A 144179-nucleotide genomic window follows, 5' to 3' on the forward strand; every position below is an offset into this window, starting at 1 on the left:
TCACCAACCAAACTTTCACTCACCCATCCATCCATTCACTTAATTACTCAACCACAACTTCACATTATTTATGAGTCTTTGAAGAGTTTCAGAAAGAAGAGGCTCGGCAAGCACTCTACTCTGCTGTACCTGGTAAAGTGGGGTGTTGACGACTCAACTGCCTGCACCGAGGTTAGAACTGCATAGTTGTGTGGCTCGCCAACTCTGGTTTATACCCAAAGGGGAACTGAGAATATCCAAATGTGCCATTACCCAGGCCTGTTTTAAGGATTGCAGTCTGCTTGTCCCAGTATGGTCACAAAGACACTTGCCCTCTTAATAGATGTATGCTATCGCATTTGTCAGGATTAAGACAGAGCTAAAGGGGAGATGCAAGCACCTAGTGTAGTAAATTGCTGCAGTGAGGCCTACTGAAAGGTTTGGTGCTGTGTGTTACACTCACTGCAAAAACAACAATTGATGGACAGAATGCAGAACAATGTCATACATTCACCTCAGTACAGAGATCTGGGCCTAAATCCATCGTTTTTTTGCACTCCACACCACCCCAGTTCAGACATGGCCATATGCAAATCAGCCTTGGCCCTGTGCCTCATGGGAACAGTCAAGCCCGAACTGCCAAGCCATGTCTTTCCTGGACCGGAATCAAGCATCCTGGGACCGGTTTCTGGCTATCACCCCTTCTTCAGCCAGGATAGCTTGACTCCAGTGGTGTGGAGAGCATGGGACTCACGTCTGAGCATACCCATCCCACTTCGGGTGACAAATGCAAAAACAACAATTGATGGACAGAATGCAGAACAATGTCATACATTCACCACAGTACAGAGATCTAGGCCTAAATCCATTGCTTTTTTGCACTCCACACCACCCCAGTTCAGACATGGCCATATGCAAATCAGCCTTGACCCTGTGCCTCATGGGAATAGTCCAGTCCGAACTGCCAAGCCATGTCTTTCCTGGACCGGAATCAAGCATCCTAGGACCGGTTTCTGGCTATCACCCCGTCTTCAGCCAGGATAGCTTGACTCCAGTGGTGTGGAGAGCATGGGACTCACGTCTGAGCATACCCATCCCACTCGGGGTGACAAATGCAAAAACAACAATTGATGGACAGAATGCAGAACAATGTCATACATTCACCCCAGTACAGAGATCTGGGCCTAAATCCATTGCTTTTTTGCACTCCACACCACCCCAGTTCAGACATGGCCATATGCAAATCAGCCTTGACCCTGTGCCTCATGGGAATAGTCCAGCCCGAACTGCCAAGCCATGTCTTTCCTGGACCGGAATCAAGCATCCTAGGACCGGTTTCTGGCTATCACCCCGTCTTCAGCCAGGATAGCTTGACTCCAGTGGTGTGGAGAGCATGGGACTCACGTCTGAGCATACCCATCCCACTCGGGGTGACAAATGCAAAAACAACAAATGATGGACAGAATGCAGAACAATGTCATACATTCACCACAGTACAGAGATCTGGGCCTAAATCCATTGCTTTTTTGCACTCCACACCACCCCAGTTCAGACATGGCCATACACAAATCAGCCTTGACCCTGTGCCTCATGGGAATAGTCCAGCCCGAACTGCCAAGCCATGTCTTTCCTGGACCGGAATCAAGCATCCTAGGACAGGTTTCTGGCTATCAATCGTCTTCAGCCAGGATAGCTTGACTCCAGTGGTGTGGAGAGCATGGACTCACTTCTGAGCATACCCATCCCACTCGGGGTGACAAATGCAAAAACAACAATTGATGGACAGAATGCAGAACAATGCCATACATTCACCCCAGTACAGAGATCTGGGCCTAAATCCATCGTTTTTTTGCACTCCACACCACCCCAGTTCAGACATGGCCATATGCAAATCAGCCTTGACCCTGTGCCTCACGGGAACAGTCCAGCCCGAACTGCCAAGCCACGTCTTTCCTGGACCGGAAACAAGCATCCTAGGGCCGGTTTCTGGTTTGGTGAGTGAGGGATTTCATCCTGTAAAGGGATATGCCCAAGGTTAGTTACGTTTGGCGTATTTACTTGTTCTTTTTCACATCAATACTGTCTATTTTGCTAAACCAGCCAGTAGTGGTTTTCCACAGTTTTTCAATACCGTATTTTACGGCGTATAAGACGACCCGGCGTATAAGATGACCCCCTACTTTTCTTGATAAAATGTAGGTTTCGTGCTATACTCGCCGTATAAGACTACACCCACTTCCAACACTTCCAAACATTATGTACCGGTACTGTATTGCCGGCGGGAACCTTCTGCAGTCCCCTTTCAATGCCCATGAACTGAGGAGATGACGTACGGTACTGACGCCCCTCTCCTTCCGATGAACGTGAGGTTTATGGCCTCATCGGAAGGAGAGAGAGACGCCAGATCAGCGCATGTGCCGCTGTGTCTCTAGGCTGATCACGCAGTGAGAAAATACCGAAATGCCCCGTGAGACCCTCTCCCATCGGCATTACGGCACTACGGGACTGTAAGAGACTGTGCACTATTTTCGAATCATGTGCAATTTTTGATTCATGTACCGGTAACGTTTGTATTTGTTATTTGTTCTGTTGTACCGGTAATTTTCTCTTCATGTATCATTACCGGTCCTATTGTGAAGCGCGCAGACACCTTCGGGTAAAGTCCGCGCTATATAAAATCACATACGGTAAATACCGTAGTACAGCTAGAGGGGATTGTAATATAAGGAGTATCAGTATCTGGGAGAGAAGACTCCAGACTGCATGAGGTGGGCCCCGAACAGAGTGCCACAATCTGCTACGGCACAGGGAGTGTGAACGCGCGAGTGAAGCAAGAGCCCAGAGGCCATATTGGAGGACTCGTGGGTGCTGACTTGGTTCTACTTGATCTTTGCTTCAAATTCAAAGTCGGTGGAGCGTTGCTTCCACTCGTAAAAATGTGGTTATCGGCGTATAAGACGACCTCCGACTTTCGAAAACATTTTAAGGGGTTAAAAAGTCGTCTTATACGCCGGAAAATACGGTACTTCTACAGACCTCAGGATTTCGTACAGTTGTTTATTATTAGTACAACCATGCTAAAATTTGTACAGTAGTATCTCTTCAGAGTGAGCACTGAGGTGATCATATTAGGATGATCATGTTGTGATTAGGAGCAGATTCTCACTGTGTGGGAAACAGCATTTACAACACTGTCTGACGCGTCATTATGATGCATTCCGACACAGTGCTTTCCATTATAACGCAAGTCATTACAACTACTTGCTCTAGGTAACTCATTGTTGGATTTTAAATTCAACACCATCCCTACTGTTGCACAGATTGTAATTAGAATAGTTAAATATACTATTCCAAACTCCAGCGCTACCCTATAGCAAGTCCTCGTTGTAAAGGCATGCGTTGTAAATGCATGCATGAATATGTCAAACATCATCACTGTGTGTCTTTCAAGCAGCCATGGATGTTCTTTGCAGAGTTTTGCTACGCAGAACTCTGTGAAGTGACAAAAACACTTGTGGAGTGGCGGTGTGCAGTGCAAACTGTCTGCAACTGGAATGGAATTCCTACCCAAGTGGCAGCTCGTGCTCGCCAATTTACCATTGGTGAGCATGAGCGGGGAACAATTCCGCAGAACTATGGGGGCAGAGTTTTCTACACTCCACAAGCTCAGGGGCACAGAGTGCAGAAAACTCTGCAAATTCTGTGAACGGAGCAGAGTTCACCACCCAGGAACACTTTCAAGGGTCTGCAGCTTGTTGTTACAAACTTTCATTACATTGGGAAATAACACGTTGCTCATCATACCAATGCAGTGGTTTAACTTTGTGTAGGTGCATATCCAATGACAGTATTTGAAAATGGAATTCGCCTACTCTTCTTGTGATGTAAACAAGTGGGTTCACCCTCCCACCATGGTAAATGCAGTTCTTTCAGCTAAAAAACGTACAATACCCTTTGTGGTTCAGTACAAATTGGTGAAGGATGGTTATTTTTATTGAATATTGTTGGTCCCTCACAATCTTTTATGGGAGTCCTATTTTACAATATTGGCCAACAGTTAAAGAAAGAGTAGATGACCAGTCAGAGTCCATTTGGAAGGCATGTCATGTGGCATGTTGCAGTGAGGAGAATTTCAATGAGGAGGTCATTTCGGAAGATATGGTTGCTTCAAAGTCCACAAGTGGATAAGATCAACATGGACACAAACAAAAAGTCCAGTAAGGAGTGACAAAGGAGATTGCATGATGATAAATACAGGACCACTATGAAACTGGCCAGGTGGCACTGACAAATGCAATCAGCATATCCCCGCCAGAAACCGGTGAAGTCCACATCTTACTACTCCAATGGGTGTTGTGCCTCCCCTGTAGTTAATGGAGTTTGTATGGGAGGTATCTGAGGCACAGAGACATAACAAGCAGAAGATGTATCTCCCCTGTCCCCACCAACATTCGTCACTGCCAGTAATGCAACTTGGAAATGCCTGGCAAGGGTCTGGTGGCTACCAACAAATAAACAGGGGTGCTGTTGAGGGCACCCATTGTTGCCATAAAGAAGTCCCAACTTGAGATCCAGGGATCCATGATGTTACGGATTGCCCCTAGCTGGCTGGCAGCTTCACTGGTGTAAGATGTGGAGGGCTGTTGCTGTTCGCTCTGCGTCATGGCACCAGCAATGTCAGCTAGGGACTCATCAATCCCATGAAGCCACTTGTAGGTTTCTCTAATTGCCTTAGTCATATCTTTATTAGGACTCAGCCACCCACAGACTCCTTCTAGGGTGCCTGTTAGGGTCCCATTCCCAACTGCACCTCATCAATCATTCACTTCTAGATTCCTACAACTCGCCATTGGAATACAACTTGGGGGTAGTGGGAGACCTCAGCTGGGATTAGACTGCTAGTTGGGGCCTGTCCTGTGGGTGATGGTTCTTCTGGAGACCTTGCAATGCCGTCTTCCTTTGCCAAGGCCGGAGGAAGAGATTCAAGGGAGTCCAGGAGTTGTTGGAAGATGTTGTTATCGAGGAGGGGCTGGATAGCATCACACATGGGTTGGTCATCAAGAGCAGGCTGCTGCACAGGAAGTGTTGTTTGTCCCTCTTAGAATTAGAAAGACATATGTCAGTAATGATCCATGATAGGTGTAGACATAAGTGATTTAGGTGACTATCAAACTGTTAATATAATAGATAAGTGGAGCATATGCTATAACATGTAAATGTGGCCATGTTATTCTAATGCTGCCTTTCACATGGCAATACATTTACATTGGTCACACAAACACGGTTTGAGAAGGGGGTCCATTTGTGTAACGATACACCGTGCAATGCAGCAGGCTGACACACCCTGCCTGAAAGGTTGAGTGCAGGTAAGGACACCATTTCACATATTGATTTGCTAATCCTATTTTTGGCTTCAGTGAAGTCACATTAACTTATTGACACCAGTGCTGAGGACATTGCTGCATGTCACTAGGGTGCCTGTATTCCCTCTAGGCATCTGCTAGAAGTAATGGTATTTTGTAATTGATCACATATAATCTCGCACTTTGCCTTTTGCTCAGCACAACACAATAATCTGACATGCTGTACTCCATGCAATTGGTGATATATTGTTGCCAAGGGGTCATATTTGGCCTACATCCACACTACTCTACACAGAAGGCAACTGTGTGACACAGCAGGAATGGATGAGAGCATGTATTTACCATATTTTACTTATTTGTGTGGAGTACAAACTGTTTTTTCCTATCACACACTGTCATCTCCAGAGTTCTGGACAACAGGCCTCCAATTTGGGCTGGTGTGTCGCCTCCTAGAATTGTGCAATATTCTGTTTCCCAATCATTAAACCCAATGTGACCCAAAGTGTGAGTTTGGTGTTAATGTCTGTGGGCTCCCACTCATTCAGGAGGCACCTCTTTGCTTCCGGGCCGATAGTAATTGTGAGAACCTCACTGAGGACGTCTTGTATTTTGCACCAGTTGTGCAGAATCTGCTCACATTCCCACAGGATATGCATAAAAGTCCCCTTCTGGCAACACTGTCTCCTGCAACACCCATTCTCCGCCCTGCCCATATGCACCAGACACAGCCCCGATATGTACACTCTGTGTAGAATTTTAATTGGAATGAGTCGCAATCTGGCTGAGATGGCTACCTCTAGGGGAGAGGCCACTGCTTCCTGCGAGTCCTCATAATCCAGCACTATCCCGTCCCTGCTGGCAGACAGCCATTTACTATTCAGTCCTCGAGGGGAGAGGACTCTGGGGGGACTACACCCTTTGTCAGTTTCAATAGCAGGGCATGTCAAATCTGTTGGTATCGGAAATGCTCCGAGACTGCCAAGTTGTATTCTTTCACCCAGAGGTCCCCTAATTTGGAGAAGCCCATGAGGTCCCATTTATCAAACCCCTTTGACTTCCACAGGTTTCCCAGGGCTTCGGAGTCCCATGAAGTGGACACCAGGGTGATTTTTTGCTCCCAGCCCAAGCTCCTGTACACAGCTTGCCATATTTAAACCACATGTTTAGTCGGTCTTCTAAGGGAGAGTCACCCGGGTTTAGAGTATAGTACTCTGTTGTAATTTCCTCACAGCAGCAGCCATCTGTCCATGGCATAGCCCGGGTCATCAGCACGCCGATATGTCCCATGGTTTATGGCCACATGGTGTGCTGCCCAAAAATACTTGTTAAGGTCTGGGAGGCCAATAGCTCCATCATACCAGCTAAGATTGAGTTTGGCCAGTGCTATACAGGGTTTGCCATTCCATAGCAGGGCTCTCTGCAGATTTTCGATCTCTTGGGCCAGTTTTGGTGCCTCTGGAAGTTGTACCTGTGTTTGGGAAGCTGGAAAAGAAGATACTAAAGACTTTCTGCAAAGTTTCACGCATCGCTCTCTTGCGGAGCGCATCCCCGTCAGTGCGAGGAAATTCCCGCCGCTAGGAAGATCGAGATCGTTGCAGCGCCTGTCTCCGCTGCAAGAACCGATGCATACTTCGCTTGCGGAACACATCGCTCCAGTTTGGGAAAAGTACCATCGCTGCGAGTATCGTCGCAGAGCCTGTCGTCACTGAGTGAGAACATCGCACCGCCTGCTTGCGGACCGAATCATGTCGCTGCGAGAGTCACCGCAGAGAAATCGCAGCGAGGTGCCGCGAGAGGAGAAGATCGATACTGCGCCGCGCATCGCCGTAGCAGCTAAGATCATCGCTGTCCCAAAGATTGTTGCTTCGTACCTTTTGCGGGATGCTTCCTACGAAACCTGCGCACCAGAATCCATACAAGGTCTTGCCTCCCTCCCCATTCAGACCGGATTCGTCACAACACGCCTGCTGCGTCCAGTGGGGTTGTCGCATCGCCTCCCCAGGGTCTCAGGAGTGACGCATCGCTTGTTTTCCAACGTTGCAGCTTTCACTTGGAACTTTTGTCACATCTAAAGGTACTGTTGGCTAAAACGTGACGCAACTGTGGATTATTTTAATGCAACCTTAAGAACTCTTTTGAAACCATATCCTTCACCTGTGTATGTTGGATTTTTATTGTTTTAGTCTTGTATTAGTTTAGATTAAATACTTCTATTTTTCTAAACTGTTGAGGAGTCCGTTTGTGGTGTTTTCACTGTGTTACTGTGAGTGTTGGTACAAATACTTTACACATTGCCTTTGATAAGCATGACTGCTTGTGCCAAGCTACCAAGGGGGTGAGCAGGGGTTATCTAAAGAGTGTATTCTCCTTATCCTGACTAGAAGCAAGGGTACCTATTTGGACAGTGGTACCTACCTCTGCCAACTAGAGACCCCCAGATCTAACAGGTTCTACTACTGCTAGTAATATCTCCAATTGTGTATTATGCCCCAAAGTATATGATTATCAAGTTATATCGATTGAATATGTGTGTTAACTATAAACATTTTTACATACATACTGTGTGAAGTCTCTTTTGTGATGCTCAGTGCATTTATCGCAAGTGGCTGCGAGGCATTTACTTTACACATTGCCTCTGTAGTGAGCCTGACTGCTCAGTCCAAGCTATTCAAGGGTGAGTATGGGTTGTACAGCGAATGTATTCACCTGCCATTGATGGGAGCAGTAGTTCTGCCTGGCTGGGAGCATTCCTTCAGCCAACCAGACACTGCTGGTTCCAAAAGCAACCATGCCACCGGGTACCTGAAGGCTATCCCTCTGAGGACAGTGAGTGCATCCGCTCTGGCCAGGGTACTGATGAGGCTCTTTACCTGTATGGGGTTTCCCAAGGAGATATTGTTAGACTGCAGTACCAACTTCATGCCGGTGTACGTGTAAGCCGTGTTGAAGGAGCGTGGGGTCACCTATAACTTCTCTCCTTCTTACCACACTCAGAGCCCTTGAAGCAGAATTGGGAAACTGTCGGATTATGCACTTATCACCAAAGAAAACCATGACACTTGTACGTTAAGGATTGGGCAGTCTTTTATTTCTCGTGATTAGAGAGTCTTTCACTTAACTAGTTGGGGTTTGCCAAGTTATGGTATTTTCAGCCTGTGCATCACAACATTTTTCTATATGCTATCCCTGCTTCTTATCTTCAAGGCAGTCTGTACTCCCCGGCCAGAGACCCCGTAAAAAAAGGCACGTGTAAGTGTGGTGTATTGTAGTGTAGTTCCTAGTTTCCCACTAGGCCCTGCGCATTGGAATAACATAAACAGTAGTATCGACGTGGAACTGCTTATATTCCAGGCCTCCACTGACTATGCTAAACTTAATTGGGTTGTGTTACCAACTAGCTCAGAGGTCACTGGAAACTTTCTTCTCTGCATAGGAAGTGATCAGCTTCCTTGGCACAGACAAGAAGGGATTCAGCTTTCCAACAACCGTGCAACATGACAACTTTGCTCCTCAGATCAAGAGTCGATCTCTAGGGTCGTGTGAAACAATAGACACAGATTTCACTCAGTCAGTCTAGTGCAGTTTACTTTCACAGTATGTAGAGAATAGAGAGACGGGCGTGTATCAATAAAGGGTTAACATTTATTGAACAGTCTTTCTTCTCATACAAGAGAAATGTATTGCCACAATTGCAATAACTGTTATTATAAAAAGTACGTACAGTAAGATAAGAATAGCAAAATAGAACTGTAAAAGCATTGATATGGTTTCTTAGCCATACAATGGTTTAAAAGTAATAAAACATATATACAGTCATATATACATTAGGCTAACATACTCAACTGGTGCTTCTAACTAAGCCTACCCCAGTGTGCCTGACCTAAGCCTAACACGTGAGAAGGGGGAGTAAGTAAGTAGCTTAAGTTAAGTTGGTTTTGCCAAGGTTTGTTTCAAGAATTCCCGTCTAAGGGTTTAGTCAACACCATACCTCTGAATAGAATGATGGAGGATTGGTATCTCCTTCAGGGGTCTCTCTCGATATCCCAGTCACCTGCGAGGGTAAACCGGAAGCGCCGGGACTGGATTTCTCTGCACGAGAAAGGCAGCGGCTTCTCTCAGCGCGTCTGGAGGAAGGAGGGGTGACAGCGTCCGCGGGCAGCTGGGCTGGATGTCTTCGCAGAGGACGGCTGCACGGCTCCTCAAGCGTACTGCACCATAGGTCGCGCTGTAGCGGCGATAATGGTAATCAGTAGCTTCACCACCACAGGATAGCAGGCTGCAGCGACAGGCAACGCTCAACAGCAGTTAGCTTCGCTCTCACAGCTCACAGCTTCGTATTGCTTAAGGCAACGTTGGTAATATTTATACCTGACAGGTGCCGGGTTTGACGCAAGTTTGCTGGACATAAGACGTCAATTAAAGATGTCACTAGGAAGTGGCAGCTATCAGTTGCTCATTAGAGTTCCATTACTAATCAAAACATAGCAAGCGGGGATTTCCAGGTTTGCTAAGTTTTTATCTTGTTGAAGAACTCGGAGTGTTATCTAGGAATATCAGATAGTGACTGCTGCTCTGTCATTGCACTAATTGGTCGCAAAGGAAGTAGCAGAGAGTCATGCTGGAATGTGGCTCTGTGGCTCTGCTCGTGTGAGGCCAGAGATGACTTTACAGAAAATCGCACTTGAACGGTTATGCCAATATAGGGAATAAATGGATTTATAGCCGAATAGGGGCATAAGGTCACAGTATCGATCAGGAACCTAGATAAGCACATGACACCCACTCCACGAATTCATGTCCATCAAAATTACTAAAACTAAGCAATTTTAGATGTATGTGTAACATTGTGTAACATAGCCCACCCCAAAATACATAAATGCATTCGAAATAGGCGTACTTGTAATACATGGAATTTAGGTACTGTACGTTTTTTAAAGCATAGTAATCATTCAAAAGGTATTGCATATGAAGTCAATGAACGATTATGCAAAAGAATTACACATGAAGTACCTCTGACAGAAGAAATGCGAGATAAATCATCACATAAAAATGCATTGTAATAATATGTGTGCTAGAGGCTGGTGTTATGTTATTATGTCTCTAGATGTGTTTTTTAGAAATAGAAGTGTGAAGCTTCTGTTCTCTAAGAATAGTTTTTACGTTAAGCAAAGAATTGTTCGTGCCAAAAAAAGAGAGGGTCAATATTTTTAAAAAAATTGTCCAATTCAAAGAAAAATCAGTTTACCAAAGCTCCTGGCAGTTTTATGTTGATCAAAACTGAAGGCCGAATACAGAGTTCATGGGAACGCTGTGTGTCGGAAAGCTTCTCAAAAGTTATTGTTTCTCTGTGGGTGAGAACATCGTATCAGACAGGCTCGCAAAGAATTGGTCTACAAAATCAGGTGATAGTTCAACCAAATTAGATAGCGCTGTAACTTGGCAGGTGTGAGAATGATTGCTGTCATCGAAGGCAGGATCAGCAATGCTCACAGAACGTTGTACCTGGATGATGTTGCTTTTGTCACTCGCTCCACTGTTACCACTTGGATGTAGTACAGGAGTCTCCACGAATGCCGTCATCAGGATTGGTAGCCGCTGGGGACAACACAATGCGTGAGCCGTTATTGGACTGAGCAAAGTATCGACGTCCATTGGTACTGCTGATGGAAGTGAAAGACAGATGTCCAACACGCATTCATCGCCGCAAAGCATACACCGTAGCACAGGTAAAATGCAATTTTGCCATATCGGTCTGAATGAAAGGAACCAGGTCATGTTTAGATCTCTCAGCCTGGCCAATCCGAGGACGTTAGTTATCCTGTCCCTGTAGCGCATTGCTAGGATTGTTTCTTCCATTCCCATGGGAGCTATGTCTGAGCCGAGGCTTGCCATAACGTAGCAGAAGGGTCAAAAATAGAATCCCTGCGATGAGTCCAAAAAATAGTGGAATACCACCAAAGATGGAGTGCACAAAATTAGGAAAGATTCCCAAAATTGCCTGGAAGGGTGTTAGCAGTCCCGTAAAGACTGTCTTAAATATGCCTGGGATGCTTGTAGCACTAGACATGTTAAGGAGTTGGTCGAGCATTTGTACGAAATGCACGGGGCAATTTGTTGATAAAAGGTCATGGACTTCAGTAGCCGTCCTTGCGACTAGAAGATCATACGTCTCTTTAGATGACGTTATAGGCACTGTTGTCTGTAAAAGCACAGATTTCATTTTGCTTAATGTATCAATTCGTATAGAATAGAGATTCAGACGAGGCCAGAGGGGAGTCACTGTGTCTGGAGGCCCGCTCGGGAACAATGCTTGCATACAACATTTGACCATGGATGTTACTTCTACTAGATAACTTAGTCCGGGCGCGAGGCCACAGCACCTGTGATCCGTTCTTAGAATGTAACTCCCGTTTGCGAGTTGCATAAAGAAGGGCTCTATCTGAGTTGCAGGTGTGACTAGCTGGTGGCATGAAAGGTTGTTTGAATTGCCATCACATGCTCCGTGTAAATTAATACCCTGACACAAAAGTATACCGCTTAGTGAGTGTTTACAGTTGTCACCACTAAGAAATACATTTTTGTCGCTGTCACTATAGCAAGAATGAGTGTATGGTAATTTCCATTCGGATTTAACATATCCCTTACCCAATTGTTCATACTGGCCAGCAGGTATGTATTCAAGGCATTTATGAAATCGGAAAGTTGTTATCGGAATTGTGATAATTCCGTGTATTATCCATTCAATGACAGGGCTCTCTGACATTGTCAATGATAATCTCTCGAGTTTCTCGATGCTCAAAATTGTATAGTCTGCTCCTTTCTGTGCCAAACTGATCTGTTTATCAGTAAGGTTAAAAATGGAAAATAATGACGTTGTGTTTATCAGACGCCAAGGCACATAGCCTGAACGAAGATTTTGCAGCGTCCAGCCTAGTTCTATAATAGAGCGTAATTGAGACTGGCCATGTTGTAACATTAGCAAATCTCTGTCTATCACATCAAAGGCAGAGGATACAATATTGTCCAAAGAATATATTCTGGAAGACAGAGTCATTAACCCATTGTCTACCACAGAAAGTGATTTTTCCAAATTAATACGATCAATTTCTCGTATCTTTTCAGCAGTTTCAATTTGCTTTACTTTCCAAGCCTCGTTGTAAGCAGCATAGATACTGGTCGCTATGAAACGCTTTTGACGCTGTTTGCGTGGTCCAAGAATGAAATCGCGCAAATCAGCACCATCTTTTAACAAAGACAAGTGTTGCTTAATTTCAGCCAGTGTGGATGAAGTTAGCCATTCTAGGCAGAGTTTACCTACACTGTATGTGGTTATAATTCCTGGATGTTGTCTCTGGGAATATCTAGGGTCTAATCTGGTCATTTTTAAACCCTGTGTTTTATTCAGGAATCTATCTTGACAGCTATTTGTGTCTGTAGGCCAGATTAACCACTTTTTCCAATCCGGATGTGTTCTGTTGAAATGTAAAATGTGTGACACGTCTAACTCATTATCTGCAGTTGTATTCTCAGCTATTGGCTTTGGTATAGACGGTGTTTTCATTTCTTTGTTCTTAGCTAGGCCAAGACAAGATGTTTGGTGTACAGTGTCATTTAAAAATAACATTTGTTCTGGTATCATGCAGGTTCTAAACAGTGCTTCTATGCCTTGCACCTGCCAATCTTTTGTACCCCAAATTGATTTTGTTTCAATATTATTTTTCCAATAATCAAAACCAAATGTCATCATTTTGTCATAAAATGCTTCTGAATATATCAATTTAGAATTTGTCAGCATTGTTTTCATGCCTGTTTTATCTAACAGTTTATAATAAAACGTTTCTGCATCACTGGTGTTAAACCCTGAAAAATATTTGAATTTCTCAAAAAATTGCTTTAGAACTGCTTTTAGGTGGTGTAGAACAATGTTCCCATTGATTATACATAAAAACATTTCTAGGCTGTGCAGATTTATGCAAGTAATGATCCCCATAGTGGGTATAACAGAATAACTGCTCATAACTAGATGAACCTTGTAAATAATCATGATCTGTGAATCTAGCTGACATTACTAAATCAGACATCATGTCATTAATACTGTTAAAGTCCCAATCATCAGAGAATGTACTTGGTGTCACAAAGTCACTTAAGGAAACCTTTAGTTGATGAGGATACTTCAGGATTTCAACCGGACCATAGATCTCATAGTCTGTTTTCTCCCATACTACCCCACCAGGTATTGGAATTGCTGTGACATTTACTGTTGACAGTTCTCTTTTCTTCACGTGGGATGATCTGTGTGGTTTCAGGACTAGGTTGATGTTCTGACTTGCTGTGTCCATTCAATTGTAATAAACTTTCCTAAAATTAAAACTAAAATTAGGCAGAGTAGGAGTATGAATACCCCTGAGATAATCCAATGCTCAATCAACGGTGAATCCAGATATAGTTCTTTGATTTGTTGAAGGAGTCCTGTTGTATTTTCTTTAGAATACTTTTTTGTTTCTGGCATCACTTCCGGGTCATTTAAATCTTCAGAGAAGTTGTCGAAGTTGATGAAATAACCAGAGGCAGTTCTGTCAATTGATGGGATTGTTCTTTCAATCTGTCTCTCGGTAGCACTTTCTGATGCCACATTATTGTAGACTGGTGTTGTTTCTTGACGAACTGTTTCAATCTGTGTTTCAAGAGGCACGAGTTCCATGGCATTATTGCATAGTCCTTCATTGTGCACTGCAGGCTGATCGAATGTGATTAGTCTTTCAGTTTGAACCTCTTGGATTGTTGCAAGTTTGGGTATTCTGTTGTTTCTTGGGAGTCCACTGGGCCTACTGTTGATTATAGGCCACATGCTTGTGGTTTTACCAGGTCGATGGACACGACTCTGTTCTCCTTTTTACCAGCAAGGGGCGGTAGCACAACTGATCTTGTTCCGGTGACTGCTAAGACAGGTACTGCTTTTCTGTAAGAAGGCCCAAATTCCTTCTTAACCGCGATCTTTTCTCTGACTAGATCCCCAATCTTTGGAATCCAGACAGGCCTTGCTGGGGCTGTTGCGGGTGGTGCCTCGTCAGTGGTATTTGGCTGTTGCTTTAACTTTATGTTGCTTAATGATTTTCTTGTTTCATTCAGTTCCTGTAAAACAGCCAAACGGTCTTTTACTTCAAACTGCTTTGTTTCTTCTTGTACCACTGACATCTGACTATCGAGGTCCTGAACGTTCATTCTTATTCCGAACAATAGTTCGTATGGGCTGAAACCTTTTAGAGAATTTCTTGGCATGTTGTTAAGACTAGTCTGGACACTTATTAAATGTTTGACCCACCCAGCGCCTGAACCTAATACCTTCGCTGTTATAGATTGCTTTATGTCACGGTTTTTTCTTTCTACCACACTATTCCCTTCGGGATGCGACGGACAAGAATACCGCAACCCAATTCCCATGCTGGCCATGGCCTCCTTATAGGCTCGAGAGCTGAAAGCAGGACCCTGGTCAGAATGGAACGTGGTAATTGCGTATGTGCCGATAAAGACTCGCAAATCTTTTATAACTGTTCTAGCGTCAGCCGAGCGCTGGAGGCCTCATTTTTTTAAGTGTATTTCGTCTTAACTATTAATAGGACGCAGGATGGGGTGTAGGCAGCGTTACGCTCTTTCTGACTGGTAGCCGGTAGCAAGGTTCGTTACTGCGATCCCTATTGCAGTTTTCACAGTTGTTTGCATATATTTGGTGTTCTACACTCATTCCCGGCCACCAGAATACTGATTGTAATTCAGTCAGTGATTCCTTGATCTCTCTGTGCCGTAGACCCAAACCCATGTGTGCGTCTGCTATTAAAAATATTCTCCTGTTCATGTTTGGCATTACTCTGTCCCCCACTCCAGGGATTCGAGCAAAAGGAACGGAGTTTGCATCGATTATGTATGCATAATTGAGTGGATAGTTTACGGGTAGTGCTGCACAGTCGCCTTTTACGGTCGTTTTTACTGCCAGCATGGTTTCCCCGTCTATGTACTTATCTGTACGCTTTTTTGTGGCTACGGAAGCCGGGTTAGTTGCTTCCGCGGTGGCTGTATTAGCCAATGAATTCCCTGCAACGTGAACGCCATCACGCTGAAGGCTCTGTGCGTGAATCACGTGAGTCTTTTGTAGTTCTTTGTATAAAAGAGCTACCTCGTTCCAGAGCAATTTATGCTTTATTGTGGCACCTGTGTCATCTTTGTAGTCGTTTTCGATCCAACTCTGCAGTTTATTGTTGTAAGACGCAAAAATGAGAATCGCACACTATAAGTGTCGGGAATTCACGTTCTGCATTTTCGAGCGCCATCTTTAAAGATCTGATTTCAGTTCTTTGAACCGAACAGTTTCTTACAGATTCAGTTTTTGTTACTTTCGGTCTGAATTTACCGCACAGCCAACGACCTTTAATGATCGCACATGCTGCATTGTAGGATTTACTCTCTACATTAAAATGCTGTACAAAGCTATCTGTATAGATTATACAGGCGTATTGTGGGAGAGGCAGAATTTCGATTGGCAGAGGATATTCTTCTTCATATTCTAAATCATTCAGTTCTGTGTATTGCGGGGCGAAATAGTATTTCACGTCTTCCGCTCCAAGAGAATCTATGCACTGTATCCATTTCGGGTCCAGTGACACTGTAGGCAGGTTTACTGGGCTGAATAGCGCCTCGAAGGCGGATTCCGCTGTAAGGATATTAATCCGTTTGCCGTGTGCTAGTTCTCGTTCATTTGCTAATGCGATTTGCACTGCGTTCACAGTTTTTTCTGTGCGACTGAATGTTTTTTCTGCTTGTGTGTACAAGTGAGATTTAATTGAAATTGGTACCTTTTCTCCCTCATTAGAGGTTAGGTACGTGAATCCGCATCTTCCTGGGATGACTCGGATTACAAGATCGATCGTGTTGTCACGTGTATCTAATTTAGTTTTTGCTAACATGTCTGTTTGCAGTGATCTCAAAATTTCTGTGTGTTTTTGAGTCCAATTGATTTGTTTTAAATCAGGTTTAATTAGTTCGTAGAGAGGTTTAACCCTTTCTGCGTAATTTAGAATGTAAGTTCTTCCGAAATTCAGAAAACCTAGTATTGATTGTAAATTCTTCAGCGTTTTTGGAGCTTGGAGTACAGCGCACTTCTCTAAGAAGTTGTCCGCTAGGCTTTTTCCTTCACTTGATAATTCGTACCCTAAAATAGTACTGTCAGATGGGCAATTCGGGACTTTTTAAAGTTGAATTTGTAACCCTCTGCTGCGAACCCAAGTATAATGGTGTTCACTCTTTTTAAGTGAGTATCCAAGTCGTCGTCTGTGAGATAAATATCATCTACGTAAGACAATGCTTCATCATCATAGATTTGTAGTAACTCTGTTACCCTAGCTGAGAATAGTCCTGGGCTGTTCTTGAACCCCTGTGGGAGTCGACAGAATTTTTTCTGTGACCCAAATGCGGAGAAAGCGGTCAAGTATCTGCTTTCTGGTGCAATGTTTTGACAAAAGAAACCATTAGAAATGTCTAATGTCGTTTTGTATTTTTTCCTAACTATGTTATTCATTAGGGCTGCACTATGCGAGTTTTGTACTGCAAAAGTTTTGCAACATGTATTAAGGTGTCTGTAGTCCAAAACTAGACGATATGAATTGTCTGGCTTGGAGACAGGAAACAAAGGATTGTTCATTTGAGAGGTGCATGTTTCAATCACCCCCTGGTACTCAAGTTGATCTAAGATCTCCCTGACCTGTTTTTTAGCTTCTTGCTTTATGGGATACTGCCGTTGGGCCGTTGGTTCACTTTTTAGTTGGATTTTGTGAGGTGTAGAATCCTCATCCCATCCTACATGATTTTTATACAATGCAGGTGCCTGGGCTACAGCCCATTTCCTTGCATATGTGTATTTTTCGTGAATCGGTATGTGATTCGAGAAGGCAGGCATAATCACTTCTTCGCCACGAGGGCACTCCCTGACAAACTCCGGGGGCCAATCTTTTTCAGCTAACAGAATATCATAGCCTTTTGAGAGCTTATCCCAAAATAGACCCTTAATTTTCCTAGTCTTATCACCCTCTATACGTAATGTTATTTCGTATATTTTATGGGGCTCGCTAAGTCTGGCGTCGGCAGTTTCAACCTGAATGTATTCATTCGTGTCCACTGTCTCCAGATGACTCATCAAGATCTTGCGCGCTATACTGATCTCTGCTGCACTGTCCAACATTGTCAATGCCCACTCCCCGTTTTTCAACTGTGTCCTCAGTATTCTCGGCATGGTTGATTACTCTAATACTGGCTACCTTCTTTTTCTGAAATTGAGATTTCTTATTTTGAGCAGGTTCCTTGTCTTTGGACTTGGTGTGCTCTCCTGGGTCTGACCGTCCTCTTCTTTCCGAATTCTGTGGAAGAGATCGAGAGGGACGTGTATCAATACTTTGATATCTATCAGGTTTTTTTATATTATCCCTATTTCTAAGGTTATATCTTTTCTCAGAGGGCTCCCGTTGGGGAGACTGGCGTTCTCGAGTCGGAGTTCTCTCCCTCCGTCGAGGAGACCTTCCTCTGGACTGGAAAACTTTTTCCTTGGGACTGGATTGTTTATTTCCATCCCAGCTCTTTTTAGGAGTATTTGAATTATTTTTAATAAATAATTTTTCAGGATTTTCGAGCAGTTGGGGCTTAACTGGTTTCCCACCCAAGCTGTCTCTACCTAATTCTTCATAGCATTTTTCTATGATTTTGGCAAGCTCAACAGGATCTTTTATATCTGTTTCCCTCAACTTCTGGCGAATCGCCACAGATGCTGCTTCTCCCTTTACATTGGCTAATAATATAGCCGTGACCTGCTTGAAGTCTTTCAGTAATTTCATACCTAGATTTAAAGCTGGTTCTGGACCGAATTCATTTTGAATCTGTTTTAGCACGTCTGGTATTACCGCCATAGACGGAACACCGTGTGTTTTTGTGTAAATGGAAGCAAAGACTGTACCCCAAGTGTCACAGTCCTCCACGTGTGGTGCGATTCCCATGGGAAGGCAGATGGTCAAGATTCTGTGTTTCTCAATAGGGGTAGTATCAGGAAATACTGCCTCTATTTGAGTGATTTTCTGGGCTAACCAGAAAGGAATTTGTTCCCGTTTTACGGGTGTTTTACCAAGACATGACTGTATGTTCTGTGGTGTAATTTTATTTGTGTTCCCCTGATGAGGGGTCAGCTGTGGTGTATTAACAGCTGGCTGGACTGTAGCAGTCCGTATTACATATTGGACTAATTGCCTATGTATTTTTATTAATGTGTTTAGCTGTGCTAACAGCTCTTCTCTAGACATTCTTATAATGTCAGGATGTGGTGTGTAGCTGGCTAGAACCGGCCACGTGGCTCCTGGTCTACCTAGTGGACCGAGCCTGGTTATGTGATCATTGTGTTTTAGGGCGCCATTAAACCAGAGCAGGTGCTCTTGAAATTTAAGTGGGATTTCAATCTCCTCAAAAGGAGCGTACTCTCCCGGAGGTTCCTCTATTTTGTAATAGTGAAACTCTTGTGTTATAGCGTTTACCGCTGGAAAGTTTATCCATGAATAGAATACCTCTGTCTGCCGATACTCGTGAGCCTCTATCACGAAAATTACTGTACCACCTTGAGGTGTCAGTCCGTGTTCTATAAGTTTTAAAGTTATAGATCTTCTTAACTGGACCGGGATGATAATAGCATCCGGGTCTGCCTGTAGGAGACTCGAGTCCTCCTCTATTAGTATGGAAGCCAGTCTAGCTGCTTCTTCATTGTCTGACATTTTGAAAATGCAGTTTTTGCAGAGTAGGTCTCCAAGGAGACAAAGATTAGATGCACAATATTTTGGAACACTGTATCCTTCAACGTTGAATAAACCAGAGCTTTACATAGGAATCTCTTCCTACTAAGGTCGGGCGGATTTTAACCTTTCACCCACTCCAGACGTCTATTGGAGTATTTACGGGAGAAAGGGTGTGAAATATGCACGACTGAGTTACTCTACAAGTCTTACGTTAGTTTATCGCCTTACCAAACGTTTGGGCGCCATGTAGTGTAGTTCCTAGTTTCCCACTAGGCCCTGCGCATTGGAATAACATAAACAGTAGTATCGACGTGGAACTGCTTATATTCCAGGCCTCCACTGACTATGCTAAACTTAATTGGGTTGTGTTACCAACTAGCTCAGAGGTCACTGGAAACTTTCTTCTCTGCATAGGAAGTGATCAGCTTCCTTGGCACAGACAAGAAGGGATTCAGCTTTCCAACAACCGTGCAACATGACAACTTTGCTCCTCAGATCAAGAGTCGATCTCTAGGGTCGTGTGAAACAATAGACACAGATTTCACTCAGTCAGTCTAGTGCAGTTTACTTTCACAGTATGTAGAGAATAGAGAGACGGGCGTGTATCAATAAAGGGTTAACATTTATTGAACAGTCTTTCTTCTCATACAAGAGAAATGTATTGCCACAATTGCAATAACTGTTATTATAAAAAGTACGTACAGTAAGATAAGAATAGCAAAATAGAACTGTAAAAGCATTGATATGGTTTCTTAGCCATACAATGGTTTAAAAGTAATAAAACATATATACAGTCATATATACATTAGGCTAACATACTCAACTGGTGCTTCTAACTAAGCCTACCCCAGTGTGCCTGACCTAAGCCTAACACGTGAGAAGGGGGAGTAAGTAAGTAGCTTAAGTTAAGTTGGTTTTGCCAAGGTTTGTTTCAAGAATTCCCGTCTAAGGGTTTAGTCAACACCATACCTCTGAATAGAATGATGGAGGATTGGTATCTCCTTCAGGGGTCTCTCTCGATATCCCAGTCACCTGCGAGGGTAAACCGGAAGCGCCGGGACTGGATTTCTCTGCACGAGAAAGGCAGCGGCTTCTCTCAGCGCGTCTGGAGGAAGGAGGGGTGACAGCGTCCGCGGGCAGCTGGGCTGGATGTCTTCGCAGAGGACGGCTGCACGGCTCCTCAAGCGTACTGCACCATAGGTCGCGCTGTAGCGGCGATAATGGTAATCAGTAGCTTCACCACCACAGGATAGCAGGCTGCAGCGACAGGCAACGCTCAACAGCAGTTAGCTTCGCTCTCACAGCTCACAGCTTCGTATTGCTTAAGGCAACGTTGGTAATATTTATACCTGACAGGTGCCGGGTTTGACGCAAGTTTGCTGGACATAAGACGTCAATTAAAGATGTCACTAGGAAGTGGCAGCTATCAGTTGCTCATTAGAGTTCCATTACTAATCAAAACATAGCAAGCGGGGATTTCCAGGTTTGCTAAGTTTTTATCTTGTTGAAGAACTCGGAGTGTTATCTAGGAATATCAGATAGTGACTGCTGCTCTGTCATTGCACTAATTGGTCGCAAAGGAAGTAGCAGAGAGTCATGCTGGAATGTGGCTCTGTGGCTCTGCTCGTGTGAGGCCAGAGATGACTTTACAGAAAATCGCACTTGAACGGTTATGCCAATATAGGGAATAAATGGATTTATAGCCGAATAGGGGCATAAGGTCACAGTATCGATCAGGAACCTAGATAAGCACATGACAGTATCCTGATCAGCTGATATTAACATATATATTTAGGGCCTAATGTAAATAGCGATTTTTAGAGAATCGCTATTTGAGAATCGCAAAACGCTATGTATGTAGGACTTGCAAATAATTTTTCTAATAATTTTGCGAATCCTACATATTCCTTAATTGCGAATTACAAATTGTGATTTGCAATTAAGGAATACCTCCCCATTCATTCCTATAAAGGTACTCTTGTTCAGTGGGCCTATCTGGATCCCTGTAGCCATCCCATGCTCCATCGCGGTCGGCCTGCTCTTGCGACTTTATCCTGGTCCGGCGCAATGCGACAAACACAGATGACGCTTTGTGCTTTTTGGTGCTAGTTTTACTTAAAACCTGTAAAATTACATATCTATGGTTCGAGTGATTGGATTTTTGTCACTTTGGTCTTGAATTATTTATTACATTTGACTCTATTGTTCTAAATTAGTGTGAGATTTTTCTTGTGTTGTTTTTCACTTTGTTACTGTTTTAAGTGCTGCATAAATACTTTACACATTGTTTCTAAGATAAGCCTGACTGCTTTTGTGTTAAGCTACCAGAGTGTTAAGCACAGGCTAATTTGAAGTTGCTTGTTACTTCAGTCTGAAAAAGATTGTGGTTGCTACTTGAGTAAAGTTTCACAACCCTCAATCAGTAACTCGATTTCTTACAGCTTTAATAATGAAATGTCTCCTGATGTCACTTAATATTAAACAGTGTTTATTGTGTGTTATCACTGTAAACACGAAACCGTTGGCCTATCATGTCAAGTGTGTTACTCTAAAAACCAGCACATCTCAGCGTTTCTTTTCAAGGTTGTGCTTGAACTCTTTCAAAGTGGTCCACACTCAAATGACCTCTTCTCGCCATACCTTTACTTTGTGCCACATGTAAACTAGTGACATTTCTTTCAACCTGGTATATGTCTGCAAAAGGGAACATGCCCAGGTTTAGATATCTCCCACAAGAGAAGGAAAATGTTGACCATCCAGTAGAAGATGGGCCTAGTGTGCCTACCCCACGCTCCTTGAAAGCAATAAAAAGGATACCATGAACATTCCCAGATTCCTCATAGGTGAAGCTGCTGTCAATAGTGTAACTCTCAAAGCAAGCCTCAGACCCACTGCCAAAGACGGGTACAAACTCAGACAGCGCGGTAGCCATCCCATGCACCTGTAGTTTAGGTATGGAGAAGGGTGGCTGCCATCAGAGACTCTACCTAGTTCCTTTGGGACACACAGCTCTCCCATCACCGCTCTGGCCACCCTCCCAAAGTATACAAATATTGATGGTTGGAATGCTTGAAGTAATCTCAGCCAATGGTAATTACTCGGGCCGCATCCCAATGCCACCTCAGTTTGGACCCAGCTGCATGCGAATCAGTTTTGACCCTGCGGTTTCATATATTTATCTCTGCCATTTCGGCATTATTTATCATTTATTTGAGACATAAATCGATTCAGAGAAGCAAGATATAACTCTGTTTTAGAGTTGATGTGTTCACTAGAATAAACTAAATACTGTCTTTTCCAGATCATTGAAAACATTGCTGGAAAACGTGACATTGTTTCTGCATTTCAGTTTAGCATAATTCAGCGGAGAGCAAATGCATCAAATGCATCGTTCTGAAGAACCGAATCAACCCACAGGTCTTGAAGTGGCATGGTGCACCTTTCAAAATAAGAGTACGAAGAAACGACAATAAATGTAAAGCCAGCCATAGCTTCAAACATGAATGGCAAAAGTGTTCCACAGTGTTGGCATGTTTTCTTCCTTTTTCAGTACTGTACTGCTGTAGTTTTGCTCCGGGTTACAAGAGATGCGCATTTTTAGCCTTATTATTGCCCAGATGCAGGGGACAAGACGTTGTCACTGCAGCATCTGTCTCTTGTGGGACATTCGGGGTTGCAGCGTTGTAAGTTGCCTTTGGGGATATTGTGCAGCAGCGCCACAGATGGGATTTTTAATCTGCTGGAGGTATTTCTTTAAACGCTTCTTTCATTAAGGAAACAGTACTCAATAGGTTTCTGCATATGATGAATATTCGAGGGTTATTTTTATTTTTAAAAATTATAGTTTCTTGCATGGCTGACCAGATTGTTTTCTGCACATATTGTCCAGCCGATTGCGCCAGTCTCAATCGAAGATACTCACCTCATAACTTATAAAATGAGAGGAATTTAGCATTAATGAATTAAACACCTGAAATAGCAAAGACCACAAAATCAACTTTTTAGTTTGTGTTTTTACAGCAAATGTGACTAGGTCGCGCCTATACATACAGATGATAGGGCATGTCTAAAAACAAGCATTGGCAACGCTTTCCTACATTCACAGAGACATACACGACATAAGTGCATACATACATAGCACACATACATGCTTGCATACAAGCACAAGCCAACAATCCATGTGCATCCATATGCACACACCAAAATACCTGCATGTATCCATGTACACAGATCAAGCAGACAGCAACAGGAAATGCCCCCGTGCACACACAGATAAAAGATATTAGCCTCTACACCTAATTCCTCTTCAAGATGATCTTCGATTTATGCTACTATTTTGCTGCTGTCTGTTTTCAAGGAGCTTAGATTTATGTACTATAATGAAAAATGTTTTTCTCTGCCTTGTGCTGGAAACAAATGTAAAAATCAAGCATTTTCATCCAGTCAGTTGTTCCCCAGATTCATTATGTTGTCTACTGCACGTTTTAAGATGATTTCGTTTGTGAGGAGGTATTTGAAAAAGAAATATCACTTATTGAAGCCACATATCTCCTTTTGGTGCCACTATAATGTCTCGACTGGTACCCAGACCCATCTCCTGGAATGTTTCTGGCATTTTACAATTGGCCCAGAAAGGACACCATATTCCAACCTTTGAAACAGAGCCCCTAAATGTTTTCTTTTGTTTTAAATATTAACATACAAAGTCTTCCAATATTTCTTTTCTAAATGATCTTGGATGTTAAACTGTAAACTGCATATTCGGACTGTTAGGAGTTTTAGCGACAGAGTCAGGAATTCAAGTGAAACCTTCCTTATTAATATGTGTACTTAAGCAAGGTAGATCAGCCTTTATATTAAGGGCTAACAAAAGAGTTAGTGATATGTTGAGCATTTGTGCACCACGAAACAGACACCTGTCTTAGTTACTGTGACACTTTTCAGATCATGTTGGCCCAAGAAGGGTAACACATTTTCAAAGCTAGCTTTAATCTTCTCTTGATCCTGACTATCATAGTCCTTCTAAAGTCCCTATTTTTTCAGGAACTAGAGGAAAATGCCCCAAGGACACTACCACACCACTTCACTTCCCATCTACATACAAGTGTGGGATGGGCATGGTAGTGGTGTGTCACTGATGTGCAGGTAACACCACATCCTGCCTCAACTCTTCATTTGTACTTTTAATGTACAGCGGATTGGTGCTGCTGTGGAGGTGCTCATGCAGCCTACAGAAGGATAAGGTATTTTAGAGAGACCAGGGGAATGGTGATCTGAAGTAGATTGTCTCACCTATTTAGTTTAGAGTAGTTTCCCTTTCCAGGTAGTCTTTTTTTAAACCAAACTAGACTGGGAGCCTGGATGCGATTGGATTCCTAGTACAGAGAAATGGACCACAAGAACACCCTTTTACATGTTTGAGGCTGTTAGACCTGGCACCATTGGCGTGGGTCTCCCTTCCATTTTTGCTGTGGCTTCGTGTTTTTGCTGGTGTTAGTTGCTTTGGGCACTGTGCCACTGCTATCCAGTGCCACAGTGCAAGTGCTCCCTGTTGCGCCAGGACACCGCTCGGTAACAGCGCGCTTTATAAATGGTATAAATAAAATAAATAAATAAAATAAAATAAATTGATGTATGGATTAGTGATTCCATGTTTGGCTATTTTGGTTTACTTGTCAGACCCTAGTCTAGTGCACTGAGTGTGCCAGGGCGTGTAATCCAAATGTTGCCGGTGGGCGTGCAGCACTGGATGTGCCACCCACAGAAGCAGCCTTGTAAAATGTGTCTAAGGTCTGCCATTGCAGAGCCTGTGTGCAGTCTGGTACTGTCATACTGACTGGGCAAGTGCACCCCCTTCCCAGTCCCTAAACCTTCCCTTTTCTTCATATCAGTCACCCCTATGGTAGGCCCACGGGCAGGGTGCGTTGTAAGTATAAGGTAGGACAAGCCCTGATGTGTGTGGCATATCCTAATAGTGAATTACAGCCATTTTCGTTTTTCACTATTGCAAGGCTACCTGTTCTCCGTAGGCCAGAATAGGCTGTTAGAGTTATTACTGTTTATAATCCTAACAGTCTCAGAGAACATGGTCGAAATTCGAGTTTAGTATGCCTGAACTCAGAATAATAAAATACATATTTTAGTAAAGTTTATTTTAATATTCTGTGTTTGCAAATACCACTTTTAGAAAGTAGGTATTTGCTTGTCTAACTATTCAAACCTGCCTCTGCTAGGTTGTGTACTCCTATGTCTGGTTTTGAGAGTGACAGCGCTGGGGAATTCCAGGAGACAGGCTGAGTCACCCAATGGTGAATAGAGAGATCTGAATCTAGATGGGAGGGCAGAGTCGCACCTGAACCTTGAATAGGGCTGTGCCTGCCGTCCACAATGCTGGCTCCACCCCCTGGGGAGCGGCGAATGTCTCTGCCCCGCACACTGAAAGAAGAGAAGAGTCCTGTAAACAAAGTGCTCTAGGACTGTAGTTGCCTTCCACAATGCTGGCTCCGCCTGCTGTGGGGTGTCCGATGCTTCTGCCCTGCACTGTGAAAGGAAAGGAGAAGTCTGGTAAACAGAGTGCTTCAGAACTGGTTTGGACTGGGCAAAGGCCCCTCTCCCCTCAGAGAACAAAGGATTTCTGGGTATAAATATTGGGACCCTGATCCCATGAAATTAGATCACTTTGGACTACAAGAAGAAACCTTTACTGAGGAGAGAAACCTGAAGAAACTGAGGAGAGACTATTCCCTAGCTGAAGTGCTGCTTGGGGTATTGGCCTGCAGTGGTTGCCTTACTGCCAAAGGAAGGAGAAAAGAACTTTGTGTACTTTGCTTTCAACTTGTGAAGGATCTCCAAGGGATTGGAAAAGAGCTTGCCTCCTGCTGAAGTCTCAGGGACAACAGACTACACCCCCCAGCTCCCCAGAGTTCTTGTGGAAGTGCCTGCTGCTGTTTTGGACCTTCTGAGGAACTGCGTGTTGCAAGGAGCTGGAAGCGCGACTCAACGAGAAGAAGCGTGTAGCTGTCGCTGTGCCTGCCGTCGCAGCTCCGAAGGAGGGTGTCGCCGCTGGAACTGTCGCACTGCACAGCATCGGAGAGAAGCGTGCCGCAATGAAGAGGAAGCGTGTCGCTGCTGCCGTCGCAACTGCGAAGAAGGAGGGTGTCGCCGCTGTAGTTATCACACTGCACCAGGATAAGAATCTCGCAACGAGGTCGGAGCATGTTGCCATTGCCGTGCCTGCCGTCGCACCTCCGAAGCAGGAGGGTGTCGCCGCTGGAACTGTCGCATTGCACCATATCGACCAAGAGCACCTCGCATCCCCGAGAAGCGCGCCGCCGTCGGAGCTGCTGCCGTCACATCTTGGATGTCGCCGTTGTAGATGTTGCTTTGAGCGGAAGCTTCACGCATCATGGAGAAGAGCGTCGCCTCCAGAGCTGTTGCCGTCGCATCGAAAGGGTGTCGCCCCTGCAGTCCACGCATCGAACTGAGGACTTCTTGCATCACCAAGAAGCGTGCCGCATCTTGAAGATCTTCACGTCTTTATTTATTTGTTTCTGAATTTTGCCACATTTCCCATCACTGCGACATTGCTTGTCGTGGAAGCACAACGCAACTTAAGGTACATTGACGCAGAGTGTTGCATCTAATAACTGAACTGAACTAAGCTTAAATCTACCATCTTTAAGTAATCATAGTGTGTATTTTTGTCGTTTATGGTCTTGTGGTAACTCTATATAAAGTCTACTTATTTGTTTATATAAAACCTATGTGGTGTCCATTTGTAGTGTTGTCACTGGGTTACTGTATGTGGTCACAAACTGCTTAACTTACAACGCCTCTGAAATAAGCCTTGACTGCTCGTACCACGCAGCCTAGAGGGTGAGCAGGGATTATTTTAGGAGTGTAATCCCCTTGTCCTGACTGGAGGAGAGGGTCCTTATTTGTCACAAGTACCTACCTGTGCCAACTAGAGACCCCCAAATCTAACAGAGGACATTGTAAATGACCATATAAATATCAGTGAAAAGTACATGATCACATCTTTTAAAATCCCATATGTTCGAGTCATAAAGGTAAAAACAGCTTTAATAGCTGGGCAATTCCGGGGCTACATTTCAAAAAGGTGGACCATTAGGTTGGGTATATTTCCAATTTTTCAGAACGACCCGTAAGGATTTTACATTGCAACACTTTTAGGAGGGAGCCAGTGCATCAGAACCTTAGCAGAAAATATTCTAGATGAGATTCTATTTCTTTACTGAGACAAACGCTTCATAAATGTTTGTCCAAATTAGGTGAGGTCGAAAATAATTTAAGGAAGTGTTCTAAACAATAAGTAAATGTAGGATAATGTGGAGTGAAGATAAGTTATGATGGGTCCAGCACACTTCCTCCCTTAAGTAGTAAATTTCATAAGCAACGTGTCAAGGTCCAAAGTAATGTTTCAGGCTTTCTATTGTGACAATTGGGTGCAGATCAAGCCTGACACCCTTGCATGATAAGTCCTTCATTCATGTACTACTGCCTAATCTGGTAACCCATCAAGGTACTTATTAGTCAGCCCTGGCTTTTGGCTAGAGAGGCTCGTGTTGGATGTGGCCGTTTTGTCAGGGTCATCCTTAAACCTTTTGCTAGTGGGCATGCAGCACTGATTGTGCCACCCATTTATGTAGCCCGTTCAAATGAGTCTCAGGCCTGCTATTACAGCCTGTGTGGGCTGTTTTCATTGAATTTTCGACCCTGCAAGATTACCCTTTTCCTAGGTCGAACCTTCCTTTTTAATAAATATGTCACCCTAGGATACGCCCTGGACAACCCAGAGGGCAGTGTTCAGTGTATTTAAAAAGTTGGACATGTAATTCTCAGTTTCATATGTACTGGTAGTGAAAAACTCTTATACATTTTTTTCACTACTGCAATGCCTACCTGCTCCATAGGATAACATTAGAGTTATCTTATTACATTTAATAAGCTGTAACTTCCAATTGGAGCCAGGTAGACATGTCTAGTTTGGTGTCTATTTTCCCTCCCTAATCATTTAGTGCCTTCAGCTTGATACTGGGTCACATGACTAGATGTAGCTAGCAGTTGGTCTTTCTGTATTGGTCCCAGACAGTGAGACAAAGGGAAAAATAGATGTTTGCAGGATGGGCCACTCTGAATTAATGAGGGGGAAGTGCTGTTACCTACCAAAGTTGCACATCACAAAGGCTCTGCATGAGCCCTCTCAGAAAGAGCTTGTCACTATGCTGTTGTGGGGAGAAAGGGATGACTGAAGCCTCAGGAGGGTGGAACCTCTAGAAGCTTCCTCCACTTCAAAGTAAGGCACCAGGAATATAAATATTGGACCTCTAACGCCCACTCTTCAGTACACTCCTGGACCTGTGACTAGTCTGCCAGGGAGAAGGACTGCTGTACAGCTGAAAGGACTGCCACTTTACTGAACTGCTGCTCTGAAGGACTTCTACCCTGTTGTGCTGATCTGCTGCAGTCTTGCCTGGGTGAGAAGGACTGGACCTGCATCTGTTGAACCCAGGACCCCCAGAATGACTCCAAGGGCTAGCTGGCTGGCCTCCTGAATTGATTTTCAGGGACAGAAGTCTCAAACAACCTGGGTCTCCTCCGTCCCCAAACCCCATTGTCTGGCAGCCCTGCTGCAGCAGCGGGACCGCCACTGCACAATGCATCATCTGTGCAGGCCGTTGGATCACTTGTTGTCCGCAGCCTCCATGAGTAAACCGGGCTCCCCATTGCAGTCTTGCAGCTCCTTGTCACTGATTTATTGCCCCAACTGCGTGATGCACCCTGGACGACCCTGGACTTTGTATCACAAGCCCACGTTGGTGGGATCCCAAATGACGATGCAGCACCTCGCAACTCAGCCTTGCCGCATCATGGAACTGACACATTGCTTCAGATGCACAACACATCTTCAACGTGGACCCCTGCAACACTCGCAAACCAGGATTTAAGAAACTTTGCTCAGTGGGCCTAACTAGGTCCCTGAAGCCGGACCATGCTCCATTACAGTCAGTCTGAACTTGTGACTTTGTCCAGGTTCGGCGTGACCAGATCTCCACAGTTGCCGCTTTGTCCTTTTTAGAACTATTTTCACTAAAACTGCATATCTCAAGTTCTACGGATTCGATTTTTGTTATTTTGGTCTTATTTATTAAAACTAGCTCTATTTTCTAAATGGTGTGCGATTCCTGTTGTGTGGTGTTTTTCAATTTATTACTGATTGAAATGTTCCACAAATATTTTATATTTTGCCTCCAAATTAAGCCTGATTGCTCTGTGCCAACCTAACTGACGGTTCAGCCAGGTTAATTTAGGATTAGCACCTCGCCCTGACAAGGATTGTGGTTGCTGCTTGACCAGGGCTCCCACCCCTGTCAACCAGCAATACTTTTTCTTCCAGCATGGAATACCAAATTAATGTTTTCACCATTTTGATATTAAGTATTTATTCCAACCCAACAAAACCCATTCCAGCAATTTAAAATAATTAAGGATTAATTTCAGGCCTACAAGGGTTCAACATAATGACTTACAGGTTCCATGCAGGTGTTTTCTGTGGGTGTTTAAATCACTGAGCATTGATACCTGTTTGTAAAACGTGGCCGGTATGTGAAATAAGGCTCTCTGATATAAAACCATTAAACCACTGACCTATTGTACCTACTGTAGCAATTTGAGACCGAAATATCACATATAAGTCTCTGTAACAGACACATCAATCCTCTCAGTTCTGCAATCATTCAAACAAATGACCATAGATTGCATACACATCTCTCCAGCAAATGCCTTAAACATGTTACCAGTACTGTATCACTGATTTTTTCTGAATCTCTATTTGGTAATGGGTGTTCTAAATATATTTAATGTTTATTTCTTTATTTGTGATTCCTAGTGGGTCGAAAATTGACCTACCTCATAAGTATTATTGAGGTAGGTCACAATTTGTGATTTATTAGGAATCACAGCCATCACAGTGATGGTGACCTGCTGAGGTCAGCAGACCGCCATGTCTGTGATTGCTTTTTAATAAAGGAATCTTAATATTTTTTGTTTTAAATGCAGCCTGTTTTCCTTAAAGGAATGTGGGCTGCGTTTGAAAAGTAAAAAAAGAAACATTGAAGTTTCATTCTTTAGGAGTAGGCAGTGGTCCACAGGACCACTGCCAGTTCCTAAAAAATATTTTTTCAACATTCCCAAAGAGACCCCTTCCCATTTCTGAATGGGTTACCAACACTTAAAAAATGGTGCGAAAGTATTGCTGTTTTGTAACTGGAATTCGGTTTCAAAACAGTTATAAATACCATTTCCATTCTTTATTTAGAAGGGATGCCGAAAACACACCCATTCCAAATACAGAATCATAAATGTAAATTGTGATTTGGTTACCAAATCGTATTTTGCATTTTGAACTTGTGAAAAAGTATTTTTCTAATTGCCAAAGGCCATTTGCAACCTGAAAAATGCTTTGTACATCTGGCCCAAAGTACCTTAAGTCCTGGTGAAGGAGCATTGTAAGATTCTGTGTTGTGGATGCATCGCGCAGCGGCAGTTCAGTACAGTATGCGGTGCGATGCAGCGGTTCTGATGGAGTCGTTGATGAGGTTTGAGATGCATGTGTCAATGTTCAGGATGTCATCGATGGATGCTTGCCATGCCAAGTCCTTTGTTGGGAAAGCATTGCGCAGCGGTGGTTCCAATAAGATGCAGGCTGCGATACAAGATCTTGTCCCGGGGATGCACCACTTAGCAAAGGTTCCAATGCAAAGCTGAGTGGAGATGAATTGTGCTGTGTCGGTTCTGCCCACGAGACCACATCTGGCCAGGCAGAGCACCTTCAGGCCCACTTCCAAAGGTCTACCGGGATGGACCCACTTGGGAGGCAAAACTCATAACAGGATAAGTCCAGGTGCTGAGTCCAAAGTGATCAGAATCTTCTCTGTCCCTGAGGCTCAGATCAGGAGGCCAGCCAACTAGCCCTTGGAGTCACTCTAGGGGCACAAGCTTCAAGATGCTGGTCCAGGCCTTTTCACTTAAGTTACAAGGCAGCAGGCAGCATGGGAGAAGAGTAGCAGGGCAGCAGAGGAGCAGTCCTTCTTTCAGCAGAGCAGCACAGCAGTCCTTCTGAGTCTCCCACAGGTCCAGAGTTGTAATGAAGAGTTGAGTCTGGGGTCCAATATTTTTACTTAGTGGCAGCTTTAAAGTAGGAGAAGCTTCTGTAGGTTTCCACTCCCTGAAGTTATTGTAATTTTCTGCTTCCTTGTCCTGGCCTCAGGTTGTTTGGAGGCACAATAGACTGATGTGAAACTCTTTGTTAGTGTGCTGAGGCAGAGTCTTTGTGATGTGCAAGAGTGGTAGGTGACAGCTCATCCCCACTATCAAGTAACTGTTTGCCCATTGTGCCAATACCTATTGCCCCTTTGCCTCACTGCTGGGTATTAATGCACAAAGACCAACTGCCAGCTATGCCTAGTCATGTGACCCAGCATACAGACTGCAGGCACCAAATGGTTAGGACAAGAAAATTACAACTTTCTAAAAGGGGAATTTTCTGAATTGTGACTTAAAATTCTACTTTACCATTAAAGAGGGTTTTAAATTACAGTTCTTCAGAAACCAAACTCGACTTTCTTACCTGCTGCCAATTGAAAGTTATCACTTAATAAATGTAATAAGATAGCCCGATGTTCTCCTAAGGGAGAGGTAGACCTTGCAGTAGTGATAAACGAATGTAAGAGTTTTTCACTACAGGACATGTAAAAATTTAAAGTACTAGCCCTTGCTCTTGTATTTGTATATTTGAATAAGTGTTTCATTAAAATGAGTTTCACAATATGCATTTATTTAAGTCTGGGAATACCAAACACATTTAAATGCAGCATTATATTATGCAATATTGTGCTTCACTGTCTCTTTGACCAATATAGAGCCTTCTACATTTCCTGTAGTGCTAAATAGACAAATATCTGCTATTTCGAAGTACATTGCATTCTCTAACGTTCACAATCTATATAAATGAGTTTACAAAACAACTCGGAATTAACACAGGAGGCGGATGAACCATCACCTCAGAGGGTATCCATGATTCAAGATACTTCTACTAACACGGCTCGTCAAAGGGCCTGGAATATTAAAATTAGGAATGCCAGATGGAATATCACACTGTCCACCTTTTTAAATACACTGCGCTCTGCCCTATTGGCTGGTTAGGGCCTACCCTAAGGGTAACTTATATGTATTAAAAATGAAAGTTTAGGCATGGCAAAGGCTTATTTTGCCTGGTCAAAATAGCAGTTTAGAAGTGCACACACAGGCTGCAATGGCAGGCCTGAGACGTGTTTGACAGGTTAAGTGCGTGACACAATCAGTGCTGCAAGCCCACTAGTAGCCTTTGATTTACAGGCCCTCGGTAAGTGTAGTACAACGTTAATAGGGACTTATAAGTAAATTAAATATGGCAGTTAGGTGCAACTTAATTTTACCATGTTTAAAGGAGTGAGCACAAGCGCTTTAGCTCTGGTTAGCAGTGGGAAAGTGTGCAGACTCCTACAAAACAAACAGTCAAGTCCAACGCCATTGAACAGCTTCTTAAGTCTCCTTCCATTGTGACTCCGTCCCTATGTCCCCAAACACCAGTACTCCAATTTGTGGGTTTCTGAAGTAAATATTTTCAATTTCCAGCAGTGATGAGAAGACCTGAGACATCCCTCTGTCCAGCCATTCTTCCTCCATGGCTCCCTTCCACTTTTATTTCCTTTCTTTCAGTTACAGATAAAACAAAATCTTTAAAAAACAATCTGTGGTTTATCTTTTCAGGAGAGAAGCAAAATCTTACTTCAGAGCAAACTGAGAGAAAGTAGAAGAACTCTGAAAATAATACTCTTTGACACATGTAATTCCCATGGTAATGTCACTGCTAATCAGCCACGGCAGTTAGCACTTGAAGTCTCATCTCAAATACATATTTAACAATTCTCATGATGGATACACTGCATATCCCATCACAAAACACCAGGAAGCAGCCAGTCAGAGCTGATGTGCATCAAATAAATGCCTCTTCTGAACTATCCGAGCTGTAATGTCGCGGCGGCATAAAACTGACCAATCAGCTGAAAAGCACTCGGAAATTTTACAAACAGGACCAATAGTTAGGTTGCAGGCGAATCCACGATAAACCTCCCGCCAGCTCTGAAATTATGTGTGGAGATGGTGCCCTGGTGCACTGTGTTATTGCCTGGAGACTAGAGGATGCAGACAATGTTACCACCGCTTGCTCTTGCACTTGTGGTTCATTAAAACGAGTTTCACAATATGAATTTATTCAAGCCTGGGAATAGCAAACACATTTAAATGCAACATTATAGTATGCAATATTGTACTTCGCAGCCGCACGGGTCGCTATCAAACCTTCTACATATTCCGTAGTGCTAAATAGACACATTTCAGCTGTTTCCAAGTATAGTACATTCTCAACGTTTACATTCTGTATAAATGAGTTTACAAAAACAACTCGAACTGGTCAGAGGAGGCTGATGAACCCTAGACTCAGAGACCATCAAGATACTTCAGCAGACAGGGCTCGAGCCTGGAACATTAAACTGAGGAATCCCAGACGGAGGACCACACCACTGAATGCCCTGGAGGGTCTAGAAGACCATGTATGCGGAAACATAAACACTTTAAGTACATAAATAGATGGATGACTCGCAGCCAGCTATATATTAATGCAAGATCCACGTCGCTTCACGAGCAGATCACATTTCCCACAACCCCTTTATTCACTCAGAGCCCCAGCGAGTCAGAATGAAATACCCGGCTTAGAAAAGACAAGACAGTGGAAGGACTTCATGTTGTCTGTAAATAGGAACTTTAATAAATACTGTTACTAATCCCTCTAAAGAAAGACTGTGTCGTCGCACTGGGATTCAACTCCGACACCTCTAAGCTGGCATCATACACTTAATGATGTTGGCCCTAAAAGTATTTACGCCAAGCATTCATGTTCGAAACATGTATGGGTGTTTGGGTTATAAATCACTGAAGCGGGTGGAGGGTGTCAAGGAAAAAACCTATGAGGGCTCCCACCCCTTAACTAACATTATATAATCATAAGGTATTCTGTAGAAGACAATAGAGAAAGACTATACATTAATTCTGCCTGCTTCATCTCTCTGCACATGTTACGTAAGATCTTCAAATAGCAACCACTGTGAACGAGACTCACGGTCACACAGACCCTCATCATCAGTAGACTGGACCAGGGCAGCACTCTCTACCTAAGAATCGCTGCACACCTCCTGTCATGGGTTTCCTGCATGGCCAAATGCAGTTTTCCCTATTTTAGCCTAATTGTGCACGTTGTAGGCCGCATTTTCTTTTTCTCAAGCTACTATATAAACAGCCTTTCTGTTGTGCCACACTGTACTTTCACACGGAGCTTGCATATGTTTTTGTGTTCTGCTTGTTTCCTGGGACTCTTTAGTCTGAAAACCATAGACAAGGTCAAACAACAACGCACCTTGTTATTCTTTCTCGTCAGGCACTAGTAACTAGACATAACACAGGAATGCAGCTGTTGTTTATGAGCACACATGCCTTATCATATAACTGAGCACAGGAGATTAAGTAGATACACTGAGTGAGGATTCTGTACCAAGATTGCCACGTCAGCTGAGATGTATAATGTCCATCTGTATATGCTAAGGTACAGGGTCTACCACTAATCCCAGAGATCATTAATATATAATCATCTAGCTTCTGTAGAACAGAAAGGGGTTTAGGATATTCTGTCTTATAACATGATGGGGCTATTTATGATAAATGGTTTATTGACCATTTTAACAGTATTTTTTAGTATGCATTTGTTTTTTTAATTGTGGCACAAATACTGCATTTTGGACACAATAGTTGGAATACATATTCTAAACTTCCTTCGTGTCTCTTGTTTCTTTTATTGTGGATGAGCACGAGTGAGAGAGTGAAAGGGTGTGTTCTGTTACTGCGATCCTTGAGAGAATCAAGAGTGTTGTGCTCTGAGGTGCCAATTCACTTGTTTCTCTGGTAAATTTAGGAGGGCAAGTGAGGCAATCTAGCTAGTCAGACTTGGGCTCATAGATACTGAGGTGGTATGATGACTTAGTCCGTACATACCAATGTTCTATGATCCCAAGCATAATTCTGTACATGAGCTGAATCCCTGAAACATGGCGCCACCAATGTTTTGGTCAGGGATCCCTGAGTAGAGCTTGTGCTTGTCCACAGTACACTCGCACCATTTATCGGAGACGTGCGTGGTGTTGGGGATTTGTCTTCCACAGTTTCTAGGGAACACTTAGTTCTGTTGGTTTTTCAGGTTTGAATATTAAAAGGTTTCCACCCTGTTTGTGCTACGCTTTGAATCAATTACAAATTTGTAATGGTGCAACCCATTGACACAACGTGGAGTCCCAGCAGCGGGAGCTCCTGTTATTTTTGTTGTAGAAATAGACGCACCATCCCGCTTTGAAGTTTTTTATTCATGGGTCACATTTCGAGCTGTGGATGATGAATACACAACGCCTCATGCACCCTCTGCATATCACCCATATGAACTTGTTGAAATTGCTCTTAACATCTGGGAGCATCAGATTTGGTTTAATGGTGCCCTTCCCCATGTGCCTGGGACTTTTTGATTGGGCCCCCATAGTAATGAAGATGCCACATGGCCGGCACTAGCAGGTTATACCCTGTATCCAAATGTAGGTAATTTGAAACAAACTCACACTTTGTATAATGTTCTTGTCATCCTATATAGATGTCTTACTCAGTATATTTCACATACTTTGCTAGCTGGTCTGGCTAGAATTGTCCTGCAAGCACAAGCTCAGTTGCTTGCAACTCCTGTCATTAGTCCTGTAATTGTTCATTCAGTTATGGGCAAACCGCCCACTAATCGTGAGGAGATCTGATTTTGGATTGCCCAAAAAAACAATCAACTTAAAGCTGTGTTTCCCTTTACGGGACCACAGGACAAACACATAATTATATTTATGTGGTTATCCACTGGACTGGATCCCACTCTAGCTGACTACAACACCTGGGGGACTATTTTTTCCACAGTTTACACACATCATCATGGCACTCCCTTGATGGCCATTGTGCTAAACATCCTCAAAGAATTACAGAATGAACATGGGGCAGGTCCTGCCCTCGAATTGGGGATAAAACTTCGGGGTAATTATCTTGTTGTCTAGGAAATTATTCTTTCGAATGTTAAAGGTGAAGACATGAAGGCTAAGGCCTCACTCCGCCACTTCCTTGAACATGTGCCCCAAAGTGTGGATGTCCACACATAAAATCACTGTAAAAGGAACACGCAAGTTCAAACCTCGTTTCGTAGTTCCTCACAAAATTGTGATTGTAGTTAATCCTGTGGTCATGAAATTGGATCTTCCCTCATCTCTAAAAATCCACCCATTTTATCACGTTTCTTTTTTGAAACCGGTTGCATCAGGAATGATACAACCTGTCTAAACTCCCCCAGTATTAGTTGATAATGAGCCGAAATAGAGACTAATATAGATTCCCTTAGAGTGAGACGTAGATTGCATTATTTGGTCCATTGCAATGGCTAAGGTCGAGAAGACTGTACATGGGAACCAGTTGGCTAAGTCCATGCCCCTAGACTGTTACGAATGTTATATCGTCAATATCCTGGGAAACTCAAACCAGTCTGGGCATCCTGGGAGGAGGTGTACTGTCAGGCTTGCTTCGCACCCGATCGTATGGAAAGACAGGACGGAGCAAGTCAGAAATAAGATAGCCGACAGGTAAGGAAGAGCGCTTCATGTTCTAGTGTGCGCGTGCGTGTCTTCCACCCTTGCCCTCTGACTCACCTCTTTGCTTCTGAGTCACCTCTGCGCCTGGAGTCGGCATTTGGTGTCGGGCTGCAGTACAGCGGCTTTCTACCTGGCTTTGACATTGTTGCGCTTACATGGTGGGTGAGGGAAGTTGGGGCTTTGCTTCAGAACTAGCATCTTGCTCCTGTGGAAACCACAGGTGAGAATTACAAGGGGCACTTGTCAGTTCTATACCTCTCTGAACTCAGCTGGATCCCTCTGTCTACCTTATCCTTTGCCACTGAACTGGCCCATGGGGAAATCTTCCCTCATGCTTGGATCCCATGTGTACAGCAACTAACCATAACTTGCTCACAGATGCATCCCAGTAGGGAGGCAGTACCACCATTGCAAACAAAGTGATGTTGCCCATTCCACCTTTTAGATCAGACTTCTGTCCCCAACCCAAGGAAAAGACTGCCAAAAAGGACAGCAGCCAATAGAGGCCACCAACAGCTATCATTGTCAAAAGCCAGGCCACAGACCATCCAGGGTTCTCTGATATCTGTAGTTTTTCAGAGTTGAGGGCAACAGTTGAGTGTGTTATGCACCCTACTTGGACTTTTCTTTCCATCAGTTCAGGGGTGGTATCCTGATACTGGCCACTCAACCCAAAGTCTGTATCTGTGGCTAAGCAGATGCAAGGGGGTGGGTCCTCCCTAACCTTGCCTCCATCCAGCCTACCAACCCTCCACTTCAGAGTGGTACCAAATTAAACTGTCAGGGTACCCTTGGCAGCACACCTTCTAGCTCTTCTGACACTGGAGGCAACTCATTACCCAGAATACAGACTATGGGCATCTGGGGACTAACTGTGACCCCCCACTGTGTCACCACCTCATCCAATTTCAGTGATACTTAGGCCATAGTGTGGACAAGGGCCCGCCCCTGGGCTTGAGTCATCCTGCACAACTGGCCTGTGTACAGCACATGGGAAACCAGCCTTTCCACAACCATGGTCTGGCTTGCCCCTGTGTCCCAAACAGCAGTATCTAGGACCCCATTCACCTTGGCCTGGTGGAAGTCACAACTCCCAACCTCTGGGATCACCAGTATACCCTCGGAGTGCACCTCCTAACTAAAGGAGAATAGGGCATGATCTTCCTCCTGCTCCTGGGGACTACTTACCCTTTAGGCCATATTGGCCCCCCTGTAGAGGTTCCACTAGTAGGTGGTTTGATAGGAAAGACTGCTTGTGTCCTAGATGAGAGCAATCAAAGCAGCAATGTTGTAAATGGGGAGCCCATGACTACCGTCCACCAGGATCTCATCCATGTTTCTCAGAAGGGACATGGGAGCCCTTCCTCCCCCCTTAATCTGGGGCTTTCCAGTGTGTTACTTGACCTCCCATTCACTCAACTGGGGGGAACTTGAACCAGCTTTCTTGGGGTCACTCCCAAGCACCTTGTTATGGGCCCTGGGACTGATCCAGTTTTCCACATCCTTAGCAAGCTCCTTAGGATTAGTGAGATTACTATCAATTAAGTGTTGGCGCAGATCTGCAAAACAAAGACTGAACATGTGCTCTCTAGCAATCTAGTTGTATAGCCCCTGGTGACCCTTTACTTCACTGTACCTCACCCAACCATCCAATACCTTGCAAAAGGAATCCTCACAATACATCCAGGACTGCTGGGGCAGCGTACGGTTGTCATTAAACTTCTGACTGTACTTCTCTGGGGTGAGACCATTCTTTCTGAAAAGGGTGTCCGTCATGGGAGGATTCCCATTCTATCTCCCTTATCTAGGGCCAATTGGGTACCCCTTCCCTGGCTAGGGATGTGCGTCCAGAGGCAAGCCCCCCAATCATCCTCCCGGATCCTATGCATCTGCAAAGCCACCTCATATGCTACAAACCACATGTCGAAGTCATCCCAAACAACAAAGTTAGACACCATGTCTTTGGGAATATGGACCCTCTTGTCTCTAAAGGACACTACAGGTACCTGCCTGCCTGGCTTTGATGTCCAGCTCTTTGAGGCTCCTTTAATGAACCAGTCATCTAATGCCGGTTTCTTCTCCATGGTGAGTTTCCTTTCCTCCACCTGGCCATCTCCAGGCTGAACTACCTTTCTGTCTTCCTGTCCGCCAGCTCCTCTGGGCACAGACCTTGGGAAGATACACTTTTCTCTGCTCTGGAAAGGAGATCCAATGCAGGAAGTACATCATCCCCATCAGTAGACTGCTGCCTCAGGGGAGCAGTATCCAGATCCTCTCCTTGCTGTTCACATCATCATTTCCTTCTGTTGGTGTAACGACTGACTCGCGGACTACTGCCCAGGCCCTTAGGGCCTTTTAAAGCTCCACCTTCCTGCCATAGCTTTTGGCTAAAAGTCCCCCCAATTTGCAGAACTCCTTCATCTGGCCCACAGTGTAGGCATCCATGTTAGATAGCTCAATCTCCGCACCTTATAAGTTCGGATTCAGTCACAACAGTCAGAGAGAGAATTTAGAAAAAGCAAAAGGCTAGTCAAAGGGAATTAAAACTCAAATTGGTCTCAGATATGGGATCGCAGTGTATACAAAATCATTCTATGGCACTGTACAAACACAAGTCCTAATCCTCACTGCTGATCACCAATGTAAGAAATTGGATTGTTGGTTGACTGGGGTGTGAGCCCTTGTCAAACAGCAACCACAATCCTTGTTATGTGAGGTAGAAGACATTCCTAAATTAGCATGCGCTGCACAGAGCAGTCAGACTTAATCTTGAGGCAATGTGTGAAGAATTTCTGCAACACTTCACACAGTAATACAGTGCAAAACACCACACAAAAGGGATCACACACCAAGATACAAAAGTAGAGGTATTTTCAATAAATAAAACAAGACAAAAACACCAAAGCTCCAATCAGTAGAACCAGAGATGAGTTGACCTCAATAGAGGCAAGATGGTGGTCGCGGCTGCGATCGAGTGAGCTGATTATGGATGCTCCTCCATGAGGCTCACCCTTGCTAACCTCCTTAGGAATACTATGCTGGATGGATTGGGTAATGCTGTGGCTGTGGCGATACCTGCTTTTCAAAGTACCTTTGCTTCTGGACCGGAGCATACAGCGGAGCTCCACTGTGCGGCATCAGTGGAACCCAGGAGCACGTTAACTGTGGCGTCGGCGCTGGCGGTTAGCTGAATCCTTTGCGCGCCACGCAGGGATCACAATGGCTTGGTAGAATACCAACAAAGGCGCCAAGACACAGGGGACTGAGGCGGCTACATCTGTGGTCCTGACTTCCCCCGCCTTCCCCCTTACCAAGAGCGGAAACAAAATTGCCGGGCGAGGCGGTGACGTTGGAATGTGCCACGAGATTGCAGGCTCCACTACCGGATCTGTACAGAAGGGAGGCGGCATCACTCGAAAACCTCAAATTGTTCCCGAGATTTTCAAGAAACAACTGGGTAAAGGTAAGAGTCCGGCTGACTCTGACATCAGTGTGTCTCCCGGGGTCTTGGAATGATAGTTGCTTGCAACAAAGTATTGGCAGGATTATCAGGGCGGAAACTGAAACAAATATCCTCAATGCCGCCTGGGGCAGCAATCTCGACAATAAATAAAGAAGGTGCCATATCGCTCAATGCTGGGGGTGTAAGGGACGATTTGCGGTGCAATGACGTCGGGGTTGTTAGGGCAGTTGTTAATCAAGCTACCCTCTCTCAGAGAGAAATGCCATCTGCTGGTAACATTGTTTTGAATAATACAAAAGAGCTGGGAGAAGTATGTGAGATCCTCGAGACATTCAATCACCCCCATCTTATACCAGCAGTAATGTTGTCAGTTCACTCCCAGGGGGATGCCCAGATTTTGGAGCATACAATTCATAGTACTAATTATCAGAATCATGCAAATTGTTGTCGAGAGGACTTACAAAATATGGAAAATTTGGAGAACCCTGATAAAGATTTAATTAAAGATCTGGATTCTGGGGATTCAGGGGGAAAGTTCTTTTCAATGTTGGACCCCTCCCCTCTAACTCCTCTGAGAATGTGAGCTTAGGGGGGCATTAGGCAGATGAGAAGAGCGGCATTAGTAATTATCAGCAGGATGACGTGAAAATGAGTCTGGACGCATCCCTTGATAAGGGGACAGTACGTAAATTAAGGGACACTGCCAATCCTCTATCGAAAGAGACTTCTGATAAAACTGGTTTACTAGTCTGGGATTACTCGTTTTCCCCGCAGCTTGGTGAAGACGGAGGCTCCAGTGATAATATTGGAGAAACTGCTGGCGCTGGCGCCATGGTAGAAGGTGAGATTACCCTCAGTACTACAGTACTATATATCAAGTTATATTGGCACACCGGGAAGAGACTAAGGTGGAAGGATTACGACCTTAGGGTGCTGTTCGCAAACTGCAAAATACTGTGTGTCGAGTTGCAGAGACTTGCACAGAGATCTCTACAAGTATTGGGGAAGCTGAGTCAAGGATCTCAGTGGTGGAGAACGAAATAGTACAGCAGAAAGCGATGATAGCATCTCTGCAAGCTTTGCAAGATGACACCAACTGGAACTCATTGATTTGGAGAACCGTTCCAAAAGGAACAATTTATGTATTTTGGGGATACTGGAAGGGATAGAAGTGAAAAAAGGTCCTTGGCAGTTTGTCATTGAACTGTTCTCAGAAGCCTTCCCCGAACTTAAGCACTGGAAGTGGGAAATAGAACTTCAGAGAGCACATAGGTTCCAATTTCATCCGTGTGGTGGAACAGGGGGGCCAAATGAAAAGCCTAGGGCCATATCGATTTGTCCTAACAATTTTTTGCTTCGGGAATCTATATTTGACTTGGCAAGGCCAGGCAGGAAGAGAGGTGGGAGAGGCTGCAAAGTTTTTGTTCGTCCTGATTTCTGTCAGGCCACGGTTCAAAAGAGATGGCATTTGCGTCAAATGATTCCACTCTTTCAAGCTAAAGGGGCACAGGCCTTTCTGCTTAATCCGTCTAAACTGAAAATTATTTCTAAGGACAAAACATAGTTTTTTGTCTCGGAAATAGCAGCAAAGGAATTTTTGAGCACAATATAAAATGAATTTAGCAATAAGAGAATAGTGTGCTCTTAAGCAGTCTGGGTGCCCCCACTCTTATGGTCCAGGTGGTATCGCCCTACTTTGTTTTTTTTTCCCTCAGTGTTTCTCTCAGGGGGGGCCAGTGGGAGTGTTCTTAATCCACTCTCCATCACAAGAGGACTAACTTAGTCCTTATGCCTCATTTGGGTGGGGGACGAGGGGGGGTGGACAGCCTTGGGTGGGCAATGGTGGGGGTGAGGGAAGGCACGTTTTTGATATGTTGTTTATTAAGCATCAAGGTTATGGTACTTATTTTCATGTAAGGGATAATATTTTCTTTATTCATGAAACGTAGCATAGGGTATGGGCAGAGAAGTCAAGGAGTGACTGACTTAATTGTATAACAAGGACTGGTAAATTTCATATCTGTTCATGGAATATTTGTGGCTTAAATGATAAAAGGAAAAAGGGGTGATGGCTCAAATTTTGCAGGTGGATCTGCTTTGTGTACAAGAAACTCATATTATGTGGAACAATAGAAAGTGGCTAAATGATTTGGGCATGGAAATACTTGGCTGTACTAGACAGAGTTCAACCACCAGAGGAGTTGCGATTTTGACGAGATATGGTTGGGGGGTCTGTAAACGGGTAAAGGAGGGTGTTTGGGGGTGCTGGGTTATTGTCTAAATATTGGTTAATGGCTCCCAATGACGATATGCTCTATATATCGTCCTAATCTGGATGATATGGAGTTGACGTATTATTTAAGTGTCGAATTAGCAGCTTGGCCATCTCCGTTAATCCTTTGTGGGGATTTTAATCTTTATTTGGATGGTGGATTTGATATTACCAGTGATCGTTTATATGAGGGGGAAAAACGAACGTTTTTAAAGCCACTCGAGGTCTAGGTAAAGAATTTGGGTTGGCGGATGTATGGTGCGCTCATAGTAAAGGTGTCCCTGGTGAAATTAATGATTCGGCTCCCCATAGAAAACATGTGCGCCTGGATTATTTTTTTTATAACAGTTGAAAGGTAGTAAGTGCTAAGATTGAGATTAAACCCAGGATCATTTCAGATCATAAACCGGTTGTATTAGAACTGGATATTAGTTCCAGGCCCCCGCCAAAGGCATGGACCTTTGAGCATAAACTCCTATTGGATCCCGTATATTGTGAGCACGTGCGTAATTGGATTGAGGACTTTTTTAAAAACAATCATGGAACCTCTTCGGACTCTATTGTCTGGGATACATTTAAGGCCGGGGTCGAGGGGAAACATTATGCTACTCTGTAGCCAAGCAGCGTAAAATTCGGGGAGAAATTCAGGACGGGATGAATCAGTTAAGGTTATTAGAAATAGAACTTATGGGGGTGGTAGAAAATCAACCTAATACGGAAAAAACCTTAAAGGCCATTGCAGTTCAAAAAATTAATATATATCAACACTTTGCTATGAAATAGCCACAAAATTGGCTACGCATAGGTCTCAAATTTATGAAGCGGGGGAAATTCTGGCAGGATCTTAGCAAAAAGATTACAGAAGAAAGAAATTGCTAATAGAATCAATAGGATTCAGGATCATCTCGGCCAGATACAGGATACCCCTTGCAAAGTGCTTAATGTGTTTCACAAATTTTACCACAAATTATACACAGAAGATGAAACATTAGATTCAGAAAAGAAAATTAAGGAATTTAGCTCTGACATTGAAATTAGACAACTCACACAAGACCAAAATGAATAATTAGCAGCATATATAACCTGGAAGGAGGTGGAAGGAGCAATAATATCTCTCACAATAGGAAAAGCTGTGGGCCCGGATCTCATCCCCCTTGAATTTTATGGGACATTTCGTCAAGTTTTAAGACCGGAACTTATGACGTTGTTTCTAGCTGCTCAAGGTGGTACCCCACCCCAAAATTATGTTGTTCACAATATTCAGCCCTTTGGGGTAAGCACCCGGACAGCAAGGAGTACTTAATTGATATTTGGAAAAAGGCACAGCATCATTCCCATGCCAGGCGGAATACCTTTAATCCTGGAGTGTGTTTTATTTCGGTTTAATATGACTGTTAAGTATTTCATGTGTATGGTAAAGGAGCATAAATGTGTCACAAAAAGCAGTCTTGTTCAATATCTGTGCAGGAAAAATTCATTTGCATGGTATTTAGTCAGATTCCAGTCATGTTAACATGTAGATCTAATTGTTGCATTATGGTAGTTAAGTAACTGAGAGTGAACGAGGAAGGTCAAGCATTCCACAGGTGCTAATGATGTTGCTTTAAGTGGGCGGATTATGGAGGGAGGAGCGCTAGTCACGTTTATAACGAAGTGGTTGATAGACATTAAATGAAATTACCTCGCTTGTGGTGGTAGGAAGTTTGTTTGTATAGAGAGCAGGTAAGCTAGCAGAAGCGCTTAAATGTTTAAGAAGCGGTAATAATGTGAAGTTTAAAACTTCGGTGGGAGGGCTGGTTATACAGGTTTCCATAAGACGGTTTTAAAAGCTTTTGGGAGGTAACTGATGGCGATATAACCTATTTAGTATTTGGATGCGAAAGAGAATTTCTGCGCAGAATGTGCTTATGGCCTTCTGAAAACTTAATAAACAAAGTTAACAGCAGAATCAATATTGATGTATATATTACTGTTGTTGATGAGTGACGGATAGAGGGTTAATTTATGTATCTTGTACTTGCAGTCACCCCTGAAGAAAGGCACTGAGAGGCCTGAAATGCATTGGGTTACAATAAAACTGCTTTTCACTGATTTTGGCTTTAACAGAGGTTCGGATGGCCCTGCATTTACATAAGAAACTTGGAAAAATGCCGTTTCCTGGCATGTGGAAGTAAAGAGTGATGAATGTGGAAAAACAATGAACAGAGATGAACGGGAAATTATGAAAAGTGTGAAGAAGTGAAAAATTGTTTGCACATGCATTTGAAATATGCTGTGCCACTGGATGGAGCTTGAAGGTGTTGCATTTAGATGTTGTTTAGTAAATTACGTGCAACACGGGCTGAGCACGTCACCAGTGTGCACGCGATTTGGACAAAGAGAACTGGTTAAACATTTTGAATAAACTACGGTGTGCTACCCCACCCCAAAATCAAGGTGGAACTGTGCCAGAGTCATGGCGAAAAACTGCTATTATTGTTTTAAAAAAAAAGGACAAGCCTGATTTGATTTCATCATCATATAGACCAATCTCATTGATCAACTCCGACAGTTAGATCTTTTCTAACATTATTGCTCAGTGCTTGGGATTGATCACTTCTGCTCTAGTCTCTAATTTTCAGCATGGGTTTATCCCAGGAAGGGATACTGCTGATCATGTGAGACGAGTAATATCCTTCCTGGACTGGGCTCAGGCAACAGAATCCGCATTGGAGGTGATCCTGTTGGATGCCGAGAAGGCGTTCTACAGGGTTTCCTGGCCATATATGTGGGATGTTTTGCGATTGAAACGATTCTGCCCTCAGTTCTGTCAAGCAGTTAAGACTCTTTATATATGCCCAGTAGCCACTATACGAATATCCGGACAGGTGTCCGGGTCATTTAATATCAACACTGCACAAGGCAAGTGTGCCTGTGCTTCCCCCTTTTATTCGCATTATATATTGGGTTTTTTTCAAATAAATTAAACCAGCACATAGATATCAAGCCAGCCCACCTTCGACACATTGAGTATAGAGCATGGACTTATGCCGACGATATAGTCATAGTCACGAGTGCTATTGTTACTGTGCTACCTGCAGTTAAGTTATTGGCTAACCTGTTCGGGTGTTTTTCCGGCCATCAATTAAATATAGAGGAAACTCAAATTCTCTATTCAGGTGCTGGCCCCCGGCAAATATGGCAATTGTCCCAGAAGTAACATATCTGGGAATAAAAATTACATCGTCGGTAAGAAAGATTCCGGATTTGAACATCAACCCAGTGATGGAGAAGGTGAGTGCAACTTTGGAGAGGCTGGATCACCTTCATCTATCCCTCCACGGGAGATATAATGTAGTGTAGTTCCTATTTTCCCAATAGGCTCTGCGCATTGGAATAACATATCCTATAGATTTGACGTAGGACTTAGGTCGACTGGGTCTCTATCGAATATATTAGACTTAATTGTGAGTGCCAGCAGGCTCAGAGGTCAATAGAAACTTTCTCGAATACACAAGAAGGGATTTGTTTCTGACAATCGCATAAACATGACAACCTTGTTTCCCCAATATAAAATGTATCTTCAGAATCGTGGAAACAATAGACAGATATTTTACTGAGTCAATCGTGCATGCTTCGTTTGATCAGAGGTGCAGAGAAATAGAGAGACTGTCGTTTTCAAAAAAAGGATTTATTGAACAGTCTTCTTTCTCTTGCAAGTAAAGTGAATTGCTATAATCGTAATACTGGTTGCAAAGTATAATGCGTACAGTAAGAAGAGTATTATAAAATAATACTGTAAAAGCATGGTATGGTTTCTGAGCTATAAAATACATACATAAATAACAAAGACTAAAAGTACTCAACTGGTGCTTCGAAAATACGCCTACCCCAATGTTCCTAACCTAGGTCTAGTACGAGGGAAGAAGTAAGTATGGTGTAGCATAGGTTTAGTTTCTTTGACAATAATCTATACAAGATTTCTCTTAGGGTCTAATCAGCTCCGTACCTTGGTTTTAGAATGAAGTAGGTCTGGTATCTCTGTCTCGGACTCGATTTCCCAACTTCCCGCAAGGGAAGCTTGGAAACACTGGAGCTAGATTCTCAGCAAGAGAAAGGCAGCCTCTCTGTCAGTGCGTCAGCTGGAGGGTCGGCTTCCTTCGGCACTTGCTGTAGCGATCTGCGTCTGGCAAGTAGATAGTCGAGCTGCTCCGAACCACCGTGTGTTTGCTAGGGCAAGTGTAGGCATATTTATACCTTGAAGGTGCCTGGTTTGACGTAAAGTCGGACATAGTACCGTCACCAAAGAACGCCAGAGGAATGGTAGTTCTTTAAAAACTCCATGCTTTCTAGGACAAATCAATATTCAAGAAAGGGAATGTCCCTGACTGCTGAAGCCGAGTTTTCCAAGAAATCGTTGTGGCTTTTTGGAACTAGTGGAAGTAGCTATGCCTGTATTTGGACTGGATAGGTTATGTCTAAATATGGTTATGATTTCTATGACTATATAAGGGCAATGTGAATTGTACCTATATAAGGGCATGAATCAGTAAATTACGCTTGGATCCTAAAACGCTACACAACAGTGTATTAAAAATGCTGCTCCTACCGAAATTTTTATATATGTTTAGAACAATCCATTTAGAGAGTTTTCTTCGTCGTGTTTTAATAAATTAGAGAGGATGTGTTTGAGATTTTTGTGGGGGTATCGAAGACAGAGAAGGGCCTTCAAAAAAATGGTGTTACCTAGACAACGTGAGGGCTGGAGTATCCCACCTTTCATGATGTATTATTAGGCAGCTATGATGCAATACATCAGTCCTTTGGTAGTTGGGGATAAAGCTGAACTTCTGCAATGTCATAGGCCTTTAATTTACGAACGGGCTGGGGATGAGACTAATGGGTGTCTAGTTAAGGTAATCGAACCCATCTATTTTAAGAAAATAAAATTAAGATACTTAAGGCTGTAGAAAAGGTAGAGCCGATGTCGACCAAGAACCTTTAAGTATTGCCCGGCGTTAACCGCCTCTTATACCATTCGAATCTTATCAAACAAAGAGGCAGGCGCTGGAGACTGGAAGGCAGGAAACAGGAGTTTATTCCGACGGAGCAGAACACATCAAATCAGACATCAGGGTATCTTCTCGAGGTGCTCTAATCGCATCTCTGAGGCCTAGCCTCTTATACACAGGTTTATGGTCTTTATTGCAGTTTATTATATGCGGCACATTCTTGCAAATACTTTGATGTACGGAAAGACATCCTCGCAATCCCCGCTTCATGCCCGTTCCCACACACATTTACAGTAGAGGTCTCCACCCCGGTCTCAACAGGTGATGACTGTCGCGCAGCTGGACATTCCGCTGATTCCCGGAATGTGTGCGGCTGATCGGATCTCATGGGGTGGGGGCTTTGATCAGTTGTGGATCCTTTGATGAGAGAATCTTCCTACTGTATGGGGGCAATAAACTGCATCCGCAGGGCCAGGTGGCGGCCTGGGAACGAACAGGACAATCGGGCACAGAGGAAAGGGGGTTTATCAAAGAGTACGAGATCATGAAAGGGATGAAGGGAGGTGTTTAGCTGGGAACGGGATGTGGTTCCGAGGCAGGGTTGCGCTGAAGGGGAGGTTTATGGCCCAAGCATGTGAGAGCGGGGACTGTCAGCGTGCGGGGGATGCTTGCGAGGTCAGAGAGAGAGAGAGAGAGAGACGCGCTGGTTATCGGCAGTGGGCAGAGAGGCCATGGCATTCAAAATGGCTGCTACTTACACGCACATACAAGCCTGAAAAGGGACAAGATGGCGCCGATAATGTTGATGTCGCAAACTAGATTTTAACAGTCCTCCCTTTTCAACATATCTAGCCAGCTTGATAATCAATGTCTATCCCCATTATATTCCTAACCTCGACTTCGTACATTGCTTTCATGCGTTCCTTTTCAAAGTCCAGAGTCTTAGGACAGATACAGTTTGCACATAGAGAACACAGAGGCGGCAAGCATTGAATACCCAGGCAGAATGCACATATTATGACAATCGGTATCAGTATGATCATACATAACCTCCACCCCCAGTTCTTCACGGTACTCCAGAACCAACCCCCAAGCGACCATTCTTCTTGTTCCTGGTGAACTTCTGAGGAAAGTCTGTGGAGGTGTTCAATGGCTTTGTACACTGAGGGTGAATTGTCCGGTATGTAGGTTCAACAGCTGGACCCAATGATACGGCATGCTCCTCCACGATCCGCTAGAACCACATCTAGAACAAGGCGGTTCTGAAGAGCCACCAGGTGGACCGCCTGAAGCTCGGCTGTATTGTTCGTGAGGATGCCAGCTGTAATGTTCATTGTCGTTTCAACTGCCTGGGTCAAATGTCGGATGGAACGGCTGTACGCCATCGGACCCCAGAGTGGAAGAAGTCCCTTCATTGTGTCGAGGAACTGTGCTCCGGTGGAGTCGGCTTGCTCAATGTCTTTTGCTCGTTTTTGTCGGTGATGGTTTGCTGGAGCCACATAGGTCGGAGGAAGGATGAAGGCAATGTAACAGGTACCCCCCCAGCCTTTGGGGAGCCAGGTGTAGGCTTTCGTACCGCAAACAAAGTACATATTAGGAAAAGTGACAAAGGAGGGTGGATCTGTTGAGTCCAAAGTTCGGGTGATGCGGCAAGCGCTGTGGCCTACCAGCTGTGTCCCAAGCCCTTCGATGCACATAAGGCCTGAGACATTGACGACGGATAGGGCTACAGTCAGGGTGGCAGCTGTTCGTTTTGGGAGGTAGGAGAAGGTGGGTCTGGTTGGTTTGTTTAACACCTGCATTTCGATCCGTTCTTTAGCAGGGATGTCCATATGAACAGAGTTGTTGGATGTCAGAGGGCAGAAGTGTGCAGCAGTTCTCCCTGTTTTGTTCTGCCAGACCCCATGAAAGAAATGTGTCATAGTTCTGCTGGAAGTGGCATTATCCCTGTAGCTTTCTTGCAAGAGGATCAGCCAAGCAAGGCAGGAGCCGTGAACTGAGAAAGGTGAAGGGATGAAGGGGATGAAATGTCCAGTGGCGTGGGGTAACAACCCACATATCCAGCAGTTGGTGGCATTGGTGGCAAGATTGTGCTGGAGCAGCAGTTGCACAAAGGAGTTGTTCCAAAACTCCTTACGTCTTTTTCGGAGTTGGGGTGAAAGAGAAACCAGGTAATGTTCTTTCATTGTGGTAGGCTGTGCAGTGGTCAGAAATATCTCATGAGCTGGTGCGCTCTCTTCCACGATCCAGAGGGTGGTCATGAGGAGGAGGCAAAGGAGAAGGGCGATAAAGAGAGCAATAGTCTTTGAGCCGTGAATTTTGTCAGTCTTTGGGTTTCTGTAGTGAGTCTTTGGATGTCCGGTTGCTTCCATCATCTTCGTGTCGGGGGCTTCCATCATCTTCATATCGGGCGCTTCCATCATCTTCAAGGGGCTCGGTAGCGAGCAGAACCACAAACTTCATTTGGGCTTCTCTCCTGGCAGCCTTAGTAGTGTTAGGCCACCGCTCTGAGAATTGTAACTTAGTCAGTGGTCTGCTTAGCTGAAGCTCCCTCCTTTCGTCGCAGGTTATACCCTTCTCTGGATGGCACAGTGGGATCGGGAAATTCTGTTAGTTCAAGCGTCTCTTTATCAGGGTAACAGCTCAGGGGTGGTCGATCTTTGTTCAGGAGCTCTTCTTGGGCGGTCACGTCTTCGGTCGTCGTCAGGGTTGAGGATATCTTTTTGCAGTGGTGTGCGTGCAGCCAATTCCGTTTACCTTCCACTCGAAGAGCTGTACGGGTGGTGATCAAGACTTGCCAGGGGCCCGTCCACCGAGGTTCCAGACTCTTTGCACGCTGGAAATTTCGGACTAGCACAAAATCACCAGGTTGGATGTCGTGTCCAGGGCCCCTGGAAGCATCAGGAATGGCATGCAGCACCTGTTGATGGATAACAGACAGTGTCTTAACAGGTTGTACAAGTAATCAGACATTAGGACGTCCGGGATGTCGTGAATGGAAGTTGGTTTTGGTGCAGACCAGACGCTCATGGGCCGGCCGAAAACGACCTCGTAATGTATTAAATGGTGTTTGGTGGGGGTGGAACGCATTGATAGCAATGCCAGTGGGAGAGCATCTGGCCATTTTAATCCCGTGGTAGCCACTATCTTAGCTAGTTTGAGCTTCAGTGTGGCATTATGTCGCTCAACTAGTCCAGCAGATTGGGGGTGGAAGACTGCATGAAATTTTTGTTTTACACCCAACCCCTTCAAGATGAGTTGGATAACTTCGGCTACGAAGTGGGGGCCATTGTCGCTCCACAAAATTCGGCAAAGGCCGTAACGAGGGAAGAATTCTTTCAGTAGTACTTTTGCAGTGGCAATGGCAGTGTTGTCGCGAGTTGGATAGGCTTCCACCCACTTGCTAAATGCGCACACGAGAACAAGTACATACTTCAGACCTTGGCATCTTTCTAATTGGATGTAGTCTATCTGCAGGACTTCAAATGGATGATTGAGAACCCCAAACCCTCCCCGGGGTACTACAGTTTCTTTCCCAGGGTTGTGTTGCAGGCATATCAGACATTGTTGGACCAGACGTTTAGCAGAGTCTGCGATCTTGTCGTTGTGCCAAACTTTGGAGACAAGTTCGGTCATAGGGGCAGATCCTATGTGTGCAGGAGAGTGTGCCATGGTCAGTATGGGGATCAGGTATGAATTGGGTAGCAACCATTTGTTCGTGTCTTTTGTCCGCCAGCAGCCTTCATCGTCTTTCAGTCCCACCCGTGCCCATTCAGTCAATTCGTGTTGTGAGCTGGCCATTTGGATGTCTCTAATAGTTTCCCTAGCGTCCGTCCATTTTTCTGCTTCTGACCTGGTCACATACATGCGTGTCGTTGTCCTATTCTCGGCTGTGGTTCGGGCAGTGATGTCGGCCAATGCATTCCCCTGCCCAATGATGTCTGTCACCTTTTTGTGTGCCTGGCATTTGATTACTGCAAGTTGCTTGGGAAGGAGGACCGCTTCAGTCAGAGCAGAGACTAGATCTCCATGTAAGATGGGTGTGCCATGTGAGGTCAGGAATCCCTTCTCCTTCCATAGGAGCCCAAAATGATGAACCACCCCGAAGGCATACTGGCTGTCGGTGTAAATGTTTGCTGTGGTTCCTGCTGCCAGGATACATGCTTGTGTGAGGGCAATCAGTTCTGCTGCCTGTGCAGATCGTTGTGTGATGCGGGCTATCTCTACTACAGTTTGGGCTGTGGTAACTGCATAGGCAGCTGAGGTGGTGCCGTCGGGGAGTTTGATGCAAGAGCCGTCCACCCACAGCTCTCCGTCAGGGTCTGGGAAGGCTGTGTCTCTGAGGTCAGCCCTACTCCTAGTCTGTTCGTCCGTGAGGGTCACACAGTCGTGTATAGGGGACACATTGGGATCGTTCTCAGGTAGGGGCAACAAAGTCGCCGGATTCAGCGTGGTGCACCTTTTCAGGGTGATGTGGGGGGCAAGCAGAGTCAGTTCGTCCCCAGTCACTCGTGCACTAGTCAGGTGTTGCGTCTTAGTCTGGTTCAGGAGGGTGTCGACCGCATGGGGTACTAGCACCGTGAGGGAGTTCGAGAGTACGATCCCCTCACTCTGTCAGATAGAGATAGCAGCGGCAACTACAGCTCGAAGGCAGGCAGGCAAAGCTCTGGCTACGGGGTCAAGAGTGGCAGAGAAATAGGCACATGGGTGTTGTTTTGGGCCAATAGACTGGGTCAAGACAGACAAAGCGCATCCCTCCCTTTCGTGAGTGTAGAGGGAGAAGGGCTTCGTATGATCGGGGGTTCCTAGGACGGGGGCTGAGCAGAGGGCGTCTCGTAGTTCTATGAAGGAGGATTGGCACTCAGGGGTCCAAGGGAGTGGAAAGGGGACATCTTTAGCCAGCAGAGAAAGCTTTGGTTTCACAATGAGGCTGAAATTTGGCAACCACTGTCGGCAGAAGGAAGTGAGGCCTAGCAGGGAGAGGACTTGTTTCTGGGTTTTAGGGACAGGGGTTTCTAGAATGGTCTGAATTCGATTGGGTGTAAGCTTTCTCCCGTCTTTGGACAAGAGGTGGCCTAGGTAAGTGACCTGGGGTTGGCAGAATTGCAAATTCTTTTTGGAGACCTTGTGGCCATTTTCCACAAGGAAGTGCAGGAGTTGGATGGTGGGCGACGCCCCCCTGGCCCCCCGAGCGGCCCAGCCTCAGCAGAGCCGCCCGCTCACCAGTTTCCCACCGCAGCTCGCCACAGGCCCCGCCCCCCACCGGCCCATTGGCCGAGCCGCTCCCGCCGCCCAGCTGACCCACCCTCTCGTCCCCCTTCTTAAGGGGACAGCAAGGAGTGCTCGGGAGTGACCGCTGCGCCTCTCACCAGGCCGGGTCACCCCCTTGCTCCTCCTGCCACCTCCTGCTCCTGCCTGCCAGCCTTGCCGCCTTTTTCCGCCGCCGACGCCCCCCTGGCCCCCCGAGCGGCCCAGCCTCAGCGGAGCTGCCTGCTCGCCAGTTTCCCGCCACAGCTTGCCACAGGCCCTGCCCACCACCGGCCCATTGGCCGAGCCGCTCCCGCCGCCCAGCTGACCCGCCCTCTCGTCCCCCTTCTTATGACGCCCCCAGAGCGACCGCGCAGCGGACGCGCGCAGCGGGAGCGCCGACTGAGCTTCGAAGGTGCGCCAAAGGTAAGCCCGTCTGCGCCCGTCCGCGCCTGGACCGCGCCCAGCGCCAGGACCCCTGGCCCCCGCAGACCCCAGCCCACCCGCCGAACATACGACGCCGCCACCCTCAACGCCCTCAACGCCGGCCGAATCCCAGGATGCTACCGAGCCACCCCGAGACGCACCCACGGACCCTTCTGCTGCAACTCCTGCAAGTTCACTGGCATCCGGACCTGCACTACTCCAGCACCAACTAAGACCAAGACGAGCAACAGCAGCAGCCACCTGAAATGCATCATGCTGAATACCCGCTCCGTCCACAAACACGCCATCGAGCTCTGGAACCTGCTCGACACAACTTCACCAGACGTCGCCTTCCTCACGGAAACCTGGATGAACGCCTCTTCAGTGCCCGACATCACCATCGCCATCCCAGACGGCTACAAGATCATCCGAAGGGACCGCATCAACCAGACCGGAGGAGGCATCGCCATCATCCACAGGAACACCATCCGCATCACGACCAACACCGACGACACCCTCGCACCCGCCGAGCACCTGCACTTCCAGGTCCACATCAACCCCAAGACCACCCTCAGAGGCACCCTCATCTACAGACCCCCGGGACCACGCACACAATTTAGCGAAGACATCGCCGACTTCATCAGCCCGCACGCCCTCCTCTCCACTGACTACATCCTCCTCGGGGTCCTCAACTTCCACCTGGAGAACAACAACAACGACCGCAACACCACCACCCTGATGGACAACCTCGCAAACCTGGGACTCAAGCAGCTGGTCACCACCCCCACCCACTACACCGGACACACACTCGACCCCGTCTTCTCATCCAGCAAGGACATCGCCTTCAGCCACGCCACCGGACTCCACTGGACGGACCACAACTGCATCCACTTCAGCTTCAGAAGGACCACGATCCACCACCACCAGCAACAGGTTGCACGCAGAAGCTGGAACAAGATCACAGCCGACCAGCTCGCGACCTCCCTGAGCATAAACCCTCCCACCAGCGCAACGAACCCAAGCCAGGCGGCCACCAACCTCGCGAAGTGGATCAGCAACTGCGCAGATGACCTCGCCCCTCTGAAGACCCCGCCTAGCAGACCCTGTTGCAAGAAAGCCCCATGGTTCACCGACGAACTCAAGAGCTCCAAGAAGAACTGCCGAGCCCTTGAGAGAACCTGGCGCAGAGACCCAACACCGGACAACATGACTGCCCTCAAGCTCGCCACCCGAAAACACCACCAACTCATCCACGCCACCAAGAAAACCGCATTCAAGGAACGACTGGACAACAACGCACACAACAGCAAGGAACTCTTCAACATCGTTAAAGAGCTCTCCAACCTCAACGCCGGAAACAACAACATCACCCCTTCGCAAGACCGCTGCAACTCCCTCGCCTCCTACTTCCACAACAAGATCGCGGACATACACAACAGCTTCAGCACTCAACCAACGCACGCCACGACCGAACCACCACCCCCCACCACCACCCTCCGCGCCTGGACCCCGATCAGCACAGAAGACACCGTTTGCACGATGAACTCCATCCACTCCGGATCTCCTACCGACCCCTGCCCTCACCACGTCTTCAACAAGGCCGACGCTGTCATCGCACCCCACCTGCGGGACATCATTAACACCTCCTTCGACACCGCTACCTTCCCGGAGAGCTGGAAGCACGCCGAACTCAGCGCTCTACTAAAGAAGCCATCAGCCGACCCCACCAACCTCAAGAACTACCGCCCCATCTCGCTGCTCCCGTTTCCTGCAAAAGTAATCGAGAAGACCGTCAACAAGCAGCTGGCCACCTTCCACGAGACAAACGGATCCCTCGACCTCTCGCAGTCTGGCTTCCGGGCCAACCACAGCACCGAGACCGCCCTGATCGCAGCCACCGATGACATCCGAGCACTGCTTGAATACGGAGAAACAGCAGCCCTCATCCTCCTAGACCTCTCCGCGGCCTTCGACACTGTCTGCCACCGTACACTAGTGAAGCGACTCAGCAACGTCGGAATCCAGGAGAAGGCACTGGAGTGGATCATCTCCTTCCTCGCCGGAAGGACACAGAGAGTCAGCCTCCCCCCGTTCAGATCTGAAGCCATCAAAGTCATCTGCGGCGTTCCTCAAGGCTCCTCGCTCAGTCCAACCCTCTTCAACGTCTACATGAGCCCCCTCGCAGACATCGCACGCCAGCACAACCTCAACATCATCTCCTACGCCGACGACACCCAGCTGATTCTCTCCCTCACCAACGACCCCGCCACCGCCAGAGCCAACCTTCAAGAAGGGATGAAAGAGGTAGCCGAATGGATGAAGAACAGCCGCCTGAAACTGAACTCGGACAAGACAGAAGTCCTCATCCTGGGATCCTCACCCTCCGCCTGGGATGACTCCTGGTGGCCCCCCGCCCTAGGCAGCGCACCCAAACCAACAGACCACGCACGCAACCTGGGCTTCATCCTGGACTCCTCCCTCTCCATGACCAGACAAGTCAACGCCGTCTCCTCGTCGTGCTTCAACATCCTGCGCATGCTACGTAAGATCTTCCGGTGGATCCCCACCGAGACCAGGAAGACGGTCACCCAGGCCCTCGTCACTAGCCGTCTGAACTACGGGATCTCCCTCTACGCCGGAACCATCGCCAAACTCCAGAAGAGACTCCAGCGGATCCAGAATGCCTCAGCACGACTCATCCTGGACATCCCCCGTCGCAGCCACATCTCCGGACACCTGAGAGACCTGCACTGGCTCCCAGTCAACAAGAGAATCACCTTCCGACTCCTCACCCACGCACACAAATCCCTACACAACCAAGGCCCAGGATACCTCAACAGCCGCCTCAACTTCTACGCTCCCAAACGCCAGCTTCGATCGATCGGCCACGCCCTCGCCGCCGTCCCCCGCATCCGAAGAGTCACCACAGGGGGACGGTCCTTCTCCTACCTCGCCGCCAAGACATGGAACTCCCTCCCGACCCACCTCCGCCTGACCCAGGACCACCTCGCCTTCAGGAAGCAACTCAAGACCTGGCTGTTCGAGCAGTAGCGGACCCCCCTCCCCTAGCACCTTGAGACCCTCTGGGTGAGTAGTGCGCTATATAAATGCTTTGATTGATTGTTTGATTGATTGGCTGTGACTGCAAGTGGAGTGGTATCGGCCGCCAAAAGGATATCATCAACGTACTGTATCAACACCACTCCATCGGGTAACTGGACTGCGTCCAGTTGTCTCTTGAGGGCCTGGCTGTAGATGCTGGGACTTTCAGTGTAGCCTTGGGGTGCTCGACAGAATCTATACGAGCGGGGTTTTAGGGTGAAGCCGAAGAGGTATCGACTGTCTGGGTGGATGGGGATAGAGAAGAAAGCGTTCTTGAGATCAATGACAGTGAAGGTGGTAGCAGTGGAAGGAATCAGAGTCAGAATAGTGGTGATGTCTGAGACTACGGGGTACTGAGGTACAACTACTTTGTTAACCTCTCGTAGGTCGATGATGAAGCGGTACGCTTTCTCATCTCCCTCACCATGCTTCTTTATAATGGGTACATAGGGCTGTTGCAGACGTTGCTAACTACTTCTTCTACCACTCCTGCATCTATTAGGGACTGAATAATCTTTACCAATGCCTTCTCGCCCTCGGGCGATATCCGATATTGTGGAAGTTTTGGGAGTATTGCGTCCTGTCGAACAGTTATGTGCACTGGGTCGATCATCATGCGTCCTACGTCCGAGTCAGTCTTGGCCCACAGATATGGAGGTAGAGTGTCAAGTAGGGACGAGTCAGCGTCAGAGATGGAAAACATGCGTCGGGAGGGACAAAGTCTGAGCAGAGTTGGGTTATCGTACAGAAAGACTCGGACTCCATCTTGCGAACACCTAATAGTAGCTCGGAAATGCTTCAGTAAGTCAATTCCCATAATGGCATCAGGGGTGTTGGATGAGAGCAAAAATGTTGTGTTAGTGGTGTTATTCTCTAAGTCAAAGGAGATCGGTGTGGACAAGGGATTGGTGGAGGGCGTTCCATCGAAACCTATCGATGTTACGAGTGAGCCAGACAAGGGTGCCCTTGGAATCAGTTGTTTAGATAACGCACTACATGTTGCGCCAGTGTCTACCAGAAATGGAGACTTCGTACCCAGGACCTTAGCGGTGACATAAGGACCTTGCTGGTCAACATAGAGCTCGACTGGATCCCTCCCTTGCCCCTGGCAGTCCTATGCGAAGTCGTAGGTGTCGTCGCAGTCAGACTGCTGGTACTGGTACTGTCGGGGACGGTCAAATGTGTTCGGTCTGCCTACTCTGTCGCCTATGGTGTCGTTTGTGGACCCTCGTCCCTGTCCTCTATTTCTTGGCCCACCCGCTATATCTCTTGTGTCCCTATTCTTATTCATTTCTAATAGGACCGGACACTGAGATTTCCAATGGCCAAATCCTTTGCAAAATGCACACTGGTTCTCGTCGATGTCTTTTCGTCCCGCATAGGTTGCGGGCGTACGGTCTTTAGGGGGTGGGTTTCTAGGAGCATTCGACTGGTAATTTCCCTTGTATTGCTCTCGTCCTATAGTCACCCCCTGCAACTGTGCGATCATCACCCTCTCCTTCAAGTCCTTTTTCTTTTTCTCGGTCCCCCTATCGTTTTCATTTTTCTGATGCTCATAATACTGGGCCATCTGGAGGATAGCCGCGGGTTTGGAGGCTGCCCAACAACTCTCGCTAGCCTGTAGTTTCTGAGAGACCTCCTGTGACAGACCTTTAACATAGTTCTGGACAAACAGATGATGTCCGGTTGCAGTGGTCATGTCCTGGCCGCTGTAATCGGAAAACACCGTTTCGAACCGGGAGAAGTATTCTGACACGTCTTCCTGGGGTTTCTGGTGGCAGGCCGTCACTATCGACCAGTCCACCTTCTTTTCTGGGATCAGGGTTTTCAGTTTCTGCACGATTTTATCTGGGAGTTCTAAAATGAGCTTCAAAGGTTTCTGTCCAGGCTCTCGTTGTCTGTCCACGCCATCGAGTTGTGACCAGGTATATCCGAACAGCTCAAGGTGGTCGACTTTCCGGATTTGCTTCCACACATCAGCTGGCAGACATAACCCGAAAAACAAATCGATGTCAGCTAGGGTCATAATCGTTGAACCTAAGGCAGTACCTAATTCAATATAAAAGGCAGTGGGGTTTTTTCCGTAAATCGGGCAGAGATTTTCGGAATGTCAGAATATCTTGCCGATCCCATGGTTGGTAGACCCAGTTATAAACTACCCTCCCTTTTGCATCTTGATGGTTAACATCATCGTGTGTTCCCAGACCTCGTGGGGGAACCCAGTAAGGAGCAGCCTCCCTTATAGGCATCATGGCATTAGCTTGTTCTATTCGAGGTTCGGTCGCTACAGGAGTCGTAAGTTTAGCTTCCAACCCCTGTTCGGTGAGGTGGCGGAAAACTTCAAGCGTACGCGTGAGGAGGTCCGTCCCGTCACACTCGCCCTCATCCCGATGTCAACCTTTCTATATAGAGTCGTTAGGCTCTCGGGACCTTTGTCTTGGTATTGGTCCTCATAAGCATTTAGGGTATGGTAACACAAACGCACAACAAAGTGCCGTCTGTGGCTCTCAGCATATGAGTTGTACATATCCATTACGTACTCCTCACTCTCCTTCCGTTCCACTAGTGTCTTTACTATCTTGTCGATCCCTGCTCGCTCATCCTTGCTCAACCTGTTTATTCTAGTGGAATCTTTCTTTTGGGCCTCAGGGTCGTCTAATACTGCTGCTTGTGCTGCATCGAGTACAAGGGGTGCGGCCGGCGCGGAGGCCATGAGGACCGAGGCCCTGGTACTATTCTCATCTGTGCTTGGGTGTGGCGGGTGTTATACTAAGGGTTGGGAAGGGGCATATGGAGGGGGCATGTAGATGATTGGAGGACCTAGTAATAGATCATCGTTCGCTCGCCGTTTCGAGGGTAACTCAGGGTAGAGCGTAGAGGGTGTTCTGACGGGACACTGACTCGATGTTTCGGATTCTTGTTTCTGTTTGGCTTCCTCTCTCTCCTTTATCTCTTCCTCTAACTTTCTGGCAGCTAGGTGAGCTGCTTTTCGTAGTTCTTTCTCTAATCTGGCTTCGTTTCTCTTTTTACGTTGTTCTGTTTCTTTGCGCCACATGCCGAGACTATCAAGCATAGTGGGCGTTGTCTTATTGTTACGAAGGGCTGTTTCCAGCGCATTTATTTTATCATCATCGAAGGATCCTATCAGTGGCCACTGACTTCCCTGATCCTTTCTTGTATATTTATGCCATAGCTTGCTATAGGCTATATTGATTAGTCCATGCTTCATGAACATGTCCTTATTAGTGGTGCCTTCCAGTGGAGCTGAATGGTTCATCTCTAATAAGCAGTCCGGCCTGAACCAACTACCAATCAGTGGGGAGAAGATAGGCATGACAGATTACAACGGGGGACAAAGGTCCGCACTACCTATCCTTCACTACTTGCAAAGACTAGACAGAATATTTCTATTCTACGTTATTTGCAAACAGAGAATATCTCAAAGAACCAACTTTGAACAGTCAATGTTCGGACAATCAATCAATCAGTGGGGAGAAAAATAGGCACGACGGATTACAACGGGGGACAAAAGTCCGCATTACCTACCCTTCACTCTGCAAAGGAAGAGAGAAAATCTCTATTCTTCCACGTTTGCAGACAGAGAATATCTCAAAAGAACAAACAATCGATGAGTAATACTAGTATTTTCCAAACAATCAAACAATCGTTTCGCAATTTGTCGTGTTACACGACCTTACCCGGACCGCATGGACAGTTTCTCGTCTTCCGCATCCAGCACCCGATCGTCCTCTATTCTCCGTAACTGTCGCGGCACTTCTGATGGTTCCCAGTCAGGACCGTTGATCACTCGAGAGAGGTCTGTTCGGAACCGGTGAAGTTCGGATGATCGGCTGTCAGACGAGGGTCTATCGGACAGGAGCTCTCCCGATCGTTGCAGTCGTTCACTCTGTCGTCAGGACCTCTCCCACTGGATCCACGTGTCACCGATGGGCCCCACGTTTGGGACGCCAATTGTAGAAAAGGTAGAGCCGATGTCGACCAAGAACCTTTAAGTATTGCCCGGCGTTAACCGCCTCTTATACCATTCGAATCTTATCAAACAAAGAGGCAGGCGCTGGAGACTGGAAGGCAGGAAACAGGAGTTTATTCCGACGGAGCAGAACACAACAAATTAGACATCAGGGTATCTTCTCGAGGTGCTCTAACCGCATCTCTGAGGCCTGGCCTCTTATACACAGGTTTATGGTCTTTATTGCAGTTTATTACATGCGGCACATTCTTGCAAATACTTTGATGTACGGAAAGACATCCTCGGAATCCCCGCTTCATGCCCGTTCCCACACACATTTACAGTAGAAGTCTCCACCCCCGTCTCAACAGGTGATGACTGTCGCGCAGCTGGACATTCCGCCGATTCCCGGAATGTGTGTGGCTGATCGGATCTCATGGGGTGGGGGCTTTGATCAGTTGTGGATCCTTTGATGAGAGAAGCTTCCTACTGTATGGGGGCAATAAACTGCATCCGCAGGGCCAGGTGGCGGCCTGGGAACGAACAGGACAATCGGGCACAGAGGAAAGGGGGTTTATCAAAGGGTACGAGATCATGAAAGGGATGAAGGGAGGTGTTTAGCTGGGAACGGGATGTGGTTCCGAGGCAGGGTTGCGCTGAAGGGGAGGTTTATGGCCCAAGCATGTGAGGGCGGGGGCTGTCAGCGTGCAGGGGATGCTTGCGAGGTCAGAGAGAGAGAGAGAGAGACGCGCTGGTTATCGGCAGTGGGCAGAGAGGCCATGGCATTCAAAATGGCTGCTACTTACAAGCACATACAAGCCTGAAAAGGGACAAGATGGCGCCGATAATGTTGATATCGCAAACTAGATTTTAACAAGGCAGCCTTTTTAATCTGGAAAAAAAATTAAACGTAAGATACAGGTTTTAAATTTGAATGCTTAAACTCCGTTTTTCGGCTTCTGGGCTACTTCCTATAATTGTTCCAGACCAAGTGTCAATTAGATGGGTTTTAAAAGGAATAAGATGCTTAGGGGATATGTGTGACGAGAGCCAATTACTGGCATTCTCAGACCTACAGGAGAAATATGGATTAGGTAAACATGAATTCTTCAAATATCTGCAAATCCATAGTTTTGTCGTTCGGTTGGGGTTAGGAAATGGACAACAGTTTGTTAAGATTCCTTTAATTGAAAAAATGAAGAAAAAAACACCAATCGGTCAATTCTATCAACAATTAGTGGAAATATTTCCGGATGATTTAGATTTTTGGAAAATAAAATGGGAAAATAAATTGGGTGTTGAGGCTATTAATATAAAAGAATCTCTCGAGCTGCTAACCAAGCTTTAATGACAGGAAGAATCCGCAGTCAACATTATATGGCTCCTTATGATCTATATTATAAACCAAGGAACATTGCTAAATGGGGGCTAACTGTTGGAGTCAAATGTAATATGTGTGATTTTTCAGCCGCAGATTCAATACATATGTTTTTTTCTTGTCCTAAATTAGGGGAACTTTCCAAGGAAATTGAGACACTCTTGGGTTCAATAATGGGATCTTCTGTGACAATAACGGGTGACTTAGTACTAATTGGGGTAGGGTCGAATAAAGTGGCAAACAAAAGATCTAGAGCTATAACTTGATTTTTATTTATAAGTATGGCGGTGGTACGCACTTGTATTACTAATGATTGGATCAGTCCTGATCCACCCACTTTTATGAATTGGCGCTCAAGACTGTTAGCCATGTATAATCTATAGTTATCAATTTATAAAACTAAAGGGAGAAGGAAAAGAGTTATGGGAGCAAAAATTTGGTCTCCAATAACAGAATGGATCTAAAAAAAATAGCTTATTTATGTGTGGTTTTTTGAAGTGAACCCACTTTCTTTGGGTTGGCATATTAAGTGAAATGCAACGTTTGTATAAATATTGATCCATTGTCAGGGAAACTCTGCCGACTTATAAGTTTAACAATTTTGACTTGTTCTATGTGTACTGCCTATGAAATGTAATTAATTTTTGTCTGAACTGTGTCATAATGTTGTGCTGCTATCAATATATATGTTGCCTTTTTTAAAAAGGGTTAAAAAATATTCAATAAAAATATATATTTTTTAAAGAACCAGAAATGAATAATTTCAAAGATTTCAATGACAATAGCGTCCAAAAAAACAAAGCACCAACTCTAAATATATGGTTGCGGTGGAACTGGACGAAGTCACAAGTTCGGGCCGACTGAGGGAGCCAGTTAGGCCCACTTAGCACAGTACCTTAAATCCTGGTTTGCAGAGCATTCCGAGAGTTTACATCAAAGATGCACAGCACAGCCAAAACAATTTGTCAGTTCTGAGATGAGATGCTGCTATGATGTGAGGTCTTGTGTCATCCTTGAGGATTCCATTGATGGAGTCTTGCGATGCGTAGTCAGGTGTCAAGGATGCCTCGGTTACGAGGAGCTGTGAGGCTGCGATACGGAGTCCGGCATCAGCATTGAGGCTGCTGTCAAAGAGGGATGCGAGTTCAAGTGCCACGGATGCATCATGCAGTGACAGTTTTGATGAGGCAGCAAACTGTGATATGAAGCGGGTCTTTTTGACAGAGGAAACCCACACTGCAGCAGTCTACAGAGGCTCGCAGAACACCTTAGTTCCCCTTCCAAGGGTCCAGGACTGGGGTGACACTACCTGACAGAGTATAACTCAGAGATGGCCAGGTGATAGGGTTGAGGCTGTTGGAGCCTTATGTCTCTGAGGCCAACTAGCCCTTGGATTCACTCTAAGATCCTGGGTTCAGCAGATACAGGTCCAGTACTTTCAACACAGGCAAGACTGCAGCAGGTCCGTACAATAGGTCAGCGGTCCTCCAGAGCAGAAGTCCAGCAGAGTGGCAGTCCTTTAAGCAGCACAGAAGTCATTATTCCTATTACAGTACTCTGAGGCTGAAGAGAGTTGGTGTCTGAGGTCCAATATTTATATTGGGTCCTCTATTTTGAAGTGGTAAAAGCTTCTAGAGGTTCTCACTTCCTGAGGTGTCAGGTATCCCCTTCCTACCTGCCCCAGACCCAGATTTTCTGGAGTCAGTTATAAACTATTGACAAGCTCTTTGTGAGCGTGCTCAAGTAGAGCCTTTGTGATGTTTAAGTATGGTAGGAAACAGCTCCTTCCCCTCCTAAACTCAGAGTGGCCCATCCTACCAACACCTATCTTCCATTTATCTCACTGTTTTGTAGCAAAACAGAAAGACCAACTCCAGCTACTCCTAGCCTGGTAGGCACCAAATGGTTAGGACTAGAAAATGCCACCTTTCTGAAAGTTACATTTTCACAATTTCAATTAGAAGTCTGACTTTACCATTACAGAAGGCCTTTTTTTACCATTCTTTAGACACCAAACTCGACTTCTCATCCTTGTCCCGAATGGAAGCTACAGTTTATAAAATGTAATAAGGTAACTCCAAAGTTATCCTATGGGTCCTGCAGTAGCGAAAAACGCATTTAAGAGTTTTTCACTACCACAACATGTAAAACTTAAAAGTACATGTCCTGATTTTGAAATACATTGCACCCTGACCTTTGAACTGTCCAGGGCCTACCCTAGGGGTGACATATGTATTAAAAAGGAATGTTTGTGCCTGACAGAGGTTTAATTTGCCAGGTTGAACGGCAAGCTTGAGACATGTTTGAAAGGGCTACTTAAGTGGGTGGCACAACAGTGCTGCAGGACTACGAGTAGCATTTAATTTACAGGCCCTGGGCACATGTAGAGTCTTTACTAGAGACTTATAAAACAATTATATTCCAGTTGGCCACAAGCTAATCCTACTATGTTTTAAGGAAAGCACAAGCACTTCAACATTGGGTAGCAGTGGTAAAGTGTGCAGAGGTCTAAAATCCGACAAAAACGGGTTCAGAAAACAGGAGGGTGAAGGCAAAAAGTTTAGGGATGACCCTACAGAAAGTACCTTGTCAAACATGTTCTGTATAATGGATTGCTAGTATATTTACACATACAGTAGTTGTCAGGAATTGCCAAGGCGCCTACCTAAAATGGTAAAGACTACATCTCCCAGAAGTCCTGGTGGTGGGCGTGGCGCTATATAAGGATGGGCGGGACCGTCTGTCACTGCTCGTGATTTTGTGCTCACAGTAGAATTGATTCTTAGTCTTTTTGTTTCCTGCGAAGCGTTCCCTGATAGTTTCTTTGGGAAGCGCTAGTCGCTCATTTTCCGAGTGCCAGCGGTGTGTGAGGAGCCGCGCCTTTGTATTGGTATTGGCAGCCGCCTATCAAACTAAAGACTGCTGACTCGGATGTTTACCGGGTAGCGGTTTGGTTCAAGGACGTCTCTGAGGCGGAGACCATTTCCAGCGTCCGGGGCAGTATCGGAGTGTACCGGCTGGAGGAACAGCTTCTGTGAAAGCGGACCTTTGGACAGACTTCAATTTCCTGTAAGTTACAGGCAGCGCGTGATGCAACGCGCTACCTGAGTACTTTAGTTAGTGCTCTTCGTGGAATTTAAAGAAACAGATCCCATAAGTATATACTTGTACGGCGGTGCAAGGTTTCTTGAAGTTGGCCGGATATAGAGCGGAGCGTAGTGGGGAGACATTTTCCTACACGCTACCGTTCAGAAGAAAGTCACTAGTGTCTTATATGTTAAGTGCCAAAGCGGAAGGTAGTGGGGATCTAAACCTTGCCGTGTTTGGAGATTGATTACATTTTGGGGTCCTGTGGATTGTTATTATTTAGAGCGGAGGACAGAAGTAGGAAGCTACGTCTTGCCGTGTCTAAACTGGAACATTTTATTGTTTATCTTCAGAGAGACTTTATACTCTTCACTTGTTAATTCTTTTTGGATTCACGGGGATTGTGGTGTGCTACGGATGCAACATATGGATAGTAACTAAAACAAGGCAGGGTACGTTACAGACGGAACTAAAGATTAACATATAGGTGTTCTACACGTTACAAGAGTATAACCTGCCTTTTTGTATCCTTCAGGGACCAGAGATTCTGATATCCAAGATATGTTATAACAGGGAAGAGGTGGATCACACGTCAGTCACAAAGGTGAATCTTACTGGCCTGTTTAGTGAGAATGAAATGAGTGTAGGTTTACATTGTGAATTGCTTTAACCTGGTGTGAATATTTTCTTGTCTTTCAGCTATCCCTTCCCTGCAGTCCCCTTCCGTCCCCTCCTTGTTCTCTTTATTTTCCCTCGTACTATCCCTCGAACACACTGTGTTTTATGCAACAGTGTGTTGGTGAGGTCGGGAGGTAGAGTTCTATGTACTACAGCCGGATCCTGCAGCGTGGAGTCTGACAGTAGTACCTGGCAAACCCACAAAGCACACATTCTTACCAAAACAGAGCAATGAGCCACAGACCCTTTCAAATCCTACTTAATCTCTCCCATTGTATTCTCGAACTGCTTTCATGTACCCATATCACCATGCAAAATATGGAGAACCCCACTGTGCTGGGAGGGCTGCACACTCCTGTATTTATTGTAATTGAATCTTGTTAGATCCGGGGGTCTCTAGTTGGCAATGGTTATCACCTTTGTCCAGATAGGGACCCTTACTTAGTCAGGATAAGGGGATTACACTCCTTAATAAACCCTGCTCACCCCCTTGGTAGCTTGGCAAGAGCAGACAGGCTAATCTGTGAGGCAGTGTGTTAAGCATTTGTGAATATACACAGTAATAAAGTGATAACACTACAGATGGACACAACAAGGTTTTATAAAGATAAGTATTCTTTATAAAGACTTAACACAAGACCACAAACGACACAAATCCACAATACTACACTTAAGATTACTTAAAAGATGATTAAAGTCTCTTAGTTCAAGTTGCTGGTAAATGCGACAAAGTTCTCAACAAAGTACCTGGATGCGGAACGCAGAGTGAAAAAAAGGCTCGCAAAAGGGTAGATGCATCGGTTCCGTGACCCGGGGTGACGGTTGCGCCCTTCCTCAATGATTGCGCAGAGTAGGGGACTCGTAGTGAGCCATACAGTTGTGGAGGTGATGCGTAGATTCTCGGCCTGCGGGCTCGTTGCGGTGTGCAAGATGGCGCTGTTAGAACCGGAGGTCTCTGGTTGGCACAGGTATGCACTTGTGACAAGCAAGGACCCTCAGTTCCACGTCAGGGCAAGGGAACTACTCCTCTGAATAACCCCTGCTCACCCTCTAGGTAGTGTGGCACGAGAAGACAAGGCTAATCCTCAGGGCGATAGTAAGTTAAACATTCATGATCACACACAGTAAACCCACTGACCCACCACAAATGGACACCAGTCGTATGGTTGCATCAAACATACGTATACTTTATATAAAAGATAGATTCAAGCAGGATTATCACAAGACCAGAATAACGTTTTAGTAAATTGAGGTCTCCATATTACAATAGGCAAACTTAGTCTTTCAGTGTTCGTTATTTAGAAAGGTACGTTGACAGGGAAATAAGAATGTTGCGGACCCTGGATCCGATATGAACTCGAGACGGAGTTCAAGTGTACCTTGCTGGTGGAAGTCCGAGGCGTTTCAGGCGTGGCTACTTGTGAGGGCGGACCCTGAACGAGGCCGACGGTTCTCCAGAGGATCTCTCCGGCTCAATCCCACTCGAGGAGTGAGGTGAAGGAGCTAGACTGTGGAGGGTGGTGCGATCCGGGATCGGTGCAGCTCACGTGGCGAGGAGCCGTTCAGGCCTGCGAGGCGTACTACTTCTTAGCACATTGGGTCTGACTCGTGGATCTGTGAGGGGCGTCGAGTTCTCTGGCAGACGGGTGCAGCACCAGGCTTCCGGTACCACAGTACGGGAAGGCCTTTCTTGAGGTGCGGCACGAGCCTTGGTATGCAGGAGCGCAAAGCGAGACAGTCGGGTACGATTCGACATACGGACCGTCCGAGGCTATGAGATGCTCTCCGTGCAGATTCCGGCTGGAGAAGATGAGAGGTGCGAAGCTCGCTCCGTAAGCGGCGAGGTGGCAGGAGAGCAGGCGGCCCGGCACTGAAGCGGAGAGTGGCTCAGGGATGAGCGGGCTCTCTACGGCGGGGCGACCAGGCTCCGAGCTGTCACGACCTGGGAGAGGGCGAAGGCACCCGAGTCACAACTTTGGCGAGGGAATAAGAACTGAGGCCCAACAGCAAACGGGCACAAGCAGATAGAACCCAATGGTCCTGGGGTTCCGTTCAGGGGGCAAGCTCTCGATCAAGCCCTTGGAGATCGTTTCAGGCACAAGTCTACAAAGTCCTATCTGGTCCTTTCCTCTCCGTTCTCAGCAAGGCACCACTGCAGGCCAGTCTTACAGGATACAGACTGGTTTCCATCCTTCAGCATCTCTTGGTCCTTCTAGTCAGGCAGAGGTTCGTCGTGGTCAAAACTGGATCTGATTTGTAAGGAGCGGAGCTCCTATATTTATACTGCATTTCTTTTGTCTTTGCAGGCCAGGGGGCCTGAGCCTGGTTCAACCCGGTTCTGAAGTACTTTGTTGACAGGACGCTGCCATCTTCTTTCAAGGTGCAGGGCAGAGACATCAGATGCTCCGCAGGAGGTGGAGCCAGCATTGTGGTGGTGGAGCACAACCCTATTCAGAGTCAAGGACTACTCCGCCCACCCATCCTGGTGTAAGCATCTCATTCATCCTCCTGAGCACCCGACTATCCCCCGGTAATCTCCTAGCCCTGTCATTCACACAAACCCAGACAGCAGATACACATCCTGGCAGAGGTGGGCTGAACAGTTAGGTGAGCAAAGAATAACTTTCTAAAAGTAGCATGTGCAAACACAGGATATTAAAATAAACCTTACTAAAGGAAGTATTTTATTATTCTGAGTTCAGGCATACTAAACTCGACTTGCTACCATGTTCCCTGAGCCTGTCGGGACTATAGCGTGTAATAGCTCCGACAGCTCATCTGGCCTAAGAGAACCGGTAGCCCTTCAATAGTGAAGAACGAGAGAGGCGGTAATTCACTACTAGGACATGCCACACTCGAGGCTTGTCCTACCTTACGCTTACAATGCACCCTGCCCGTAGGCCTACCATAGGGGTGACTGATATGAAGGTGAGGGAACGTTCTAGGACCGGCAAGTGTGGGCACTTGCACAGTCAGCGTGACAGTGCGGGACTGTACGCGGGGTCAGCAATGGCGGACCCGAGACATATCTTATGAGGCCGCTTCAGTGGGTGGCGCAACCAGCGCTGCAGGCCCACTAGCGGCATTTGTATCTACAAGCCCCGGCAAGCCTCGTGCTCTTTACTGGGGACTGACAGTAAACCAAATAATCCAATCGTGGAAATAAATTACACATACACTTTACATTGGGAGCACTTGCACTGCGGCACGGATCGGCCGTGGCGCAGTGCCCTGAGCATCGAACACCAGCAAAACATCTGAGGCACATCAGCAAAAAGTGGAAGCGAGACTCACGCCAAGGTTCCAGGTCTAACAGGCGCCTTGATGTGATGCGATGATCCGGTTGCGATGGGAGAAGATAGCGCCCTTGATGAGGAGATGCGATGACGCTCTGGCAGCCTTGCGATGACTCTGTACTTTGGAGCCGCGACAGGCCCTGCGACACGCTTCTCCGGTGATGCGATGGCGACTCTCACAATGGCGTCACGCTTCTCCGGTGATGCAACAGCAGACAGCAGACAGCTTCGACGAACAAACGCTTCCAGGGAGATGCGGCGAAGGCTCGCTTCTCCGCCGTTGCGATGATTTCAGCTGCGGCGGCGACAAGCTTCTACTCGATGCGTTGCGCTTCCAGCTCCCAGTGGCAAGCAAGTGACTGGAGTCAGAATTCCCAGCAAGGAAATTCAGGAAGGAACTGGAGGTGAAGTCTTCTGTCCCTGAGACTTCAGCAGGAGGCAAGCACAGTTCAAGCCCTTGGAGAATATTCTTTAGATGAAAGTCCTTACAAAGTTCATTCTCCTTGAAATGAAATGAAAATGAAATGAATAAAAACTTATATAGCGCGACTTTGCCCGGAGGCATCAAGGTATCTTGGCAATGAACCAACCACTGCAGGCCAACCCAGCAAACAGCACACTGGCAGAGGGGCAGTCCAAACTCCTGCAGCTTCCTTGGTTCTTCTCCTTGGCAGAAAGGTTTCTTGATCCAGAAGTGATCTAATTTCTTGGGCTCAGGGTCCCAATATTTATACCCCAAAATCCTTTGTTCTCTGCCTAGTCCAACCCAGTTCCTGAGTACTTTGTTTACATGACTCTCTTCTTCCTTTCACTTTGCAGGGCAGAGACATCAGCCGCCCCACATGAGGTGGAGCCAGCACAGGGGAGGAAAGATACAGTTCTGGAGCACTCTGTTGACATAATTCCTCCTCTCCTTTCACAGTGCAGGGCAGAGACATCAGACAAGCCACAGGGGATAGAGCCAGCATTGTAAAAGGAAGGCCCAGCCCTATTCAGGCCCCAGGTGTAACTCCTCCCTCCCATCTGGATGCAGATCTCCCTATTCACCAGTGGGCTGCCCCAGCCTGTTGTCCTGGAATTCCCCAGCTCTGTCACACACAAACCCAGACAAGGAATGCACAACCCAGCAGAGGAAGGGTCAAATGGTTAGGCAAGAAAATACCTGTTTTCTAAAAGTGGTATTTGCAAAGACAGAATATTAAAATAAACTTTACTAAAAGATGTACTTTATTACTCTGAGTTCAGGCATACTAAATTCGAATTTCTACCATGTTCCCTGGGTCAGTCAGGATTATAAGGATGTAACAATCTTAACTGCCCTTTCTGGCCTATGAGAACAGGTAGCCTTCAATAGTGAAAAACAAAAATGGCTGTAATTCACTATTAGAACATGCTACACACATCAGAGCATGTCCTACCTTATACTTTCAATGCACCCTGCCCTTGGGCCTACCATACGGGTGTCTAATATGAAGCAAAGGGAAGGTTTAGGGACTGGCAAGTGGGTGCACTTGGCCAAGTCGACATGGCAGTGCTAGACGGCACACAGGCCTTGCAATGGCAGGCCTAAGACACACTTTACAAGCGGCTTCAAGCCCTGGGCATCCATGGTGCACTGTACTAGGGGCTGACAGATACATCAAATAACCCTATCATGGAATCCAATCAGTATATCAATTTAACATGGGGAGCACTTGCACTGTGGCACTGATTAGCAGTGGCACAGAGCCCATAGCATAAATCCAGAAAAAACATATCAAAACAGAGGAGGCAATCCATCACAAATGGAAGGGAGCCTCACGCCAATGATGCCAGGTCTAACAAACCTTAAACACAAACATCATACACAGACTTACATGCCCACACCAAAATGTTTGTATTAAACAATACTGGGTAAAAAAGCATAGTGTGATACAATGTCCTACTGTCAACTCCAATGGGGCATATTTTTGTAAATGACACTGAAGAGACAATATTTATATATGGAGATATTCTGCTAGGACCATACCAAAGCAAAGGGTGGGGCATGGCAGTAATAGACATCACTGTTGTAATGCCCCCCCTCCATATCGACCTGCCATCAGGCACGACAACAATTTGTTTTAAAAAACAAATGTTTATCTCATGTTAAACACTGTCAGCACCTCTAAATATGTTTAGCATGCAAACTAAATTAAAGGCTTACATTTTATTGTGAAAGAAACTTCAAACCATGCCTTTAATATTCAAATTACCCGTGAATCTACTCCTGCATGACTATCTGGAAAAGTTTGTGGGAGGCAGGGATAATCATAATGCTACCTGGGCTAATGTATGCATTATGCCTTATAAAGCAATGTGTGTTTAATTTGTCAATTATTATTTTTTATGAAGTGAGTGTTTCTGTTATTTCAAAAATTGAATTTCACTACCTTTTTCAAGAAATCCTTCCTCAAACCAAAATCATTTTTTGAAAAAATGCTCAAATTAACCCCACACTGCAAGATGCCATAACTAAAGCTGGGCTATGGGGCCAGAGGGGCCTTCCTGATTGATAGTTGCAGCCCATGCAGTTCTCCAAGCAGCCACCAAGCCCACAAGCCACAATGAAAATGCCAGAGTGACAGAATAGCCAGTCTGGCTCTTATCCCCCTGATTCATTTTGTAGATCACCAGATCTCTCATCTGTGTGTACCCTCAACTCTCAGGCCTCTTCCATCCCATTGGTTATCGTTAAATGGACCTCTCAATCAATCAGGATTTGTATAGTGCAGCTGCTTCACCCGTGAGGCTCTCAAAGTGCTGTGTGGTCTGGCTGTGGTAATCCGCTGCCTGTTCCTATTGGTTGAACAACTAGGTCTTGAGGTCCTTCCTGAACTGTTAGAGTGACCGAGCTGCTCTGAGGGTGTAGGGGGAGGGTGTTCCAGGCCTTTGCCAACAGGTGGAAAAGGAGTGGTCTTTGCTGTTTGCCCAATGAATGACAAGGGTAGCTGTTAGGGAGAGGAATCTGAAACTGAGTTTCCTGGTGGGGTATTTGAAGTTCACTTGTTTGTTGAGGTATGCCGGTCCTTTGTTGTGTATTGCGTGTGGGTAAGCAGCTGGCATCTCTTCGCGATTGGTAGCCAATAGGGTTTCCCGAGGTGAGGGGTGACGTGCACCTGTCTGGGTAAGTTGAGTATGAGTCAGGCTGCTGTATTCTGGAGGGTATGGAGTTTCCTTAAGGGTTGCGCTGTGAATCTTACGTAGAGGGAGTTGCTGTAGTCGAGTCTGCTAGTGATGAGAGCTTGTGTGACAGTTCATCTGTTGTTGTGTAGGCGTCATCTGAAAACATTCCTGAGCATTCGTAGGGTGAGGAAGCAGGCATAGGAGTCAGCGCTGACCTGCTTCTTCATAGATAGCTTACTGTCAAGGATGGTCCCAAGGTTGGAAGCATGTTCAGTGGGCTTGAGGGAAGGGCCCAGCTTGGGTGATCACCATTCATTGTTCCATAGGGTGTCCTTGCCTTTCCCAAAGATGAGAGCATCTGTTATCCAGATGGACGCATCCTGCATGCATTTTTGGCACTTGTCTTTGATGGTCGCTAGGTCGTTTGTCAGGGAGAGGATGAGTTGAGTGTCATCAGCATAGGAGATAATGTTGAGTCCGTGGCTTCTGACGATGTTGGTCAGGAGTGTAATGTAAATGTGTTGAAGATGTTCGGGCTATGGGATGAGCCTTAGGGTACACCACGTGTAATGTTCTTAGGTATCGAGTAGGGAGGGATGATGATCTGTGTTCTTCCTGTCATGTTGGAAGCGATCCACTTGAGGGCTGATCCTTGTATTCCAATCAGTTCGTTGATCAGTGTGTGATGGGATACGGTATCGAAGGCCGCTGAGAGCTCGAGGAGGATGAGGGCTGCTGTTTCTCCGTGTTCTAGCACTATTCTGATGTCATTTGTTGCTGCAATTAGAGCTGTCTTGGTGCTGTGGTTTGCTCTGAAGCCGGCTTGGAACAGGTTCAGAAGGTTGTTGTTGTTCAGATGTCTAGTTAGCTGGATGTTGATAGCTTTCTTGATGGCCTTGCCTGGGAAGGGGAAAGGAGATGGGTTGCTAGTTCTTGAGTTCTCCTGTGTCCAAAGATGGTTTCTTCAGCAAAGGCTTCACTTTGGCTGTTTCCATTTCTGGGAGAAGTGGGCCATGGTGATTCGAGGAGCTTAGGACCTTGTCAAGTTCTTTGCTGATGGGTTGATTACCGAGGTTGGAAGTATGGTGGGGGTAGAGGTCTGCTGGCTCTCCGGAGTGGGTAGATCTCATGAAGAAAGCCTCTTGCTTCTCGGTGAGGGTGTTAAACAAGGTGAGCTTGTGTGGTTGGGTGTTTGCCGGCGTGAGGAGATTGATGCTGTCCTCTGTGGAGGGTTGAAAAAGAAAAAGTCGTGGTAGATGTTGTTTATTTTGTTATGGAAAATGGTCAGAGGGCTTGCGAGGGTGTGATGGTGTTTTCAGTTGACAATGGATTGGTGAACTCCATGACTATGTTTAACAGTTCCTTGCTAGTGTTGGAATTGTTATTTATTTAGGTGGATAGAATGGTCTTCTTGGAGTTTTTTTAAGGAGGTGGTGGTAACAGTTGAGGGCGTCTTTGAATAGTTTTTGGTCCTCAAGGGTCTTACTGGTGCGCCATCTTCTTACCTTCAGTTTGCAATTCAAACTCTGCGTTTTCAATTCTGCCGAGAACCAGTTGGGGTGTCACATTTGTTTCTTGGTGTTGGTGGGTTTCTTTAGTGCGACTTCCTCAGCTCTTGACGTGATCCAGCATGCAGTGCTCTCCCCCACTTCTTCTGGGTCTTCGGTCGTGGTGAGTGGGCAGTTGTTGACGGTGTTGTTCCAATGTTGCTCTGATATCTTTGACCAATTGCACCATGAGTTGGTAGTAGAGGAGGTGGGGCATTGAAAGGTTCCAAGATGAGCAGTGGTGATCTTTCCAGGGGAGGTCCCTGGCGTGGCAGTATGTTACTCTGTTGCTGGCTGAGAAGATGGGATTGAGCATGTGTCCTGCGGTATTCAGGGTCGGATTGGCAGGGCGTGCAATCAGACGGTACCCATGGAGCGCTTGACAGAGGCAAGCTTGTGGGCCAAATCTGCATTCTGTGACTCAAGCAACTCCCTACACCTGGGCTGATTTTCACATAGAGCTGTGGATTCAGGTGAGAGGTAGTCTGAGCAAGCCACATATTATGCCCATTAAATGTTATTTGCAAAATGACAATAGGGCAGCCTGAGGACGCACATGATGTGGTCCTCTTCCTTCCATCCCGGGCCTCAGAAAGTGAGGCCTCAGTGAGCATTCATGGGAGGTGCATCTTTTGAGCAGTTCAATTAACAAGTCGTTGATGTGGAGAGGAAGCTTTTTTCCCCCACAGTAGCTCAGAACGACCAGAAAGACAAGCCTCAGGTGCCTGCTGCCGGTTTTCTCGGATAGAGGTTAGGAGTTCCAATCAAATACTGTGCAATGGAATAAGAAAAAAAACAAGGAACATAAAAGTATTAAATAATTTTGCAATTTAAAACAAAATCTGACTAGACACGGAAAAAAAGAAATCCCATTTTTCAGTATGAGTGGTTGCAAACTGCAATTATGGTCCACTTTTTTTAGGGTGCCTGGGCCATTTTTTTTATTCCAATCCAACACTGGAGGTGTGGGTGGGGTTGGTGACAAGTTGCTTGAGTCCACGGTTAGCCATGATTTCTAGGAGGTCAGCTGTGAGGATGTTGTCAGTGTTCTCCAGGTGAAAGTTTATGTCTCTTAGGAATATGTACAGATTTGAGTAAATGGCGAAAGGCGCAATGAAGTTGGAGATTGCATTGAAGACAGCAGGGCGGGGTGTTAGAGGCCTGTAGGCGAGGGTGCCTCTGATGATGATTTTATTGCGAAGTAGGAAGTGGTGTTGATCCATGAAAGGGGTGGATCGACTATGGTGGTTGAACATTCAAGGGTCTTTTTGTAGATCATGGCGATGCCTCCGCCACTTCTGTTGGATCGGTAGTGGTGTGCGATCTTGTATCCTTCAGGGGGTGGCTGTGAAGATTACCCAGAGCAGATGCAGGGTTTGGCCAAGTTTCTATAATGAAACCTCTGCATACTTTTCTTCCTCCTCTCGGCCATGTTCCACCTAGTACTCCAGTCTGTGGCCACCCTGGGAAAATAGTCTCCAATTTACTGTGGAGCCCTGGATGGAAATGTAACTTCAAACCATTTATATCAAGCTGCAGCCATCTATGAGACCTGACTATATGATATCTAATGGACCCTAACCAAATTAATAATTTGGAACGTTATGCAATTTAAGTTACAAGCCAGACCCATTAGCTTTGCAAAAGGCTAGCAGAGGCCTGGAGCTGTTGTCCTCTGCTGGTTTTCAAGCTGCCACTGGGCTGCTAGCATTGTTTAGTGTGCCTGGAGCTTCTTTCAAACCAACAGTCATAATTCTGATGCTCTGATGCAACTTTACGGGGCATATTAACAATGGCCAGTTATAATTATCGCTGGCCGTGCTTAGCGATAATTATATTATCGCAGGCTATTTCTGGTATTTATCGCCCTAGTAGCACGTAATTAACAACAAGTTACTCCAGGGCGATAAAAATTCCATAGATAGCGAGGTTATCACCCTTTTGAGGGAACATGGCTGGTTTTCCAGCGATGTTCCCTGCAAAAGGACGATAACCTTGCTGATACGACCGACAGGGTCGTATCAGCATAATCCACCCCCTATGTTAGGGATGGCTAAGTCAGGATTTTAGCAAACATTAGATTTTGGCAAAAACTGACGTTTTTGCCAAAATCTAATGTGTGCTAAAATCATGCGGGCTGCCTTGTAAATACCGCGATGTAAACATCAGCGATATTTGCAAGGTAGTCCATCTGGGGTCCGTCCAGTAACACCCACTTTGCATCTCATTGGCGTTGGAAAAAAGGGTGCTAACATGTGATTAAGCATGTTAGCACCCTCTTGTAAATAGGGCACTGGTTTTATCTCCGCTTTTTTGGCTTTGTAAACCTTAAAAGCAGAGATAAAGCCCTTGTAAATATGCCCCTACATTTTTTGTGTGGTTTCTGCTCTCTTCAATGTTTTCCTCACCAGTTAGCATCCTTCGTACTTTGTTTCCTTTCCTTTTCCACACGTCCCATTCGCTTTGCAGCTTCTGAGGAGGTGTATTCGATCTATTTCTTTGCTCCTTCATGCCTTGTTATTTCCAGTCCTTGCTTGGAGAAATGTGCTGTGTTTACTCGCTGATCCTTGAAGGGGATTCCTGGTATGACCTGGAAGTTGTCGACCATATCTTCTGGGGAGTATTCAGAAAAGATATTGATCTATGCGGTGTTGAGAGCCTGTGCGTTTTTGAAATCAGCATCTACATTTTGTTTTCTAATTTGTATGATTATTTGTAAAGTATACACCATGTTGTGAATACAGTAGTTCATTGGTGGCCTTATTGCTCAACCTGTTACGATAAGTCCGACAAACCTAACGTTCTAAGAGCAGAGGATTTAAGCTGTTGTAAATCTTCAAAGACGCCTGAACAAGCGACAGGGAGCCATATATATCAAAGTGTGGAGAGCTGAGCTGAGTCCTGTGTGTTTTTCTCTTCTGTTAGGACGGTGATAAATAAACGCAAAGCGTGCTTAGCGCTTGTTAATTTATCGCTATCTATCACAGGAATGTATAGCTCTGGTAACGCAATATTAACAAAGCATTACTCCAGGGCGATAATATTCCAGGAAAATGGACCAACATCGCTGGAAAACCAGCGATGGTGTACCCAAAATGGAGAAAGCCTTGGTGATACGACCCTGTGGTCGTATCACCATAATCCACCTCCAATGTTAGCTATGCCTTAGTCAGGAATTTAACAGATGTTAAATTCCTGCGTTAAGGCATAGTTAACGAGATTTAAAATGTCGCTACCCCTCGTTGATGATAGCACGAAGCTGGGGTAGCGATATTTTCCCATGGTGTTTTGTAAGGCACGCCTCCTTTGCATCTCATTAGAGATGCAAAGCTACGTGTAAACAAAACAGGAGCTGAAGCAAGGAGCAAGGAAATACACGCTAGCGTGTCTTGCAAATATTGCGATATAATTATCGCCGCTTTTCGCCCGAAAACGGACGCTAAAGCGGCGATAATTATTTCTTCTGCCCTTGATGATATGCCCCTTAGATTCCACATAGATGAGGTTTATTGGACTTACATCTAAACTCTTGAGTGTGTAGCTGCAGACACCCTATCGATTTTTAAAGCGATATTCGTGAATCCCTGGCACAGTGGTAAGGATGGACAGCATTCCGCTGCATTTTGAGTAAAAGACTGGGTTACACCTTAACCAGCACGAGCGCTAATGGAGGCTGGCGTGCACTCTCACCAACATTCTACCAGCTAGTTAAATGCTTGAGGCATGCAATTGTAAGAAATACATTTTACAATCAAATTTCGACTTGTATTAGAATTACACTGTAGAATACATTTAAACCTTTGCAGAAATAATTTTGCATAGAAATATAACACATGGAAATATTAGCCTGCTTTAGACGTGTAAAGAATTACTTTTAGAATGATTTTTTCAACTCTCCTAAAAGAATGCACAAGAAAATCACACATTGGAAAATGTCCTTGCTAGAAACGTGTAGGAAACGTTAGCTTGAAGAAAATGTAGTAGGCTATCATATGGCTGAGATACCCGCCACCCCCTATCAACACAATCCCCAAGGATGGGAAACCGGAAACAGTTCTGAAGTCTTTGGAAGACGGGAGGGAGTAACCCCCCCGGCCGTATTTATTAAAATATGAAACAAAATTAAAACATTAAATAAACAGTTTCATATTATGTACAATTTCATTACCACATTGCGATGTTTGGCTAACCTTAACAGATTCTCTAATACAAAGGTTCTCCTAGCCGAACTAACATCCTGCAAAACATTTACTTGAAATTTTGAAATTGTACATCCTAACGTTTAAGGGCCAACGGCAAGGTCGTAACCGGTGTCAAGATCCCTAACCCAGAAATATCGCCCTCACTTGTGAGGGGCGGCCCAGAGGCGTACCTCAAGTGCAATTACCAATTTCCCTTGACTTGACGGGGGCCCCAATAAAACTCGACGCCACTTAGAGGTCGTACGAGGACTCGTGTGAGGTATCTAGAAGGTAGCGTAGACCCCCCCCCAAACCCCACACAACTTACCATATCTGCCGTCGCAGACGTCCTGGCCCCGGGAAATTCCCCAGGAGGGGGCTGTAACCCCTCCTACCCAGGAAGGGGCCTTGACCGCCTTTCCTCTTCTTTCGGCGACCCATCCTTAGAAGGGACCGCCTCCCCGTTGAGGGGCCAATGGCCACCTCCCCCGAGCGCTCCCATCCGTGCTGGGTGACGCCCACTCATAGGGATCTTCCAATTAGTGCTCACCGATCATGACCTTACCGCCCGACCAAAATAAATACGACAATGCTAACTAAATGACTAAACTAAAAATACAGTAGCAACTATACTTTTATTAAAAGCATGCTTACCAATGAACACTAAAGCAGAATTTCTTTATTTGCAAAACGTAACACAAATCGACATTCTTTATTACATACTCAAAATCATCACGATAATACCACAACCTGTAAACGAAAATCAGAGTTATCCATCAACTTTATTCAAAACCACTTGCTGTCATCAGGGGCTGGTGGGTGGGTCAAAATTGGCTCTTCGTTCCGTCTCGAGCTCACGTGCAGCGAGGAGGTGCAGCTTCAGAGCACAGGAACAAGAGGATGCCTTCGGATCTTGCTTCTCCTTTTATCCGTCTTCAGGGCGGGCGTAAACCCGCCCCTGCCTGCCCCTAGGGCGTGGCCAGCCGCGTCAGTGTCTAGGCCAACCCACTCTAGGGCGGGAAAAGGCGCGCCCAAGCTACGCCGCTTCGGGCATACCAGCCGAGACGCGCCTCCCGCCCAAGATGGCTTCCCGGGGGGATCGTGGTACTCTGCCATACGTTCGGGGGGACCGAGTGGTCGCCCCTTTCCATATGGCTGAGATACCCGCCACCCCCTCTCAACACAATCCCCAAGGATGGGAAACCGGAAACAGTTCTGAAGTCTTTGGAAGACGGGAGGGAGTAACCCCCCCGGCCGTATTTATTAAAATATGAAACAAAATTAAAACATTAAATAAACAGTTTCATATTATGTACAATTTCATTACCACATTGCGATGTTTGGCTAACCTTAACAGATTCTCTAATACAAAGGTTCTCCTAGCCGAACTAACATCCTGCAAAACATTTACTTGAAATTTTGAAATTGTACATCCTAACGTTTAAGGGCCAACGGCAAGGTCGTAACCGGTGTCAAGATCCCTAACCCAGAAATATCGCCCTCACTTGTGAGGGGCGGCCCAGAGGCGTACCTCAAGTGCAATTACCAATTTCCCTTGACTTGACGGGGGCCCCAATAAAACTCGACGCCACTTAGAGGTCGTACGAGGACTCGTGTAAGGTATCTAGAAGGTAGCGTAGACCCCCCCCCAAACCCCACACAACTTACCTTATCTGCCGTCGCAGACGTCCTGGCCCCGGGAAATTCCCCAGGAGGGGGCTGTAACCCCTCCTACCCAGGAAGGGGCCTTGACCGCCTTTCCTCTTCTTTCGGCGACCCATCCTTAGAAGGGACCGCCTCCCCGTTGAGGGGCCAATGGCCACCTCCCCCGAGCGCTCCCATCCGTGCTGGGTGACGCCCACTCATAGGGATCTTCCAATTAGTGCTCACCGATCATGACCTTACCGCCACAGGCCGGATAGTTGACCGGCTATCCGGACCCCCCACAACACTCCTACCTAAAGGTCATGGTGTAACGTTTTTAGCCATGCTAAGAAGTCTCCTATGAGTAACTCATTCCCCACCCGAGACAAATGCACTCCATCCCCCAAATACATACTGTCATCATTAATACACCCATGTGAAATAGCATGCAGTGTCTTGGAACGGAACAACCTACTCACTTTGTTATTAAGCTTCCTAACAGAATGATTTAAAGCAGGAACCGAAATAGCCCCCCGCCACACTTTTCGTGGGATCATATGGGACCACGCAATTGTGCACCCTGGAACTCTCCTCGCTAACCAACTTACAGTGGAAAGCATCGCCTCAAGAAGAAGTCGTCTACCAGTGGTGACCAAATCATTACCCCCAAGATGTACTATCACTACAGACGGCGGTGACCTCGTCCGCCCTAGCAAACCCTCAAAAAATGATTGAAACTGGTCAATACAGAGACCGCCTCTTCCGTAGAAGGACACACTGTACCCGTATTCCCCAGCTACGTGAATCATATCACCTGCCTTGAATACGTCTGCGGCACGTCTCACGTATGAGTGGCCCACAACCCACACCTCCTTTTTCACAGCCGGTGATGTCTGACCGCTGGCCCGGTGTAGGGTCGACTGCAAAGTCCGCCCCGCCTCGTAGGCTTGCGCAACTGAAAACCAAACAAAAACAAGAAGCGTGAGTACATTGCTACAGCTTCACAACATGTGCAACCGCACATACCTTTTATAACAATTGGAGGACCAACGCCCCACCCGTTTAACTTGTTCAACATCCAGACCCCTGGCTGTAGCTTCTGTAGCAGCCCCTATCCGAAAGGAATGGGTCCCAAACTCGCCCGGGTTCAAGCCCGCAGCGGCAATCGACATCGCAAGCACCCGCTGAAACTGAAACTTTGTCAGTGGGGTGGCGTCAGCGTGTCTCAACAAGGTCCCCCCCCATGATGCCACCCTTCGTGCTAAATAATCTTCTAGACACCTTACCGGGCACATGGAGGACCCGGGAATCCTGCGTATGATTACGCAGTCACCCATCCCACTTTGATCGGTCTTGGACCTGACAAATGAGACCGTCATCGTCTCCCCTCTGATCTGGACGTGCTCCTGGCACAATCCTCCTGTCACATCCTGCTTGTTCCTCGCCACTAATTCGCTTACCCGCATAGCCCCATGGAATGCCAGCGTAAAAGCGGCTCGGAATAACACTGTCTCAAACTGAGATGAACACGTAGCAGGGAGTCTGGATAATAACTGGGCCAGCCTATCCAAGCCTATCGGGCGCCTCTCATCTACTCTGCGACCCTCAAGGCGTTGCCACCCCCGTAGCGCTTTCTGTACAACGAAAGACGCTGTCGGGTCATGGATCCCGTGAGCCCTAGCAACAAAGGAAATGGCAGCCCGATGCCTCTGAGCCGTGGCCACCGATTTCCCGACCCGATGTAAGGACATCAGAAAATCCACCACCCACTCTTCCTGGCCCCAAAGCTCCTCCCTATCAGTCCCCAAAAAGGCCAAATAGGACCGGAACGCCCCTTCATATGCCTTCCTCGTCCTGGGTGCTAAACTCTCTCCCACGAGGTTACGAAGTTCGGGGCACCGAGAGACCAGAGAGCTTCGGGAAAGGGTGCCGGCTCCGGGTCCGCTGTGGGAAGGAAACCCCAGAAAGCCTGCATACGAAAACGAGACAGTGCATCAGCCGCCTGGTTCATTACCCCTGGGACATGTCTTGCTCTGAATAGCACATTCAATTGCATACAAAGTAAAACAATTTCCTTGAGCAGTCTCAAAATCCATTTGCATCGTGCTGCCTGACTATTGATACACTCGACCACGGTCATATTGTCAGACCAAAATACCACAGAGTGATCTTTGAACCCTTCGGGCCAAGTTCTCAGGGCCACTAAAATGGGGAAAAGTTCCAGGAAAGCAATGTTACTTGTCAGTCCACTGTCATGCCACCATGTCGGCCACTTTTGTGCAGACCATCTTGTGCCGAATATGGCACCGAAACCTATGCTCCCTGCCGAATCTGTCCACAGCCCCAGCTCCTCAGAGGACACGGCTGGTTTGTTCCAGACGACTCGACCATTGAAATCCGCCAGAAATGCCAACCAAATGCGCATGTCCTGGCGGACCTCTGCCGAGAGCCTTGTGCGATGATGGCACTCCTTCAGGCCGACCATGGCTTGAGCGATCGAACGGGAAAAGGGGCGGGCCATTGGTATAACCCTCAGGGCAAAATTCAACTGGCCAACTAACTGCTGTAATTGATGCAGCTTAACCTTAGGTCCCCTTATACACATCTGCAGGGATGTCCTGAACTTTGACACTTTGTCAGCTGGTAAACGAAAACAACCTTCTGCGGAGTCTAACTCGATCCCCAGAAACTCGAGGCAAGCGGAAGGCCCCACAGTCTTACCTGGTGCCAATGGCACGCCAAACTGATTCATCAAGACACAAAACTGTGCCAAAGCCTGCCCACATTCCGGGTCCCCGGCTGCCCCCAGGAACAAAAAATCATCAAGGTAATGCATCACATTTTGGAAACCCGTCTTCCTTGTGAAGACCCATTGTAGAAAACTACTGAATTTTTCGAAATAGGCACAAGATATGGAGCACCCCATCGGCATACACCTATCCATGTGATAATGACCCTGAAACATGAAACCTAAGAGACGCTGATCGTCTGGATGTACCGGGAGCAACCGGAACGCTGACTCGATATCAGATTTTGCCATCAGCGCCCCGGGCCCCAGGCGATTCAAAATGGCTACGGCCTCATCGAAGGATGCGTACCGCACCGAACACACTTCCGGGTCTATCGCTTCGTTTACGGAAAGACCACGTGGGGCTGATAAATTATGTATCAGCCGAAACTCACCCGGGTCCTTCTTTGGGACCACACCTAAAGGGGAACAAACAAAATTAGGAACCGGTGGTACACTAAACGGACCGGCGACTCGACCTCGAGTAACCTCCTTCCTGATCTTATCCTGTACCACAGTCTATTGCTGAAAGACCGATAGCTGATTTTTACATTTCGTTGCACCTTGAAAGTCCCCCACTGGGATGCGGAAACCATAAGAAAACCCGTTCCGCAACACCCCAGCAGAAGTACGATCCGGGTATTCACTGAGCCAAGGAATCATTGCCAAGGTATCAATCGGGGTAGGTAAAGGCATCCCTCGGACTATGTTAGACCTGTTTGGCGCCTCCTCTACCCCCGTTATCACCCGTTTTGGCTCTGCACGTGGACTCAGGATGGGATGATTGCCCACACCCACTACATTCGTGTCTAAATTTGCACGATCCCTGGGGCCTAGTACATTTACCCCTGTTGAAGTTCCAACAAACCCCCCTTTTTCCTGTGTTACCGGCAGGCTTCGAGTAATTGTCTGTACCCGCACCTGACCGAAAGGGCGTCCCCGCATACTGGCGGGAAGATTCGCCAACAATACTCCCCACTAATGGCAATTTTAACATACCAGTCTCCTTCATTTTGGACCATGACACAGAATCATAACAATCCCATGTTAAGTTTTTATCATGTTCTTTAGCTTTTCTAAACAGGTTATCATAGCAGAACCAATGATTACCCTCGTGTGATACCGAGTACCCCATGATTCGTGACTGATAAATCGGCAATTCGGGTAACAGATCGGGCCTTCGCTCCCCCAAGATCGATGTAAAAACCCCCCACGCTTGGCCCCAATTGCCAATGTTTTCATTTACCTTAAAGGCGGCCATTTTTGCGCGCCAAACACTCGGATGCATGATCTCCTTCTGGCCCTTGACATGCTCCATCTCATAGTGATCAGTAAGCAACGAGAATATGTTTACGTACTCCCCTGCCCATATCTTTTCCTTAATAGCCAAAGGAACATGCTGACCCAATTTTTCCCTACGAGAGGGTGCCGACTCATCCCTCGCAATCGGCAATGGCCGCTTACCTGCACCGGACGTTGTCTCTGCTACTGAACCCGTCCCCTGTGGCTTCTCTACTGCTGCAGCCGGCGTGGACACCTTCGCTGCTTCCCGTGACTCACGCAGTTGCTTCATTAGCTCCTGCGCGTCGACAGCCGTGGCGCCCTCGCTACCTTTTCCCAACCACGCTGCCAATTGTGCTGCCAGCTCGGGCGGCATATCTTCCTCGGACACGGGGGTGACCACAACGGGAATCGAATTCCCTTCCTTCGGCACGGGAGTTGGTGCCTCGAGCGGGGCACTGGGACCCGGGATGTCCTCTCCCGCTGCTCCCCTCCTGGGCCTCTTGTTTTTCCCTCCCGGGGCTGCTCCCGCCAAAGGACGTTTCGGTCCCCCTTCCTCATTCTTATCCATTCGCCTCTTTAGTTCGGTCATCTCCTTCATGAGAACGCGCAGCATCTGTTCAGTAGTCATGCGCTTTCCAGCCTTCTTCGGCATTCTCCAACAGAATATCTGCAAAACAAACAAGAACGATTACAACGCTCAAAATTGGCTCTTCGTTCCGTCTCGAGCTCACGTGCAGCGAGGAGGTGCAGCTTCAGAGCACAGGAACAAGAGGATGCCTTCGGATCTTGCTTCTCCTTTTATCCGTCTTCAGGGCGGGCGTAAACCCGCCCCTGCCTGCCCCTAGGGCGTGGCCAGCCGCGTCAGTGTCTAGGCCAACCCACTCTAGGGCGGGAAAAGGCGCGCCCCGGCTACGCCGCTTCGGGCATACCAGCCGAGACGCGCCTCCCGCCCAAGATGGCTTCCCGGGGGGATCGTGGTACTCTGCCATACGTTCGGGGGGACCGAGTCGTCGCCCCTTTCCATTCTCAATGTGCTTCTGTAACTGGACCCAAACCATATTTTCTTTTGACTTTTGATCACAGCTAAAAATACATTTATTTAGAATTTTGCCCAGCACTAGCATCCCACTGAAGAATGTGCTGACTTTCCTCCATATTTTCATGTTTGCAACACTAAATTTCCTATGTACCAGCTTGAGTGTTTACCGTGGGAATCGGGAGGAGAAGCAGCGGATGTGAATTTCACCATCTGATGAGCAGTTTCCATTGGCTGAGTGCCTCATGCACCTACTAATTTTCGACACATTATTGTGCACTTTATACTATATTTGAGTGCTCCTAGGGAGAGAGATGGACTTCTGCTTCTTGAGAATATTGTCATTACTAAGATCCCTTTGACTCTTTTTCGAGTCTATCCTTTAGCCATCCTAAACTTCATTCTTTGCTCCTCATTGCTGGAAGCTACTGCTGACAGTGACTTTACTTTCCTTAATCCTGACTCTTCTTGATCAATGCTACTGCAATGATCACTCCTCTATCGTTGATTTATTTCAACTGTTATTATTATTATTATTGCATTTCTTATATAGCGCCAGAATCAACCCCCGAAGGGGTATCTCCGCGCTTGCCTTGGGAACCCATCCTGGTTTTTCCCTGTGAGATAGCCCCTACAGGGCATCCCCAAGGTGAAAGCCAGGCATCCCGCCGCGGGGGGGCCGTTGTGGAGATTAAGCAAGCTTAATGCCCAGAGTTGCATAGTGTGAACCCATGATTAGGTCAGGCACCGAAGCGAGAATTATCGAGTCCGTGGACATTTGAGCTCAACACCCTGCCGCGTCGGGAATCGAACCCTGGTCCCGGGTCTGACCTCTGCTTCAGGGTCTGCCTGCTCTAACCAGTGAGCCACACTTCTCCACTTGCTACTGCAGCTGTGGGGAACAGGGCTGAATTTCCAACATGACTCTTCGTTGGAAGTTCAAAACTTTATCTATGCTCTGAAAATCTTGCCCTTATCTAGAAGGAACTCCTCATGGGTTTTCTAACTAGGATAGGTTAAGCTCAATTAGCTAGTTTAGTGACAAATCTTCTTTATGGAACACTCTGTTTGATTTATACTGTTACTAATCAATCTTTCATTCTACTTTTCTGTAATTTGGACAAACTGGAATAAAGATGACAAAACTATACTAATCCTTAAAGATAAATAAAGGTTTTGGAAACTTCTACAACTTCTCATCATCACTGGAAATTTAGACCTTGACAGTTGATATTTATGCCCGGTACGTTTGTCCTAGCTACATTTGGAACACAGTGGCATATTTCCATCCGACCTGCCATGCGCCATTTGGATTTTGAGGGTTTATGCTTTTAGTTGGGGTGTCTAGTATAATACCCTAGTTTTGCCAATACTGGGGCGAATCCAGTTTCTGGTATCAGGGGATAGGATTTACACCCCGAACGGAGCAATAAAAATAGATTCCAAGCTATAGTAAAATTATCCCTGACTCCATTTTCTAGTGTCCAGAGCCTGAGGTGTGAGATATTAATAGGGTGACAATGTTGTGGTTGTAAGACTCTTTCTTTAGAGTTGTGTGAGTGAGTGGTAGAAGAATCGATTAGTTGTTGAAGCATAGAAGTTGAGTTCCAGGATTGTAGAAGTTGAAAGATCTTGGGATGTAACAAAAGTTTCAGACTTATTTGCAGAGATTTAGGTGTGGAGTGTGAAGTACCATCACTTACACCAATAACATAGGGACAAGCTGTTGTGTTTGATCACTAATTAACTAAGTTAAACCACAATCTGAATCTCGAGCTGAGAGACAGAAGAATTATTATCTCTTTTTATCACCAAAAACGCAATTCTAATCCCACGAATTAGGTGATGTTGGTTGTTAATGCATAAAATGTAATAATGTCCTTACATTTAGGTATAAAATCTGCTAGTTAACTGGGAGTGTGATTGGTTAACAGAATAGATAAGCAGAATGTAATATAGTGGATGTGGGCTTCATTGACATCAACTGTTAGGAGTGTTTGTAACTGAGATTTTGAAAGGAGTTTTAAAAATCATTGCAAATCTAATCCATTCTAAGAAATGTGTTACGAGGGAGTCTAAAGTCTTGGACTTTGGTCTGTTGTCCTTCTTTCTTCCAAGCCTCAGTTAAAAATGTTTTTTGCAAGAGAATTACTAAATAGAAGGTCAATTATTTCATGGATTTGTTTAGCCAAAGAACAAACATTCATTAAACTGCATTATAGCTGATGAGAAAGGGATGTATTATCTTAATACTTTTTAATTGTGGGGCGTGGCTTGACCGCCGAAGAGACATGGCGGACCCCGTGTCTCTTCACGGAACTCGGCACTACTTTCCGAGCCTCAATTGCTTGCACTTGGTCTTCCCCCTGGTACCTGCTGCGATGTGAAGGAGGGGTGAGTCAACCGGAGTGCTTTGCTGGGCGCTGCCGACTTGTTATGCAGAGTTTTGCATCGTGGCATTATTCCCTCGTCAGCATAGCATGAGCGGCCACCATTTCCTACTGCGGCGCTCGCGCTCGAGTTTTGTTGATTTCGACCACTCTGCCTGCCGTTTTGTGCCCTCAATATGATCTCTCCTCCTTTTTTATGAATTTTTGCCTGCTCAATGCATTTTGATGAATACAATGGCATTTTTTTTCTTTTTTTCATGTTTTTGAAGAACTTGTGCTGTTACCTCATACAGTCAGTACATTGAATGACAAAAAACAGCTTTTTTGTCACTCTGGTGAAGTATACAATACCAGAGAGTGCAGGTAATGAGTATTTTTATGCTGGAATATATAACTTAAGGCAATCTCTATGCAGACCTCTTTTTATTTTTTTTAACGGTTTAATGGATTTACAAGTACAGCAGATCAGTGAAAGCTTATACTTGTATCCTGTGTGAAGAGTGTCGCATTGTCCACTGATAGACGTTCTTTCCACTTTTAACTCAGTTCCACCGGTTCTGAGGTACTCTTAACAGTGCTCACTGCGATTTCAGTGAGGGGAATTTCGACGTTACTGACCTCAAGCTTTTCAGTTACTATTTAATGTGGACTCCTTTCACTTCTGTGATAATGTGAACTTCTAGTCCTTCTTTCAAGCTTTTTTGCTTCAACGCCCTCTTCACCAGCATTTGTACAGTAATTTCCAGCTGTCTGCTTTCTATTGCCTTAAAGGTTCCCCTGCTTTATCTCCAGTGTTCACTATGGCTAATGATTTTCACTCTGCGAGATCCTCCTCCACTGGTACCAAACCGAAGAGGCATAAGAATGACCCACCCTCTACTATCCTTTCCTCACAGAACCCTGCTTTGGACTCTATATTGGATGAGGCGTGTTGTCTACAGCCGTTTATGACTACTACTAATGAAAACCTGAAACATATTGAGGAAAGATGGAAAGATGGATTGTCATGGAGGGTAAGGTTCTGGATTTGGAGCAAAGAGTTAGTGATATTCAGGATGTCTCTGTGAAAATTCCTTTACTTGAATTATAAATTCACAAATTAAAGCTTCACACTGAGGATCTTGAAAATCGTAACCGAAGGAACAACCTTCAACTTTTTGGCCTTCCGGAAAATATTGAAGGGACTGACTTGGTTGCTTTTTAACAGAAGTTTCTCCCAGAATTGTTGGATCTTCACGCTACGTCATCTACTCTCAACATTCAAAGGGCCCATCGCTTAGGTCATCTCAGTTCCACGTCTAACAAACCGCATGGCATCATAATGCTTTTTTTAATTTACAGAACTTATGCTTGTCTTGAGGGCAGTGAGACTTAAGCGTCATCTAACTTGGTCAGGCCACAACATCTTTATCTCCCAGGACGTTTCCAAAGCTACCAATGCTCGCCGCAAAGAATTTCTTACCCTACACCCACAAATGAGGCGACTCAACATCAAGTATGGAATTCTTCATCCCTGCCTTTGCAAAATCACACATGACAGTCGTTCACGTTCCTTTGATGATCCTGCAAAATTGAAGATTTTCCTCGACACGCTTTCATCACAGGGCATGGAAACTAATGACTAATGTCCTTTTTCTTTCAGGATCTTGCCATTGTTTGCTGTCTGTATGGTCTATTGTTCCTTTTCAGGGTTGTTATCTTATCTCCATTATTTCTGTATTGTATTATATTTTACTAGTTGCTTGTTTTCTTTGTTCTTCTTGAGGTTTTCAATCATTTTTCTCTTATGGGTGTCCGTGCCCTTCGCTGTCACCATGCTTCTCTTAACTTATATTTCTTGCTTTCTTCAGATCTGGATTTTCCTCTTTGATTTGTCTGTTTATTTCTTCTCCCCATCTTCCTATCCTTTTCCCTCTTTCTTTTTTCCTTTCTTCTATATTTGCTTTTTACTGGCGATTGTGTTGTTCTCTACATGGTTTGTTTTTTATAATATTCTTTTTTCATCATTGCATAATTGTTGTCTTTCTTGTCTTTCTTATTTGTCCTACAGTTTTCTTTCTGTTGAATATGCAGTCTCGTGTTCCTGTTTCCTTCCATATTCCCTAATCCAGCTCCATGGTTAATGTTGTCTCGTGGAATGTACGTGGTCTAGGTCATCCTATCAAACGTCAAAAGGTATTGTCTCACCTAGCTAAACTTAATGCTCAAGTTGCTTTTTTACTGGAAACCCACTGTAATGATGTTGAATCTCTAAAACTTAAGCGCAATTGGGTTAATCAAATTGTTTTTTCACCAGCTATTGATCAGCATGGGGGTGTTGCCAATTTATTTCACAAATTCCTTGTATCATCCAACAGTGATTCTAATGTTTATTTCACAAATCCATTGTATCATCCAACAGTGAGTCTAATGGTCGTTGGGTGATAGTTGACGCTACCATTAACAAAACACTTACTTTTTTAATGACTATGGTCCTGTGAAACCTAATCCTGAATTTTGGCATTCGATCAAATTGAAATTGATGTCTATTTCTAATCCTAATGTGATAATTGGTGTTGATTTTAATAATTGGCTTGATCCCTTCTCTGATGGAGTGTCAAATTATAAATTTAAACCTGACAAGACCCATAAATCATTCCAATCAGCCATTTCCTGCTGTTCCCTGTTTGACTCTTGGAAAACATGTAACCCTGATGCCTTTGAATTCACCTTTTTCTCCCCTGTTCACCACACACGCTCCCATATTGATTATATTTTTATTTCAAAATCATTGTTGCCTTGTCTCCAATCCTCCGACATTGGTTCGAATTTTATCTCTGACCATGCTCCTGTTTCTACTCGTATTGATACATCCCTGTCCCCTCACAAACAAGGTCGCTGGAATTTTAATAATTACTTTTTGTCTGACTGTACCTTTATTTCAGACGCGACCTCTTTTATTACAGAATTTTTTGAACTGAACAACTCTCTTGATACCTCAGTACTCAACAATTGGGAAGCCTTTAAGGCATCATTCAGAGCCTTTACTATTGCTTATTCAGCTAAGAAGAAAAAATAACTGAGTAAAGAATATACTGACATGCTTAGTTTGGAACATAGTTACTTCTCATCTAAATCTCCCTCTTCATTACACGAACTAATTAAAGCTAAATCTACGTTGAATAAAATTGCCACTGTAGATACATGTAATGTCCTTCTTAAAATTAAATCAAAATACCATGGGGGTCAAAATAAAGCTAGGAGGATGGAGGCAAATTATTTAAAAATTAAATCGGAAAGAAAAAATATTGGCCCTATCCATTCAGAATTAGACAATCGGCTTCTATCCTGTGACTCTGACATTATTAGTACTTTTCAATCATATTATTAATAACCTTTATACAGAAACAACTAATCCAACTGAGGAGGACTTCACTTCTTTTTTCCAAAACATTCCCAAACCTGTTACCCCTCCTGATATCTATTCCTCTATTGAGGAAGATATCTCTCTTCAGGAAATCATTGTGGTACTTAAGTCTTTGAAAAGGTCCAAAGCCCCTGGCCCGGATGGTTTTTCAGTAACTCTTTAATTCCTTTCTATCCAATTGTAAAGCCTCTGGGTCTTTTTTAGAAGTACTCATTATAGTTATTCCCAAACCAAATAAAAACTCTTCCCTATGTAAGAATTTTCACCCTATATCTCTAATCAATTATGATTGTAAAGTTTTTGCTAAAATCTTTGCCACCAGATTGGAAAATGTTATCCCCGCTCTTATTCATCCAGATCAGTCTGGTTTCGTTAAAGGCCTCTGATAATGCTAGAATGTTTTCTAATATTCTCATTCTCAGCAAAAAATACCCTTCCCCCTTAGCAGCTCTATCACTAGATGCTGAAAAAGCTTTTGAGCGGTTTAATTGGAAGTTTATGTTACATACTTTACATTGGTTTGGGTTCGGTCCCAAGTTTATTTCTTATGTTAAATTGATGTATGCAGATCCGAAGGCTTGTGTATTTGTTAATTGCCTCTTTTCCCCATATTTTTGCCTCCCCATATTTTTGCCTGCGAAGGGGCACACGTCAAGGATGTCCCTTTTCCCCTTTACTCTTTCTACTATGTCTGGAACCTTTTCTCCAATGAATCAGGAATAATTTGCAGATTTCTGGTTTTAAGCTAAAATCCCATCATATTAAATTATCTGCATATGCTGATGATATTCTTATTTATATGTCTGACCCTGTATTCTCTCTCTCACATTTTTTACAAGAAATGTCCTCATTTTCTCAAGTTTCAATCAATCAATCAATCATTGCATTTCTAAAGCGCGCTACATACCCGTGAGGGACTCAAGGCGCTGGGTGGGGGGGAGGGGGGGGGGCGCTACTGATTGAAGAGCCATGTCTTGAGAAGTCTTCTGGCTGGGTCTGTCATATGCTGTTAGGGAGGGCGTTCCAGGTCTTGGCAGCGAGGTAGGAGAAGGATCTGCTGCCGGCTGTGGTTTTTCAGATACGAGGAACTGTGGCGAGGGCGAGGTTGGCCGAGCGGAGGCTTCGGGGGGGATGTGGAAGCTGAGACGGTTGTTGAGGTATGTGGGTCCGGTGTTGTGCAGTGCTTTGTGTGCGTGGATGAGGAGTTTGAAGGTGATCCCCTTGTTGACGGGGAGCCAGTGTAGGCCTCTGAGGTGGGGTGTGATGTGGCTGGGTCGGGGGACGTTGAGGATCAGATGTCCCGAGGCGTTCTGGATTCGTTGTAGTCGTCTCAGGAGCTTGGTTGTTGTTCCTGAGTAGAGGGCATTCCCATAGTCGAGTCTGCTGGTGATGAGGGCCTTGGCGACGGTTTTTCTCGTGTCGGGAGGGGTCCACTTGAAGATCCTGAGGAGCATTCGGAGGGTGCTGAAGCAGGATGCAGAGACGGCGTTGACTTGCCTGGTCATGGACAGGGTGGAGTCGAGCATGACCCCCAGGTTGCGTGCGTGGTCTGTGGGTTCCGGGGCTGTGCCAAGCGATGTGGGCCACCAAGAGTCGTCCCAGGATGATGGGGTGTGTCCGAGAATGAGGACCTTTGTATTGTCTGAATTCAGCTTCAGTCTGCTGTCCTTCATTCAGTTGGCTACTGCCTTCATTCCTCTGTGGAGGTTGGCTTTGGCGGTGTGGGGGTCTTCTGTGAGGGATATGACCAGCTGGGTGTTGTCGGCGTAGGAAATGATGTTGAGGTTATGTTGACGTGCGACGTGGGCGAGCGTTGCCATGTAGATATTGAACAGCGTCGGGCTGAGGGAGGATCCCTGTGGGACGCCGCAGATGATCTTGGTGGTTTTTGAGCGAAAGGGTGGGAGGCGGACGCTCTGGGTTCTGCCGGAGAGGAAGGATGTGGTCCAGGCCAGGGCCTTCTCTTGAATTCCGGCATCATGGAGGTGTGCTGATAGGGTGTGCGATGGCAGACTATGTCAAAGGCTGCTGACAGGTCCAGGAGGATGAGGCCGGCTGTTTCTCCTTTGTCAATTAGGATCCTGATGTCGTCAGTGGCGGCGATGAGGGCGGTCTCGGTGCTGTGGTTGCTGCAAAAACCGTATTGGGAAGGGTCCAGGATGTTGTTGTCTTCCAGGTAGCGGGTTAGCTGTTTGTTGACAATCTTCTCTGTCACTTTCGCCGGGAACAGGAGATGGGCCGGAAGTTCTTGAGGTCCTCGGGGTCCGCCTTGGGTTTCTTCAGAAGTGTGTTGATCTCGGCGTGCTTCCAGCTTTCCGGGAAGGTTACTGTTTCGAAGGAGCTGTTGATGGTTTTCCGGAGGTCAGGCGCGATGGTTGTGCTGGCTTTGTTGAAGATGTGGTGAGGGCAGGGGTCAGATGGGGATCCGGAGTGGATGGAGTTCATGGTTTTGATGGTGTCTTCGTCGCTGATGTTGGACCAGGTGGTCAGGCGGCTGGTGCAGGTAGTGGTTGCGGGGTTGCTGGACTCGGTGGTGGGTGCGGGGGTCTCGGGGTTGAAGCTGTCGTGGATGTTGGTGATCTTGCGGTGAAAGAAGGTGGCCAGGGAGTCACACAGGTCTTGTAATGGTGGTATGTCGTTGGTGTTGGAGCTGGGGTTGGAGAGTTCTTTCACAATGCTGAAGAGCTCCTTGGAGCTGTGTGCGTTGTTGTCAAGGCGGTCCTTGAAGGCGGTCCTCTTGGTGGTCCTGATGAGTTGGTGGTGTTTGCGGGTGGCACTCTTGTGGGCTGTGTGGCTAAATGGTGTTCGGTCGTGGAGCCATCTCTTCTCCAGCTTCCGACAGGTGCGCTTGGAGATCCGGAGGTCTTCGGTGAACCAGGGGGCTTTCTTATTGGTGTGGTTGGTTGCGGAGGTCTTGAAAGGGGCCACCGTGTTGGCGCAGTCATTGATCCACTGTTTGAGGTTGGTCGCGGCTGTGTTGGGGTCGGTGGGGTCAGCGGGTGGTCTCAAGGCGAGGGTGGTAGTCAGTTGGTCCTTGGTGACCTTGCCCCAGCAGCGGCGTGGCAGCTGTTGGGTGCGGTGGTGTGTGGTGGGTTTCCTGAAGGTGAAGTGGACGCATCTGTGGTCGGTTCAGTGGGGTTCGGTGATGTGGTTGAAGGAGACATGGAGGCTTGTGGAAAAGATGAGGTCCAGCGTGTGTCCGACGGCGTGAGTGGGTGTCGTCACGAGCTGTTTGAGTCCGAGGTTGGTGAGGTTGTCTATCAGGGCGGTGGAGTTGGCGTCATTATTCTCGAGGTGGATGTTCAGGTCCCCGAGGAAGATGTAGTCCATGGAAGCGAGGGCTTGGGTGCTGACGAGGTTGGCGATGGTGTCGCTGAACTGTGGTCTTGTTCCGGGTGGTCTGTAAACGAGTGTTCCTTGGAGGGTCGTGTTGGGGTTGGTGTAGATCTGGAAGTGCATGTGCTCGGCAGTGGTGAGGGTGTCGTCTTTGTTGGTTGAGACTCTGAGGGTGTCCTTGTGGATGATGGCGATTCCCCCTCCAACTCCATTGGTGTGGTCTCTGCGGGAGATCTTGAAGCCCCCTGTGAGATGGCTATGGCGATGTCTGGTGCTGATGTGGCATTTAGCCAGGTCTCCGTCAGGAAGGCGACGTCGGGGGCGGTGGAGTCTAGGAGGTCCCAGAGTTCGATGGCGTGCTTGCGGGTGGAGCGGGTGTTGAGGAGAATGCAGCGGAGGTGGTTGGGTTCTCTAGTTGGTGGTCTGGCGGGCTGGATGCTGGTGAATCTGCAGTTCCGGCAGGGGAAGGCCCCTTGGGTGCGCTTCGGGGTGGCCCGGTGGCAAGGGTGGTCTCGTCCGGTGTTGAGTGCATGGAGGGTGTGGGAGTCGTAGTGCAGTCTGGCGTTGCAGGGGGCGCTGGGTCCAGGGGTTCTGGTGCGGACGGGCGCAGATGGGCTTGCCTTTCGCGCGCCTTTGGTGCGCCAGCGGCGTGCCTGCTGCGCGCGTCCGCTGCGCAGTCGCTGCGCAGCCTCCATATGTGGGCAGAGAGAGGGAGGAGCAGCTGGGAGGTGGGAGCGGAGCAGCCAATGGGGCAAGGGGGCGGGCCACAGGGACGCAGCAGCGGGAAAATGGCGGGGACACGAGAGGCATGGGGGAAGCGAGGGGGCACAGGGGCAAGCGTGCACAGTGGGTCAAAAACGGCAGGAAAATGGCGGGGACACGGGATGCGGGGAAAAGCGAGGGGGCACAGGGGAAAGCGGGAATGGGGGTCAGAGAAAGATGGACAGAGGACAAAGTGAAGGATGGGCACAACAATAGGCACAAGGATGGAGACCAGGACAACAGCTAGAGGCGATGCAGGCGGCGGAGCATGGTCACACAGGGGGCTGCGTGGCGGTGAGGGGAGCGACCTGCCTGGTGAACAGGGTCAGAGGTCACTCTCTCTACCGCTGCGCGGCCTCCATATGTGGGCAGAGGGAGGGAGGAGCAGCTGGGACGTGGGAGTGGGGCGGCCGAAGGGGGGCGGGGCCGCAGGGATGCAGCGGCGGGAAAACAGCGGAGACACGGGAGGCAGGGGGGAAGCGAGGGGGCACAGGGGCCAGTGGGCACAGGGGGTCAAAAACAGCAGGAAAACGGCGGGGACACAGGAGGCAGGGGGGAAGTGAGGGGGCACAGGGGCAAGCGGGCACGGGCGTCAGAGAAAGATGGACAGAGGACAAAGCGAAGGATGAGCACAACAGCAGGCACAAGGATGGGTACCAGGACCACAGCTAGAGGCGATGCAGGCGGCGGAGCACAGTCACACAGGGGGCTGCGTGGCGGTGGAGGGAGCGACCTGCCTGGTGAACAGTGTTAGAGGTCGCTGGTTACAAATTAAACTTCTCCAAAACTGAGATTTTGCCATTGAATGATTCCTGTTATCAACATATGTTTGAGTCTACTAATTTTACATAGTGTCCCCAAAAAATTAAATATCTAGGAATTTGGTTTTTCTCTAATATTCGTGGCACAGTCTCATAAATTTTTCTGCCCTGAAACTTAAAATAACCAATTTGCTATCCTCTTGATCTCCCTTATTTTTATCTTGGTGGGGTAGACTTGATACAATTAAAATGATGGTTGTTCCTCAGATATTATTTATTTTGTCAATGTTGCCTTTTAAAATTCCTAACTATTATTTTTCTCAGATTAATTCTATATGTACTAAGTTGCTTTGGAACAATTAGTGTGCCCATTTTGCTCTTTCCAAATTGTCCCGTCCTAAATCTGAAGGAGGTGTCCGATTTCCTAATTTTAGATTGTATCATAATGCATTTTTAATTCGCCAATGTTATGCTTTATCTAAAGATTATCAAGATGTATCTAAACCTTCATGGGTTTACGTTGAAAATTCACCGTTAAATGATTTCTCTTTTCAGGATGTGATTTTTATGTCCAATTGTACTTTTATTTCTTAATATCCCATTTTGAAATATTCCCATCAAATATTACGAACACTTTTCTTTTCACCTTTTGATGGATATCAATCCTTTCTAGCTTCCTCATTGTGGTTTAATAGTCACATTAGATTTCTGCACAAATCTTTTTACTACAAACATTGGAAAGAAAAGGGTATTTTTTATGTTTATCAACTGTTTGCAAATAATGTAATTTTGTCTTTCCATAGATTGCAAGAACTTTATAACCTACCCGACTCATGTTATCAACAATACTCTACTTTAGTTTTATTTCTCCAAACATCTCTACAGACGTTCAATTCTCAACCTTTCCCGCTTTCACTTTCACCTAATACTCCTCTTTCTGATATTTCCTCTAATGTTGTACCTAATGTATCTTTTCTATATAAATTCTTATCTGCTGTATCCTCTCCTCGTAGTAAGTCCAAGATTGAACTCGAACGGGAACATGATTTATCCTAAAATTTGTCTATTCCTCAATGGGACAAACTATGGCAGAAACTGTTTAAAACCTCCAAGGTTGCCAACATAACACAATCGCTATATTTTATTTATAATAGAGTAGTTCTTACGCCTTCTCTCCTTCATAAATTTCATCACTCAATTTCAGCCTCTTGTTGGTCATGCCTTCTCGTGGAAGGCTCATTAATACATCTACTTTTTTATTGTCCTAAAGTTAATTCTTTTTGGAGACATATTTGGTCAAAATGTTTATCGATTTTTTCATACACTATTCCCTTTAATATCCATAATATATTTTTAGGCACATTGTCTCCAGATTTTGACCAAGTCTCTCCCAAATCTATTTTGTTTGATCTGTTTCTTGCTGTTGCCTTTAAGGTTATATTAACTTATTGGAAAGATAATTCTAAATTATCTGTTTTGCATTGGTGGAATCTCATTTGTAGTGAACACAGAATTGCTTCAATTTCTTATTCTTCAACTCACTTAAAGATCAAATCTGATTTGTTATGGTTACAGTTTACTACTTATTTATCTTCGAACTTGCCTTCTACATAATTGCCTCTTTTATCCTCTTTTCTTTTCTTTTCTTTTTTCTTTTTTCTTCTTTCTTTGCTATTTCTTTATCTCTTTTTCTTCCTTTATCTCATTCTTTTTCTTTTACCTCCCCCTTTTTTATAGTAAAATGTCTCAAGTAGTTATGTTATATACTAGTTTTCTTGTTCTTCCTTTTTTCAAATTATCAGTTGCTTGATTATGATTATCTTGTGCAATGCTTTTATAATCATATATTATTATACCCTTATTTTCAGTATGTTTTTCATCTATTTTTCTGATTTGTTATTGATTTATTGCACTGTTCGAAAATACGTACTGTTTTTTGCATTTTCTGTGGGGTTTTTCCCTTAATAAAAATCATTTAACAAAAAAAAAATGTTTTTAATTGTACTGAAACATGCCTAAATTCTCAAGAGACACGTTTATCAGGGTATTGCAGAATGTCACGGTCACGTAGTCAACTTTTTCAGGGAGGCTGGAGGCAGGTATTTAAAGCCCTAGAAGTTCCTTAAATGGGAGCCATCAATGCAAAGTAGGATACAAAACGACTGGAGTCGATTCAGCAGAGAGTCTGACCCCCCAGTCGATGTTGCCTCCAAGTTGGACCTGTCTTTGAAATTACACTAGAACATTTGCTGTGCATATTCTCCGCTGGAGGGCAGATCATTCGTTTTAAATAGACTCTGCCACATAGATAATCAGTGTCTAAAATGCTAATCCATTGAGTCAAAGGAAGATAGTAATTCCAAAATGTCTGCTAAATGAATAGAAATTGAAACAGCCAAGCAGGGACCATTTGAAATGTGGTGTACATGCTCAGCTCAGACACTAACTACACAGAGACAGCAATGCACAGACTCAGAGAAAAGCCCATGGAAAAACCAGAATGTGCTCAAAACATGACCTTCTCCCCCACCTTTTTGCGCCTGCTCTAAAGCTGGCCCTGGGTGGGAGAGGTGACGTGCCACCAGAGCTCACCATCAGCATTGGCGAGGAAGACTTCTCGGGCTGCCCAGAGAGTAGTTGGGAGATGCTGGTTCCCGTGCTTGCAGTTAGTACAGAAACTGCAGGATAACTCCATGTCAGTACTCAGTGGGTGTTCGTTTATAGTTTCATTGCATAGTAAAGCTGTGCTACGAAAGCTTGGAATTGGTCTCTGTGGACTTGCTGTATTTTTCCCTAAGTTTGTTACTGCCAGAAGGTAAATGGGAGGAGGATAAATATGTCTGGTCCTGGGTTCAGAATCTCTGATTCTGTCTTGTGTGAGGACAGGTCAGTAGCATAGGCCCTGTAGAGGACAGGAGGGGAATAGAAAAAGAAAATGGCAGCCTAAACATCTGCAAAACCAGCTTTAAGGAAGAAAATATATGGTATTAAAAGGGCAGAGCATTTTGAATCTGGGATACACTAAATAAGCCTCTTTACAGCCAAGCACTTAGCACTGAAAGACGTCCACTGTCTTTCATGAACTATTTACATTGCTGAAGTTTGCAGTGGGAATCTAGTCCGGCCCTGGTTATGCATAGAAACAAAAAGAACTATCACCACTCCGCCATCTTATTACTGTGTGAGTGTTCGTTTGTGACATTTGGCAGACCGACAGTAATGAGTAATACGAGAGAGTGCTCTAATGATCCACAGAGCTCGTACAAAATGGCCGGTGACAGTGAGAACCCACTGCCACATGATGACCAAAGGGACCTTTAGTAGAGGCAAGAGGCACTGCATACACACAGTGTCCTGTAAATGTGGTGGTAGACTTTACTGTTGTGGTTATCTGCCCACTTGCAACCAGAGGTGCTTACCTAGTTTCTCACAGGCCAGTTTAGTTCACTAGTAGACTATAGCTATAACCAAACCAGGCAACGAAGCTTTTCCCTACGCATTAAAACTTTAAGCTATTCTCTCAAGGGCATTGATCTGGATAGCTAGTACATTAATGGCAGTGAGGCAGTATTAAGGCCCTAGTAACCTACATTTGCAACAGGATCGTACCACAATAGTTTTTTTGTTTAATATGGCGCAGACTTGACTCTAGGGTATCAGAACGCTTTACACGGTCTGCATAAAGATGTATCTGTGATCTGCCAGGAAACCAAGATTTCATGAGCGGAAACAGGTCTTTCATTTAGAACATACATCTGGAGAAAATAGACGTCGAAATTAAAAGCATGGATTTTCAGAGAATGTGCTCGCAGTTAGTACAGAAAGCCGAGCAGGGGTGTTTTCAGGTGTGTGTCCAGTTAAGCCCTTGGGGTGCGACCCGCCCCGGTTGACTTTGGGTGACCGTGTTGATTGAAGTAGGCAGACAAAGGAACTTCCTCCATGTTTCGTGCTTTGTTTTGTTCTCGGCAGTGTTTTAATACTGCCTGCTAGTTTCTGTCAAGATTAACAACGTGGAAGTACTAACATGGAATAAAAGCAATTAAAAGTGGCAACGCATTTACTAAACCAATCCGGATCCAGAAAGAGCATTTCAAATATAATAATAATGTACCTGGGGCAAATTAAAAACATTTACGAAAAGATTGAAGGGAAACATCTCGCAGAACCTTGAAGAACAGAAGAAAATAGAAAGTAAACACGTCTGCAGTCGTCTGCGCTGTGCTCCTGTGGACAGAGCGGTTGCAGAAGAATCAGAGATTATAGGGGAGACGTCTTGGATAATAACAGGACCCTGGGACGAAGGCAGAGAGCGCTGCTTGAGAAGTGGTGGAATGCAATTAAAGGAAGCAGAGAAACTAATCTCTAGATGAGAGCCACAACGTGAAATTGGAGGAGATAAACTGCTTAAAGCTTTGGGGTTGCTCAGCCCAGCCAGGCTAACAGACATATATCCACGTGAAGCGTTAGGAAGAGCACACATGCCGACTGGGGAACAGATCGAAGCTTGTGTTAAACTGAAGCATGAACAAGTTTAGGGCTGTTGCGGACAGATTTAATACTATTACATTCTGTGGCTCAAGCCAATTTCACAAAAAGGTCTTATTTGCAGCGCACAGTTAACAACTTCTGTTTACGTTTGTCTGAATGATGTATTTCCATTTAATTTGGTAAAGTATAACAAAGCATTACTAAAATCCACTAAGCATGTGTGCCTTCTAATAGGGCTGTTCACAGAATCACCTGGAGGGGAACAAGTGCCTGGAGACTACCTGGGGGGAAGAGCCGGAGTTGGATACATTAGTTAAGCATCAAGGTTTATCTAATTAAGAAAGTATATTAGTGCCCAGAGTTTGGTTTCATTGGGGCCCAGTCACAAAGGTAAATTCACACTGTTTATTCATATGTATATTTACTGTCGCCCTTATGTGTAGCTCTACAATGTTTTGCTATCTACCATATCCGCTTTTAGCTTTACACCATAAGTGTAGATTTATGTTTATGTGTCTTCACTCACTTAAATCATGTAATTGACCCTCTTATGACAATATTTAGGACTGTACACTTAGTACTAATAGTAGCTTTGCACACGTATGTGAAGATTAAAAATTTATTATTCTTTAAATTGTAAAAAATATTTAAATGTAAAATATAAATTTACATGTATTTACATGGTTGTTTTTAACATAGAGTTAATAAAATGATATGTTATATTAGCTCTCTAAATTAAATGTGTATTAAATAATGCAATAATTTTCAAGTCAAGTCATTATACTTTTATTCGACACATGTATCATAAAAAGTACAAACATGGAATACATACATAATTATAAAAACAGTTCATTACATACATAATTACAAAACAGTTCATTATTTTAAAAAAGACATCTAAGAGTTATGTGGAAAAATTGACTTGATGAGCATTTTTTAAAATCTTAGTCCTAATGATCCAGGCACATGATAAGAACTTTGCAACCCCACAAATAGTAACCATAGAAGACGTGTCGGAGATGAGAATACGCAAAGCTGATTTGTAATCTCTAACCCCAAGAATCTTTAGTACTGGTTTTAACCATTTCTTCCTAGGTAAGATATATGCCTTACAGGCAAAGAAAAAGTGGCCCAATGATTCCTCGGGGTTTGTACACCCTGGACACATTTTATCCTCTTCCCTCCTATTGTTCCACCTAGATGTAAAAGTTTTGAGGGGCAGTGTTCCATGTCTAAGTTTAAGGTATAAAGTCCTTTCCCGAGGAACCTGAATGAAGTCCAAAAACAATTCCAGTTTTAGGGTGCACTTATGGGTCAAAAAGGTCTCGGTCAGATGACCCCAGTTTGGGTTCTGTAGCGCCTTGGTCTCTATCCAATCCCAATATAACTTTTTCACCACTTGTTTTGGTGGAGGTGATTGGGATACCCAAGCGTCGCTTAAACCCACACTTGCTACAAGCTTTTTTAATGCATTTAGCCATCTGATTTTGCCTGAGGTGTTTAATTTTAGTATTTCATCTAGCACAAGGGCATAATTAGCTAGTTCGGGGGTCCTCCTCAAACGAACCCAATATAAGAGGGGACGGAGTTGGAGGATATCCCGAATAGACTTTCTTCCCAGGTCTAGGAATAAAGGTTTAAGTGGGGTAGAGGATGGAAGCGACACCAAGTCCCTCATAAACTTGTTCTCTGATCGGACAAGGTCGTTGGTATTCTCATTGCCCCACAGTTCCGAGCCATAAACAGCTGAGGCAATTGCTTTCCCCTCGTAAACTGATAAGGCAGGGGCAACTGGCCTACTTATAGAGAGGCGTTGGTTTTTTAAAATAGTGCCGGAGACCCTTTTAAGATTTAAAATCATTTTACATATATGGGGTTCCCATTTCAAGTGGTTATTGATCCTAACACCAAGATAGTCAAACTCATCGACCACCTCTAAAGGAGATCCATTCAGGGTAACGTGGATATTCCTATATTTCCTCTTAGCGGTCATGACCATTAGTTTAGTTTTTTTCGTGTTTATTGTGAGTCCCCGTTCCTGACAAAAAACACTAAACTGATCAAGAAGAGTTTGGAGACCTGTGGGGGTTTTTGATAAGAGGAGGGTGTCGTCGGCGAAGAGGAGGGATGGTATTTTCTCCCCCGCCACAATGGGGGCATCGGCCGGTGTATCTTGCAGATGCTTCACAACCCCATTTATAAAGAGGGAAAATAAAGTAGGGGCCATCACACACCCCTGCCGCACCCCTCTGTTGACAGGTATACTCTTAGTGAGTTGCCCCTGCACCCCCCAACGTATCTTTGCATATGTACCCTCATGGAGTTTGATGATAAGATTTAGCAGGTAAGATGGGAAACCCATATCCAATAGGACATTCCAAAGTTTAACACGGGGTATTACATCAAAAGCCGTTTTGAGGTCAATAAAAGCCAGGTAGAGGCTCCCTCTGGCTATTGACACAGTTTTCCAAAAAACTGCACAGAATCTGAAGACTTGGTCAATGGCCCCAACATTGTTTCTGAAACCGGCCTGAAAGTGGGACAGAATGTTTCCTTCCATAAGCCAACCCTCAATCCTATTTACAATTACCCTGCCAACTACTTTTTGAATAACGTCAATTAGACTAATTGGTCTGTAGTTGGCAGGGTCCTCTCTCTCACCCTTTTTAAAAACGGTAACAACTTCAGCACCCTTCCATGAGTCCGGTACCTGGTGGCCTAGATGAATAAGGTTCAAAACATTTACAATAAAATCAGCCCAAACCAGTGGGTTAGACATCAATAAATCACCCGGTATTCCATCCGGGCCAGGTGCCTTACCCGGTTTTATTTTAAGGATTGCCTCTTGTACCTCACAGGGCGAAAACAGTACATCGGTAGAGCCATCATTCCCATGGACCGTACAATCAGTTCCTAGTATAGGGGATACTGGCGCAGCTTCTAAGGAGCCCACGCCATATAAATTTGAGAAGTGGGAATACCATTGGGACTCAGTAATATGGTTTGGTATGGGCTCAGCGCCTCGTCTATCCATGACGTTGATCAGTTTCCAAAATGCAGTGGCATTTTTCCCATGAGCCGCTTCCTTTAGAGCCTGCCAATATTCCTCTTCCCAATCTTTTTTGGCTTTCATAATACTAGTGCGGTACTCATTTCTAGCTAATCTAGCAGCTGGGGCATCCTTATTTTTAATAGCTAGTGAAATTGCTTTCCTTTTCTCTCTACAGGAGGCAGTGTACCAAGGGTTCCCCTTTTTTTGCGTGCAATTAAACAAATGACAACCCTTTGTTTTTTTTGAGAAAAACATACTGATCTCCCCTATTAAGTCTTTATACTTAGTTGCCAGCACCGACCCCTGAAGCTGAAGTGCAATTTGGTTCACTGGGGCCAAGGCAGATGAGGCAGCCAAAACTAGAACTCTAATATTCTCAAGTGTCCCCTCATTGCACCTAACCACATTCCATTTAATTCTGCGATTACAGTTAGAGGGGACTAGTTCTTTGGTAATCAGCTCATTGTGAACCTCCTTACCACTATTATCTCCCCAGAACATACCCATGCAAAGGGGATTATGGTCGCTATCAATCCTCTGGCTGACCTCCATATCAACCAGGTTAACCCATGACCCTACATCCAAAAGGATGTAGTCAATCCGTGACGGGGAACCTAATCGATTGAAGGTCATGGCGCCCATACGATCGGATTTGGTGCGGCCATTTAAGGCACATAGATCATGTGCAGACACCAGAGCATTCAACTGTATGGATCGAGCCGACCATTTCTGAATTGGGGCCAGAGATAAGGATGGAATTAGCTGGTTTCCTGGTTTATTATAACAGCCCAAAAATTCATCCTCATCAAGAGGCTCGAATGTACAATTAAAATCGCCTCCCACTAATACTGAAGATTTAGAAGAGAGGGCAGAAAGCGTGTTGTCTAGCAACTCCAGTGTTGGAGACAATTGGCCCCCTGGGAGCCCCCTGGCATAAATACAAAAAAGTTCAAAAGCCTTCCTGGCAGACTGCCTTTTAACAGTTATATGTAAAATATCATTACAGGGGACATAATTCACAGTAATTTTACAGTTCAAATCTATCCTGATCCAAATAAGTAATCCTCCCGATGGGCGCCCCCTCCCAAGCTGTGTTGCAGGGACAAAAAACGTAGAATAGCCCTGTTTGTGTTGTGGCTCTACACACCAGGTTTCTTGGAACATGCAAATATGGAAATCATCTACAAAATTGTTCCATTCCGGATCAGGCAGGTTTTTCTTTAGGCCGGCTATGTTCCAGGACAAGATTTTAACAAGGGAAGGGGACAGCATAGATGTATCCATGGCGGCCTGAGTGTCAACATCCCCTAACAAGGGCTCTGGAATGGTGCTACACTGCTCCGGTACTTCTTCCATAGTAGGAACGATAGAACCACTATCTACAGTGGAAAGAACCCCACAACCCCCGCCATCTTCAATGCACTGGGGTGATGGTCAGTCCACTTCTTCCAACCCACCAAATCGATTATAACAGGGAAATAAAGGGTAATTGAGCTGTGGGCCCCACCCTTCTCCATTGAAATGTGAATCCCCCTTCCACTGGTGCCCCCTCCCCCTATGGACTAAGTTCCATCCTTCCTCTGCAGGCATTCCCCATTGTTGTGGATTCTGGTATGTACCACCTCTACCCAAGCCTTTCCTATTTGGCCTCATCCAACTCCATCTAACATCCTCATGGCCCTCCTGCATATAAAAAAAAGACAGGGGTTTGGCTGCTACCACTGACTTACTATCACAGGGAGGAGTTGAGCATATAAATTCTACAAGTCGTGGGTCCTCAAATGTGATAACGACACAATCGCCCTTTATACTTTTCTTCTTCCCGCCTACCCAAGGAGCCCGTTCAACCATAAGTATGTTCTTGTTTAGGCCGGGTGGTGGAGGGTAATTTTTGTCAAGCCAGTGGCATATTTTATTTTTAATCGCCCAAAAGGGCTCAGAAGTGGATATTGGCAGCTCAGGAATCCCTGTCAGAATGACCACATACGGACAAGCATCTGGCGGTAAATTGATGTTGCGCCGCGATGAGGTATTTCTGGACTGGGACTGTGGAATAGTAGGGGCTGGGTTGTCAGGAGTCTTTTTGGTAGCTGCCTTTCTATTTACTGCACTTGGACCTGTAGAAGTGGAGGGTTTGGTTTTATTCACTGTTTTGGTTGCTATCAGGGAAGGAGCTGGGAGGATAATTGCGGGTGCTGGAGCACTCCCCGTAGGTGGATTTGTGACATCAATCCCAGTGTTAATAGCAGGCGGTGAAACCACCGAAATAGAGGGGCCAGGGGTAGTCAGCCTAGGGTCTTGTAGCGCAAGAATAGTAGCCAATTGATGTTCTATGTTGGAAAGCCTATTCTCCAGGGGTGAAAGCAAAGATTTTAACAAACTAGACATAGATTCCATTAAGGAGTCAAGCCCGTCTCCTGAATTAGTTAGTGAGTCATTACTTCCGCTCACATCCAGAAGGCTGGCCAGACTGCTATCAGGAATTGTATCGTCCGGAACCCCTAAAGATAGCAAATGGGGGGTAGAATCTAAGGGGTCAGACTCAGTTTGAACAGTGAGTGCCTGGAGAGTCACATCATTTGCTGTCGCCACACCTGTATTGTCCCCCCCGGAGTTGGAACCCATAGACCCTTGCGAAGTAATGGCGGGATTGTCCATGGGAGGATTAGTTGGAATCCCATCAGTTGAAGTTAACGTAATGATATCTGACCCAGCCGTAATGGAGGAGTCAGTAACATCATGATTAACTATCACGGGAACATGGGGGATATTAGAGGGTAGTATGCTCGTAACAGGGGCATTAGTAGAAATTAGTGGTTGACTGCTGGCGGGAGTAGAATCATTAATGGAATTCCCAGCTGAAGTAACAACAGGGTTTATCAAACTTGGCGGCGGGGAATGCACCATTGCAATGTTGCCCAATGAAGATCTTTTTGCGTGGGCAAGATCCAATGATACTCTCCTTTCCATGATAGAAATGCCCTCGTCTATCAAAGAGTGTGTTCGAGAAATAAAATTATCTAGGGTGCCAATTACTTTTTTAGTTTTATCGTTTCCAGCTCTCTGGCTCCTAGTTTTATGAGTAGACATCTCTGGAAGGTTAGAAAAAGAAACAAACTATAGTAAAATATCACAACAAATGATCCAAAGATAACTATAAACACAAGGAGAGCAAATAGACTACTCGAAGGAGAAGTGACCCCAATAGCTTCAATCAGGAAGGCAACTGTAGCAATCAATACGAACCAATGGTACAAGGGACTAATGAGGGTGCGCCCAGGCCAGGCACTACAGGCCACGGAGGGCCACAGAGGGCCCGCCCTTTGCCCGGGCTTAGCCCCGGGCGCTCCCGCGCGCTCCCGCGCAGCGAGTAGCTTCCAAGTTTATAGTCCGGAACCTATAGGGCGGGGTTGGGGCGGGGCGGTCAGGGAGAGCGGGGCCAGGTGACACGGCCAGAGACACCGGGACTCCTGGGAAAGCGAGTCCCGGGTCGCGCTCGCAGCCCTGCCGCCTCACCGTCTCACAGAACCCCACAGGAGCAGCTGGGCGTAAGGTCCACCGACGAGTCAGGCAGGTGAGCAGCGAAGCGGGACCCGCGCAGCGGGTACCGCGAGTTGTAGATGGTGGGTCCTAGAGGAAACAGAAACGCCGTCTTCCAAGTCCGTTTACTGCAAAAGAGTGTCCCACTGCCGAGAGATCCTTCCTTCCTTTTCACCTGGGGCTGCTGGGGGCGGGGCGGTCAGGGAGAGCGGGGCCAGGTGACACGGCCAGAGACACCGGGACTCCTGGGAAAGCGAGTCCCGGGTCGCGCTCGCAGCCCTGCCGCCTCACCGTCTCACAGAACCCCACAGGAGCAGCTGGGCGTAAGGTCCACCGACGAGTCAGGCAGGTGAGCAGCGAAGCGGGACCCGCGCAGCGGGTACCGCGAGTTGTAAATGGTGGGTCCTAGAGGAAACAGAAACGCCGTCTTCCAAGTCCGTTTACTGCAAAAGAGTGTATAATTTTCATAAAAGAATTTAATTTATAAGTGAAATTAAACAATAATTTAGGGAGCCCTGAACAAGCAAGGAGCGGGGGCCAACACCTACCGGCTGAGTAGCCTGCTGCTACCGGGAACCACAGAGGAGCGTCAGGGTGATTGACAGCAGTTTGCCGCCGCCGCCGCCTGTGTCTGAGGCTGCGGTCGTAGAGCGGGGAAAACTACACCCCCAAGACTCTTAGTGGCCGGACGCCGCACACGCAGTATCCGCGCCCGCCGGCGCATAAAGCTGACCCTGCACTTCAGGGGAGTGGGAGCCCTGAACAAGCAAGGAGCGGGGGCCAACACCTACCGGCTGAGTAGCCTGCTGCTACCGGGAACCACAGAGGAGCGTCAGGGTGATTGACAGCAGTTTGCCGCTGCCGCCGCCTGTGTCTGAGGCTGCGGTCGTAGAGCGGGGAAAACTACACCCCCAAGACTCTTAGTGGCCGGACGCCGCACACGCAGTATCCGCGCCCGCCGGCGCATAAAGCTGACCCTGCACTTCAGGGGAGTGGGAGCCCTGAACAAGCAAGGAGCGGGGGCCAACACCTACCGGCTGAGTAGCCTGCTGCTACCGGGAACCACAGAGGAGCGTCAGGGTGATTGACAGCAGTTTGCCGCCGCCGCCTGTGTCTGAGGCTGCGGTCGTAGAGCGGGGAAAACTACACCCCCCAAGACTCTTAGCGGCCGGACGCCGCACACGGAGTATCCGCGCCCGCCGGCGCATAAAGCTGACCCTGCACTTGAGGGGAGTGGGAGCCCTGAACAAGCAAGGAGCGGGGGCCAACACCTACCGGCTGAGTAGCCTGCTGCTACCGGGAACCACAGAGGAGCGTCAGGGTGATTGACAGCAGTTTGCCGCCGCCGCCGCTGCCTGTGTCTGAGGCTGCGGTCGTAGAGCGGGGAAAACTACACCCCCCAAGACTCTTAGCGGCCGGACGCCGCACACGGAGTATCCGCGCCCGCCGGCGCATAAAGCTGACCCTGCACTTCAGGGGAGTGGGAGCCCTGAACAAGCAAGGAGCGGGGGCCAACACCTACCGGCTGAGTAGCCTGCTGCTACCGGGAACCACAGAGGAGCGTCAGGGTGATTGACAGCAGTTTTCCGCCGCCGCCGCCTGTGTCTGAGGCTGCGGTCGTAGAGCGGGGAAAACTACACCCCCAAGACTCTTAGCGGGCGGACGCCGCACACGTAGTATCCGCGCCCGCCGGCGCATAAAGCTGACCTTGCACTTCAGGGGAGTGGGAGCCCTGAACAAGCAAGGAGCGGGGGCCAACACCTACCGGCTGAGTAGCCTGCTGCTACCGGGAACCACAGAGGAGCGTCAGGGTGATTGACAGCAGTTTGCCGCCGCCGCCGCCTGTGTCTGAGGCTGCGGTCGTAGAGCGGGGAAAACTACACCCCCCAAGACTCTTAGCGGCGTATCCGCGCCCGCCGGCGCATAAAGCTGACCCTGCACTCCCGCGTCGCGGGATCGTGCGGAGTTGCGCCGGGGCTAAGCCCGGGCAAAGGGCGGGCCCTCTACGGCCCTCATCAGACTGAGGAGGACGGGGACAGGCCACCCCCTTTGTCTGTTCAGAGGTAAATTTCCGACTTGTACTTTCCCTAACTATGCCTAAGTCCCAAACAGGGGATATGTTCGACAAAACCCCCCTTACCACAACTAGCCAACTGTACCCCCTGTTCAGAGACATGGGTAAAAATGCTCCTCGTCTATCCTCGGTTGGGTCTCCCAGGGATGATTTAATTGCACATCCACCATCTAGCTTTTCTTGGCTGGATGATTTAAATAGCCTGTGTAAGGCTAAGTACGTTCCAGCAGCACTTTCCCCCACGTTAAAATGCAGCAGCTTATCACCACGTCCAAGGGAGCTGAAATCTTTTCCTGATACCCATAAAATCAACATCCTTAGCGCTATACCTCCCAGGGCTACACCTGCCAAAAGGAAGCTCGATGGGGACAAAGAAAATGGGAGTCTCTCTAAAACACAAAAACTTGATAAACCTTCTCTAAGTCCTATACCACCTTTAATTAATTCGGCCTTTATCTCGCCACCTGTTGCTAACCTGGACGACTTATCACCATTTTCCCATCAGGCTCTTCTGCCTATGATCGAGCATCTGATCAAATCTTTAATACACCCCTTGATCGACAAAATCACTACGTTGGGGGAGAAGCTGACGGGGTTGGAGAACTCAATTGAATCACTCCTGAAATCCTCAACCCACGTTGCAACAACTCAATGCCTGCCGACAACCGCTCCTTCAAATCTACATAATCTGATCACACCTCATAAAGCGGTGCTTACTCAATTGCCAACTCCTACCTCCTTGTTGCCTATCAATCCCAAAGCCCCCCCGAAATTGACAACAGCACGTCACATTTCATCTAAACATGTGTGCACCACCCATATACACTTACCTCCAGAAGCAGCGCCTTTTGTAATTGTTCTCTCGGGAGTTCCTGAACTAACAAAAGGTAAAACTGAGAGACAACATGACCTTATGAACAAGGTCAAGTTCTGGCTATCTAAAAACAGACCTCTGCCCTACCATCTTGATAGCCGAATAATAAGCGTCCGGAGGCTGGGCTGGCTCGGACCCCTTAAATCTTGGGCGATCTGATCCTGATACGATTTAGGAGCAGACACATTGTGCCATACATGCAGACATGGCTATCTCAAAACGGCGATGAACTTATTTCTACCTGGAATCTACATGACTTTTACCCTAATACGTCCTACATGCTGTCCCCTAGTCCCCGGGGCATTGACAACAACCCAGTGGGTAGGGGAACCCATTTAAGTAATGGCAGTAGTTCTTCAGTGGCTTTTAATTGTCTCAAACCGTTGTACAACAGTTTTATGTATTGTAACTACTAAATCTTTCAGAACACTGTTACCTCCAATGTTGCCTAAGGGTTGTGTAAAGCATTCTTAATCTTTTAACTGTGGAAATTAAAGCCAATATGAGGTTTATTTTAATATGTACTGCATTATTTGTCTGTATGCTTTTATGATTTTAAACCTAAAATCGAATAAAGCCTTTTTTGATTTGATTTGATTTGAACAATAATTTAAAAATATCACACATTTTATTTTTTAATTAATTTTACTTTTAATCATTAAAAACGTAATAAATGATTATGCAATTTTCAACATAGCAATAATGTAATAAATTTAACACTAGTTCCAATGAGGTTTTTGTTTGATTTCCTTACTTCCATTTTGTCTTCGGAGTGTGTTTTGACACATTTTTAAGCCTGTAGTAAATTTAGAATTCTAATTTGTGATTATCAATGGTCTTACTCTTACGGGTGTGCGTGTTTGGTATTAGAATGTCCCTCCCTAAACCCCTTGTTAAATTTCCCTACCCCTCTCATTTAGTAGTATATATTCCCCATTTTCTAGACACCTCACCGAGTCCCTCCTTCATTTACTACTGAATGATATACCTATGTGTGCAGATATGTTTGTCACCTTGGTAGAGATTTCTGTCCAGAAAAGAAAGAAGAAGCAGAGGTCTCCGGCCACAGATTTATGAATCGCATTTTGTAGCATATGAATAGTACTACAGCAATACAGCTTTACACACTACAAAATGCAATTTTTGAAGAGGTTGCATTGACTTAAAAAAACTAACAGCATACTCAATTGCCTAGAAGAGGACAGCAACCAGGTTAACATATTTCCTGGCCCTCACACTCCCACCGGGTAAGACGCTTTCCCACTAAGAGAAGGGTGGGAGGGAGACTGCCTGAACACGATCTTGGAGAAAGGAGGTAATCCATCTCAGTGGTAGCCCCCGGATGCCGGTGTGTTCGACACGATCGAGTAGGATGGTATGGTCAACAGTGTTGAACGCCGCCGACAGATCCAGGAGTACCAGAACCTGAGAGATGTTCTGGTCCGCCCCCTTTCTTAGCTCCTCATGGACGGCCACGGCGATTGATTCAGTGGAGTGCTGCGGCCTGAAGCCAGCTTGATGGGGGTCAAGAAAGTGGGTAGATTCAATGAAGGTGCTCAGACAGTGGACCACAAAGGCTTCCAGGACTTTACCCAAATAGGGGAGGAGGGAGATTGGGCGCAAGTTGGAGAGAGTGCCAGGGTCTGCTCCAGGTTTTTTAAGGATGGGTGAGACCACAGCTGTTTTAAAGGAGAGGGGGACCACCCCTTAAGAGAGAGAGTTATTTAAAAGAGAGAGAGGGGGCATGGGAATGTTAAGGTAAATCTCACGACTAATGTGAGGAGGGCAGCTATCCTGGGGGGAACCAGACTTAAATTTTCCAAGAAGAGAAAAGAAGGTTTTTTCAGTGACCGTGGGGAACTTGAGATAGTGGACGGAGTTAGGGGGGCCACTGTGGAATGCGGTATGATAGCAGCAGTGGGGAAACTAGTTTTGATTGTGATAATTTTTTCGATAAAGTAGCTATTAAGGGAGTCGCAGAGGGGTTGCGATGGAGGGGATTTAGCAGTGACACAATCAGGTTTGACCAGCTCATTCACTATGGAAAAGATGGTTTTCGATTTGCAACTGGAGCTAAGTATTTTCACGGAGAAGTATGCGGATTTAGCCGCAACGATGGCTGCTTTGTAGTCCTGTAGGGCCAGTAAGAACAACGTTTTTTTGAGGGGGCAGTAATGAAACCTCCACTTGAGCTCCAGTTGGCGCAAAGCAAGCTTCCTGTCCCTAAGGTCTTTTGTGAACCAAAGTTGGGCGTCGTGGGTCTCTTCATTTTAAGGACCTTCAAAGGGACAAAGTTGTCTCTCGCCTGGACCAGCCAGGAGGCAAGGGATACAGCCTGCCCGTGAGGTGAACATTGGGGGTCTGTGAGGTCAGGGAAGGCGGGAAGGGTAGCGGTGAGGCTCGTGCAGAGGGAGGGAATGTCTACATGTTTCCAAGTTCTGACCATAATGGGAGCAGTTGTGTGTATTACAGTGGCGATCGGCAGGCTGATGGAGAAGGAAACAAAATAGTGGTCGGACCAGGCACAGGGGGAGACTCGGAGGTCAAAAATATCCAGATTAAGACTCCAGACCTGGTCCAAAGTATGCCCTTTAATGTGGGTGGCCACTTTGATCTGTTCTGAGAAGTTAAGCCCGGTGTGTAAGTCCGTGAATTGTTTGGAACAGGGGTTCTCAAGTGGGTCATGTGGCCAGTATTTGAAATCTCCTAAGATGAGGAGCTTGGCGTGGTTGACCACCAGCTCTGCAGCCACGTTACTGAAGAACTGGATACATTTCAATGAGGGGGTAGGTGACCAGTAACAGAGAACACATGTGAGCGGAAAATACTTAAAGTGCAGTGTGACTACTAAGATGTCAGCCAAAGGGGTATTAGGAATTATTAGGGAAGCGAAGATGTGCGGATGGGCAATGATGGCAGCAACTCCCTCCCCGATCTTCCCATCTGGCCGGTTTGCCTGGAGGATATAGTATTTATCAGGGAGAGCAGCCAGGATGTCTGGCGTGGACTCAGACGAGAGCCATGTTTCGGAGAGAAACAGTATGTCAGGTCTGATGGTGTCGAGCAGGTGAAAGATCTCTACCTGGTGCCTGGCTAGCAAGCGGGTGTTTAGATACCAGATGGAAAGTTTGGTGGGAGTTGGTTTGGGGCGAGTGAGGGGAGTAGGGGTCTCGGGGGCACTGGAAAGTGCCAAGGGGGTGAGAGGGGATGGATAGACTAGGGGGGCGGGCGTAATATCAAGGGGTAAAGAATAGATCCCAGTATTACGTAGCCTGTTGCGGAGTTCAGTGCTAATGGGTCAGTTGCCATGGAGGGTTCTGAGCTCTGTTGAGGGGTAGGAGAGGGCAATTTGGGCAGGGGGTATGGCCCTAGACCCCGGCCAGCCGCGGACGGGCGCAGACGGTCTTGCCTGAGGCGCGCCTGCTGCGCACGTCCGCTGCGCGACAGGAAACACATTGCTATTTAAGGGTAGCGGCACGGCCTGATCGCGGTGCTCCGCCCCCAACTGAAGTGGAAGAGAGACTGTCGTCCTGCGTGAGCCTGCACTCTCCACAACAATCGGGCTAGCCCCGTGGTGGACCGGGTGCATGTGAAATGCACAGGAGACTGAGGGTGCTTGCTCTCAAAGCGTGGTTCACCAGATCCCTGAATTGATCAAGGCACAAACTGCCCTGTCCAAAAAATGAGAACTGTGCCCCTATTTAAATTGTCCTATTCCTGACAGATCTTGTAAAGAAATTCTTCAAACGGCGAACATATGAATGTCCTACCACCCAGATCTCTTGCTTTGTTTGGTGCGAAGAGTGAACTTGCGCCACCGCTTCCCCTATTCGTCCGGAGTCCGCTGTCCCAAGTTCTATTGTTCAGTCCTTTGGTTTGCAGGTGTCAATGGATGCAGGCTCCTCCCCTGAGTCACAGGATGAAGAAACTGCTAGTAAAGTGGAAAAAAGAGAGCCTGGGTAAATGCATTGCCATGCCGGCATGCAACACATGACAACTACAACTGCACGAAATGACCATCGTTTAGTGCAAGACCACCCCTGTTTCTGAGTCACAGGAAGAAGGGGCACAGCCAATTGTGCTCAGGAAAATGACAGTTACCCTGAGCTATAGCATGTGCAGCCACACATACCTTTGGTAACAGTTGGAGGACCACCTACCGATCCTCTTTACACTTTCGCCACCCAGTCCCCTTGCTGCTGCCTCGGTGGCTGCCCCTATCCTGAAAGAATGAGTCCCAAAATCCGCGGTGTCTAACCCGGCATTCTCCAATGGCAGGAGCATAACTCTCTTGAACTGGAATACTGTGAGTGGTAACCTGTCTCCATGTACCAAGAGGGTCCCCCCCGAGACCCGTGCCCTTTGGGCCATGAAAGACTCCAATCTGTAGACCGGGCAGTATGTTGTGTCCCCTGCCCTGCGTAGAACTACACTGTCTCCCCTACCTTCCTGATCTGTTTTTAACTTAAAGATGGAGATCAGCACCGAATCCTTCCCTACTTTCACCTGCCCTGCCTACAAGCCACCCAGCCAATCCCTCTTATTCTTTGTGACCAGCTCGCTTACTCTGAAAGCGCCGTAAAATGCTAAGCAGAATGCAGCTTGAAACAGGACTGTCTCGCCAGGAGAAGTACACACCTACGGTAGCGCCCCCACTAGCTTCCCTAATGTCTCCAATCCTATGGGTCTCCTGACATCTGCCTGCCCCCTTGTAAACGTTGCCATCCCTTTAGCGCCTGACGTACCACGTAGTGGGATCCCCTTTTCCACTCATTTTTTCAAAACATGATATGGCTGCGATATGTCTCCTTGCGCCTGCAACTGTGCGCCCCTGCTCCCACATGATAGCAAGATGCGCCACCACTGACTCATCGTCATGCCACTTGCGCTCCCACTGTTCCCCTAGGAAAAGACAAAAAGAACCAAACGCCCCTTCGTAGGCACTCCTGGTCTTTGGTGCTAGACTCGCTGCCACAAGGTGCGATACTCTGGGGCACCAAGTTGCCAAAGCTGTTCTGGGAAAGGTGTCGGGTGAACTGCCACCTCTGGGATGTGTGACCTGAATACCTGCATTTTTAAATGAGACAGTGCGTCAGCTGCATGGTTTAGAACCCCCAAGACATGTTTGGCTCTGAAAAGGACATTCAACTTCATGCATCGTAACACAATCTCTTTTAGCAGACGCAGCAACATACCGCATTTGACAGTTTGATTGTTTATGCATCCACCACCGCCATGTTGTCAGGCCAGAATATTACTGACTGGTTCTTCAGAGCATCTGCCCAGACGGACAGTGATACCAGAATTGGGAAGAGCTCCAGGAAGCTTATGTTACCGGTGAGCTCACAGCTTCTCCACCAGTCTGGCCAACGTCGCGCCACCCAGTCGCACCCCAAAATAGCCCCAAAGCCTTCACTGCCGGCAGCGTCGGTCATCAGGCCCAGTTCTGGGCTGGACACGGGCGGGCCGGACCAAGAACCTGGGGGTGTGGTTGGATCACAAACTCTCCTTCATGCATCACACGAACGCCACGTTTTCAGCCAGTCACTTCCTTATAAAGTAAGTAAGGAAGATCCTCCCATACCTCCCGGTAGACACAAAAAAAACGGTAGTGACATCCCTAATCCAGTCAAAACTAGACTATTGTAACGGACTTCTGGGGAATGTACAGAAACAATGTTTGAAAAAACTACAAAGTGTACAAAATTCAGCAGCACGGCTACTATCTAACATCCCCAGGTACAACTCGATTTCTTCTGAAATGAGCAAACTGCACTGGCTCCCGGTGGAGCAGCGGATCAAATTCAAGGCTCTCTCCCTAGCCTATAAAGCCTTGAACCAAAAAGGCACGGTTTTTCTGCAGAATCTGTTCACCTGGTACGATCCCAAAAGACATCTACGTTCCTCCGGCACTAAACTTCTTCGGGTGCCTAAAATTCGCACCTTACAATGGGGCGGCCGCAGCTTTCACTTTCACACCACCAAGCACTGGAATTCTCTTCCTTTCAAGCTTAGGAGCGCCCCTACCCTCACCTCCTTTAGGAAGGGCCTGAAAACCTGGCTGTTCCAGAACTAGATGCAAGTACATACTCTCACTGTCCACAGCGCCAAGACACCTCCGGGTATACGTGCGCTTTATAAATCCATATAACATAACATAACATAACAAACCACTCTACCATTAAAATAACGCAGGAATGCCTTCCAAATCTGCATATCCTGCCTGACTTTGCTGGACAGTCTGGTGTGGTGATGTTTTTCCCTAAGGCCTGACATAGCTTATGTGATGGAGCAGGAGAAAGGGCGCGCCATTGGGATAATGCGTAGTGCAAAGTTCAACTGCCCTACCACTTGCTGCAACTGGTGTAATGTAACCTTCTCTTTGTTAAGGCAATGTTCCAAAGCGACCCCAAAGTCCCTGACCTTGTCATTCGGTAATCTAGATACCCCCTGCACAGAATCCAGCTCAATACCCAGGAATTCATTTGTGGTGTTTGGGCCCACTGTCTTACCGGGGGCAAAGGGCATCCCAAACTCCTGCATGAGGGTACATAAACTTTCCAGAGGAACTTTGGAGAGGTGTGGCTCACTGGTTAGAGGCGGCAGACCCGAGTGCAGAGAACGGCCCGGGACCAGGGTTCGATTCCCGACGCGGCAGGGTCTTGGACCAGGATCAGCGGACTGATAATTCTCGCATAGGTGCCTACTCCGACCAGGGAGCACACTCGGCAACTCTGGGCATTAGCTTGCCTCATCTCCACAACGGCCCCACACAAACGCCGGGGATGCCTGGTTTCACCTTGGAGACCCCCAGGAGGGACTATCTCACAGGGAAAGCCAGGACGGGTTCCCCAGCGGTCTATAGCGCTACGAGGCCTCCGGGTAGCAGTGCGCTTTACAAGACACAACAATTCCAGCGGCGCCCCGCATTCCCCAGAACCTGGAGCCCCCAGAAACAGAAAGTCATCCAAGTGATGGAGCACCCACTGATGTCCCGAGTCCCTCCTGAATGCCCACTCCAGAAAAGAGCTGAACATTTCAAAATATGCACAAGACACTGAGCAACCCTTTGGCATAAACTTGTCCACTTAGTACTTGCCCTGAAACTGAAAGCCCAGCAGGTGGAAATCAGCGTGGTCGACTGGCAGCAGCCGAAAAGCAGACTCAATGTCGGACTTTGCTAGCAGAGCACCCTGACCTAAAGTTCTGAGCATGTTCACAGCCTGGTCGAAAGATGCGAATTTCACACTACACAGTGTGTCTGCAATGGCGTCGTTGACTGAACTGCCCCTCGGTACGGATAGGTTGTGGATCAATCTGAATTCGCCTGGTGTCTTTTTTGGCACCGCCCCTAGGGGTGAGCATACAAATCCTCCATTGGGACGTCCTCAAATGGTCCTGCCACCCACCCCAGGATTAATTCCTTTTTTATTTTTGTCCTTGCCACGTCCATATTGGACCTAACAGACAGCTGATTCTTACAGTGTTTCACCCCGCTGTGTCCCTGTGCTGATATCCTGAAGCCCTCAACAAAACCTTCCCTGATCGTCCTGGCTGTCTCGGTGCAAATGTACTGTTCTAACCAAGGCATCATGACTCCTACGTTAACTGGGGACCTAGCCTTTCCTAATAGTACCTCGCTATTCTTGTTTCTTGCCCTCTTTGTCCCTAGATTTTTTGTTACACTTGGACTCGGGGTGAGATGCATTTCCGCAGTACCCACAGGAGTGCTTGAACTTACACATGCCAGGTGCCCTACTGCAAGATCATTTGTTAAAGTTAAAACAGACTCCTTTCTTCCCGCTGTTCCCTGTCTTGGCTGTACTCCCTGCCGCATTACCGGTGGGGCTTGGCTTAAAGGGCTGAAACCTCCCGCTGTCAGATACGGGGCCCCGCACATTATCGGTTGGGCCCTGTACCAGATGTTTCAAATAAATAAACATGTCAGTTTGGTCCCATTTTAACGTTGGGTCCTGATCTTTCGCTCTCCTAAAGTCTTTGTCATAATCCTTCCACCCTTCGTTGCAAGAGCGAGGGTGATCCTATTCTGATTGCCATTTCGGGCCCCATTTCTGGAAAACGTTCCAGCATGACAGCCATGTAGGTGGAAAAACCCTGGAACCAATTCGCTAGGCTCTCCTCCACCCTATATTTCAGTAAGATGTTAGCCCATTCCCTGTGAGGTGTCCATTTCAATTTTTTTCTGGCCTCCTCCCTCTCTTCCTCATCATTCAGGAGGGAAAACGTGTTAAGATATTTTTTCCTTAGTCTCCGTAGACAGATGTCACCCTAAACGTTCCCTCCCCAAGCACATCTCGCCCACACCCAGCGGTGCTAAAGTCCCATTCATACCTGCTGGTGCTGTCGCATCAGCCTTCTTGTGCACCTCTGGCTCCTTCACGCTGCTGCTGGGTACCGGAATGCCTTCGCCACTGGGAGCAGGTATTGTGTCCGGGGTGTTGCCCCCATCGGGACGACTATGCCACTGGTGACTGGGATTGCGGGCGTGGGCATCCCCCCCCCCACCGGTACTGCCAGCGCCTCATTCGGCCTTCCTGCACCAAATTCGGACAACAATTTCCTTGCCTTCTCAATCACATCCCCTCCCCCAGAGGATGCCACTGCAGCATGGGACCAGTTCCCCACCGTCTCCAGCCATGGCAGGCTGGCTGCTATGTCAGGCTGAACTGGTGTGTTCCCCCCTGCCCCAACCCCTTGTGGGGACACAGGAACTATCGCTTGACCTTCAGGAAGGTCCACGGGCCTTTCCCCCTGAGGGGACATGGGTGGGATAGATTGGCCCTCTAATGGCACCGTGTGTACCACGTTGCTCGGGATCACTGGTGGCACAGGAGGTGCTTGAGGGGTCCCCCCAATCCCATTACCATTCGGTCTGCGCCTGTTCCGCTTTGGTGGAGGCGGTGAATAATTTCTTGGTGGCACAATAGGCCGCCTGTGTCTTCCCTCCGGTGCCTCCGGCCCCTCCACCTTATCTTGAAGCCTTTTTAGGGTCTGCCCCAAGGCCTGGACCTGCTGCAATAAGGTCTCAAGCATCACCTCCGTGTGTGAGTGCTTTTCATTCCGCCGCGCATTAGGGGCCATGGCGAATGAATCTCCTGATTATGTATCTGGCCATGCAAAACCTACAACACGCGTGTACCACCAACCGGTGACTGTGCCACCTCTTACCTCCTAGCAGTAGCAGCCTCCAGCCAACCTCTGCAGTCATGCAACCAGAGCCAAGACCTACTGTCTAGCCCAGTAGGCTCAGGTGAGCTGCCCGCTCAAACCCTCTATGGCTCCCAGAAGCGATGAACTGCTGGCTAGCCGGGGCCGCCGAGTATGTCCAATGATCGCGAACCACCTCTCTGGGCACGGAAGAGTGACGTCCTCCCAAGGCTGTGAGATGGAACTGTGGGAAAAAAGACAGCACAGGTTTCACAGTGCGATGCCCTACCGTTTAAACAACATACATTGCTTTAGTACGACTAGATTGAACAAACGCACTGACAAAGTCACCCACTGATCTTGCCAATAAGTCACACTGACTACTACCTATCTAGTACCTGCCCCGTACACTAGGAACTCCTTTAAAGCAGCCAGCACTGCGCAAAAACGAATTGCCCCCCTCTTCAAAATTGCCCGCAAAATGTTGCCAATCGTGTAATGATGTTGCTTGCCAGAAAGACTGTGCAAACTAAATGCACTAATTGATAACCATTGCCCGCAAACTGTTGTAAAATACAATTGCAGGCAGCCAAGGGAGCTTAATAATGGCAGCATGGAGGAAAAAATGCTGAGCCTCGCCTGCAGCCCCTGTCTATTGTCCGCCCAAAATTGATCGAGTAATTCCCTTTCCTGATCACTGTGCAGCTCGTATGACTTCTGCGGCCCTTAATGTTCCATGAGATGGGCAGGCTGCCGAACCCTACATGTGGGCAGCAACGAGTATAACTGCAGGCAGAACACTACACACCAAACCTGTACCCCAGGGAGCCCGCACTGACTATCCCCGCTTGCGGAGAGGCACCGGTACCCACGCTCGAGGACACACGCCGGTACCTCTCTGCCGCCCGTGCTCCGCCGCTGGTTTCCACTGACTGCCGCTCGCGCCTCTGCCATGTGCCGGGTTTCCGTCAGGTCCCGCCGCCTCTCAGCCCGAACCAGCAGAGGGGAAGAAAAACAAGCACAAAGGAGACTGCTCCCGCCGATCTGTTTTCTCGCCGCTTCTTGCCACTCCAGCTGCGTCCTGTCAGCAACATCTTCTACCTGTAGGAAAATAGAACAAAAAGAGGTTAAAGGGCCTGCAGCCGGCCCAGTGACGCCCTTCGTGCTGGGGAGCAGGAACAAGAGACTGTTCTGCTCCCCACCGCCTCCTTATAAAGAGGGGGACTGGGCTAGCCGGACCAGACCGGACTCCCTGGGCGTAGGACGTTGAGCTAGAAGCACTGAAGAGCTTCCGGTTCAAGTGGGGTAACTGGCTTATCCTATTGGCTGTGACGTGGGGGAGGCCGCGTCATTGCTGACGTTGCCTTCCCCCCTTCCTATTGACTGGGGACTAGGGCGCCGGCCATACTGGCAGCGTTTCCTATTCTAGTCCGCGCATTCCCCATTTGAGGGCTCTCAAACTGCTTAGTATGATGCACAGTATCTCTTACCTGTGGCTGCGCCGGCCCTCTAAGAAGCGCGACCAGCAGCAGCCACAGTTGGCTGGGGCACATATGACTCGGAAAGCAACTTTTCCTAACGCTCCAGGCCCCACAACACCAGCTGGCCCACACATTATCATACATGCCAATTGATCCGATTCAGGCGGGAGACTACCGATTTTTCAAACCAAATGCTTTATTTTACCTGTCTTGTCACAGGGATTCCGTGCTCAGACAGAACTGTGCATAGAGGCTTGGAACCTCAGTGAATTAGGGTGTGCCAAAACTCACTCAAGTACCCAAAAATCCCCTACCAGACTAGCTACAGTGTCTCATTGGTTATCACAAACTCCCAATGCTTAGGCAAACCAGAACATGGACTTAGTACACCTCAGGTAACGTGGAACACATGAACACTCTTTCGTTATACAATCATTTCAATCCAGAACAAGGAGTAAAAAAGGACATGTGCATATTTGAAATGTTTATTCACTAATGAAGTGTTCTCAAACGAAGTATCTTAGCTAATACAAGCAAACATATTATAAGAAACAAAGTAATCAGCATAGTCACTAGTCCATGGAACACAAACGCTGAAAGGATGGTATTATGCTAAAATGAATAGGGTTTAACAAAACATAATTCTCACCCTCCCTAGCTAGTATATTATATTATATCTAAGAAGGTCTCTTTGGGCTTTAGCAGGGTGGCCTCATACCTCGAGATCCTAGTGGTAAGGGATCACATCATCAGCAACCAGCTCTCTGCATGCGAAGCACCATCAAGTGTGTTTGTATGCTCTTGTGCAAAGCAATATAAAACACGCCTAAAGCCAGAACTTGGCTGCAGCTGCATGTATGTTATGTCTAGGAACGTGCGAAGATCAGTGCTCAAAACAACCACTGTGTTGAGATAACCTTGAAGGTTTCTGCACACACTGTACAGACACAGCTCGCCAAGTAAGGCTGATATCAGAGCAACAACATATTATTCTCGCATGAATCAAAAACATTCTACTAGGCTCAAAGCTAAAGCAACAGCTATGTGTCGTGTGCAAAAGCAGCAGAAAGGTAAAATGGCGTTTAAACTCCTAAAAAGCTCATGCTAACTTAACACAGCATACAAGCTATATACATCTATATGACAGGCTCACACCGGAAATTGCATTTTTTACAATAGAAGTCAATGGGGAATTTTTATTCTCCCGATTTTTTATTTTAAATCTCCCACGTCCCTGTCCTAAAATATTGGCATACATGCATTATCTAACACCCAAAAGTGGCATTGCCGCTGCACCAAAGAAAAGTAAGGCTCATATTTTTGAAGAACAAGCAATAAAGAAATAGGATATAAAAAAAACTTTGGCGAGTTGCTGAATGTAAAAGAAAGACGCACGACTCCCATTTGCGAAGGGAGGAGGTCAGATAGGGCAGCGAATGCTGCAAGGACTGTAAACTAAACTCCAGCAGTTTACCGAAAGATGACATGTGGGCGCCCTTTGAGATTAACGACACAGGCGCACTGTGAACAATGGCGGTGCAGTGACCTCTCGCTGCGCTTTAATTGAAGTTTAAAAATGAACTGTGCGCCCAAGCCTACTAAGGAATCAGAAGCCAACATTTACGAACAATAATGACACAAGCCAATACCAAATATGGATGGAGAGTGGGCGGGGCTTCTCTTCCATACTCCAGTACAACAAGTCTCACAGAGCAGGGCATGCGCGATGACTCTAGGCTCGGCCTAAAAATCTTTTAGGGCTCCCACACAGCTGTTTTAGGGCCAGATGTAGGTAGCCCTTTACCGATCGGAATCAGCCGAAAATACCGATTTTCGTCCGTTTCCGATCGGTAAAGGGCTATGGAGATGTAGGGGCACATATTCGGTAATTTTACTGAATCGTTATTATTACTGAATCGGTAAATTTACCGATTCGGTAATATTTACCGATTCGGTAAAATTAGGGAAAATGCAATGTGGGTAGCCAATTTTCCATTGGCACATGGCTTTCAGAAAGGGTATTTTACCATGGAATACAAATCCATGGTAAAATACCGATTCCTGTGTACATGCACATCTGTGCATGTACACATGTGCCATGTGACAGACAGACGTGCCCTTAGGGCATGTCTGTGTGCCACATTGCACACATGCCCGTTTTGGGGGTGCTAGAGGGTGTCAAAGTGACACCCCCTGCACCCTTGACAAATTCGGTATTTACCGATTCGGTAAATACCGAATCGGTATTTGAATTGAACCCTATGGGCTTCAAGGCCCATAGGATTCAATAGCAAATACCCATTCGGTATTTACCGAATCGGTAAATACCGAATTTCAAGGTATCGGTAAAAAATCCAGATGTTGGTACCTACATCCCATTTACCGATTTTGAAATACCGAATCGGTAAAATTCGGTATTTCAAAATCGGTAAATGGGATTTACCTACACCTGGGGCCAGATGTAGGTAATTCATATTTACCGACTCTTAAATACCGAATTTTACCGATTCGGTATTTAAGAGTCGGTAAATATGAAGGGGGGAGATGTAGGTATTACAGATTCTGTAAATACCGAATCGGTAAGATTCGGTATTTACCGAATCTGTAAATATCGAATCGGTATTGCCCATTGATTCCTATGGGCCTTAAAGCCCATAGGAATCAATGGGCAATACCGATTCTGTAATTACAGAATCGGTATATACCGAATTTTGCAAGGGTGCAGGGGGTGTCACTTTGACACCCTCTGGCACCCCAAAAATAGGCATGTGCGCCATGTGGCACACAGACATGCCCTAAGGGCACGTCTGTCTGTCACATTGCTAGGTGTGCATGCACACATGTGCATGCACACCTGAATTCGGTATTTTAACACCCAATTGGATTGGGTGGTAAAATACCGAATTTGTAGGGCCTTTGGGACTCAGAAGAGTCCCACCTACATCTGGGAATTACCGAATCGGTAAATTTACAGAATCTGTAAAATCTGGCCTCCTACATCTCAAGATGCCAAATACCAGTCGGAAACGGCCGAATCGGCCGTTTCCGACCGGTATTTGCCACCTACATCGGACCCCTGGCCCTTAGTGCTGTGGCTAATAAAGACCTAGGTTTACCCTGAATTACTGATAAAAATCAAAAGTTTGCCCCGCTGCTGCACTGGCATTCAATCTGGTTAAGGGAAACTGCTCCATTAAATTCGTGCGTGCTGAGGGATTGCCTAAAATTACAATGCACCCTAGATATCCCATGGATCACATATATCAAACAAACCCTATAGGACATAGGCCTTCCCAAACTTTTCAGCTCCCCCACTGCATGTCAGTCGAGAGTACGTCTAAGCTGAGGCAGACATTTCTAGCCAAGGGTGCCTTAAATAGGTCAGAGTTGTGTGTAATCCAGAATCTGCTGCACCAATTTGTGCTCTCTAAATGTCTCCTAGATTACATACCGTTAATGCTGGGTTACCCTGCTAGATGCTACTCTGAGAAAGAATTAGACCCCTATCCATGTGATGACACCTCCCCTCAAACGATCTTGCACATAATTTTTTTCTGTGCATTGTATGTGATCTCAAGGAAAAATCTTATTGTGAACCTTTTGAGAAGTTATCGTTTTAAACAGTTATTGCAACAACTGGATGGTCCTTTGGTCTGCCACATTGTCGTGCTTTTCCTAGGAAAATGTTTTAGGATAAGAAGAACTCCCCGGCTATGAAGGGACAGTAGCAGTGATTGCAGCTGCAACTATATTCAAGCACGTTTTGAACTTCAAGGAGAGAGGCACCTTATGATATTGTACAGAATGTATTTGATGACCTTTTGGTGGTGTCACTCTTACTATTGATGTATTTGATTCTACAAAGCTTGTTGCAGGTTTTACAAGCAGTGCTTGTTATTATTTGGAGTACATAATGTTATTTTTGAACACTTTGGGGCATATTATCAAGGGGGTTTATCTCCGCTTTTTTGGCTTTAAAAGCCAAGAAAGCGGAGATAACATTATCTCTCTATTACCTAGCTGTCGCTAACACCAGTTAGCGACAGCTAGTAGGAGATAGCGACCCACTTTGCATGTCAGTGATATTTATCACTAATAACATGCAAAGTGGGCGTGCCAAGATGTTAGCGACTGGAAATAGTCGCTAACATCGCTATCTCCTATTACCAACTTTTGGAGATATTCGCGCTAAGCGCGAATATCTATATCTCCTATTACCAACTTTTGGAGATATTCGCGCTAAGCGCGAATATCTCCAAAAACTAACACCTGCCCTGAGCAGTTCTTAGCCATGTTATCCAATGGGAGGTGGATAACATGGCTAAGAGCATTAGCTCGGTAATGCATGAATATCGCTGACTTTTCAGCGATATTCATGCATTGCGGACGATTTTTATCGCATTTGCGATAAACCTTGGTAATACCAAGGTTTATCTGCGATAAAAATCGCCGCAGCTCAGCGGTAAATTTTTGTCTCTAAACAAGCAATAGCGATAATTATCGCTATTGCTTGGTAATATGCCCCTGTATTTTTATCTTGTTTTTATATCGATTTCTTTTTAAATCGAATATTAAATGTCTCTTTCATTTGTATGCACTTTTATGCTGCATAATTGTAGCGAATACAATTGATATTGATTATATATCAAGGGGCTACATCAGGGCATTGACATTTGCTCTGATTAACTCTTCAAAAACAACATCTAGATTGAGTAACGTGTAAAAACACTGTGTACCAGTCACTTGATGCAAATATTGATTTAACACTGCTGACAAGATAATGACTGGTGCACTTTACATTACATGGCCTCGTTTGCACCTAAGGAGCTTGCATTTACCAATAATATATGGGCTATCGAATTTGGTAGCCAATGAGAGACAAAGGGGCATATTAACAAGATGTGCGTTAAAAAACGCACATCGCACATTTCACTATCGCCGGCTATCGCCGGATTTTTTCGCTGTGTTTGCGCGTTATTATCAACGCGCAACACGTAGGCGATAGTAAATCCTGCGATAGCCGGCGATAGTGAACATTAGCGCGTGAAAACAAGCATTGTTTTCACGCGCTAATGTGTGCCATGATAATATGGGGGGGGTGGAATCAGCTTTATGATCCACACCCCCATGTTATCAATGCCTAACGCCTGGTCAGAGCAGGCGTCTTTTCCTCCCAACGCCTGCCTTGGTGATAGGGTGTTCCCACCTCCAGCCACATTTTACATGTGGTTGGACGTGGGAACGCCCACTTTGCATGTCATTAGCGATCTTTCTCACTGACATGCAAAGTGGGCTTGAGGAAGGCGTTGCAATGCCCTTGTTAATAGGGCGCTGGAAGTATCGCTCCTTTCTCGGCGAATTGTGCAGAGAAAGCGGCGATACTTCAGCTTGTTAATATGCCCCAACATTGCTAAGGTCTAGCATACGATCTTTAGCCAACGTTTTCGTTCCATAAGCTTTTATTAAATAGCACAAACACACACACGAAAAAAAACTGGGCATGTTGAAGAGTTTGTAATAAAAGTTTTCAAGAATTTCTAAGGTATTCGATTGCCTTTGGAAGAATTAGGATTACTCTACCTAGCGTAGCATGGCACTTCGACCTGCAACCACTATATAGAGATCTGAAGTAGGTGCATTAACACATTGAACTGTTTAACCTGTTCGTTGCTTATTGAAAATATCCAGTGAACAATGTGCATTTTTATATAAATTATCCGCGGTTGCAAACCAAATAAGGTTGACCTCCTTAATAACTTTGAAAAACAATTGTTCAGAGTCTCGGTCTTTTACAGCATCACAGGAAATAGGTTTTTAACAGAACCACAGAGGCTCGCATCTGAAACCCCAGAGCGGAATGAATCAATTTAAAGGAGGAATATTTGCTAGCAGAAACATGAGTGATATTAAACGATGAATAAGAAACTAGTGGCATCCTAAAAAGAGAAACCGAAGTGGAAAATATCACTGAACCATGTAGTCTTCATTCTGAGTTGGGCACTGTGGTATCCTGGGTAGGAAACTGCTGATTACAATTGTGAGTTTTGCAGGGTGCAGGAGCATCCCCAGAAAAAAACATTAGAGCACACATTTTCTACTTATTCAGAGTGGGTGGAACATATGTGTGATATAAGCCAAGCATCTGGAAATCCCATGTTGGAACCAGCTCTACAACAGTGCCTGCATTTTCCAAGATCAGGTTCCACAAACGTGTGATGCCAATTGAGGTAAGATACCAGCCACATGCATTACCTGTGGCCTTAGGATATACCCCTCTTACCACGCCTCATGTAATGTGGCCCTTTATGCTTATATCTGACATGCATTATGTTTAACTATTGTGGTTCTGGGATTGAGTTCAGATGATACCATTTTTGTGCTGATATAATCCAGGACCCCCCCCCCACCGGAGCTGCAGGAGTCAGGCACCTAATCCACTGGATCAAGGACTTAGTCAGTGCATCAATACAAATTAGGAATCCAGTTGGACTGCAACCCAAACACAACCCACTAAGCAATAGAGGGGCATATTCACAAGGAGCTATCACTGAAAGATCGGCACTTTATCGCAGCCAAAGTCGTGATAAATTTACCCCACCATTCACAAGCTGGTGCTAACAGCAGACATCGTCAGAATTCCAGCCATAACAGTCCCAATACCTAACACCAGGGCGGACACCACCAACGAACGCTAATGAGATGCAGAGTAGGTGTTCCAGTGCAGAAACATACGAAAAAACAACAACACCACTTTCACAACGAAGTGACAGATCCGCGAAGCAAACGGAATACAGGCAATAAGCAGCGGTAGCCACTGGTATTTAACATCTGCCTCAAGCAGGTGTAAAGACGGACGACTACCTGCAGTAGGCAACGGAGCCCTGCACACAGCCACACCCGAAGAACAAACAATACCATGGAGCTACTCATCATGCAGCTCGGAGCCCCAACAGGGCCACAACACCCACTGCCACCACCCCGGGACCGTCACCACCCCCAGGACCCGGAAAAGCAAACCCCCTCCGGACTACCACAGAGGCAGCACAGAATAAGACAACAGACCTACCAAAAACACACCACTCTCACAGACCTGAAGCCTGAGGAAGTCATTGCCCACTACAGGCTCAAAAGGACAACCGTTAACCGCATCATGACCCACATCGCCCACAGGCTGACGGTCCCAACACAGCAGAGAACCAACATCCCTCCGCAGACACAGCTGCTGGCTGTGCTGCACCTGTTGGCCTCCGGTACCTTCCAACCAACAACTGCCAGAGTTGGAGGGGTCTCACAGCCAGCACTATTAAAGTTCATCACACCTGTCCTGGATGCCATCCTCAGCTTCATACCCCAGTACCTTCACTTCCCCAACACTGCGCAGGAACAGCTGGAGACAAAAAAAGGCTTCTAAGCCATAGCAGGATTGCTGGCCGTGTTGGGGGTGATCGACTGCACACATGTCCCGCCTGTGCCCCCTGCGGATACTGCACACCACTAACGCAAAAAGAAAGCACACGCATTGCATCAATGTGCAGGCAATAGTGGACCACCAGGGACTCTTTACCAATGTCGTCACCAAATACTCAGGCAGTGTGCATGATTCCTTCATCTTCCAACAGTCCATCATCAACCAGAGCTTCCAGGATCGCACATATGGAATGGGACTGCTCGTTGGTAAGTACCAAGTCAACACACCACACTTCCCATTGCCTCCACAGAACAATGCACAACTGTGGGGATGCACATGTGACCAAAGCACAATCAACATGTCAAACTACACAACCACCTACCAGACACGACCACGCCACTCCATGGTCCTCATGGCCTACCCCGGCCCCCAAAACAGACATTTCATGGCACCACAGCTACACAACAGTTGAACATGTGGAGTTGCAAAATGCAGCCATGACACATTTGAGGATTCAGAAAAGGGGGGTGATTCAGAAAAGGGGGTGTGATGGACAGAGTATCTGAATTAAACAGAACACTCATACCCAGTCAACAGATCAGGGCTTGATCCATCACCGTTTTTTAGCTCACTGCACCATCCCAGCTCAGAACCTGGCTACATGCAAATTAGTCTGTCCCTGGCCCAGTGCATCATGGGAACAGGGCAGACCAAACTACCAAGCCAATTCTTATACTGGGAAGGAAACAAGCTTCCGGGGACCGGTTTCTGGCATTACAGCCATCTTCGGCCCGGCTTGCTTGAATCCTGATGGTGCAATGAGCAAGGGACTCACATCTGAGTATACCCTTCCACGCTTATGGTGGACAAAACGATTCAGAAAAGGGGGTGGTGATGGATAGAGTATCTGAATTAAACAGAACACTCATACCCAGTCAACAGATCAGGGCTTGATCCATCACCGTTTTTTAGCTCACTGCACCATCCCAGCTCAGAACCTGGCTACATGCAAATTAGTCTGTCCCTGGCCCAGTGCATCATGGGAACAGGGCAGACCAAGCTACAAATCCAATTCTTATACTGGGAAGGAAACAAGCTTCCGGGGACCGGTTTCTGGCATTACAGCCGTCTTCGGCCCGGCTTGCTTGAATCCTGATGGTGCAATGAGCAAGGGACTCACATCTGAGTATACCCTTCCACGCTTATGGTGGACAAAACGATTCAGAAAAGGGGGTGGTGATGGACAGAGTATCTGAATTAAACAGAACACTCAAACCCAGTCAATAGATCAGGGCTTGATCCATCACAGTTTTTTAGCTCACTGCACCATCCCAGCTCAGAACCTGGCTACATGCAAATTAGTCTGTCCCTGGCCCAGTGCATCATGGGAACAGGGCAGACCAAACTACCAAGACAATTCTTATACTGGGAAGGAAACAAGCTTCCGGGGACCGGTTTCTGGCATTACAGCCGTCTTCGGCCCGGCTTGCTTGAATCCTGATGGTGCAATGAGCAAGGGACTCACATCTGAGTATACCCTTCCACGCTTATGGTGGACAAAACGATTCAGAAAAGGGGGTGGTGATGGACAGAGTATCTGAATTAAACAGAACACTCATACCCAGTCAACAGATCAGGGCTTGATCCATCACCGTTTTTTAGCTCACTGCACCATCCCAGCTCAGAACATGGCTACATGCAAATTAGTCTGTCCCTGGCCCAGTGCATCATGGGAACAGGGCAGACCAAACTACCAAGCCAATTCTTATACTGGGAAGGAAACAAGTTTCCGGGGACCGGTTTCTGGCATTACAGCCGTCTTCGGCCCGGCTTGCTTGAATCCTGGTGGTGCAATGAGCAAGGGACTCACATCTGAGTATACCCTTCCACGCTTATGGTGGACAAAACGATTCAGAAAAGGGGGTGGTGATGGACAGAGTATCTGAATTAAACAGAACACTCATACCCAGTCAACAGATCAGGGCTTGATCCATCACCGTTTTTTAGCTCACTGCACCATCCCAGCTCAGAACCTGGCTACATGCAAATTAGTCTGTCCCTGGCCCAGGGCATCATGGGAACAGGGCAGACCAAACTACCAAGCCAATTCTTATACTGGGAAGGAAACAAGCTTCCGGGGACCGGTTTCTGGCATTACAGCCATCTTCGGCCCGGCTTGCTTGAATCCTGATGGTGCAATGAGCAAGGGACTCACATCTGAGTATACCCTTCCACGCTTATGGTGGACAAAACTATTCAGAAAAGGGGGTGGTGATGGACAGAGTATCTGAATTAAACAGAACACTCATACCCAGTCAACAGATCAGGGCTTGATCCATCACCGTTTTTTAGCTCACTGCACCATCCCAGCTCAGAACCTGGCTACATGCAAATTAGTCTGTCCCTGGCCCAGTGCATCATGGGAACAGGGCAGACCAAACTATCAAGCCAATTCTTATACTGGGAAGGAAACAAGCTTCCGGGGACCGGTTTCTGGCATTACAGCCGTCTTCGGCCCGGCTTGCTTGAATCCTGATGGTGCAATGAGCAAGGGACTCACATCTGAGTATACCCTTCCACGCTTATGGTGGACAAAACGATTCAGAAAAGGGGGTGGTGATGGACAGAGTATCTGAATTAAACAGAACACTCATACCCAGTCAACAGATCAGGGCTTGATCCATCACCGTTTTTTAGCTCACTGCACCATCCCAGCTCAGAACCTGGCTACATGCAAATTAGTCTGTCCCTGGCCCAGTGCATCATGGGTACAGGGCAGACCAAACTACCAAGCCAATTCTTATACTGGGAAGGAAACAAGCTTCCGGGGACCGGTTTCTGGCATTACAGCCGTCTTCGGCCCGGCTTGCTTGAATCCTGATGGTGCAATGGGCAAGGGACTCACATCTGAGTATACCCTTCCACGCTTATGGTGGACAAAACGATTCAGAAAAGGGGGTGGTGATGGACAGAGTATCTGAATTAAACAGAACACTCATACCCAGTCAACAGATCAGGGCTTGATCCATCACCGTTTTTTAGCTCACTGCACCATCCCAGCTCAGAACCTGGCTACATGCAAATTAGTCGGTCCCTGGCCCAGTGCATCATGGGAACAGGGCAGACCAAACTACCAAGCCAATTCTTATACTGGGAAGGAAACAAGCTTCCGGGGACCGGTTTCTGGCATTACAGCCGTCTTCGGCCCGGCTTGCTTGAATCCTGATGGTGCAATGAGCAAGGGACTCACATCGGAGTATACCCTTCCACGCTTATGGTGGACAAAACGATTCAAAACTACATTTGAGGCACTGCTCTGCCCACATGACCCTACCCCTGTCTCCCGCAGGTCAGCGTCCCGTGGCGGTGGGCCCATTTCGCCCGCTGTGCATCCGGGGCAACTAGTCATGTGCGAATCGGGTCATCCCCCCTTGTAGTTCTGCCATTGCATTTCGGGGTGCCTGGTGACTGTTAGTGTAGTTGCTAGCATCAGCTACTCTCTGCGGGCTGGCTTACACACACCCCACAAACAGCCAGCACAGGTGTCTCTCGATTGGTGGACTTTCCATCACATTCGGCCGTAGAGACTCTTTTCTCCCTGCATTGTCACAGATGATCAAGGATATGCACTCTGCCCTTGGATGATGACACCCCTCCGAGATCAGAACACACCCGCCCAGAGACAGTACAATGCGGCACACATACGCACCAGGGGCATCCTGGAAGGCACATTTGGTGTGTTGAAGTCACGTTTCTGATGCCTTGACTGCACAGGTGGGAAGCTCCTATTCAGCCCGGACATCGTGTGCAAGCTGATCGTTGCATGTTGTGTGTTGCACAACATCTGTGTTCGTACCAGGGCCCCATGGATCCCAGTCCCAGAGGTATTGGCTGTTGATGGTGGGGTTGGGGCAGGTGGGCCAAATCCCACTGCAGCAGCGGCAAGACTGGCCCGTAGGAATACCATCATTGACACTTACTTCTCATGAGCACCTAACAATGTGGCCGTCCATGGCAATCAACCGACAGTAATAAATGTCCATATGCACTGAATGTGTGAATAAAACATATTTGCAGGTTTTGACTCATACTTGTACATTTTGATGTTACTTTTCCCTGCAATTTGAGATGTGATTTGACAGGTGGTGCACATTTGCGGAATAAGTTGTGTACTGTGTTCAAATGTGGTGGGGGTGCTTTTTGTACTGGGATGATGTCAATGTCGACTTACACTCCTACCTATGTGCGCATGCTACACGGTGGCTGTGTCGCCGTGCGGCTCTGATTTGTTTGGCACTGGTCTCTTTCATGCGGTGTGCCTGTCGGTTCAGTTCTTCTGCGGTGCTTGGATGTTGTGGTGTACATATTGTCCTCTGCAGTTGGCCAGGGTGCATCCGTGGTACTCCGCTATTGTTGGATTTTGTTCTGTGGCTTTTTACAGTATGCTGGTCTTGTGCTTTTTCTTTCATTGCGCATGTGTATTGCTGCCCTCGCGCTGGTTGTCACTGTTTTCTTATTGAACTATTGCCCATCACAGGTTTTTTGTTGTTGTGGTTTGTGTTTTTGTCTCCATCGAGGTGGTTGTATTGCAGACATTGTCCGCGGTTTCAGCAGACTATCGCATGCTACCGCCGTATTGTGAATTCTACGTTGCCACAGGGTTATTTTCCCACGATAGGCTGCGATGTTGATAGTTGCATTATACTACTCTTGCGGTAGTTACCACACGTTCTTGTGAATATACCCCAGAGTGTACGAGACACATTGGAAAACCAAACCCTCTTTCATAAATAAATTACACACTCCAGATAGTACCAAGAAATAGGGCATGTATCTTAAAGTGTGTATTTTAAAATCGTAATATACCACATAAAAAATGAATGGTAACTACACAGAATGCATAAATGAATACAGCGAAACCTGTGATGATCAGCGAAAACAGCATGAGTTTTTCTAACATGGTTATTGAATTGTTCGCATCCTAACACCCTCATTTTTTTTTCTAGGCTCTGTGCTAATTTTAGCTAACACAGTGAATATGTGTTTGTGTTTCTCAAGATGGGTCACATAGCATTACTCTGCAATCTCTATCACAGACTAGAAAATAAACATAGACAGGCTGAAGGCAACTTCTTCTTGCTGTCCCAGAGGTCAGCTCCGACTCAGGCTAGTTAGCGATGCAAACCACCATGACCCCTTGCATGATAAACTAGTGCGAATGTTTTATAGTATCTGAAAGCTGATTTCATCTCATATTGCGATAAGTATGCAGGGATTTCAGGTACTTGGGGGCTTATGTATCAAACCCTTTTCCGGTTCGCAAATGGGCAGATTCTCAGAATCGGCCCGTTTGCGAACGGGAAAAGGCCTTTTGGTATGTATCATCCCAAAAGGGCATCTCAAATTAGAGAATCACAGGATTTGCGATTCTCTATTTTGCGATTGCATTTAAGGAATCGCAAATTGCGATTCCTTAAAAGCAATGTAGGAAGCACAGAAAACATGCAATTTGGCTTTAGGAATTGCAAATTACCACCTACTTCAAGTTGGTGGTAACTTGCGATTTCTTTGAAAAATTCACTTTTTTGCATTTTTAAAACTTCCATGTGCACACAAACATAGTTCAGGGGTGCAACAGGGTGTCCTTTTGACACCCTGGCACCCTTGAAATTGCATTCTCAATTTGCAATTCACTAATTGCGAATCACAAATTGAGAGTGTCTTCTCATTCATTCCTATGGGCCTCCTAGCCCATAGGAATGAATGGGAAGGAATTCCTTATTTGCGAATCTCAATTTGCCAATGGCAAATAAGGAATATGTTGGATTCGCTAAATTTTTAGCAAATCCTACATACATTGCATTTTGCGATTCTCTAATTGCGATTTGCTAATAATCCAATTTGAGAAGTGCAAAAATCGTTTTTGATACATATGCCCCTAAATCATCAAAAAGACTAAACAATCGTAACAAAATATGAGTCATCTCGATTATGAGATTGATTATAGAGGACTAGCATTATAAACAACAAAAGCACGTCATCCTAGATAGTCAGTGGTGATTATATAAATATTTCGCTGCGTGTCTTGAAAACTTCGCATAACACTTTCTATGAGAGAAATAGAAGAGTCAGAGGATAGGCACAGAATAGACTAGTAGAGTCTCATGGAACCAAGTGCTGAAAATTGAAGAGCTAAAACTGAAACTGTCACAGCGTTCACAACAGGGTTTATTCATTTAATACATGTGAAGTCTCTATAAGTGTGCAATTGCTCTGAACACTCAAGCTAAGGGTGGAGTTGCCCAACTGTCTATAGGAGCAGGTTTGATTCTAAATTATACAAATAAACGTTTTTGAACTTGTTTTATTTTTATATGAGGTACTTTTAATGGTTTAATGATGCAATACATTTTATTCATTGCATAATCTGTTGTTAATGTACATATGGACGTTGAATTTAAATAAACAATTTTATAAATTAAAGATGGTTCTTTGTTTGGAGTAGTTTTGGTGGTTCAATACAAGAAGCTTCCGGATGCCTCATTAATTAACGTAGAGGTTCAAGCAGCTCCCACAGGTTTTCAGGGGATTGGGGATGGTGCATGTCAGAATATCCTTGGCATAAATATCATGTTGTGCTATTCTCAGTGTCCAGGGCATGGTGCTAGCCTAATTTCAGGACTTCCTAACCTAATGGAGAAAGTAGCACAATCTTCATTCATTTTCAGTACTCGGCCAAGCTATTATGGTGTGCCACAGGGGTTTAGCTTATTCCTTCTATTATTTAAGCTATGCTTTGTTCCAGCGACACTTTTTTTTACACTGATGACACCCAAATAATCCTTAAAATGTGTAGTATTTAGATGCCACTGCTGGCAATCTGTTTTCATGCCCACATCAGGTAAATATTTGGATGGGTAAATAACCAGCTGATCTCACAGAGTACTAGATTGAGATACCAGCTCCATTTGTTCAAGTACCTTTTTGGCGACACCCTTTGAAGCTCGAAGAATGAGAACGCTGCCACTCAGGTAAAGAACTGAGGAGTCAAGCTGGAGACTAGTACCAGATGTGTGTGACAGTCAGTGTCTGGTTCTTCCACCTTAGTATGCACTCAACAGCACTCCATCAATTTACTATTCCATATATAGAAAAGATTAAGCGCGCCAATATTTCTGTACCTGTTGATGAAAGTAATGCTCCATAACTAGATCTCCAGCTAATTCAAATCAAATCAAATCAAATATACTTTATTCCGTTTTTGTGATACAAAACCATAAAAGTTCATAATACATACAAATTACAATCCAGGTTATAATAAAAACACTTTAAGAGACCAAGATACAGTAAGGCAGGGTCCCAGTCATAAAAATAATTTTCCACTCCAAGGTTGAGACAGTATCAGAGGAGTTTGTGGTTAGTCATTGTTATATGTCCAGGTGTTTCCCAAAAAAATTCATGATACATTTTATGAATCCTGCCACATGGGGTATGATTTCGGAAGAGGAGGAAAGCACGGAATTTTGGGATAGAAGTCATGTAAGTCCCATATGGATATTGGGCCGTCTCTTTCTTGAGGCGGGCAGGTTTTCAAGTAAGGGACAATATTTCTGTCTCTAAATCTCACAAGTACCAAGTCCCCAGCACCATCTTTAGGAAGGGAGCCCAACCAGCCCACCCTTCGGACGCTCCTTATTGCTCCGTATAAATTACGAGGCAGTGGCCTATTTTTTGACAGCCAGAATATGGTTTTATTAACTAAGTCATGTTGTCTCTCAGTTTTTCCAAGTGGAAGAGCAGGTACACCCGCAAGGATGCACACGTATGGGGCCGCTTCCGGTGGTAAATGAATAGAATTAACTTTGTTGTTAACTACTCTAGGTGCGGTCAACTGGGGACGGGAAACTTTAGCGGGGTATTTAGCTATTTTTTGGCTTGATGCACTAGGGCCAGTTGATTGAATTTGACGGCTTTTATCCTGCACAAATGGTTTAGAGCCTAGGTGAGTAGGAGAAGAAGGGCTGTTGGATATGTCGCTACATTTGTCAGCCAGTGGGTTTAACTTGATGGCTTTCTCTATTCCAGAGAGCCTATCCCCTAACATGTTAATTTTTTCTAACAACGGAGCAATCATGGAGCTAACCAATTGTTCAATAAGGGGTAGTATGTGCAAGTGGGGAGGAGGTGTTATGGCATCTGGGTACTCAACAATCGCTGGGATCATTGAGGAATTAGCAGTGGATGAGCTTAGGCACAATTTTTGGATGTTGGGGTCATTTCCACCTTGATTGACACCGTTATGTTTCCTTTTCTCAGATAGGACATGAGGGGGTTCAATACTTTGAGTGTTCGGGCTACTGGTTTTGTTAAATAGTATGGGGGGATCTAAGAGTGTAGCCTTGTCTGGTAGTGTGCTAATGCTTTTGGGCGGAGGGGGAGTTTCCAATGTAGCATAGTTGGTTTGACATAGGAGGTTTAACTCGTCTAGCAGGGAGAACGTTTGCCCAATGCCTGCTACGCTAGTTGAATGGTCCCCCTTGGAGGTCATGGCGATAAAAGGATATAGGGCCAGATGTAGGTGGCCGTTTTAGGCCATTTACCGAGCGGTAATGGCCGATTTTGGCCGTTACCGATCGGTAAATGGGTGACAGGTATGTAGGGGGCATTATTTTACCGAATCGGTAAAATTACCGATTCGGTAATTTTACCGATTCAGTAAAATAAAAATTCGGTAATTTTACCGATTTGGTAAAATAAAAATTCGGTAATTTTAACGATTCTGAGGCACCCAGATGTAGGTGGGACTCTTCAGAGTCCCAGAGGCCTTACCCAATCGGTATTTTACCATCAAATCCAATTTGATGGTAAAATACCGATTCCGGTGTGCATGCACATGTGTGCATGCACACCTATGCCATGTGACAGGCAGACCTGCCCTTAGGGCATGTATGCCTGTCACATGGCACCCGAGCCTGTTTTGGGGGTGCCAGGGGGTGTCAAAGTGACACCCCCTGCACCCTTGTGAAATTCGGTATTTACCGATTCGGTAAATACCGAATCGGTAATGCCCATTCATTCCTATGGGCTTCAAAGCCCATAGGAATGAATGCGCATTACCGATTCGGTATTTACCGAATCGGTAAATACCGAATTCTTCCGATTCGGTATTCCAGCACATCTGGAATACCTACATATCCACCCCTTAGATTTACCGATTTTTAATTACCGAATCGGTAAAATTCGGTAATAAAAAATCGGTAAATCTATTTCACCTACATCTGGCCCATAGAGCGGCGATATATGAACAAGTCCACAAATATGGGGACAAATCGGTTAGAGGGGCTCTTTACCTTCTTGATAGTAGTAAAACATGAGCAATGGGACCCCCTCAAACATATAAATTATGGCCCTGGAACCGAGGGGAAAAAGAATACACAAAGCTAGAAGGGTGTTCCTACAGTGGCCGTATCATTCAGTCATGTGTGTACATCTCTAATTAATCAACAAAAATAGTGACAGAAGGAGATAAAGTGCAAACGAAGTTCATTCAAAAAATATATATTTTTATTTTTTACTTATTCTATTTTATTTTTATATGAATATAAATACATATGAATTTAATTCTTGATCAGCGAGTCTTCTTTTTTTAAAGTTCATAGGTAATACATGAATTGTTTGAAAAAATTCATAAAGGACACAAAAACGGTTCTAAAATCCATAACAAATTAGTAGTAGTTCCCCTGAAAAACAATCATACACAGCAACTCACTCACGTGCTGACAGTCATTCTGCATTCATACCACATACAAAGATGAAAAAAGGAACTGGATTCCAATTAGCAAGATGACTACGCTAATGTGGTCCAAGGGCACCGAGGTGTAGTTGTTGGCCCTTGTGGCGGGACCCGCCACATTAGCGTAGTCATCTTGCTAATTGGAATCCAGTTCCTTTTTTCATCTTTGTATGTGGTATGAATGCAGAATGACTGTCAGCACGTGAGTGAGTTGCTGTGTATGATTGTTTTTCAGGGGAACTACTACTAATTTGTTATGGATTTTAGAACCGTTTTTGTGTCCTTTATGAATTTTTTCAAACAATTCATGTATTACCTATGAACTTTAAAAAAAGAAGACTCGCTGATCAAGAATTAAATTCATATGTATTTATATTCATATAAAAATAAAATAGAATAAGTAAAAAATAAAAATATATATTTTTTGAATGAACTTCGTTTGCACTTTATCTCCTTCTGTCACTATTTTTGTTGATTAATTAGAGATGTACACACATGACTGAATGATACGGCCACTGTAGGAACACCCTTCTAGCTTTGTGCCTTCTTGATAGTAGGCCTTCAATGTGGCAACCAAAGGGGGTTGCCCATCCCGTCCTTATCCGGCCTCTGAGGGCCGTAGAGGGCCCGCCCTTTGCCCGGGCTTAGCCCCGGGCACGGTCCCGTGCGCGGTCCCGCGACGCGGGGGTTGTGTCCTTTTTGAAGCGCCTCCTGGCGCGGCTCGTGGTAGGTGCGGCTTCGGCTGCCGCTAGGGCGTCTGGGCAGGGTAGTCCTTGAGGTGTCTTCTCCCCCTCCGCACTGCGGCCGCTGGTGGCTTGGGCTGTGGCGGCGGGAGGGGCGGAAGGAAGCTGGAGCCCGGTGCTGCTGTGGCTGGTGGGAGGTGAGTGCAAGTGCCTCCCAAGCGATTTCGGAGCCCCCGCTCCACAGGGGTTGTGTCCCTTTTGAAGCGCCTCCTGGCGCGGCCCGTGGTAGGTTCGGCTTCGGCTGCCGCTAGGGCATCTGGGCAGAGTAGTCCTTGAGGTGTCTCTCCCCCTCTGCACTGCGGCCGCTGGTGGCTGTGGGCTGTGGCGGCGGGAGGGGGGGAAGGAAGCTGGAGACCGGTGCTGCTGTGGCTGGTGGGAGGTGAGTGCAAGTGCCTCCCAAGCGATTTCGGAGCTAATTCAAAATGCTGCACGAGAAATATTTTAAGACTGCCAAAATTAGAGAAGCTATCCCCTACTCTGAGACCTCTTACATTGTCTCCCTGTAGAAAGACAGTCGTTGTTAAGTCTTTTTTTTCTTATTCACAAGACCACACATAGTAATCGGGGCATACCCCTTACTTGTCATTCATAATTGTATCATCAAAGTAGTCAAAAATAAGAAATGCAAGATAGGAGGTAGAGCTTTTTTCGGTAGCCATAGCCACTCAATGGCCTGGATTCTGAAAAGTGTCACACAGCACAGCACCCAAAGATGCTGCGCTGCTTTGCGTGACAGGGAGGGAGCAGAAGAGTACTATATTCACATCAATATGGCTCTCTCCTCCCCTCTCACTATCGCCCGTGCTGATTTCAGCTGCCGAGCTCCAAGCAAACATGTTAACACCATAGCGCTGGGGTGTGTGAGTAAGTCTGGCATAGGATTTGTACAGAAGGGCATCCTTCCTGTACAAAATACTATGTTTGGGCAAGTGAGAACGTTTTTTCCCTGCTTTGTAAGTGTGCTGCACAGGGCAGCACGCATGCAAAGTCAGAAAAGCATGGAGAAATGAAAACATGTCTCTGTTAAACACCTGCTTTTCAGCTGCATTATTTTTTTACGCTAAGCCCTTTCTACTGATGGTTAAAAATAGGGTTTAGTGTATAAAATCATGGGTGGAAGCATGCATACGTCCATGTACCTCCCTTGTAGCACCTCCTTGGCGCAAAGTAATGTAAAGCAGTGTTTTGCGCTGCTTTGCGTTACTTTTCCATACAAACCAATGAAATACCAATTTGTGTTGGTTTAGCATTGGTTTAGTGTTACAAAAGTAACGCTAAAGGTTTAGAATAATCATTGAGAATCTGGGGCCCCAGTATTCAACTCCTGATAGCAATTAGACAAGAAAGCACACTGCTGAAATTATAAAATTACTGAAATATGGGACTTTTTTCACTCAGAGAATCATCTAACAGTGCCTTCTCCATGGTAGTTTCTACGGAGCACCAAGGCGTCTTTGGGTGTATGAGCACTTTATAAAACCGATGCCAACACTCACAAAATGACTTCTTTACAACAATTATTGCAGATGTTTGGGAAAAAAGGAAAGGTACTAGATACAAGGGAAATATCAGACTCCAATTATTATTGAGGGAATGAGACAAGCATTTTCCTGAATGAAGAGTGACTTTTAGATGGACTTTTAGGAAGAGGATTAAATGACGGGTCTGTTTCCTGACAAGTGACTAACCATAACTGCTGTGATGACCAAGCTGGATGAAGCGGTAGTAAACGCTGAGGGGCATATGTACAAGCCCCTATGGCCACAGGAATGTAATTTTTTTTTTACGTTCCATGGTGATAGGGGCCTTGCCTTATGTACGTGGCTTAACCCTGCCTTGTACATAAGGCACCCTTTCACGGTATGTTTAGCATGAAAGGGGCGTGCAGTGGGTGTTGTGGTGGCCCTTCCACCGCAACACACATTGTATTTCTCCTCGTGTTTGCTTTTTCCATGTGGCTGCCTTGTACAGCACACATGGAAAAAGCAAAATGCCATGGTTTGTTCATGTACAGCAGTGGTTCCCAAACTGTGGTCCCCGGACCCCCAGGGGCCTGTGACACATTCCCAGGGGGTCCGCAGGCAGCAGTTGTAAAAGCACTGCAAAGTTCATTGTATAATCAGCAGTTTTATGGCAACAATAAAAGTGTCAAGACAACTCCGGTGATTAATGTACTTTCTAGAGAGAGATGGGAGTTGTGTCCAGTGGCAGCTTAGAGTAATCTAAGGTAGCGCAGAGGGTGAATATGTCTGCTGCAAAGAACGCTTACCATGTATTTTAAAAACATTATTTTATGTGTATAGCTCAGTGGTTAACTGCTTTTGACATTGAGTTTCTGTTGGCACGGTGAAGTTAATAAGTTACAATCGTAATCTATCATTGTGTGCTATGAACTGGCATAAAAGAGCTGCATGCAAACTGTATGGTACAAGTTATCAAGTTATGTTTTTCCCCAGTCTTTCATTATTCTGGTGCTGCTACAAAAAAGGTTTGTTGGGGTATAAATACATTCTTATTATTAAAGTCAATGTTAAAACACTGTCAGCCTGATTCATCAACGGGCCGTTTTGCGAGCCCCTAATAGCGAATCATAGCGATTCGCTATTAAGGACTCGCAAAACGGTAATCATGTAGGAATCGCATTTTATTATGCGATTTTATTATGCATAATAAAATGCGATTCCTACTGATTCCTTATTTGCGATTAGCAAATTGCTAATCGCAAATAAGGAATAACTCGCCATTCATTCCTATGGGCCAAAAGGCCCATAGGAATGAATGGGGAGTATTCCTTATTTGCGATTAGCAATTAGCTAATCGCAAATAAGATTGCGATTTGAAGGGTGCCAGGGGTGTCCACAGGACACCCTGTAGCACCCCTCAAATGAAATTTCACACAGGTGTTGCACACACACATGTCCAAAGAACATGTGTGTGTGTAACATGCAACTCAGAAAAATGCATTTAAATGCATTTTTCTGAGTTTTCGCAATTTACCGCGAGGTCTGACCTCGCGGTAAATTGCGGCAAGAAATTGCAAATTCGCAAATTTAAATTGGATGTTGAATTGCATTTAAGGAATCTCTAATAGAGATTCCTTAAATGTAATTCCTCGCACATTTGCGACATCGCAATTAGCGATTTTTGCATTTGGGATGCTGAATCCCAAATGCAAAAATCGCTCTCGCAAAGGGCCGGATTCTCGGAATCCGGCCCCTTGCGAGCGCAATTTAGGTTCATGAATCGGGCGGTGTGTTCTGTTCTGAATCCTGAGTTTGTGCTTCTCCAGACCAAGCACTCTTAAGGAAAGCTTACCAGTATGTATGACATGTGAATCCTACACCTTGAAGTCCTCTTTATTTTATAAAACATTCCCTATACACTGATTTACACATGCATGATTCAATGTTTCTTTATGTATGTGGTGAAAAGTGCTATGACACCCTACACTGGTGTGAGAGGTGCTATGAAACAAATGAAATACATTTGACAGAGGGGCTATGAAGAGATGGAGGGTGGTAGTGAGAGAATCATTGAAGAGCCCCAGCAAAGATTGTCATATCCTGGTGCACTGTAGGTAATAAAATTCAATATATAATGTCAAATGTGTTGTAGAATGCACGTTTTTCCCTAATGTTATTGGAGGGAGAGGCCTCCAAAGCCCCCTTTGTAATGGTCAAGCTCACGCACTGCACTTAGTGTGCACCATACGGGGACTGGTCTAACAACATTTACAAGACCTGTTTTGGGTTTCCAGTCCAGCCATGGCAGGAGTCGGAGCCTCATACCGCGACATAAAACCAAACATTGAAAAGTTAGTTGCCAAGATGTAGCACCAACCTACCCAATAAACATGTTCGATTTTTGGAAACATTTTCAATATAAAATAATAACATCTTTAGGAATTCAAGTATTTGGTTGGTGTGCACTTCTTTGTGTATTTTTTTGCGAACGATTGTGTAAATGTCTGAAATTGATATAGTACATATTGCTTGGGGGTCCCCAGCTTCCAGTACTGACTCAATGGGGTTCCTCAGAAGTCAAAAGTTTGGGAACCACTGATGTACAGGAAGGTGTCCCTTCCAGTACATAAACAAACCTTTTAAAAAAAGCTGTTTGGTAACTTTCATGTGTGCTGCTGCATGAAGCAGCACTTATAAAATTTATAAAATGGCATTTTAGGATTGTTTATGTGGAAGAAGGGGCACCTTCCTACAAATTACCAATCCTTCCTTGCACACAGACACCCTTGCACTCTAGTGCAAGAGTGCCTGCGTTGGCGCTAAATTGTGAAATTTAGCGCCATCGCAGGTGGAAACGTAAGGCTGCACCACATCCTTGTAAATATGGTGCAGCCTTGCATTTCCAAAATGGAGGAGCGTGTCGTTAAGCCTAGGAGGTGAACGATCTGCTCTGACACTTCGTTGTACATATGGTCACGAGTAAGGTAATGCCAGTCCTTTCTCAAAATCAAAGATTATCACAAAGAAATGAGAGTCGAATTAGGAATCCAGCATAAAATGGCAAGTTATATGATCGCTGCCTGTTCATTCATCTGCGCATTAGATACACTTCTTTCACTGACAGGGGAAAGGAAACAGCACTGTCAGAAAGATAAATAAAATGGCGGCATGTGTGGATGATAAATGTAGCTGTCTGGAGCAGAAGCATGAATGGGAACAAGGTCTGAGTCACTGATAAGGCATAAAGAAATGATGGAAAGCACAGATTAGCGCACTGAGGGAAACGTGTTTCCCTGCTGTCACTCATGGCTGTTCTGGCCCTCAGTTGCAGAGGGAGAACACAATAGATGCTGCGCCACAACAACGTCACACCTCCCCTGCTGGCCGAAGCCCGGCAATGAGCACCATTAAACTATGTCAAGGCAAATCCTTTTATTCAGAGTACCAAGAAAAGACATACTAGATAACTTGTATAAGAGAAATTATTATATACAGCATCAAAATATTGCCAAAATAATATTTTGCTATAAGAATTTCATAGCTAAAATATCGACAACCTCTGTAGCGTCATGTAAACATATTTAAATAAGTGCAGGTTTACTATTCCTATCTCTAAGTTTATCTTCTTTGACCACATATATATATTCAAGGTTCGTAGATATGGAGTTATGAAGTGTAAATCTATATTCACATGCACATACTTACCCTTACATAACTTTGGTAGTTGATACATTGAATATAATATGTTAGTAGCATGTTATTCTAACATAAAACTGTGCGTGTTTCTCTTGACACAATGTAGGAGGCAGCAATCAGCTTCGAGTAAAGGCCGCCTGCAGATGGGTCCGACAGTGAAACCTGCCAAACTTCACTCATTTGTTGGACAGAATACATTCATTTGTCTATTTCATCATGTGTGCGTATGTTTCCATTTTGTTCTAAAAGGCCTTGCTTTGTAATCGTGTAAATTCACGCTTTAGCTATTCAATAAAAAGTAAATAAAGATTTTTGCTCTCCCTTCCTGTTTTTTAGGATTTATTTATTTCATTTGAATTGGGGATTCTATTTGCAAACCCCTTTCAGATTTCACCCCTTTGTGGTGTTGGCTTACTGTCGTTGGCAGTGTGCTTTCTAAGATAGTTTCCAAATGTGCTAAGAAGGGGCTGGTACAGAAGTTGTTTGTGTGTGTGTGTCCCAGTGTGGGTCTTGCCTATAAGAAATTCAGCCAGTGCTTGATGGACTGGTCTGACAGGTCAGTGTGTGAGACGATTTTTTGGTTGTTTGTGGGGCCAGTTTGTGGTTTGGTGGGACAATTTTTTCTGTTGATTTCTAACGCTGGGCCGAATACGCAGAGTGACACTCAACGGAGTTTAAGAAAAAACTCTGTGGAACTCCACTCCGCACTGCCCTCACAATAAAAAATAGGAAAAAAGGCCACTTACCTGCTCTGGCTTCTCCAGGCTGCCCTCCTCCTCCCCTTGGTCTCTCCTCCTTGCCGTCCTCGCCGGTTGCAAACCCTTATGTTTTACTTCATGCGTGGAATGCGCTTGTGTGCGCGCAGTCCACGCAAAAAGTACAATATAGCGGTTTGCGACCGACGAGGACGACGAGGAGGAGAGACCATGGAGAGGAGGAGGGCAGCCCAGAGACACCAGAGCAGGTAAGTGGGGTTTTTTTGCTATTTTTTATTGGGCATTTGCAGATGCTAGCTCCGCTCCACCGCGGAGTCGGAATTCTGCCCGAACCCTGCGGTCTCAACGAAGCACGGAGTTGGCAAAACTCTGCAACCTCCGCTGGAGGAGCAGAATTCGCCAACCGAGCCAGTTGATTTCCCTGATATTGCAACAAACATAGCCTGCAGCAAGCACAAATGCATAAATACTCACCTACCTTGCAAAACAACTATACAGTGTGTC

This window comes from Lissotriton vulgaris, chromosome 2_1, assembly GCF_964263255.1.
Source record: "Lissotriton vulgaris chromosome 2_1, aLisVul1.2, whole genome shotgun sequence".
NCBI classification, from domain to species: Eukaryota; Metazoa; Chordata; class Amphibia; order Caudata; family Salamandridae; genus Lissotriton; species Lissotriton vulgaris.